Consider the following 116,132-nt stretch of genomic DNA (forward strand, 5'->3'; position numbering starts at 1 on the left):
GAGGCTGTCAGAGGTTCTTGTTGAATTAATGAATGGGCTTGGCCTGGGGAAAGCTCAGTTATAAGACTCCAGTGTTACCAGGCTGTTTCTATGACCAGTTCTAGTTCTAGTGTGTTTTCACAGTGATTACTGCTGAGTCCTAATCTCTGATCATTTAACCCTTCCTCCCCGATCATCTGGAAGGACTTGGCTTTTTAAACTCTGGGTTTAGGGGCATCACACTGCAGTCTTTCAGCCTTGTACTGTCACTAGGGGACATTACTTTTCAACTCTCCTCTCTCCAACTTTTCTTCAAGCTTTCCAACCACCCAAACTGCCAAATTCCTCACTTACACTCATCACCTTATTTCAAAAGTTATGCGTGCCTATTCCTTTTCTTGCATTTTTTAAATTGTGGTAAAATACACATAACATTTACTATTATAACCATGGTACAGTTTTAAAGCAACTCAATATCTTTAAGTACATTTACAGGGTTGTACAACCCTCACTACAGTTCCTAATTTCAGAATGTTGATATCACCCCCCTAAAGAAATCTCATACCCTTAAACAGTCACTCCCCATCTCTCCCTTGCCCCAGCCCCTGGCAATCACCAATCTGCTTTCTGTCTCTATGAATTTATCTATTCTGGATATTTCATTATTAATGGACTCATACCATGGTGGCCTCTGTGTCTGACTGCTTTTTCTCAGAATACTGTTTCCCAGGTGCGTCCATGTCATAGCATGCATGGGCAATTCATTCTATATTTCATAGCTGAGGATCTTCCTGTATGTGCATATACCATGCTTTGATCATCCATTCAACATTTGATGGACACTTAGGCTGTTTCTACATTTTGGCTGTCATGAATAATGTGCTATAAACACTCATGTACAAATTTTTGTTTGAAAGCCTGCTTTCAATTTTTTAGCGTATATATGAGGGAGTAGAATTACTGGATCCTATAGTTCAACTTTTTGAAGAACCACCAAACCATCTTCCACAGCTGTGCCTGTTCTCTGCCTGGCATTGCATTAGGCACCACGGATGAGATATGAAGAAGACATGGTTTCTGCCTGCCTGAATTCATAGCCCAGCTGGGGAGAATGGCACCTGGTAGGGGCAGTAACAGGAGTGTGTGACTTTGTTCGCTCCAACCCAACCCTTCAGGAGGGTTTGTCAAGGTGAGGACTCTGATAGGAACAGTGCTTAAACAGGTCAAACTCTGATAGAGACAGTGCAAACTCTTCCAGAATATTCATGGCTGATAGTTGTCAGAAAGTGTACCATGTGCCATAGAAGCTGAGAAAAGACTGCGAAAATCAAGAGTTGCTTGGGGGCTTAGAATAGAGATGGAGGGACTTTGCCTAACAATTGCAATCAATGTAACCTGGCTTATTGTACCCTCAATGAATCCCCAACAATAAAAAAAAAAAAAGAATAGAGATGGAAACAGGGGTGGGCCGGGGAGGTAACACTCTTGATTTGTTGCAAAGCATCCTTGTAGGCAGAAGAGAGGAATGTACCAGTAACAGCAATTGCAAACGAGTCCTGAATGCTTATCAGGTGCCAGACACCATGTAAAAGAATTTCATGTGAGCATCCAGGCAAAATATTGTCAATATTTAGAGATGATGACATTGAGTTCAGTGACCTGCCCTAGGTCACCACAGGTGGGGCTGTGTGTGATCAGAGGCTTAGCAACCATACCAGGTGAGGGAGAAGGTAGGCAGAGTCTGGACAAGCAAATGGACCTGGTAGGTAAAAAGATTCAATTGACGCCTCAGTGGGTTAATTGGCTATCTATGGGGTCAAGAATTTTAATTATTATCCCAAATTGGACTGTAGTTTTATGATCTTTAAACTGGAATTGATTTTTTTACTGCCAAAATAAGACTCCCATCCTCTTGCTGTCGAAGCATGAACATCAGAGCTATGGAACCTGGCCAAGATTTAAGTCAAGAGGGAGGGGAGAGCATGAATCCAGAGAGTTGGTTTGAATGGACCACAGAAGAAAGAATAAAATTACTTTATGACTGCACCCTGTCAAGCCCCACTCATTCATAAAGGGGTGATTCATAGTCTGGGAACATAGCACATTACCCAGAAGAAAGGAGAGTCATTTACTGAGGAATTGAGTGATGGATGTGTCAAAGGTGCAGATATGTCTCAGGGAAGAGACAAGCAGCCAGAACTTTATGATTACTGTTTTACATTTTAAAATGTCTTTCGTTATTTATACCCACCTTATTTCAGAAAAGACTTGGAGAAAGGCCATCCCACCTGATCCTCACACGGTTGCTTGGTGCTTGTATTATTAGTTGCACTTCCAGATCACAGACCTGAGGCACATTCTGTGGCAACATTCATGGGATATTAAGGACCTGCTGAAATGGGACCTTTTACACCAGTTACATCTGCAGAACTGGACATTACTGCTCAGAAATTGGGGTTTCCGGAAGAATTTGCCTTTACCTCCCTTTACTGCAGTAGGTTAAGATTTACTCCCTTTACATTGAATCTTATGATTGTCTATGGGGCCACTGCTCTCAGGTGACTAGCTAGCTGTGGACAAGTTCCCTGAAAGTAATGGGAGCTGACTTCTACCACTGTGTGCTGCTGCAGGGCTGAGTGGTTCTTACTTGATCTTGAGGTGGATACTGTGATGATTCCAGTTTACAGGTAAGGAAACAGATGCTTATTCTCTCTACTTGGAAAGGACTCACAGATTTAATCTCAGACCCACCTTTTTTCTCTGTGTGTTCAATATTCTCTTTGATCTCTCAACTTGGATCTCTCACAGCATCTCAAATATAACATGTCTAAAATCTAGTTTCTCATCTGTCTCCCAAATCTGGTCATCGTCTTCTTCTTCTTTTTTTTTTTCTTTCTCAAAATGGTAGCAAATCCATCCAATTTCACAAGCCAGAAAAAGAGGAGTCACCCTTGATCCCTAGTTCTCTTTGACCCAATCCTTCACTTTAAAAAAAAAAAAAAATCCATTTAATCAACAAAATGTTTAATGGCCCTCCTTGACCACTCCCCAAATTACCAAATATTCTCTCTCAGGTTCTCATTTCCCTGTACAACCCTTCTTTGTAGCACTATGGTTATAAACTTAGTCTGGTTTGTGATTATTTTATCAACGTCTGTTTTCCCCAGGAGGACATGGACAAAATCTCCTTTTTTTTTTTTTTTTTTACAATTTTAACTCTAGTGCCAATACCTGGCATGTGATATACTCGTTGCCTAAGGGCATGAGCTAGCAGTGGGCATTGGAGAGGAGAGTGGGACTCAGGGCCCTACAACCTCTGGACATTCATTTTCTCTTCTCTATTATGTGGAGCTAAAAGGCCATCTAGCTGGCATCTCTATCATGCTCTGATTTCTTATCTGAACAAAGTTTAAGTCTAATCCATGTTGAATATAACAAAGACTATAGCAAATAACTCTCTCTTCTTCTATTCTAACACTAGTTTTGAAGAATAATTACTCTCAATTTAACTTTGGTTTTTATAGAAACAAAATTATAAAACATTTATACCTTTGGAAGAATGCGTTGCTGAAACAGTTTTGTTCTGATTATTATTAACATCTCATTCACCAATAAGTAACTCAAATAACATATTTCATAAAACTGAATAAATATTCAATTTAATCATGAGAAAATTTGGAAAGAAAATAGCAAGGTCTTTTCTCAAATGATTTTCTAAATTACTGGGGCAATGGATTGTGCTTCTGTGCACCCTCGGTGATTAATATCTGAAAGCAGTCTTTAAATCAGGCAACCCACCAAAGCAAATTGGAAGATAATAGTTGAGTACTGGGGAAATTTTTTTGGCAGAAGGGTTTGTGCTGTCTTTCAGTTTTAGTTTTTGTTTTGTAACTACTATTGAGCAACAATGGCCGTCAACTGTGACTCAGAGGACATTGAAAATTTCTAAGATGACCTTGAATAGTTTCATTCTGCTGCAGGATGAGACACTAAAGCAGCCAAGTTAGGAAATCATAGCAGCCGTCCCCGACTGAGGTTTGGCTTTGTGCTCAGTGTTAGCTGCTAATGCCTTATCCCTTTTCAGTCTCCTTCAAACCCTAGGGGCTACTATTACTCCCCCATTTACAAATGAGATGTGAGATGTGTGAGGCTGGAAGAGTGTAATTTGCCTAAATACACAGGTGGTAAGTGACAGAAGTTTTGAACCCAGTCTATGTGATTCCAGATTCTGTGCTCTTGTGTGCTTCTCTACACAGCCAGCCACACCTCCTGCTACGGAAGCTTAGAGCAGAGCTTTGACTTGCATGAGCCACACGAGCAGATGCTGCTGAATTCCTGATTCCTCCCATTGCCCACCTGCCAGCCTCCGTGTCCCACTTGTGCTCTTGGCCTTAGGTTCAAGAGGAAAAACCTCAAATCTGCATTCAATTTTCTTAAATGAAATGCATGAAAGAAAGAAACCCCCACCTTCAGCCTGCTCCAAGAGAATTATTTTTACCTGAATACTACATTTCTTGTAAGGAATCAAGTCTAATTCCACCATAACTGCCATTAATTTTAGAGAATCATTTTTCATGCTCTTTTTTAAGTATTACTGGTTGGAGGAAGTATCCAGCAGGACCATAGAGATGATACGATACACTCTCACCAGTATTGTTTTGGGGGGTTTGGAAACTCTGTTTACTTCAAAACACCTTGGAAACCCCCTTCCAGGTCATCAGGTGACAACATCTGATGTCAGTTACAGCTAATGGACGCCTCTGTGCCTCAGTTTCACCATGTACAGTGAGGATGATCACAGTTTTCCCCTCATGGTGTTGTTGGAAAGATGCTGTGAACTAACATTATAAAGTGCTTGGGGCCTTATTAGGTAAGTGCTTAGTGACTGTCAGCTACTGTTCTTTTCTTCTGAGTTCTAAGGATGTTCAGGCAACTGTACATAACTTTGGGAGTGGGTTCTTCCCAAAGTCTGGCCTGAGAGATAGATACATTGCAAGGATCACGTGGAGCCAGATGGACCAGGATTCACATCCTGGGGCACCCTATGACCAGCTGAATGTCTTTGGGTCATCACTAAACCTCTCTCACCTGTTATATAATAACAGTAAGAGTAGCTTTCTCACAAGGCTGCAGAAGAAACTAAATGATAACTGGTCCAGACACCTAATAAGAGCCTAGTAAATGTTATCATGGACTCCACCGAGTACATTTACAGGTTTTATTAAAGAAAGAGCCAACAATCCTCTGTCCTTGTGGAGACTACATCCTACACTAAGGGAGGGAAAGCCCTGGGACCACGTCCTTTCTTCACTGCTGGTTGTCCAACCTCACTGCAGCCCACAGAGAGTGCCAGCCACTCCACGGTGCCAAGTATATTTTTATAAATGCCATTGCTTTTAAGACAAATGCAGTTCTGACCCGTGAACAGAGAGAAGGGTTTGTTGTAGCGTTACTTTTCATGCATGAATTACTTCTCTCCTTCTGTCCTTTCATCTTCTTCTCCTCCTCCCAAGATTAATTCCTTCCATCAGTGGGGCTTTGCTAGGCATGCTCCATGCCACTGCTGGTGCAAAGCATTTGAGGGACGGTGGCAGCCAAACTAAGGGCTTTGCTTCCATGTCCTATAAACAATAGGTGTTTAATAAATGATGGACTCAGCACACTTTTTTAAAAACTTGTCTACAGATACTCTCCAGAAAGAAGTAAAGGGAGTGAGTGGTTTTGACAAAAATAAATCTAGTTAATATATCTGTGCCCTTAGGGGGATCCAGACAGGGTAGATGGGAAGGAAGAGAGGGAAAGCCGTTGTTGGGGAGACCAGGTAAGAGGCTGATGCATCACTGATGGAAAGCCAGCTGTACGTGTTCCATCTCAGTTAATCCTGGCAATCATCCTGGGCCAAGGACGTCTTCTTAATTATTCCTGCTTTACCAATAGAAAAGCTGAGGCTCAGGAAGCTAATGTGTTTCTCCCAACTGGTTCAAATCCAGCTTTTCTTATTTTAAATCCGTGATAAGCTCTCAGTCATTCCCCTGCAGGATGCTGAGTGCTATGCAAAAGGAAACAAGAGGAGAAGTCCCAGCTGTAGCTGGCCTGGACGCTGGCATTGGGACCTGCTGCCCCTGCGGGTGTCACTGAGAGCCAGGCTCCATCCATCCCCCATAGCTCAGTGCGTGCCCCAGCCACAATGCCCTGACCCTCTCCAGGCCTGCTCTACGCTGCTCTCACCCTATGGCAGCGGTTGTCAATCTGTGGGTTGTGACCCCTTTGGGGGTCTCCTGCATATCAGATATTTACATTACGATTCATAACAGTAGCAAAATTACAGTTATGAAGTAGCAATGAAAATAATTTTATGGTTGGGGGTCACCCCAACATGAGGAACTAACTGTATTAAAGAATCGTGGCATTAGGAAGGTGGAACCACTGCTGAGCTCACTCCACCTCCTGTCATTGGCTTCCACGCTGCGGTAGCTGCTAAAGGAGCTGTCATTCCCAAGCGTAGTGAACTTCTCCACGGAAAGAGAAGAATGGTGAGGGCTCTTCCTGTCCATGGTAGTGCATCATTTATTAACTTACCCTACACCATTAACACAGTGATCACAGCCAGCATTTGCTGCCCGTACAGTCTGGGCTCCATAACCCTCACAGCATCCCTGTGTATTGGGAAGATACCATTATTCTCCACTCAGAAATGGAAAAAGAGAGGCTTAGTCAGGTCAACGAAACTGCACAATGAAAAGGAGCTCAGCCTCATTAGCACTCAGGAAAATGCAAATTTAAACTCCAATAAAATATCTTTAAAGTGGATCAGACTGGCAGAATTAGTACGCTGGACAATGTCCACCATTGATGAGAATGTGCACCATCAGAAACTCACATGCTCTCTTACTGAGGGTGCAACTTGCCATTTTGGACAGCAATTTGCCAACTTGTAAGGGAGGGGACAATGTGCCCACTTTAGGACCCAATAGTTCCAGTCCTCTCTACTGCAGGCATATGCCCTGGAGAGACTCTGACACGTGTACACGAGGAAACTACAAAAAACACCTGTGGCAGTGTAGCTTATAACAGCCAGATGATGGGGAAAGCCTAAATGTCTATTAAACAAGAGAACGGCTAAGTAGACTGTGGTATGGTTATACAATGGAACACCAGGTAGCAATAAAATCAGCAACTAGAGCTAGACCTAGCAAAAGAAATAACATCCAAATATGTTGACTATAAAAAAGCAGAATTAGTGCTTTTATAAGATTTACATTGATATATAAATATATATATAGATTTATAAGATTTAACCACACTTAAGACAATGCCTAGGAATCTCTACATATATAGCAAAAGTATAAAAGATGTACATGGGAATAAAACACCACACCAGGACACTGGTTACCTTGGAGGAAGGAGGGGAAAATCACAGGGAGAGGAACTTCACCTGTGTTGGTGAAGGTTTATTTCTTACCCAAGGTGGTAGGTCCATAGGTGGGATTATGTTAATTTTTATGCTATTTGTATGCTTTGATAATTTCATTCTATATTTTAATTTTAAAACTTAATGCCTGATAGGGGTATCCCAGTGTAGAGCACACAGTTTACCACCCCCCAAAACATCAGGCTCTCCATGGGAGGAAGTAGGTGATGGAGGGTGACTGAAGAACATTATGTATTCCATCTATTCTTGGACAGACTTTAAAATCCAATTGCTTCAAGGCAAAGAGTTTTTTTTGTATACCAGAGGCAATCTTAAAAAATATGGTATTAAATATTAATAGCTTGACTCATGTCTTTCCACGTCCTATATTATTATTTAGAACTCCGTTTCTACAAAAATGTTGATGACATTGAAAACTGAATAAAAGCAACACAGGGATTCCCACATTCGTTTCAAATGACTTAGTTCATAGAAAATCCTGTATCATTCTCCCCAAAAGATCTAGGAAATAAATGGTGAATTTGTACTCTCCCTTGAAAGTGGACTTATGCTAAAATACTCCACAAAGTTTATCCCTATTTTCTTGAGAATTCTAACTTCATCTATATGAGTTTGAGAAATTACCAGGAATGCCTTTGCTTCCTGCTTCATTATTTATTATTGTATTTTAGAGGCAAGACACGCTATGTTGCCCAGGCTGGTCTCGAACTCCTCACTCAAGTGGTCCTCCCACCTCAGCCTCCTAAGAAACTGGGATTGCAGTCACCTGCTTTATTTAAAAATTAATCAAGATCTGTTGAGCGCTCATTGATTACCGGGCACTCTGCTAGATGCTGGAGAAATAATAGTGAACCAGGCAGGCCCCGCCCCAAGCGAGCTTCAGTTTCCTGGAGGAGACAGACAGTAAAGCAGGTAATGACGGGCAGCGAGGTGAGGTGCTGTGACGGAGTGTACACTAGGCCACCCATGGAGGAGCACAGAGGAGTGACCCACCTTTGGATCTGGGAGAGCTTCTGAGCAGGCATGATATTTCAGCTGAATACTAAAGGATGAGTGGGAATTGTTGTCTACGTGAGAAAGCAATTTAAGTATTTCTTTTCAGAGTATTTAGTAGTCCTATTGTAAGTGTCCATTGTCAACCAAAGCGGAGGAGAAAAACAACAAAATGCCCTAAAATATCTGTTCATCTGAGAAAAAAAGAGCTATGGTTTGATGGAGCTGGAAGGTTCTTCAGGGGCAGCTCACCCTGCTTTCTTTTGGGTGCTCAAAACAAGTGATAATTGAGGGAAGTGGATTTGTGCGCCTTTTATTAAATGTGCAAATAGACCTCTGACCTACATGAGTATGGGGCAGATGCGCCCACGGGGAGAGTGGAATTGCCCTGATTTTATTCCGTGTGTTAAAATCCCTCTTGACTGACCTACCCAGGAAGAAGTGTGGCTTCTCTGCACACACAGAAGGATCACGGCACAGACTGGGAAGAGCAGGAAAGAAGGTATTATTAATCCAGCACCTGCCTATTCCCTTGAATCCCCTCAAATCCCACATTCATCGGGGTGATCGGATAATGTGCCCTGGCCTTAGTCTAGGCTTGAGCATCCGATTCGATTAAGTGGGCTTTGCTGAAGGACCTGCTCTGCAAGAGTTGCTGAAGCAGACATTGCCCAGGAGAAATCACGTTCTTGAATCAAAACCAACACCCCAAACTCCCAATCCCACTAGTTTGAAAGAGACACAAACAGTCACATATGTCCTGTTAGATAAAATGAAGATCTCAGTGTTTATTAATTATGATAAAAGTAAAATCACAGAGTTATTTTTAAACAAAAAATCCTTTAAACAAGGAAGTGATTTTGGGTGGCACCTGTGGCTCAGGGAGTAGGGCCGCCGGTCCCATATACCGAGGGTGGCAGGTTCAAACCCAGCCCCAGCCAAAACTGCAACAACAACAAAAAAAAGTGATTTTTTTTAAATTCAAAGTAAGAAATCTAATACAACCAAAAATGACATTTTCAAGGATCATCAATGAATTTTCACACAGATTTTCCATCCCAGTGATATAAATTTATATCTTCAATCTTACACAGCAACAAAGGCACAGTGAGAAAGACGGCAATTGCTTCTGAAAGAAAATCAAAGAGGCCAACAGAAGTGATTTTTTTTCTAAAGGATCTCGGGGAGTTGAAATAAGGCCCGCTTCACCACGGGTTGACGACATTTGTCTGTGAAGGGGACAGCAGCGTCCTTTTCTCTGATTCTACCTTTGAAGAGAATGAAAGGAACTCATCAGAACATTCTCCTTCACAAAGAGAAGCTGAATTTAAGCCTATCCCTGGATAAATGCTGTCATCAAAGTAAATACTAATCCTTGTCTTATAAATATCACTAATAGCATGTTCTAGCATTCAGTAGCAATTCTTGTTAATCTTCCTCTGAATTTTTAACAAAATCTTCCCAGATTAGAAGAATAATTCCAGTAGTCTGGAAATTACAAAAAGGTGGCACTGTTGGGCTAGATAGCATTGTTAAGGACGGACGACGTTCAACACCAAGAGGATAGCATGTCTGTACAGAGGCTTTGTTATTCAAGTACTCATTATCCAAATCCCCATAGTCATGGGATTTTTGTAGGGAAGCACAGGTTGTCAAAATGTGAAAATGTGCAATGCCTAAGCATGTATAAAATCAGTCCTTAGTCAAACAATGACCTTAATTATCACAACCTTCTATCCCGGCGCATCAGGACAACCTCTGCTCTCAGTCTTGTGCAGATTGCTACATGTTGAAATGTCTGAAAACATATCAAACAGTAAAAAAAGAAAACTATAGTCTAATGTAATTGCAAAAATGGCAAAACATGTTAGATTTCATGAAGTCAGTTGAAGTGATGTTAGAGAGATCACAGCAAAGCCACTGTCAAGTACAGGTCCTGGCAGAGCAGGACCAGAAAACAGTTGAAGAAGAGAAAATTGATGAGGATGATGATAATAATAGGTCCTTCAAGAATGAAAGATCTGCATGTTGACAGACTGAGAGAAAACTATTGAAGTACTCAAATATTTTTGCAAATATGACCATGTGGAATTGGTGCCTGCAGCTCAGTGGTTAGGGTGCCAGCCGCATGCACCAGGGCTGATGGGTTCTAACCAGGTCTGGGCCTGTTAAACAACAATGACAACAATGACAACAAAAAATAGCTGGGTGTTCTGGCGGGCGCCTGTAGTCCCAGCTACTTGGGAGGCTGAGGCAAGTGAGTCACTTAAGCCCAAGAGTTTGAGGTTGCTGTGAGCTGTGATGCCATGGCACATGGCACTCTACTGAAGGTGACATAGTGAAACTGTCTCAAAAAAAAAAAAAAAAAGACCATGTGTATAATATCATTCCAAACATTAAGGACATTAAATACTAACAAATTTCCTGATATGTTTATTATACCCCCCAAAGCAACGTCTGATCCATTTTTCATTCATCCTAAATTCTAGAACATAGTTGCCTTTACTATATGAAGATTTATTTTCCAAATAAAGTCCTAATCAGTTTATAAGTTTTGACCATGAATTTATATTCCCATCTTAAGTAGTACAATGACAGTTCCCTCTGTATGTTCCCAGCCTACTGGAACTGCCTACTGCAATTCGCTTATAGTTGATTCTCTATGGCCCTGTGGAATGTTTCCTAACATCTTAGAGAGTGGACCTCTAGTTAGTCCAAGGTCATCTGTCAATATGGAAGGCTCATCTAAATGTTCTGTGTCAACGATTCTTTTATCAGTGTTCTTGTGGCCTCAATGACCTTCAGTCTTATATCACTTTGAAGCTTTTGACCTTGCTCTTTCCAACCCTTTTGAAGAAAGAGATGCTAATTTTTGTGCTTTCATGCAGGAATTCTCTCTTTGCCCACTGACCCTTACCGACAGCTCCCAGCTCAGGGGCAGGCCTGCTTCCGAGTCCCAGCAGTGGAGTCTTCTCTTCCCACTGTGATGACTTCTCCCTTGTAGGGTGCACGCTTCACCAGGGCAGGTGTGCAGGTCTGAAACAGAACATTTCATTTCTCTCTTATGGTTTATTATTGACTTCTTGGGTTCAAAGCTAAGTATAGCCCCCTTTACGAACCTTCAGAGCAAAAAAGGAATCTTGTGAATTTATCATGTGCCTCCTGTGCCCTTGCCCTTTCACAGAGCTTCTTGGCAACTTTGGAGATCAGGGTTGTCCCACTCCTAGCTGGTGTTAGTCTGTATCAGTTAGAGGCCCAGAGAGCCCACACGGGGGCCTCTGCCACATCCTCGCCCCCTTCTAGTCCTATTACTGTCTCTACATTTCTTTCTGACATCCTCTCTTTACTTCTCCTTCCAACCTCACTTATCTGTGTTCCCAGAGAGCTTTGTTGTGAGACTCTCAGAGAGGTAGCTTCAGATTTTAGCAATGTGTGTGTGTGTGTGTGTTTCATTTTCCTGATTGCCTTTGTTAATAATAGACCATCTATAGATGGTGAGCCTCTTTGGTGACCATCCACCCAGCAGAAGCTTCTGCTGGATTCAGCTAGAGTTAATTCAGTGCTTGAGCAAAGTTTTATAATTTGGAAACACACAAACGAACAAACTACAAATTGCGTGTTTCATTTCGACCACGCAAACTAATATGTTGCAGTGATCAACAATGCAGCCTTTGGAGTAAGACGGATCTGACTTTGACTTCTCTTTTTGCCATTTACTACTTGCAGGAAACTGACAAGTTAATTAATGCCTCTGGGCTGACTTCCTCATCCGTGAAACGCAGGCATTAGAACCCGTCCAGAGACAAAGCATTTTCTTTTCATTCAGCATATATTTACTGAGCTCACACTGCCCCAGATATTTTGCCAAGCACAGAGGATACAGCAAAGTCCCTATAGCCATGGGCTGTGAAGCACAGTGTTGGGCACACTCTGAGCACTGAGGAAATGGAGGACCCCAGGCCTACCCCCACCAGGCCAAGCCCCTATGCACTTGGATGCTGCCTTGAGCCTCTGTTTTAGCTCAACATCTACTCAGTTCTTTCCTTCACCTGTGTCCTGTCATCATCTTGAGGAATACAGACACCCAGAAATGAAGTGCCAGCCTCTCATTCTGCCCCCGGCCCCTGGACACTGTGGTCACTTCTCACATCTGAAACCTTTAATTCGCCTGACACCCCACTCTCAGACCACGTGCTCCCTTTCAGGTTTCTATTCCCCACCCTCTTTCCTTTCCTGGCTTTACTTTCCAAGCCAGACTACATGGGCTATCATTTAAACCTAGGGCGGCCATACAATTTATCATCCAAACTAGGACACTTCTGAGAGTGAAAAGGGTCCAAACATAATTAACAAGCACAATTCAGGACCGTCTGAGCAAACCACGATTGATTTCCTCCTCCCTTCAACTCCATCTTGCCTGTCATCGAGAGGGTCCTGCCTTCTTCTCTGCTGCCCTTGGCATTCACACTCAGCAAAGCGAGTTCAATCATCAGCCTTGTCTGCAGCTGAGCCCCTCTGAAGAAAGTGACAGACGTGGGCAGACATTTGTGCCATCTACCTGTGTGCTGTGTGGCCCCCATCAGCTCCCACTCCACCTCCCTCTTCCTTCAACTGTTCCTTTGAACCTTTTCTGCTTGCACTTTTCAGCTGTTGCTTTTTTTGTCTGTCCTGGACTCCTTCCTGGGAACTGTCTGCCAACGCCAGTGGTTCAGCCCATCCTCCTCACCCAGGGTGGGCTAGCTCTTCAAGCAGCTCAGCCCATCAGAGGCCCCTTCCTGGAACCCAGGTTCAGGCTCGGGGATTGCATGTGACCCAAACTGGGCAAATCAGAATCCTCCCCAGCATCCTCCTATCCTGGGCAGGCCTTTGCACAGGCTGAGGTGTCCACTCCTTTTTGCCTAAACATCTCTGACATCTCTTTTATAATAACTCAGCCCAGGTGGTCATTAATCTAGAAAGCTACAGTCCCGCACCCTCTCTCCATCTTACTTACTAGTTTTCTGGAATCATCTATTTGCTTGCCTGTGTCCCCAGCAGGAGCGCAGGGGTACTGTGCTGTGTCTCCACAGCAAGTGCTCAGTACAGAGGGGTGGAAGGTGGGTTGTTTTTCTGTGAGGGGGAATGTAATGGGGGCTTCCCATCCAAGCTTGCTCTCTTCTTTTTCTGTGGGTTGTCCTGGCCTGAGATGACTCCGTTTCCCTCATCCTCTTTGGTTGTGTTTCATCATTCATCTGTCCTCCAGATAAATCTCTCTCTCTGGCTGGATGTCTTCCACAGGTAGGTCTTGGATCACTCATTTGTCTAAGAACTACACATGGCTGTTCAGTCAGTGCCCTGGGAATGTCACTATGCCATATTGTGGCCCAGCTCATCACTCTGGTCAGGGTGACCAGGACTGTGTCTGACATGACTGTTGGGTCTAATCTGCACACAGTCCCAGTTTTTAGCTACCTCTGAGGCTCCAGATGGGCCAGGGCTGGTTTCCTTCCAGAATAGCCATGAATGTGAACTCCACCTGCCTACTCTGCCACCTCAGAAGCAAGCCAGCCTTCCTCCTGGAGTTCTTTAGTCTCACACCCCACTGTCTTTCCCTGGGTAAGATGAGTTGACAGGAATCAAAGACAACTTAGGTTCTAGTGTCTACCCTCTCAGCCCTTTTTAACCTTTGAATAGTTTCTCATCCTTAGAGGTGGGTTACATAAGCTCTGTAATGGCTAGACTCACACTTATTCATCTCTGTTCTGTCTCTTGCCCCTGGCATTGTACTCTATGCGTGTGCTTTAGAACGTTGATAGATGCTCATTGTGACAACATGAGAAAGTGGTGGCACTTACGCTGCAGAATCTTAAACCGTTGCTGCTGTTATTCAGAAATTCAGGTGCACATTTGTTTTTGAAATAGACTTAACCTACAACTCTTAGCAGTGCTAGTCTGTCCCTCCTCTCTAGTGACAATGGTAAGTCTCTATCTGAAGTGCCCAGTGCCCAGCCTGGCATGGACCCCATATGTGGGCTTCTTCCTCTGTCACCCGAGATGAGTATGGTGATAATATGGGATTCCATCCCAATTCTCCTGGCTAAAGCATACCTAATTCTTGGAGGATGTTTACACAGTACAAAACACACAGAGAGACCAGGGCGGAGATCTGAATGTTCTGGGTTGAACAGCATGAACAGGTTCCTCCTCTCACCTTGGAGGCCTCCATGTTCTCCTGCTAACTCCTTCCTTCCTTAGTCAGCTTCCTCAGGCTCCCTCAACTGATTTCTCCTCTCCTCAGAAGGAAGGTTGGTAGACCCAGAGCTCTATCTTAATCTCCATTTCTTCTCTAACACAGTCTCCTTAGTGGCCTCAGACTCTTAAATCTTAAATTGGGTCTTAAATCTATATGCAACAATTCCCAAACTTTATCTCCAGCCTTGATCTCTCTGAATTCCTCTCTCCAGATTCCTTTATCCAAGCAGCAAATTGACCACAGCACCAAGAGGTGTGAAAGTATCTCAATAGAACTTGAACTTTAGCACCATGAATCACAGTCGAAACAAGTAGAATGTAAGCTCTTTAAGATCAGGAACTGCTGTCATATTAGTGCCCACGTTGTCTGCACCTAGAATAGTGCCTGGTGTTCAACAACATTTGTTAAATGAAGGGAGAGTTCTTTCTTTCTCTCTCTCTCTCTTTTTTTTTTTTTTTGTTGAAACAGGGTCTCACTATGTTGCCCTCAGTAGAGTGCTGTGGCATCATAGTTCATAGCAACCTCCAACTCTCGGGCTTAAGTGATTCTCTGGCCTCAGCCTCCCAAGTAGCTGGGATTGCAGGCACCTGCCACAATGCCCGGCTATTTTTTGTTGCAGTTGTCATTGTTGTTTAGCTGGCCCGGGCTGGGTTCGAACCCATATGTGGCTGGCACTGTAACCACTGTGCTATGGGAACCCCAAAGGGAGATTTCTCGATTGTAGAAGTTCTTGAAACTTTTTTATATCATATTGGCACTTGTATCACCTGAGGGTGACATTTTTTAAAATTATTTGACAACTTTCTCAAGGAGCACCTGCTTGCATCCCGAGAACACACCTTTGGAAGCTGATCTGGGTTGCGGCATCTTTTTCTCCCCAGTGCAATCTGGTCAAGATTAATCACACCTCAACAGCAATTCTTTCCATCTTGATGATATCACAATAAAATAAAATGGCTTGAGGGTAAAACCATGTCAGAGGCAGTTCCTATGGTTTGAATGTCTGTCCCTTGCCAAATTCACATTGAAATTTAATTAACCATTATAACAACATTAAGAGATGGGACCTTTAAGAGGCGATTACCCCATGAGGGCTCTGCCCTCATGAATGGATTAATGCCGTTATCGCAAAAGTGGCTTCTTTATAAAAACATGAGTTCATTCCCACTGTGCTTCTCTCTCTCTTTTTCTCCCTTGCCCTCTTTTTGCCCTTCCCTCATGTGATGCCATCCACCATGGGATGACACAGCAAGAAGGCCCTTGCCAGACGCCAGCCTCTCGATCTTAGAGTTCTCAGCTTCCAGAAATGTGAGCCAATAAATTTCTGTTCATTATAAATTACACAGTTTCAAGTATTCTGTTACAGCAGCAACAACTGAACTAAGACAGCTGTCCTAAATAATACAAGGGACACAGATGGTGTCTCAGGATGCGAGTGGTCTACCTTGGTAGAAAAGAGTTGAATTTGAATTTTCAGTATTTATTGGTAATTGTCATTGTGATGAGTTAACAGAAAGACAAAAATAAGAGTTATAAGCATTACTATATATAAACCCTAATTGCAATCAACCTTACGCCTTCATAATTAGAGAAATGCTTTTTGGTTAGCTGATCAGGGAAAGAAGAAGACGTGAGTTGACAGAAAATTCAACCATACTCTCTGCAGAGGATGGAGTGCTGGCTAGATTGTCTGAGAACAGTAAAACCAGTTGGGAATAATCCCAAAGAAGTTACTGAAACAGTGTTGTCCACTGTTTCAGAAACAGGCTAAGATGCTAAGATGTCAATCAAGACCAGAGAACTTCCAAACACCAAATAGCAGACGCTGCCCCAACACTGCACAGTGCAAATAATTCATTCCCAAAGAATGACATCCATGCCTGGCCTGGTGAATTTTGAGGACACTCAGTACACACGGAGAGGAGCCATCCAGGGCTCTGTGAATCATGCGTACACTAGGGATCCTTAGGTTCCTAGAAGTGATTGATAACAATGAAAATTTATTTGCATGTTTATAATGTTTTACAATCCACTGAAGGTCTCCATCTAATCCTCAAAATATCTATGCAGAAGGGAGACTGGGGGAGTGAGTGATATCCTGAGGGTGACGGGTGGCTAAGTGTTTGAGCAGGAATTAAACTTTATGATTAGTATGCTGCAATGACAGTGGTTAAAGCAGTGATTTTCAACTGGTGTGCCATGAAAAATTTTAAAGATCATTAATTAAGTTATTTTCAAAATAAGTTCAAAGCACAGTGTAGTCTTTTTTTAATTCTCTTTTTGATCCACATAATTTAAGTGTACTATGGAAAGTTAACTATATGTTCGATTGTATTGTGAGATAATAAAAGGTTTAAAAACATTGGGTTAAAGGGAATACTTTGATGTAGACAAACCTGGGTCTGAGTCCCAACACTGCCACACAGTAACTGTGTGACCTCACAGAACCTCAATTTCATAATTTATATACCAGGAATACAACTACTTACCTCCAAGAGTTGTTGTAAGAATTAATGTGTGCTTAGCATTTAATGGGTGATCAATAAATATTTACTGAATGAATGCTGAATGATTACATAAAACATGGAAAGTGCCCTCTCTACAGTGGTGTGTGGGTCAAGGTCAACATCTCACTATCCTTTTTCTCTCTACCTTTACAGCCCTAACTTAAAGCACTGGTCTTTTCCTGTGGTGTAAATACTCCCATCATGGCTGATTCCAACAAAATGACATCACTGAGTGAAGAGTTGGGAAAAGATGCGTACATGTATCTCTTGTGAGCCAAATGAGCCAGCTCCAGCATATGTATTACTTTTTATTAGCAATAGGAATCAATATGAAGAAATTAGCATTAAATGGCAGGTGACACCATGTATTAAATTATTTTCTTTGAGTTACCACCTTGAGAAAGACATTGACAAACTGCTATTTCAGAAACGGAGAATACCCATCTCAAGGACCAGATCAGTCAGCCACTCAATTTTATCTTATCTATAAGGCAAATTATGCTTATCATTGCAAAGATACAACCCAGTTTAAAAGCTTTGGCAGCAGTATTGTGAAACCAGACATTACTCCATGAGGCTATTCCTGTTTCTATATAAAATGCAATGTGACCCTTATTTTCCAGAAAAGGTTGGGGTTGCTTATTACTGGAAAAAGAAAAAAAGAAGACAGAAAAATAGATGACTTAAAGAATGTCCATACTTTCAAATTTTGGTGGAAATTTTAATACTCTTCATGTACAAAGATTCTCAATATATAATCCATTTTAATTTAAAGAGCTATATATTTGTTGGTAAAAATTTTACAATATGTAATTTTATTCTTTCAGAATTCTCTTGGACATCTAGTTTGCTTTATTCCCTTTTATTTCTCTTTTATTCCCCCAGCACTCGTCCTTAAGTGACTTTTACATAAAATTGAAATATATTTTATTATGTTAAATTTATCAAAGGAAGTTTGATGTCTCATTTTCTGATTTAAAGTTTTTCCCTTAAAGATCAGCTGTTTAAATTTTGAAATAAATAAATTAACCATTCCCCAAAGCTGTCAACTTGGATAAAAATGTCTTTTCTTTCCTTTGAATTCCCCAGAATATCCAGTAATAGTAATAGCTGCATGATGTGATGCTGATAAATTTCAGTAAGTAATAAAATCATGGACAAGAAACAAGCTCACAGATAACTCCACCATTTGGATTCAGGCAGGGGGCCATCTTCTGGGTAAATTGATTTAAATTTCTTTCTATGCACTGCAGAAACCACAGACTTTCCTTCTCTTGTTTGTGGTTTAATTCATTTATCAAATGCCTGCTGTGTACTAAGTAGTGGCATAAAAAGAATTAGATACTGTCCTATAGGAACTAATACTCTAGCCAGGAGACCAGTCCAGTTCTGGAGTCGGCAACTGCTGATGTGACTCTATAATCTGTGGTTGGAAAGTGACTCATTTTCCTGGGGAGGATAACAGGTGAGCAAGAGAAAGGATATGGGCCATTTCTGCTCCCCTTCAACCTCTTCTCCCCACTCACAAAGAAATTTGAATTTTTAAATAAAAAGCAGAGCAAGAGCTTTGATAACATCACGTGAATTTAAAATCTAGAGTTCCTTACAGTTCTTTTTCTTAGCCCGAGTATGATATTTTTATTCTATAACTGTCTTTGCTTAATGGGATGGGAGTGGGGAGTTGAAACATCTAGAGACAGTTTCCAAACCTCATTTTATTTCACGCATTTGATTTGATATTTTTTCATATCAACTTTTTTCTAATAATGCTTTTCTCCATGATTTAGGTTTCATGGAGATTTTCTTCTGGGAATTGGAAAGAATTTATCACAAAACTTGCCTCTTACAGTTACTTATGGCTTAGCCCAGAAAAGTGTACTTAATTTTTCTGAGACTCAGCTTTCTGATCTGTAAAATGGGAATGATAACATCTACCTATGGCTGATTGTGTGGCTTACGTAAAATGATGAACGTAAACCACTTAGTACAGAACGTGGCAGATAGTAAGTGCTCAGAACAACACACAATAATAATGATAGCTGTTACTTATTATTGTTTTTTTGCCTTATTTTTTTATTATTAAATCATAGCTGTGTACATTAATGCCATCATGGGGGCACCATACACTGGTTTTATAGACCATTTGACATATTTTCATCACACTGGTTAACATAGCCTTCCTGGCATTTTATTAGTTATTGTGTTAAGACATTTATATTCTACATTTACTAAGTTTCACATGTACCCTTGTAAAGATGCACCATAGATATAATCCCACCAATCACCCTCCCTCCGCCCATCCTCCCCTTCCCTCTCTTCCTCTCCCCCTGCCCCATATTCTTAGGTTATAACTGGGTTATAGCTTTCATATGAAAGCCATAAATTAGTTTCATAGTAGGGCAGAGTACATTGGATACTTTTTTTTCCAGTTACTTATTATTGTTTGAAAAACAATCCTTCACTAGAATGTCTAAAAAGTTGGTATAAAAAAATGCTAAGAAACTAAAATAACCCACAAAATTGATAGTCAACTGATAAAAATTGAAGTTGACATTAATTCTGCCAACGAAACACAAAATGATTGAAGAAAAAGAACTGACGAAACCAGTGATTTGGTGGTCTCTGCTGCACAAAACATTTCCCCTGCATGAGGAAGACTAAGGCAGAGTTAGTCTTTAAATAGTGTTCCCTTTTAGTCTAGCATCCCTGCTGGCAAGCACCTGGAACTGCATGCGTAGCCCTGCCTTGGACCTACTTCGAGTGTCACATTATCTATTACCCAGTTATATTGATTCTACCTACCTCCTTATGATCCCCTGAATTCACCCTTTCTGTTTAGCCTCACCCCTTACTGGCACAGCCTCACAATGAGCCAGCTGCCATTCATATCTCAACTTCAGATTTTCGTGAGAAAATCTTTCTCCATGCCTAATGATTAGTAATTGATCTCTCATTACCTCATTTAACTCAACTTTTCTAATACCCAGTATAGTTTATTACATAAGTATACTATTTTTGGAATCAGGTAACCAGAGTTTATGTTCTGACCCTGACATATACTTGCTGTGTAACTTGGACAAATTTCTTAATTTTTCGAAGCTTCAGTTCCCTAATTTTTAAAACAAAGAAAATGTTATCGCCCTCCCAGAATTGTTTTTTTTTTTCTTGAGACAGAGTCTCACTTTGTTACCCTCAGTAGAGTGCTGTGACATCATAGCTCACAGCAACTTCAAACTCTTGGGCTCAAGTGATTCTCTTGCCTTGCCTCCCAACTAGCTGGGACTATACGGGTCCGCCACAAGGCCTGGCTATTTTTAGAGATGGGATCTTGTTCTGACTCAGGCTGGTCTTGAAGCTCTGACTCAGGCTGAGCCGTGAGCTCAGGCAATCTCCTTGCCTTGGTTTCCCAAGTGCTAGGATTACAGGCGTGAGCTACCACACCTGGTCCCTCCCCCAGACTTGTTGCAGTGACAGAGTCCTTTGCAGTGTGGCTCACCTTTTGTCGGTATTTACTAAATGTTAGTACTGCTGTTATTTAGCATACAAATGTTCAGAAATACTTTGTGAGAATGGGGGCCCAGGGTTGCCTTCCCCAACCCCTAAATCCAGAAATCTAGATTTAGTTTAACCTGAAAATTTCCAATATTGTACTATAGTGCAGTGAACTTTAAAAACTATTTAAAACTCTGTATAAACTAAAGAAAACTTGTGAAAGCCCCAAGATATGTTAATGCCAAATATCTCTTCTATAATAACACGGATTCATTACAAAGATAAAGGGAAGTTTACCATAGATTCGGTCATCAAAAGGGAAAAGGAAAGAGAAGTAATATTTATTAATCTCCTACTATGAGCCTGAACATAGCCCCATTTTTGTTTGTTTGTTTTGAAACAGACTCTCATTATGTCATGTTCAGGAGAATGCCGTGGTGTCACGGCTTACAGCAACCTCAAACTCTCAGGCTTAAGCGATTCTCTTGCCTCAGCCTCCCAAGTAGCTTGGACTACAGGCACCCACCACAGTGCCCGGCTATTTTTTATTGCAGTTGTCATTGTTGTTCAGCTGGCCCGGACCGGGTTCTAACACACCAGCCTTGGTGCATTTGGCTGGCGCTGTAACCACTGCTACGGACGCTGAGCCAGAGCCTGACATTTTGAAGTCTCATTTGAGTGTCACAATTAGTTAGGGAGGAAACATTGTCATCATTTTCCAGATGAGGAAGTTGAGCCCGTGAAATGATAGAGAAATTTGCTCTAGGCCACACAGCAAGGCAGAATTCATATTTAGAGCTCTAGTTTCCAAAACATCACCTTGCTCTGGGGGTCACGAGCATGCCCCTTGCAGACCTTCACCTCAGTAAAGGAGAGTTTTTTGAGGGGCTTCTGCTGGTGCTGAACTCCCATCACTACTTTTGCCACCAGCCAATGCCTGGGCTCAGATTGAAGTTGGGAGACCTGAGGCCTGACTCAAGGACTCCCGAAGGCCTTGTTCAAACTTTCCTAGTCCACATGGCAGTCTAGATGCTTCTTCCTCTTTTCTCTCTTTCTTTCCTTCACTGGGGTCATATTTGAGCTGTAATCTGAGGGGGCTCCTAGCCTTTCCCCTCTCTCTTCCATTTTCTTTTCACAAGAGTTTCCCTTAAAAAAACCCATGCACCTTTATACAACTGGTGTCTATTTCTCAGAGAACGCTAAGTCAGTTGTCAAAGGGCTCCCCAAAGGCCTTGAACTTGTCTGAGAAAACTTGGCTTAGTCCATTAAGGAAACCATGGACAGATACATCAGTCTACAAGGGCAAATGTCTCTGTCCAATTATAATTCTTTCTTTAAAAACTGGCATTATCAGCTCTGACAATCCTAGACATCCTAGGAAAGTGTAAGCTGAGCGTGATGTGACAACACCATCACCACCAACAATAACAACCAGCTGGATACCCAGGGAAGAGTGGCAGTCCAGCCTGTGGGGAAGCCCTGAGGGGCACACTCACCTGGTCTCGCTGCTTGATTCGTTTGTAAATATATTCAGCAAATGGTTTTCGAGGGATAAACTTCCCATCTCCTGCCGTGACACTGAAAACTCCAGCTTCATACACAACTTTGCCTCTTGAAATAGTCACAAGGGGCACCCCGTGGCACACCATGCCCTCGAAGATGTTGAAGTTAACAGCCTGATGATGAGTTTTTGCTGAGATGGTCCTGTGTTTGTAAAAACAAACCCAGAAAAGCCCCAGATCATCACCAGCTCATTGGATGAATATAAAATATTAAGAATGACTTAGAAGAAAATTTAGCAACTCTATTAAGCCATAGATTGATCACTGTAACAAGTGACTTTAAGAATAGAACATAACATTAACATTTCATTACAAAGTAATTACATTTTGTGAGCGAAAAAAACCAAGACATCACTCTTGGAGGTGATTAATGAGGATAAGTTTTTTTTTTTTTGAGAAAGAGTCTCCTTTTGTTGCCCTTGGTAGAGTACCGTGGCATCGTAGCTCACAGCAACCTCAAATGTTTGGGCTCAAGTGACTCTCTTTCCTCAGCTTCTCAAGTAACTGGGACTACAGGCACCCACCACAGCGCCTATTTTGAGAGACAGGATCTTGCTCTTGCTCAGGCTGGTCTTGAACCCGTGAGCTCCAGCAATCCACCTGCCTCAACCTCCCAGAGCACTAGGATTATAGGCATTAGCCACCTCACCTGGCCCAAAAGCATTTTCTTTCATGTTTAGACTTTTAAATTATTTTTTTATGTGCTAAAGAACAACATACTGTATTTTTTCATTTTTAAATTATAAAACATGATAATCATGGATGAGTCTGATGAATTGATGACCCAATACCCAGCTCAATGGAATTTTAAGTTTTTGCAGACCCAGTTGAGGCTTCCTAAATGCCCTCTCCCAAACCCACTCCTGACCCTGCCTTTCAGAGGTAATCACTATTTAATGTTATCAAATCAAATTTGGTAGTTATCAAGGAAAAATGTATCTTGAATTTCTTTTCTTTGTCTGTGGCAAACTGAAAATTTGCAGATAACTGAAATCACCAACATGTTAGAGGATAATCTCTCAGCACTCCTGGGTCGGGCATTTGCATTTTCATCAGCACTCTCAGTAGCTGATCAATACTTTTCAATCTTACATGATTGATTATGATAACTTCCAGGCTGGGTATTTAGACATGCTGGATCTGTCCTTTCCTTAAATCTCATTAAACAGAAAAGAAAAGACAAATCTGGCAGCAGGGAATAATAAACATGCAATCTGAATTCTGGTAGAAGCTGCTACAATCTCTCTTAGATATGAATTAAAAAGAAGTACTCTGCTAAAACCCCCCAGGCTGAGTCTAAGAAAGAGTAGACTAAAGTTCCCCCATCCTAATCCAGGGGCTGTGCTAGGAAGCCCTAGCTATTGGGTGCTGAGTTCTAGAATGGCATAATAATGATGGCCAGGTCCTTGGTTCCAGATCTTGCATGCCACTGCTTGCTTGGCTTCCAATTCTAGCAAGCCCAAACAGAATTCTTGATTTTCCATGCCAAGCACAACCCACCTGCTTGAGTTTGCTCCTCCCTTGTTTCTCATCTCAGTAAAGGACACCACCATCTGCCTCTCCTCGCCCATCAAACCATCATCTGGCTTGTTGGTTTTATCTCCCCATAAAGTAAATCCTAAACCTGCCCTCCTCCATTGCTCCTACCTGAGTCCATCCTGTCATCTCTCAACCCCAGCACCTCTTGTTGGCCTCTGTTTCAGCTCTTACCCTCCTTCGTCCCCTTACCACTCTCCACCAAGGTACTCAAACCGTGTTTTACAATAAAAATCAGATCATGTCACCTTCCTGTTTGATACCCTCAATGCCTCCAGTCTGCTCCCCACAAGCCAAATAACTAAAAAAGCACAGTGATGATAATCATAAGAAAGAAATCGCTCCCAGAGAGAAATATCCACCATGGAAAAGAAAAAGAAAATCGTCCAGTGTGTCAGGCAGAGCATTTATAACATCTTATTCCATCTTAAGAACACCTCTTCAAGGTAGAGTGTATTTTCCACATTTTACAGGAAAACAAATTGAGATTTAGAAAGGTTAAGTAACTTTTCAGAGGACGTATGACTAGCTTGATGAAACTGGGATCTCTTTATATTTTTAAAATTTACAGTAAAAGTGACATTTTGGTGTACAGGTCTATGAATTTTGATGCAGACAGAGATTTGTGTTACCATCACGACGACAGTCCCATCACTCCTCAAAACTCACACTCTTCCTTTGCAGTTACACTCTCCCCCCACCCTAACTCCTGGCAGCCTGGTTCTGCTCTCCATCACTATAGTCTTCTCTTTTTGTGACTGTCATATAAGTAAATGGGATCACAGAGTATGTAACCTTTGAGACTGACAATTTTCATTCTTTGTAATTCCTCTGAGATTCATCCCAGCTGCTGTGTGTTATCGGTGGTTCATGCTCTTTGCTGCTGAGCAGTATTCCATCCTATGCTGCACCCTGGCACATCACCCATTTGCCCACAGAAGGACAATTGGGTTGCTTCCAGCTTTTGATGATTATGAATAGAGCCATTATAAAATTCAGGTACGTGTTTTGCATAACCTCATCCTTAGTATAAATACCCAGGAGTAAAATTGCTAGGTCATAGTTTAAATGGATGCTGTAACGAAAAGATCTTTCAATGACCTTAGGAACCAACTCAGTGATACAAAGAAACGTTTGAAAAGATCCTAAGGAGCTGGAGATAGGTACACATACTTTCAACACTAAGGAGGAGGGAAGGGCATAGATCAGATGGTAAGCGATGTCATTAAAAAAACAGGAAATGAAGGAATATTTAAAGGGACACTTAGTATAGAATGAATTATGATGAATTATGATTTGGTGATGAAAGATAACTCAAAGAAAATAAATCTAGGAAACGACATTGAGGGGCTTCAGACCTTCAGTTTAAAGTGACTTTATGTCCCTCACCATCTCTCTGCCAAATATTTCCCTAGCCTGGGCTGTTGCATTCCTATGCATCACAGTTATGTTGATGTACTTATTGACAGGCACTCCTGAGCTTGCACTGCGGGATGCTACATTAAGTTGTTTGGACTGATGGATCAGTAAGGTTGCCATGTGAAGAAAGTAATCTTGAAATGGTTATTTGAGGGCAGGTGTGGTGGCTCATGCCTGTAATCCTAGCATTTGTGGAGGCTGAGGAGGATGGATTGCTTGAGCTCATAGGTTTGAAACCAGCTTGAGCAAGAGTGAGACCCCATCTCTACTAAAAACAGAAAAACTGAGGCAAGAGGATTGCTTGAGCCCAAGAGTTGGAGGCTGCTATGAGCTATGATGCCATAGCACTCTACCCAGGGTGACTAAAAAAAAAAAAAAAAAAAAAGCAAGAAAAAGGAAATGGTTATTTGAAGTATAAGCATGAGATGGAACAGGGGGAAAATCCTAAGTTAAGAGTTACTGAAGCTTTTAGGAAAATAATCTAACAAAAGAAATAAGCTCTATACATAAAGATTATCATTACAATATTGCCTAAACTATTAAAAAACTGAAACATAATTTTCCAATCACTATTCAATGGAACATTAGGCATTTATGAAAGTCCAGAATTAAGAATACCCAGGAGGGGCGGTGCCTGTGGCTCAAAGGAGTAGGATGCTGGCTCCATATGTTGGAGGTGGTGGGTTCAAACCCAGCCCCGGCCAAAAACTGAAAAAAAAACAAAACAAAACAAAACAAAAAAAACCCTGGAGAAACAAAATCCCCAAATGATGTATTAGTATGTAAAAAAAACAGGCCATAGAGGGTATGTACGTGACGTCTACACAGGGAATACAGACATATGCATGTGGACAGATACAAAAGGAAATATACAAAGTCACCTTTTTGTGGGCTAAAAAATAATGAATATGGCAATACTTTCAGAGGTCATGTTATACTATTTCTGTGACCTAAGTTGTGATCTTACAATGAGGTTGACACAGCAAAACATCAAATCAGATTTCTCTGCCTTCTGCCAAATAAAAGTCATTACCTTGACTTTCTCAGCCTTGGGGTTAGCAAGAGAAAGAGGACAATTAGACAACATCTAAGAGATCCTTTATAATAAGGCATTATGTAAATGAAGTCAAATTAACGCAAAATGTAAATTCAAGGCATTATCACCAGTAGCAAAAAGAATATGCTTCCCCTTTCGCATTGGAAGGTGTCTGACAGGGTGTCATCCGTCACCCAACTTTTCCCTTCCAGCCAAAGCTGTAATTCTCCCACCTCAGGAGCTTTTGCACTTCTGAATCCTTGTACATGAAGTTATCTTTACCCTGAATGCCCTCCTCTCTCTTCCCTAAAACTACTCAAGAGCCCTGGTCCCTACAGCCAGAAGGGAGCTGGAGTGACACTGAGCACTTTGCTCTGTGATTCAGCATCATCTGAGTGTACTGCCTCGATCTCTTGACAGCCTCTCTTTTTCTACTTGGTGCACACTTTAAGACAGGCTAGGTTTTTTATCCTTAGCACATAGTAGATGCTTTGTAAATATTTATGCAGTGATCAGATAAAAGGATGGTATGATTTACCTCCTGTTTAGTCACGATGGTTTTATTTCCTGCCTCCAAGTCCTCTGGGACGTGACTGTGAGACAGAACACTGAATGAAATGGGGGGTAAATATACAGTCCATAAGTTCTGGGTCCTAATATTCCTGGCATGCTGTACAAGTTAATTAGTAATAAATAAATAAGTCAAGTTATTATAATTACCATTCTTATCAGATTATATCAAACACTTGTTCATTGATATGTAGAAATACTTGGCAATAAGTAATACTTGTACTTATTCTGTGGACCAGAATAAGTACACAGCTAAGTATTATTACCCCATTTCCCAGGCAATGATGCTGAAATGGAGCTGTTTTGAGCTTGCCCAAGGTTCCCACAGCTTAATGTTGTATGAACTTCAACATTGGTATGGTAGGAACCACTTTCATCTTTTGAGGATATTATGACATATGTAACCCTGCCCATAAGAAGGCTTAAAAAAACTATGATACATTTTCCAATATTTAATGATAGTTTTCAACGTGAAAATACAATGCAAATTCAGCACATGATTTATAAAATTAGTACAAAAATGCTAGTTAAAATGTATTCATGTGTAGTGCACTATGGGAAATGTGGTCCATTATATGCATGTGTAATGCAGTATGGAATGAATGCTCGTTTAAAGTCACACGTCTCTGTGAGGTCATCTGTCATTCCTTTGAACACACTTCCTTTGGGGAATTCCCTTCAAGGCAGAATCTAGGAACGTTTCCGTCTCCTTGGCCGTTGGAGCCCAGACATGTGATCTGGGTTCCTTGGAGACAGCACTGTAGAGCCAGGTTTGCACGGCCAGTTGGTGATACAGGAAGCAGGTGCCACAGGAATAAGAAAGGCATGTCTTATTGGGGGAGGGGGGGAGGAGGTTGTCTTACTGAGTCCCAATTACACACATCTCCAAGGTTGAAGTCGACAAGGAAGCAGAGCCCTGAAGATAACATTAAACTATTTTCTAGCTTAGTCAATCACTTTGATTCCACTCACATCACAGCTGCAGAAAACATTCTGTCCCTTTGCAAATAGCTTTCTATCAAAGAGCTGTGTGCTCTTACAGATGAGAAAATCACTGAAGCAGAGCCCACAGGAGACGCTGTCCATGTGCATTCGGAAAGAACATTTGGGTGAGGAAGAGAATTTCTTAAAGCAATGAGAGCCTTGTTGAGCCAAGAGAAATGACTTGTTTAGGTATTTTGGTGAATTCTCTCTTATTTAGTCACTATGTCCATGGTACAGATTCTTAACCAGGTTGCTATGAAAAGCAAAAACAGTTAATAGCATCATGTCAGATATTAGTGGCATCTTAAAAAATATATATTATCTCTCTACACTGTGTTATTTTAGGACTTATGTCATCAACATGAAACAACAGTTAATTATTTAATCTTCCCAACAATCCCATGAAGTGAATATTATTATCATTCCCATGGGATAGATGGGGATGATGAGGAACAGAAAGATCGATAACTCACCCCATTCGGATTGACACTATTCAGCTGTAAAAAATGGCAATCTAGGCTAGGCGCCTGTAGCTCAGTGGCTAGGGTGATGGCCACATACACCTGGGCTAGCTAAACAACAATGACAACTGCAACAACAACAACAACAAAAATAGCTGGGCATTGTGGTGGGCACCTGTAGTCCCAGCTACTTGGGAGGCTGAGGCAAGAAAATCGCTTAAGCCCAAGAGTTTGAGGTTGCTGTGAGCTGTGACGCCATAGCACTCTATCAAGGGTCACATAGTGAGATTCTGTCTCAAAAAAAAAATTTAAAAAAAGGCAATCTAGTATCATTTGTGACAACTTTCTAAGTGAAACATCACAAGAAAGGAGAGATATCGATGTGCCTTCACCACTAAACTGGAATTGATCAACACTTATGTGCACCTATGGAAGTAAATCTCAATGAAAATCAAGGCAGGGAGTGGGGGAAGAAAGGGATGGGTAAATTCACACCTATTGGGTACAGTGCACACTATCTGGGTGAAGGGCACACTTAGAACTTTGACCAAATCTGTACAGAAACAAGGTATGTGCCCCCTAATATTATGAAATAAAATATTATAAAGCAACAAGAATACAACAAATTGAAAGAAAAATGAAATAACTCACCCCATGTTACACAGCTAGTAAGATTGTGTCACTGAGATGTGAATATGATGAATGGTGTGAAGCTGGGCCTTTGGCTTCAGAGTTGGGCTCTTAACTACTAGGCAATACTGCCCCTCAAAAGCTTTATGGGAAGCTACCTGGAAAGCATGCTGTCAACAAAAACATTCTTAATCCACCAGAAAACAAAGAAGCAGCTTGTTCCATACTTTCTGATGCTTCTTGGTCTGTTTTCTGTTTAGCAGCAGAGGATGTAGGATGCTATTAAAAAGCCCTTCGGTCAAAATTGACCATTCTCAATGTGATCATAGGAAAGATATATATATATATTTTTGACATGTGCTCCAACTGTCTCTTTCAAACCACCTCTTCTGTCAATTTCTTGGACATGACAAGTTATATAAACAGGGAGCAAAGCAGCCACAGCTCTGGAAATGCTAAATGATGCTACTTCAAGTGCGTTGTCATTATTAAGCAGAGTTGCCGCTCCGTGTACTCATCTGTCTTCCACTCTCTATTCAGACTTCTACACCCACCTCCCACGGAAGCGAAAATGGGAATTGCTTTAGCCATGTTATTAAAGCTAAATTGGACAATAACTTGGGACTCCACTGGGATTCAATGGATGACAAAACATTTAATACAGGTTCATAAAAATGCTCCCCAAACATTGACTTGAAGGAATAAAATTAACTCTGCTATTGTGTCCTTGGAGTTGTGTGATGTATGGATAGTGGTATAGATCGTGGTTAGATAAATTAGATTTACACATGAAAAATCTGACCTTGATGTACCATGACCTTCACTGCCCATGCCTCGCACAATACTGAGCAACTGGAGACATTTTATATATGTATTTATCAGAAAATAAATTATTAGCAAATTTTGGATTACTACTTAACATAAATATTACATGTTCTATACACCAGTTTTCAGAAAGCGAGGAATTAAAAATAATTTGGTGTCTTTAAGGAACAGAAACTAAATGTAAATCAGCCAAGCTAGCATGATACTGGGGTGTACATCTTATGAATATTAAACAGGTAGATGCTTATAGCTGAGGTGTGATTATTAGCTTCTGGAAGGCTAAGCTTTTGGCCTGACACATTAGCAAGAGTTAAAAATAACTTTCTGGGGTGATGCGTGGATTTTTGTCTTATAATTTTATTGTCACTCTTCCTGGGAAGCTGCCTTGCCTTTAGCAAGATGACGTTGCTTGACAGACTATCTCTGGGCACAGCGTGAGCATACCAGGTAAAATCTGCATAATATTATTCTTGAAGGTACCGAATAGGCCAGGGTATGTATTGTGTTTAGTTCTAGCTCCATATTTTAGGAAGAAAAAGGAATGAGTGGAATAGGAAGGGAAGACAGGAAAGCTACTAACTGAAAGGATGGAACAGAGAAGTTGAATAGCAGAAATATCTGGGCGACATTGAAACTTCAGTCTTTTTTTTTGAAAGGAAGAAGATGACCTATTTTCCCTCCATCTCTACCAAGAGAAATAAGAGTTAGTAAGCATAAATGCTAGCAGATGAAATGTAATTTGACACTGGAAAATAATTTCTTGACAACCAGGGAATGAGGTACATTAGTAAAAGAAGAAAAGTCTACAGCCAGGACAGACAACCAGGAAAGCCAGAATGCCGAAGAATTCCACGAAGGTGGGTTGAAGTACCCTTTGCAGATTACAGAGAACATCAAGCTCTGCTGTGTTAAGAATCAAAGCCTGGCCTCCAACACTCCTGGAAAGGTGACAATGCAGACGTTGCCACATGATTCTATTCCCAAATCACAATTGAAGAAACTCTAAACCATCAAATCCATTTTCTAGCCCCCAAACAAATATTTGTGGACTCTGCTCTGAGCTAAGAAAGCATTATCTTACTTAATCATCACAGTAAACATATAACATTATTATTATTATTATTATCTCTATTTTATGGATGAGAAAACTGAGGCCAAATGAGGCTAAATTGTCTAGGATACAGCACACAGCAAAACAAGATCCTGAACTCAGATCTGTGAAGTTAAAAAGGCCCCCCTTTAATAATGAAAACTGGCTCATCTTAACCTCAGCACAGGGTCTGTAAATTCTTTTGGACGTGGCCTGAATCAATAACTAGGCAAGGCTCATGGGACCAGCACTGTGAGTATCTATTTCTGCCACGGCTAGGAAATTTAACCTAACCTTGGCTGCTCAACAGCCATCAGCTGGTTTTGAATTGATGAAGCCCCCTATGATTTAAGAGCTGGTGTGGAATTTGCTTAGAACCTTCTAAACTTGAATGAGCAAAGTAATAGTTGTGAATCACAACGTTACTTTTTCCAATCACTTGATCCGTTGTCTGAAGACTGTGCTGTGGAGAAAATACGGCAAAGAGCCATCAACAAGGCATCAAAGGCTTCCTCAGTCAGTATCTTGGCCTGAACTGGAGATCAGGACGTCCATGAGATGAGCTGACCTGGGATGTTCAACAAAATCCAGGCCACAGCCTGCGTTGTCAATAAAGTTTTATTGAAATATCGTCACACTCGTTCATTTATGTATTAGCTGAGGCTGCTTTTGCACAACAAGGGCAAAGCTGAGTAGTAGCAGCAGGGTCCCTCTGGCCCACAAAGCCTATAAGGTACTATCTGGACCTTTACAAATAGAGTTTGCTTTTCTCCTGCTTCAAATGTTGTTGGTGGCAAAAACAAATAGTCAAACAAAACAATAATAACAACACAAGGTTTTGCTTTGATTTTTTTGAGACAGAGTCTCACTTTCTTGTCCCCCTAGAGTGCTGTGGCATCATAGTTCCCAGCAACCTCAAACTCTTGGGCCCAAGTGATCCTCTTGCCTCAGCCTCTTGAGTAGCTGGGACTACAGGCACCTGCCACAATGCCTGGCTATTTTTTATTTTTATGATTTTTAGAGATGGGGGTCTTGCACTTGCTCAGGCTGGTCTTGAACTCTTGAGCTCAAACAATCCATTCACCTCAGCCTCCCAGAGTGCTGGATTACAGGCATGAGCCACCATACCGGCCCTACACAAGGCTCTTGAGTGAATAATTGGAAGACCTAAAACTTGGCAGGTGAGAGAGCCACAAGAAAGCGACAGGCAAGGACAGAAAAGGGGAGAGGAAGGAGCTCGGGTAAAGAAAAATAAAGAAATCAGTTCTTAAAAAGCACAAGGGAGGCTAAAATAAAAGTGACCGAAGAGTTGTGGGGGCGGAGGGACACCAATGGCTTGTCCCAACCAGTTTCAGGGGTGGTCACTTACCCATAGAGCATCCACTACTTTCCAAGTACTGTCAGGTAACAGCCCTTATTATTATTATTATTTGGCCGGGGCTGGGTTTGAACTCGCCACCTCCAGCATATGGGTCTGGTGCCCTACTCCTTTGAGCCAAAGGCGCTGTTCAGCCTATATTATTATTATTATATTGAGACAGAGTTTCTACCCTGTCACCCTGGGTAGAGTGCCGTGGGGTCAGCTCACAGCAACCTCAAACTCTTAGGCTTCAGCAATCCTCTTGCCTCAGCCTTCCGAGTAGCTGGGACTACAGGCATGCACCACCACACCTGGCTAGTTTTTCTATTTTTAGTAGAGACGGGGTCTGACTCTTGTTCAGGCTGGTCTTAAACTCCTGAGCTCAAGGAATCCAACCCACCTCAGCTCCCAGAGTGCTAGGATTACAGGTGTGAGCCACTGCTCCCAGCCTTAACAGCCCATATTATTATTTCCATTTTGCAGATGTGGAAATGGAGACTCAGCTCTAGGAACTAGCCCTGAGTCAGCAGGGCCAGAAACCACACACCCCGCAGGCCAAAGCTGACCTCACTGCATTCTCTTGCCCCCACACCTCTGTCGTCATTTTCCATTCCCTTCTCAAAGGATGAAAGCACTACACCCTTCACTCATTAAACAGATTACCAGGCACTTGGAATTTTAACAGTAATTATCTGCTTTCCATCTGCATGAGAACTGGGTGACAGCTAATCATCCCTCTCAGCTGTGGCACACTCTAGCATTTCATGGACCTTCCTAAAATAGAGCATCTTGGAGGCTCCATCAGAGCTAGAGGCACAGACACAAAGTCTCAATTAGCAATTAAGATGTATGGTTGGGGCTTGCCTCAACCCTAAAGGCGCCTGCTTCTGGGAAGCATGATCCACTGTTGGCCTCAGAGGTGCTGGGACTAATGAGTCACTGTAACGGCACCTCTGTCTGCCTCGAGGAGGCACAAGGCTCAGAGTTCAAGGTGGTGATGCTGAAAAGCTGCAGAAATGCAGACCTGGAAACCGACTCACTGTCATAACTCAGCCTGAGGGCAAACTCACCCATAAGGAGGATGGGAAGGGAGTGACACCCAGTAGGGCATGACGATCTGTCACAGCCAGATGCTCAGAGATCCGCTGACTTGTGCAGGCCAGGATCATAACAGCCAAGTTCACTGGCCACTGATGCAAAGAATTCATGTGTATTAACTCCCTGACTTTACACAGACTTTGATAAGGTATTATCATCAGTCCTACATGGCAGGTGAGGAAATTAAGTTATTTAACCAAGGTTAAAGTACTCACCCTAGGTCATCCCATCAGTTAGTGGAGGGCTGGATTATAAACTCAGGTGGTTGGGCCCAAGAGTCTGAGCCCATGTGCCCGAGACCTCTCTGCCTGGCCTGCTCTTGGGGAGGCTGTGAGCTGTGCGATGGTTAGAAGTTTAGATACTGTGGTCAACCATACCTGCTCTAAATCCTGGCTCACCCTTCCTAGCTGTGTGAACTGGGGCAAATGACTGAACTTCTCTGAACCTCAGTGTCTTCTTCCTTCAAATGGATACCTGCATTCATGATACCTTCTATGCCTCAGAGCAGCGGGCCTCAGCCATCTTTCTGGCACCAGGGACTGACTGGTTTCATGGAAGACAGTTTTTCCGTGGACTGGGAAGGGGGAGCTCTGACAGGAGGCAGAGCTCAGGCTGCAATGGCAGAAGTGGGGAGCAGCTGTAAATACAGATGAAGCTCATCCACTGCTCACCTTCTGCTGTGTGGCTCGGGGGTTGAAGATCAGAGCTTCCAAGGGAGGAGGATGGAGGGAGGTGGACATAGTGGCCATGTGGAGGGCACACGGGGTATCTGCTGACTCATCTGTGCTTCGGGATGTAGTCAGGTCTGCAACACTCCCTGTTTCCCTGGATCCCCCTTCAGCTGTTCTGACTCCTGGGTCAGGAGTGTGTGCCTGGCCCATGACCAAAGCAGCCACCTACCCCTCACCACCAGGGGCAGAGGAACAAGACCTGCACAGGTATTAATCTTTCTGTGGGGCTCCAGCTTAGGTTTCAGGTCCTGGCTCTTCCTCTTCCCCTTCCCAAATGGCATCAGACATGAGATAGCAGCCTTACAGAGAGTCCAGCCCCCACACTTGTCCAGCCCCTCACAAATGCATATGTGTATGTGCATATATGTGTGTAGACGCACACATATGCGTACGCACACTCACACCACCAAGGGGTTCTTCTGTTCTGATTGAACCCCAATACTTCCTGGATGGGTTAATTCTGGGATGATTTCTTGCAGGGACCTTTCTTTCCCTGTCTTGTGCTTTCTGAAAGCATTCACCCTTAACATTTTCACTTGCTTTTCTTACATTTAATAACAGTGCCTCAGTAGCTGGGAGCCATGGTCTAGGTCATTTATAACAAATATGATGCTGATAAATAAAAATAGTTGTAGCTTATATTTACTACATGTTTACATATTAAATCTTATGCTAGAAGCTTTTCATACGTTATTTTACTTAATCCTCATTAAAACCCTATGGAAGCAGAGTTTTTTAAGTACTTATTTTATAAATGAAGAAACTGAGGCCCAGGAAAGGTGAGCAAAACACCTCAGATCATAAATAACAGATCATGTGATGCAAATACTGAGTGCTTAGCCACGATACGTCACCTCCACTGAGTGGATTACTGAAATAAGTGATCCATTCAGAACACAGAACACAATCTGGAGCTAAATGCACATTTATATAAAATTTCACCCCATCTTCTTCCAGGAATATTAAAGTAGTTAAGATGAAAACAGTGAGGCGAGGTAGAATAGGGATAAAAACAGAACAAAAACCTTTAGAAAAGAAGATGGCCCTGGGCACCTGCAAGTGGTTGAATTTGGGTCTACACAGTAGATTACATGCCTGAGCATACATTTCTATGCAAAACCTTTCCCCCAAAATAAGCAACCAAAGAATGAATCCATTATAAGGCATATTGTCATGTTTTCTTTTAGACCTTGCATATAATTTATTCTCATAAGCACCAGAAAAACAATAAATGAAGCATGAAAAGAATAGTAGGTTTGCTATATACTTAGGAATTAGAAACGCTGGTATATTAAAAACAAAACAACTCAGGTCTTTCATCATGTTGCTGAAAGCCATTCTGGGTCATTAAATTCTTCTTGTCTCTGGTTTCTCAGTTAAATAAATGAAGGAGAATTACTAATTAGTCACCATAAGGAAAATTAGGTCTGAAGAAATGGGTTTCCCATGTCCAGAATTTTAAGACCTCTATTTTTCACAGCTGTGGCCTAGCAACTACATACAACCCTATTCACTTCTGGATGAGGAAAAAAAAGTCTTGGTGGATAACTGTAGAAAAATCATATCCATCTATGGGTTTATCATACACTTGTCCTTCAACATGCATTTATTGATCACCTACTTCATGCCAGGCACTGTTCTAGGTGCTAGGGATGTAGCATTAGCAAAGCAGGTAAAAGGTCTATGCCCCTATGATGTTCACACTCTAGTTATGCTATTTCTGAATCTGCAATGGCCTCCTTGTTGTAGACCAGATTCTAATACGCCTTAATGAACAAAGTCAATGTTCAATAATAGTAACATACATATAGTGCTTTACAGTTTATGCAAAATGCTTTCATGTAAGGATTGCATTTATTTCTTAAAAGAACCTTAGGGTGTTTGCAAGAAATATGACAGACTATTTAAGAACCCAAATAATACTGTGTTAGCAAAGAAGCATGAACAAAGGGCATGAATAGGTATTTCTTCATGAGAAAAGTAACTCAACAACTAATATACATGAAAAAGTATTCAACTTCCTTTGTTCTCAAATATATGCAATTTATAGCTGAAAGGTAGTAATTTTTACCTACAAAAGTATCAAACCTAAAGGGAAAAAAAAAAAGGATTTGCTATATCAAAAGATTGTACCCTTTGATACAGTAATTCTGATTTTAGTATCCATAATCCATTCAATGGAAATAATTAAAAATTTTGTTTTAAAATAGCAAAAGTAATTTTAAAACTATAAGTTATCCATTACTATGAAATCTAGATAAAGGGCCTAACATGAATAAATTATATAGAGAATCTTCCCTTGAGGCCACTGGTCACACTGTCAGGCAGAGTGCCTCAGTATTAAAGGATTCTAACATGTACTTGGACCATTCAAACATGTTTACTGTGACTTTACATCTTTCATATTAATTTGGATGGAGTTGAAGTACATTCTTCTTAGTAAAGCATCACAAGAATGGAGAAGCAAGAATCCAATGTACTCAATTCTGATACGAGGACAGTTAATGCCAGCACATGGTGGGGGGAGAGGGAATGGGGGAGCGAAGAAAAGGAAGGAGGAGGGAGTAGAGGACCACCGTGTGTGACCCAGCTTCTGGGACACTATTATTCAAGGGACTTTATCCAGCACATGCAAGCAGTGTAACCTGGCTCTTTGTACCCTCGGTGTTTCCCCAACAATTAAAAAATAATGTTTACTGTCCGTGAGCAGTGAAATGTCTAAAGGGCATGCTACTAAAATTATAGTTATAATTGTGCCTCACCAACACTTCAGTTACAAACTAAATGTGCAGAAGAGGTTACATGTAAACAGGGATGAAACTGTGATTGACCAAACAAGCTGTAATTTGGGACTATTGTTGAATTTTCTAAGGTGGTTTTTTTCCAGGATCCCACACTGCAAAAGTCATTTACTTTGCTATCTCTCTACTAGTTTGTAGATCTCTAATGTTTTATCATTTCACACATGCTGATAGTATGAACATTTTTTAAAGTTTTACTATATGCCATGCAGCATACTGAAAGAATTATATTAATACCATCTATTAGCTCCTCCCAACAACCCCCTAGAGGTTGGTATAATTATTTTCACATCTATATTTTATTGAGGAGGAAACAGCCTCAGAGAGGGGAATAACTTGCCTTCGGCTACATAGCTAGTATCGGTACAGCTGGGGGTTGAATCCATTTGCCTAGTTCATCTCTAATGCCACTGGGCCACATACCCTACTATTTTTAACTTATAGCAATTTGAATTATTTGGGGTATTTATCTGTCCAATTAGATTCCAAGTTCCTTCAGGGTAAGAAATTTTTCACTCAGCTTTGAGTACAATGTACTGTACCCAGCTGGCATCAATAAATGCTCCGTCATACATGAGTAAGGCTGCGGTTATTTTGAAGTCACTTCTGACTCCTTTCTCCTTTCCCTTATTCCATTTCCAGTCTTTCCCCAGGTTGTTGGGGAGGACTTTTCCTTCTCTTACATCAGTTCCTCTCCCCCATTTTCCATGTCTTTGTCTTGCTTGAGTTCTGATCTTGCCAAGGCAAACTCTAGCAACAGCCTTCTGACCATTCTCCCTGTCTTATATTATTAGATTATAATATATTGATAGAACTCCCTGAGTTCTATTTAATCAGATTTCTTCAACTGAAACACACAGACACAAGACTGGAGCTCTCAGGTCCCTGGGTGCCTGGTGTGGGCAGAGCTCTCAGACCATCACCATCGACCAAAACCACCCTCCCAGTGTGACAGATAGTTACAGGTTAGGCTGAGGGAGTTTCCAAGGACAAGAGATTTTCAGGGCTAATGCTGGGAAGTCCTGGGCACAGCAGGCTGAGTTTGTTGTGCTGCTTCTCCTCTCTAAATCCTTCTCTCTCCACCTCACGTACGCCACAGACAACACCATTTTCTACTTGCGCCATGTAAAGACTGGGAAGCACAATTGAGGTGAAATCAAACACCTATTGAAAGATGTTTGATGGCTTGTGCTGCCTCCCAGAATCTATACTGAATCCTACCGGCCTGATCTCGTCTTCAACTCCCTGCTACCCTGACCCTCCACTCCTTTCCGGGCTCTTTATGACCCTTGACTGTGTCTTACCCATTTCCCTCATTTGCCTGCAACTCTTCCATTTCCAAAGCTTTATTGCCCCCATCTACCTATCCAGAGCCACCTGCAGGGATTCCTTTAGCACAGAGTCATTTCTGAAGCCCAACTAGCCTTCTGTATGTCTTCACAGATGACCTCAACTCAGGACAACTATTTGAACCCCTCACTTGTCAGAGTCGAGCACATGAGACCTTCTCCACCTCTTGCACTGATGTGTTGATCTTTTTCAAAAATTATCCTTTCCCATTTTATATCTTGTCTATCCTACCAAAATGCAGCCTGTCTGATGACAGTATTACCCCTTCTATTTATGTCTCCCACAGTACTCAGCAATTTCGTCTACATTGAGAACACACAATCAATACATGTTTTCAGATAATTGATTGAAACTGTCTTTCCCACCACCACCACTGTGTGAGGAATTCAGCAAGGCTTCCACACAGATAAATGCTCCCTTTTTCTTTTCTTGTAGGTAAATTGCCTTCTTATTATTCTGTCTCCAGAATCTTAGCTTTCCTGAAATGCCTGGTAGGAGTCGAGAGCCAAATATGAACATTGCCCTCCCCTGGTGAGAAGAAAAGGGCAGAATTACGGGGCTGATAGGAAGAAATTAGGGCAAAAATGTATAGAATCCACCTTTAAGACATTTTGGGGAGGCAAAGAACATTGCAAGTATAGACAAAGATAACAAGTAAGGTAGAGAGAAATGGGTTTCACAAGAAAAGAAAATAATGAAACTATCTATGTTAGAAGTTGGACAGAGAAATGTGCAAAAACCCCAGGGCAAATGCCAACCTGAGCCTGAGAGGGGCAACTCATTTGACCAGAAGGTGCAGTCAGGGGGTTCTGGGCATGCCTGGGAGGCCCTTCACTGCTCAGCATAGAGCCAGGTTACAGGGCTGACGGCGAGAGCAGTAAACCAATGGAAAACTTCCTCCAGGTAACATCATCTCAGCATAAAAAATAATATTGATCCGTTTGCCTTCCAGCCAAAGAGAAATCAAGTTAGACAAAGGAAGTTAGGCAATAGGTTTAATGTGACGCCAGTTGCAACTGCAAAATAAATCTAATGTACTCTGACTCTCCACCCCAACTGCTCTGCCATGCACAGGCCACAGGCCACTCACTCCCTGTGAGAGCGCCCGGCAGGTGCTCTGCAGACACATGAAATCTTTCAACAAAAAAGTCAACTGCCCTCTGGTGTCCAAAGAAGCCATATGGCCTGCAGGACCTGCTCAGAACTGACGTCCAGGAGCACTGGCAAGAGATCTGTGCAGTGCGCTAGCCAAATGCACACTTGTAACCAAGGACAGAACTTGCAGTCTGTTGTTCTGGAACACAGTGAGGAGGCACTGACCTTGGATTCACAGATTTCAGCTTATCTGTGATGAGAGTCAGGAATTCCAGGGCCAGTGTGTACGGCTGTGCAAAACATGTATGGCTGTCAGCAGAGGCCCTGATGAATGGGAAACTGTTATGTGTCTGTGTCCGTGTGTCTTAGGTGGGTGCCAATACTCTATATTTCAAGGATTGGGTGTGCAGTTATAGCAATAAAATAGGTACAGATTCAAGCCTGAAGGTGAATCTCTCAGAGGACAGGAAAGAGTTGTGAGCTTGAGTTGTCTCCACTTCCTCTCCCACCCACACCCCACCTCTAGGCCACCGATGCCTGCCCGGGTTGTTGGGCCTACCAAAGTTGTTTCTTTGGCTCTGATGTGGGGGATCTGCCCAGAACATCTGAGTGGTGGGCTTACTCTGGCAATGAGAGCTAATCGCAATTCAGAACTAGCAGTAATCAAGCAAGGGCATGCCGGACTCTGTTTGGGGGAATCAATTGGACTTTATGAGTTTCAAAGTCTTCTCTTACCTAGAACTCTAAACCAGTGTTTCTCAAACTTGAGTGTACAGCAAAAGCCTCCTGGAGGACTTATTAAAAACAGATTGCTGGGTCTTACACCTATAGTTTCTGAGGCACTAATTCTGGGGTGGAGCCTGAGAATTTGCATTTTTTATTTCAAATTAATCTGAGGGTACAAATGTTTAGGTAACTTTGTTTTCAATTTTAAGGTAAAGTTCAAGTTATAGTTGAGACCTTCATGGGGGGAGGTGTGTTGAACACCCTCACATTGTGCACATTAGATGAGAATTTACATTTCTAACAGATTTCCAGATGATATTGATGTTCCTGGTCTAGGAGCCATACTTTGAGAACCTCGCTCTTTGAAAAAAAGGGGGGAGAGTGGGCAGGGTGGCTCATACCTGTAATCTTAGCACTCTGGGAGGTTGAGGCAGGAGGATCTCTTGAGGTCATGAGTTCAAGACTCACTGAGCAAGAGCAAGAACCCATCTCTACTAAAAACAGAAAAATTAGCTGGGCACTGTGGCAGGTGCCAATAGTCCCAGCTATTTGGGAGGCCAAGGCAAGAGTTTGAGGTTGCTGTGAGCTAGGCTGAGGCCATGGCACTCTAGCCTGGGCGACAGAGACTATGTCTCAAAAAAGTGGGAAAGGAAAAGAAAAAAGGGTAAATTAGCCTAAGTATTTTGGTATTTTGGCCAACCCATTAAAAAAGACTGCCCTTCCCTGAAGTACTCACTGCCTCCAAATACACTTCCATTGTGATCTTCTTCTAAAGGGAGGGGCATATTTTAAGGATTATTTCTCCAAAGGCCTTTGTAAGAAGCCATGTATTTTTGCTGTACATTAAAAATGTAAGGACTGGGCTCCTTTTCAGTTACTGATACTAAATTTCCTTTGAATCATTTCACTCTGTCCTGTTTCCTCCACAACCAATGGTCCAGGTAATTAAGATAACTGGCCAGAATTAGGGATGAGTCTGAGGCCAAAAAACATAATTGTTTGACCCACAAAAGGACCTGGCTTATGCCACGTTAATGAACAAGTCTGGTGCTGCTAACTTGCTGCTGATTCTGGAATGTATCTTTGTCAAGTTTGAGGAAAGAAGACAGAATGCATCCATCCCTCCCTTCCTCCCTCCCTCCCTCCCTCCCTTCCTTCCTTCCTTCCTACCTACAACTCAAAGGGGAAAAAATGCAAAATGTAGACCTTGCATCAGTTCCAAGAGCAGATAAAGTTCAGACAAAATTTAAATCACACATTTAAGACTATTAGTATCTGGTTTACTCACTCCACCAAAGGTTATTGAGCTTTTGTATATATTTGGAGCTAATCTGAAACCTAGAAATACAGCTATAAACAAGATAGGTAAATACTAAAGACAGAAAAATATACATGTCAGGTAGGAAGGAAAATACAGCAGGTGCTTGTTTAGGAACGCCTATGTCTTTCATCTAACCTCCCTTGGTGCTTATTTTTTGCCCAGTCCTAATGCTGAAAATAAACTGTGCTTACTCTGGCAAAGGCAAATGATCAATGATAGAATGTGTTACTGTGATTCATTTCTACCCTGTTCTTCTTTTATAATTTGAGGCGGGGGGGAGGGGAGAATGTAGCTATTAGTACCAAAGTCCTTTGAAATAATTTCTAGTTCATTTGAAAGGTTCAGTTGCATAAGAACATGTTTAAACAACTTGGAATAAACAGTGGTTAAAATTTTACCCATATGTAATCAGCAAAGTTAGCTTTCTTTTCATGCATAGTCCAAACGTTTTTTAAAAATCAAATGTCTTCTGAAGGCCACAAAGGTGGTTAAGTGGTTTGTTTGAACACTTTCACTGCAAATAATTTTTAAAAGGGGTCAGCTTGGATGAAATTTAAGAATTCTGATTTAATAAGGCTGTCTTAGCCAAGGAATCCATCCAAGGATCTCATTTTAGTCATCCTTGATGAAAACTGGAGGTATTATGAAGAGGAGGAGGATTACCATGAACAAATTAGTCAGATGAAATACAATGTACCACTTCAAGGGAAAATGCCCGGTAGCTTCTGTGAAATAGTCCCTGATGGCAGAGCTATACAAATAAGCCACAGTCATCTCTGTTTGCCAAAGGGCACCTTACTCTTCCTTTCTTCTGTGTCCCCACACCTATAATCCCCCCTACCCCAGGGTGACAGTCATTCTTCCCCTGCTTTATTTCACACCTGAGGCTCCCTCTGGAATCCAGAGGGGCACATTCAGAAGCTGCGAGTGATTTTTCTTCACTGAATATAAAGTTAAATTCATGTATCTCCATCTTCAGTGAGAAAGGGACGGAAATTAAGCAGGAAAGATATCACAATGACTTCAAGAATAATGCATTCAAGGTCAAAGTCTACTGTAATTGAGTTTAAAAATACTAAACTAAAATAACAATGAGCAAAATATGCCTGCTCTGCAGAATACAGTCCAGCCAGAAGTCTTCATTAAGTGTTCCAGTGCACACACGGCGTTAGCTGTGTGTTTGTGTGCCTGCGATGCTCTGAGATATCCTGCAGCTCATAAATACTGAAAAGGGACGGTTACCATAGCAACTAAGTGCTGTTTAATGAATACCGAAGAACTGAAGCTCAGAGGATAGTCTTAAATTGCCAGAACATGAGTTACTGCTGCTGCTATGGGCTTGCAAGTAACTTGCGTGCCATTCTCTCTAATAAGATTTTTAACAAGTTGACCAATTTGGCTGAGCTCTGTCTGGGTCACATGACACCACAAGATTCTGTCTTGACACTGCATGAGAAGCATGCTCCTGATTTCTCCTTACCGCCTCTAAGTACTAAGACATTCTACAGAAAGAGGTCAAACGTTTAGATAGGGAATATGTTCATAAAGGTGAAGCTTTGACCCAAGTATTGAAGCATCAGGACACATACGTCTGTCACAAGCAATAGACACTGGCTCAATGAGCTGTCCAGCTGAACATAGCAGACTCTTTTATTTCCAAAAGAGGTGAATGCTCCCTTTGCATTCAATGCAGATTGTTTTTTATTGTGCAATGACACAGAAAAGCTATTGCAGTCGGTTTTTGCAGGAACTTTTTACAAGCTAGTAACGTGGTAGATAATCTTTCATCATGATGTCCGAACCTCCCTACAGACGCCCACTCCCCATCCATCAGCACATGTCCAATTCCTCACCCTGGAATCACATGGCTTTTGCAGGTTTAAAAGGAAAAAGAAAAACAGCATGGCTGCCCTGTTTTCCTTTCCACTGGTCTCTTCAGTAACTTCAATGCACAAGATTTTTAAGGTTACAGATTGTGAGACAAGCATACTTTCTTCTACATGCTATTAATAAGCAACAAGAATTTTAAAAAATGAAACCATCTATGTACCATGAAGACAAAAATCGTCAGCAAATACTTCCATTCTCCAGAGGCTGGTTTGTTCTTGCATAACCCGCAGCTCCAATGGCCTGGTAGAAGCAATTCACGCTCCGTGTGGGCTGTGGGCGCCCCCTTCAGCATCTGGGGTGCACTGCGTATTGTTTTCATCTGAAATACGTCCTGACTCGTTAGTGGGACAATTGCTTTTGCTAATACAAAATTTTGTAAGACAACTCTGGCCAACACCTAATGGTGTGGTCAGAGAGAAAGTCTGTATACCACCAGGCTGCAGCTGGTACTAAAAGCAGGTAAGTAAAATAAAAGGAAAGGATTTCTTATAAGGAGAAAAGAACCCTCTATTTATTCATCCGATGAAGTGATGCTTCTCCATAAAGTGAGCTCTATTCAGAATAGCCTCTGTCTGTAATAGAAACAGCCAGGGCCTCCTCACTTTCTCATTCCCTTTTGCAGCCTGCACCTGTTCTCTTTCCCATGCAATTCCCAGCCTTACCAGAATCCTCCAAGATCCACCTAACAATGCCTTGGTTTTTCTTGCTTCCATATTTAATGTTGATTGTCAGGGCCAGACATTCCTTTTACTGTCCTCTCCTATGTAATTTTATGCCAGTGGCTACTCTAAAACAAGAATGATCTTTCTTTGAAATTCGATGGCATCTTGTTTCTTCCACTTGTGTGATATTCTTAACTCATCCCTTCTTAGACTGAGACTTTGACTTTCCATCTTCCCTCCTCTCCCTGGACTGGTGGCTCCCTAAGGGCAGGGCCTGGCTCCCTCACAAGCCTCACTCTCAGCGTCTGGCTCCTGAGGGGCTCTGGTGCAGAGTGAGTTTGGGAATGAAGGAGCTCATAAGGCAGCTCTGTTAGCTTCACCCCTTCTCTGGAAGAACTCTGCTTAGCAAACGAATTGCTCCCAAAATCAAAACTGAAGGGGATACTTAAAGAAAATAAGATCAATGAAGAGGCTCCTCCTCCTCTCCTTGGAGAATCCTTTTTTTTTTTAGAGACAGAGTCTCACTTTACAGCCCTCGGTAGAGTGCCGTGGCCTCACACAGCTCACAGCAACCTCCAACTCCTGGGCTTAAGCAATTCTCTTGCCTCAGCCTCCCGAGTAGCTGAGACTACAGGCGCCCGCCACAACGCCCGGCTATTTTTTGGTTGCAGTTCGGCCGGGGCCAGGTTTGAACCCACCACCCTCGGCATATGGGGCCGGCGCCCTACGGACTGAGCCACAGGCGCCGCCCGAGAATCCTTTTTAATTATGTCCATTTTTACCTATTCATCCTTCCAACAGTCATTTACTGGTCATGTGCAATAAATAAAAAGCACGAAGGGCCGCACCTGTGGCTCAAAGGAGTAGGGCAGTGGCCCCATATGCCAGAGGTGGCGGGTTCAAACCCAGCCCCAGCTAAAAACTGCAAAAAAAAAACTTAATAAATAAAAAACAAATAAAAAGCATGATGTGGGGAAATGCTCCCACTCTTCCTCTCACCGTAGTTGGTGCTGAATAAAATCTTTCTCATTTTCCTTCCTGCTGTTTCTTAGTCACACGGCTCTTCCCTGCAGCGTGGAAGGCTGTATCCTTCCCACTCGCCTGTGCAACATTCACTGTGCCCCTGCTCTATGCTGAACGGGGCCGGGGCGAAGTCACAGAGAATCAGTTAATACAGAAGCCCTTCCCCTTAAGCATGGGCTGTGCACTGTGACTTCCTTCCAAAAAGTACACCATGGAAAGGGTGGAAATACCATATGTTGGAGAGACCTGGCAAAATGACCTCAGCTAGCTGATGCAGACCAACATCAGTAGAGGTAAGTCACATTCACAGAACGTACCTTTCAAGTGATGTGACAAAAGTGGTACTTTACACACTTCTGAGGTCTTTCTCCCCTGAACACATAACCCAGGGCTAATAGCAAGAAAAAAAATCTCCCCCCCCCCCAAATCACAATAGAAAGACATTCTACAAAATGCTTGATCAGTATTCCCCAAAACTGTGGAAGTATCAAAAACAAAGTCAAAGAAACTGTCACAGATCAGAGGACCCAGAGGAGACATGACAACTGAGTGAAATGCGGGGTCCTAGACGGAATCCTAGAATGGAAAAAGAATACTAGGTTTTGGGGATCTGATGAAGTGTGGACTCTAGTTAATAATGACATACAAATATTGGGTCATTAATTGTGACAAATGTACCACACTAGTGTAAGGTAATACACATCATAGTGGTAACTAATTGTGGGGAATATGAGAAATCTCTGTACTCTCATTGTAACTTTTCTATAAATCTAAATTCTCTAAGATAAAACACTTCTTTTAAAAAGTAAAACTAGACCTCAAGAATATTAATGAGGGGGAAAGTGAAGAAAGATGGTGGCACAGGACGGTGAGCAGGTGTGCTGGATTCAGCAGGTGTGAGGGGAGAAGAGGTGCACTTGTGACAGTGGGAGGATAGTGTCTGAGGACAGTGGAAAGCGGTGGATGATGCATGGATGGTTAGAAAAGGCTAAAAATATTGTTGTGCATCCGAAAGGTCCTCGTTGAGGTCATCAGCATAAATTTTGGTCGGGAACAGACAGCCCAAATGAGCAAGTTTCTCATAACAGCCAGGCCAGGAATAGAGAAAGCTGATGCTGTGGTCGACCCAGATAAAGTCCCGGGCACACAGTTTCCGCAGCGATCTCTCTCTTTCAATGTGAAGCAGATAAACACTTTCTCTTTGCTCATATATTCTCACAGATTCATTATTCTACGAAGCTTCCCCTTCAACAGCCCCTTCTCCTTTTCCCCACATTCTGCAATTTTCACATTTGAAAAAACAAATAATGATAACACAAAATATTCTGTTGGCAGGTTAGAGAAAAATTTTAAATGAAAGGATTAAGGAAACAAGATAGAGAACAAGCCGGATAAGTTAAGGACATCCAACAGGGGCGAGATCAATTCGATATATCCTGAAAATATTTCTCCAGTTTTCAAAAGGACAGTAAAATGAGGAAATAAAAAAGATAAATGTCTCCAAGTTTTTGTAAAAGGATCTGAGGGTCAGAGAAACAAAGCCCTGTGGTTCATCTGCCTCCCTGGTCACCGCAGGCAAGATAGCTAAGGACATCTGAACATGAAAATGTACTACAAATAATGATGCCCGTAAACTAAATAAATACGAAATCACCATAAGAATACATATCTTGCTTTTGTGTAACACATTCTTTGTTTGCAAAGCATTTTCATATGTGTTATCTCATGTGACTCTAGAGGTTAATTAATAATTTCATTAATAATAATCTCATTTTATTTATTATATCATCTTATATCATATATGAGAAAGAATATTTTCAAATATTTTTAAATGGCCTTTTTTTTTGAGACAGAGTTTTTATTGAGACAGAGTTTCAAGTTGTCACCCTGTGTAGAGGGCCATAGCATCATAGCTCACAGCAACCTCCAAGTCTTGGATTCAAGCAATTCTCTTGCCTCAGGTTTTTTATTGTCAGTAGAGATGGAGTCTCACTCTTGCTCAAGCTGGTCTCAAACCTGTGAGCTCAAGCAATCCGCCCACCTTGGCCTCCCGGAGTGTTAGGATTCCAGGCATGAGCCACTGTACCCAGCTTTTAAATGGCCTTTGATGGAATCAGAATCAGAACCTCTGCATGAGGTGTTGGGATGTGTGCTGGTTTTCACCATGCTTAGCACCTCCGTGTACACGACACACAGATTCAGATAAAGACTTAGTAGTAATAATTCGATGCCAAATATGTATCTTCACTCCCCAAAGAAACATTTATCAAAATGTAAATATTTAACTTTCTGTTCTCATTATTTCATAAAGTGGACAGATATTATGTAAGAAATATTTAAAAAAACTGATGAGAGAAAGAGAGAGAAAGAAACTGAAAAGCGAAACATACAAGCTTTATAGTTTGACCTTAAGTTAGTTATTCTTAGGCTAGAAAGGAGAGAAATTAAGCAGGTAATATATATATAGTTCTTAAAATAAATACACATCTGGATCCTTATGTACTATTCTGAAACAACTGAAGAGGAAAGGAAGGACAAAACAATGTTATAGAAATCAGGAGTTAAAACTTGTGAAAAAGTGGTCTAAATTTGTATAATCTAAAAACATGACTCAAGGAGACATAATCACAGGCTATAAATATCCTCTAAGCAGCCATATATGGTAAGTCAAGTAAGCGAATTATTCACAACCTTAAGCCCAGGTCTTTTTTCTTTGTCCAGTTGTCTATGGAAGACAACGCTTTACACCTGAGCTGGTGTTGTTCTTAGAAATTCTGATGAGGTCTCTTGAGGCTGGGCCCTGGTGGAGATACTCAGGGGTAGGGTTAGGAAGAAGAACCACAGGGAACGGGCTTCCTAGGTGGTCACATCATTAGGAATTAGACTGGACAGCTAGACTAGACTGCTCCCTCATATCCCTCGAGGGAGCATTTTCACTCCCCTCTCACCTTAGATAAGGATAACAGAGAATGGAATCAAATCCAAAAAAATAAAAAAGTCTTTTAGTTACTGGCCCACCTGATTGGAAGAAAAAACTGGAATATGAGCCATCAAGTTGATTACAAGGTGTTCTGCTTTGATATAAGAAGATGGCATGGTATGGGGTCTCACGCACACACGAAAATACACGTTTATGAAGTCCAAGGCATTGGGTCAGGGTTCGCAAACCCAATCTGTCACTTACATTATTGTGCAGCTATTGTTTTCTTGTTGCCATAAGATGATCATCTCTGTCTTACCTGGGAAATCACATTTTAGATACCAAAGCATTTTTAAAACCTGCTGAGAGCTGTGCAAGTGCAAATTAGCACTAATTATTAACATGACTCTCCCAGGTGGTGTGCTTCAAAAACATAATTTTTCACAAATATTTCTTTCATATGATAGTTTTCTCCCTTTTGAGAATTTCTGGTGATTAAATCTCATGATTTCCTTAAGCTGCAGTTATTTCTGAAGATTGATCTAGTCCCAGCCCTTGTTGCAGCCTAACTTGTTTGAATTATGGCCCAGGTGACCCTGGACAGGCTCCTGCTGGGTGTATGCCAGCCCTCAGTTGAGTGCTATTTTAAATATCAGGAGTTCTCTAAACCCAGCATGCTCAGTTCAGCCACAGATCAATCAATCCAAATCCAAGCAATTTTTTTTATTGCCTTCCCAACCTACTAGAGAAGCTGCCACATTTGGTTGTACTTATTTTCATTCTTATACAGGGACTGAAATAGTTGGACCATTCACATATTTAGTCCTTAGGACAATAGTTCCTTGTCGATATAATAACAAAAACCCCGGGTTGTGCCTAGTTGGTATCTTAGCACGTTGGTATAAATCAGATGTTTACACCCCTCTTTACTGCATCACCTGGGTCGCAACCAGCAATGAGGGAATGAGGTGCTTCTCTAAAGGCTACTTGCTGTGACCACGGCCTACCAATGATAGAAGTTGTTGTGCAAGCTGGTCCCTGGGTGGGAAGAATGACTGCCCAGAGAATGTGAAGCACAAAAAAATCCCAGGTATTTTCCTAGGTAATATCAGGGGCTCTTTTCTAGGTTCACAGCAATGCTAACTTAGTGCTTTGAACAGTCATCTTTTCCCCAAGGGTAGCCCAGGGGCACTTCAATTCAAGCTGGACCTTTGTGATGATACACATATCATCCCTTGGAAACTAGAGACTTCTGCTAACTACAATAAAAAAAGACTTTGCATAAATGTCTGTACAATGGAGGCAGAAGGACCTATCGTATTCCTGTTTCTTCCTGCACACACAGAATGCAGAAGTACGCAATGGGATTCTCTCCACTACAACTACAAAGTTTACAAAAGCACAAATCAGGATGCAGGTGTTGTCTGTGCTAACATCCTACAAGGAGAAATTAACAGAGCCTCGGCCCTCATTGAATGCTTTCCCGAGTTGGTGGAATTTGCCAGATCTGCAATATTAACATAGAATTATGGAAATGGGAAACAAAAAGCTAGAGTCTATGGGGAATGATAGACTCGAGATGAACTCAACTGGAAAATTTGGCTAACCAAAAGTGACATCCTTTGTGCTGGAATTTTTCTATCTGAAAGCTTCAAAAAGGCTGTAATTATTTTGAGTTTTCAATTCAACTCTTTTCAAACTAAGCCTTTTATTTTCCTTGTTACTCTGTACCTTTCCTCCATGTGAACGTGGGTGTTTGCCAAGCACTGAAGTGGTAAATTCAAATCGGTTTTATATACATATCCATTTCCTGAGAATGCAGAACAACTTCTGCCAAGAAAAAGAAAGGAATATTTGCACAGCAAAACGTTTATCTTGTATATAGGCTCAAAATACCTGAACACAGCTAAATAAATTATCTAATAAGAAACGGCTGATTAATGCCAAAGCATAATTATTTTGCAAGTCAGAGCTTCTCCTCCACAGGGAAGCCGAGGAATACAAGAGCTTAGACTTACCTTGTGGCTTTTGGGTCCCAAATCACAATGTCAGCATCTGATCCTACAGCTATTCTTCCTTTTTGTGGATAGAGATTAAAGATTTTGGCTGCATTTGTGCTGGTAACTGCCACAAACCGGTTTTCGTCCATTTTACCACTATGCTGTAAAACAATCCAAAAAAGAAAATACATTTGTTCTAATGATGAAATACTAAAATATCTCTTATCAAGAAATGTACAAGACTTTCATCTCTTAAACTAAACAAATTGCACCCAATTTCTTATATTGAGAGGCCAATGTTTGAGGATGTTGATAACATTAAACAATCATAATGATAATGATGGAGCTAAAGGGGTTATGTATGGAAGCTTAAAGACAACTTGTCAAAGACACATCAACTCAAATAACACCATTAATTTTTCCCATTCTTCCTAGGATCATATGAGATTGCTACAGATGACAGCTAAGTGTGGGCAATGGTATTTTCTATTCTCATTTAAAGTTTACCATGACCACCTATGACATTTATGATCTGGCTGACCTGAGACTTATGAGGTAATCATGTAGACAGTAGATAGAATATTAAAGTGTGTTAAAGCAAGATAGGTAATAACATTTTAAAATCAGGTGGCAATGCTTTTAGAAAAACAAAAATGTCAACTCAAGAGGTTGAATACTATTCAATTGAAATTTTCATGAACCAACAAATGTGGATTGTAAGAGGTCTTAATATGGACAAAACTTGGAGGGATGTGGCCCCTCCAAGATTTTTTTAAAGTGTTAAGGACTGCTCCTTATGTAAATTAACACAGTCAGAGGATCCTTAAGGTTTATTTAATTATCAAAGATTAAGAACCATGTTCAGAATACAATATTCCCATAAGTAAACTATCTTAATGTTTCAGAAAATAACACAGTTTCCTTATATTATAAAGAAATGTTAATCACTTTAAAACCATTTATTTACCTGGGAACTATAGTAGATTATGAAAATCTGCTGTAATGTAGATACTCATAACGTAAATTCATGAGGAAAGTTGAATGGTTACCAAGAAAAGCTAAGCAAAGAGAAAGACGAGAGAAGTCACCTAGGCTGGTTAAAGTTAGGGTGGAGGAAGAAAGTTAGGGAGATGATCAGCAGAAAATGGGGCTCTCAAGATGTTTTGAAGATCCTTACATATAAATTAACTGTTCAACTATCATCCAGTGAATGATGCAGAAAATTAAAGAGGTTTTGAGAAGAAAGTAGTATGAACAGAACTTCCATTTTTGAATGGTAACTCTAGTACTGGAGTGTAGTATAGGGTAGATCACAGCAAGTGAGTCCCTGGAGGCAAGGACTCCAGCTGTGAGGCTACTGCAAGCATCCAAACAAAACATGGGCCTACAACTACAAAGACAGCCACAAAGAAGGAAAGAGGAGGAATTTTGGAAATAAGGTTGACAAGGGTTGGTGAATAATTGAGTTAGGAGTGGGTGGTATGTGTAGGGAAAAAGAAATCAGAGAGGATTCTGACGTGTGAGATATGATTAATATGTGATGGGGGGTGGTCCCTAGGGAACGGATGAGACGGGCATGGCCATGAGGCCCTCAGGCCCAGCCAGGCAAGTTTCCCCTGTTGATATTTACAGCTACCTGTGTCAACTGGCTAACGTGCACATTCAGTCATTTGATTCTTCTCCATCTTCAAGGAGACATTTTTTAGTCATAGAAATTTTTAAAATCTTTTTTCTAGACTTTTAAATATTATTTATGTGGCTTCACACAGAAATATTTAAAATACAAGGGACATAAACAAAGATTTCATGAAACGGTATGAACATAATAAATATCCTTCATGTACTTTCTATCATTTCAAGTATTTATACCAGTGACATATGAGGCATTGGAATTCAGAACATCAGAAATGAAGCAGAGGGGCTATAACATTTCAGAGACTTCAAGAATAATATTCTTTGTACCCAATCTAAATCCATTCCCTAACATCTCCTCCCAACTAAACTATACAGAGAAGAAAATTATATCCTGCAGGGTGGTGGTGATAGTATTGCATTCCCAGGCTCCATCCTAGTCCAAACAATCAAAAAGATTCTCTCTGAAGGTTTGTGCCACTTTGGTCCCCAAACGGGCAGGATTCTGGCTGAAAAACTAGGCAAAATGAGGCTGGATCCTGTGAAACCCACCACGCCTTTTTCCCAGATTACTGACATCCGGTCTTCAACACCATTCACTCCATTGGGAATCTTAGTAAAATCATCCTTCCCAAGAGCTTTCTGGCAGGTGTTGAAAGTGCAATGGTCAGTCCCTGTTGTGGTTAGATCATCGCTGTAAAAGAAAAAACAAATCAAAACACGAGCACAATGGGGTTGAGTAGACAGAATATGTTAGGAGGAAACTATCACTACCTTTCCTAATCTCCCGATCCCCTTCTCAACTGAAAGTCAGAAAAAATACAATGGGGGAGGAATAGCTTCTCCAAGTATAAATTCTATCCCTCGCCTGCCTTTATTCGAGGAGGCACTTTACAGAACAGGCTTATAAGAAGCATGGGGCAGGATTATGTGTTAGAAAACCTGCCTTCCCAGCTCTGTGATAATGAGATTGTCCGAGACTCAGTTTCTCATCTAGAAATTGTTAGCTGCACGAACTTGATGAAGAGGACTTCAGGGTCACTGGTAATAATGTGAGTGAAAGCTCCCTGAGCACAGAGTAGCCCCCAAAGACACCACCACAATGATCCCTCTGAATGGGGGGCAGGACTCCCGGCCAGATGGCCATGCTGTGATGAACAGAAAGTGACACTGGCTGAGGATGGTGATGTCATCAGGGGCGGGAATCTTGCTTTGACTTGCAAGTCACCTTAGGGATGTGGAATCATGAAGGAGGAAGGAGACTGAAGGGAAAAGGCAGTGAAGCCTGGTACAATCTGTTGTGGAAAACTGTTAGCTTGAATCTGAGTATCTGTGAGTGTAGAGGGTCTGGACGTCTACAAATGGTGGAATTCTCAAGAAAAATGATCGTGCCTTCCCCAAAAGTAATGGAGTTAGCTACCCAGCAACCTGGTTTCTGGACTATATAAGCACAGAAAAAGAAATTCAAGAATATTCTGATAAAAATAAGACATAATGAAAAGCCTGGCTCTGGGCACATGAGATGGAAAAAAATCGGAAGAGAGTAAAATTTTAGTAAAAATGATCTGATTTCTCTGTGTCCAGGAGAGGCTTTGATGACAAGTGATAACACAATTAAGCCATTTTTTTTTTTCTGTCTAGATATGGGGCATTCAAGGCCTCTCAGGTCAAGCAGAAGAGAATACTGGGCAGTCAACAGAAGGTCCCGATGACTGGACAAGCTCTCCTGCACCCAAACTACCTTTTGGCAAAACATGTCACAGTTCTCTGCAAAATGATTACTTAGCCAATAGATTCATGAGGAAGTCGGGTGTTGACGGGTCCGGGCGCAGGGGCGGCCCCATGACATAGTGGGCTGCGTGATGCCATTCTTTATTCCAGTAGTGAGTGCCGTCTGTGCCAAGACTGGCTGCTATGGGTTCTCCATAGACCACCTTCCCTGCAAAGTTCAAAGGAAGCATTCAGCACCTTAATTTACTCTTAAAAGGACCATATGGCAAATGCATAAATACGAGTCTTCCCTCCCATAGTAGCTGAGGGTAATGTCTACAGGTTAGCAGAATACCAAACTATAATTTTATTTTTGCGGGCAGGATTTAAAAATCCATGATGAACATAAAGATGAATGAAAAATACATTTCTGAAGTTGTCAGCCATTCCTCTTTTAGATCCATTGTTACTGCAGTGAAACCTAGAGACCAATGGCTGACACGTGTGCCGTCCTGACGGAACCTTCCCTAACCCCCTACCAGGCAGATGTTATTATTATCTCCATTGGAAGATGAGGATAAAGCCATAGGGCAGTAAAGTCTCTTTGTTTACGTTATACACACTCTATATGGAGGGGAGGATGTGGGATTTGAACTCATGCATTTTTAACTCCAGCAGTCCTGACTTTTATGCTATTCTATCCTGATGACAAATAATCATCAATATAGGTCACATGCAATTCAACCACGGTACATTTCTGTCATAGTAGATTGATAACATTTTCACACTCTTAAAAAAAAAAAAACTCCTCAAAAAACTTATATCAAACAAAAGAACAGTTAGATAATAAAATTCTAGCCAGAAATGAATATTTAAAAATCATGCAAATCAGGCCATCAAAAGCACACAATGTTAGAAAAGTTAATAGTGCATAGTGAATTTGAATTTAAAATCAGAAGCCTATCTCTGATTAGCATTTGTCAGAATAATAGATTTTCTAGCACCAACCTAATCATATCCAAGCAATCATAAAGGAGAAGGCACAGTAAAGAGATGCTGGCATACCAAATTAGTTCACTGTGGTTAATCAGATGCCAGATTTTAGTTAAAATCCTGATATATAACTAAAATTAACTGATTTCCTCAGAGAGGACTGACAGTAGATAGCCACCAGCTGCCTGGGTCATACTATTATTAAGTTGAAATTGCACCCCATTGTTTCACAGATCATTTCTCCCCCAAACTATCCATCTTCCTCTAGCTAGCATAAGAGTTTGAAATCCATTAAACCAAGGCTTACTGAACTTTACTTCCTAAGTAACTAAGTAGCAAACCATGGACAGTAAGAGTTACGCCCCAGGGATTTAGCCACTGCTAAGAGCCTTCTCTTCCATGGTGCACACATACAAGGTGAATCCCATCTCCCTCCCATTCCCAGGAAAAGAAACCATTAGCATCTCTTTCTAAATACAGAATAAGCAGCAATCGTTTTTAGTGACCCTTTAAGAGGTAATGCTCTATCTTCTAGAGAAAAAGAAAGACAGACACGATATTTTATTTGCACATACAGAGAGATCTTCCTATTCCAAGAGAACATCTGAAACATGCTTGGACAACGGAAACCCAGAGACCTGATCTGCAATCACTTTACAAGTTGCCAACACAGGATTTTCTGTGGTGCTTCATCAGAGAGGAAAGATCCTTATTACACGTTCTATTCAATCACCTGGCCCATCAAGGTGATATGGGAATACATTTCCAAAAGCTCTACAATTCTAATAGCTCTCAGGAAAAATGAAAAGTGTCAGCGTTACTGGGAGTCTGCCAGGACTGTTTTGAAACCAGATGACAGGCAATTTCCTTGGAAGGGCTTAACTCCTTTAAAATGTGACAGGCCACTTTTTTGGTATATAGATATACATATACCACAAGCTCTTCATTAATTGGACTATTTTTAACTTTCCTCTCCATTAAGCATCTGTAAACATCCAGAAAAAAGTTTTTTTTTTTTAAAGTAAACATTTCTAACTGCATCTTTCTCCTATTTCACAATGGTTTTAAGATACTTTGAAAGCGCTAAAAAGCATGCAGAAGGGAAATGGAGGGCCTATATAATCTAAAAATTAGATAATCAAACTGAATAATTCAGCACAATTATGAGTTCTGTTAGCTTTGGGCCAAAAATAAAGCAACAATAAAAATAGCTAACAAATGCATAGCACTCGATAGTTTGCAAAGCTCTCACATACAGTCTCATTTGATTTTCACGGCAACCATCACACTGGTTTGACAGATGAAGAAACTGACGTTGAGTGAAATTAACTGACTTGCCCAAGACACACTAATAGTAAGTGGTACAGCCAGAATTAGAATGCCAGTATTATATCATATCATTTGCACTATATCACTAGGAAAAGTGCTGTTTTTCAACTCTTGGTAAAGAGCATGTATTGCTAAATGTTTAAGTCAACCACAAGCTATTTGTGGATGTGATGGAGCAATTTTCCAATTTCACTTACTGGTTTCATTTACTACGCTTAGTAGGTTGGCAATGAAAAGTGCTATGACCCTCCTTAGTCTGATACTCTCCTGATTACATCCAAGACCAGATGGTTCCAACATCTCTTGGGAGATAGATACATCTTCATCATTCATCTCCTCCCACTGTCTTAGCAAGCTGCATATTAGCTTGTACTTGTCTACCCACAGATGTTCTCTCCTTTTTTTTCATCCTTTGGCTCAAAACCAAAAATGAAAAGACTCTTCCCTTATGATGCAACTTCTCACCTAAAGGAGTTTTGACTTCTGAGAGATTCTAAAGATTTCTAAATAATGGAACATGTCAAACCAATCCAAACTCTTCCTGACCACACAGCCCATTTATCTGATGAAGGTGAGAGAGCCGATGTTAACACTTTGTTTGGATTTGGGAAGAGCATTTCATTGAGTCATGAGATCTGGTCAAGAAAATTGAGAAAATGTAGAGAAACTACACAGGTGCCCAGGAGCAAAAGCACTGGTCAGCAAATAGACAGTCAAGTGCATTTACAGAAATAAATTTTCCTAACTAAAAGAACAGAGTAACAACTTTCCTGGATTCTATTTTGATTCAGAGTATTACATGTAAAAAGGAAGAAGGTAATTGAGAACGAAAAGACCCAGAGGCAGCCTGGTAGAGGGGATCATACAGCTTCAGGTTCAAATCTTGACTTTGCTACTTTTTAGCTGGTGACTTTGCACAAAATGAGTCATTGCTTTTAGTCTCAGTTTTTCTCATCTATGAAATAGGATCACAATGTTCCTCTAGTGTGGCAATTTGGTGAGGGTAAAGTAAAGCAATATAAAGAGGGTACCAAAAAATACTTACATATACAAATTTTAAGAAAGGAAAAAACTGTATTAATATTATAATACTCATTATATACCAGTAATAATAATTGTTATCTTGTGGATTGTATCTTGTATTGCTTGTAATTGCAGAAGTCAAATGCGACTTGAGTATTATAATTTTCATACGTATTTTTTCCTTTCTTAAAATGTGTGTACATTTTGAGGGGTCCTTTCTGTATATGAAAGTTTCTGGAATGCTGGAATCATTTCATGTGATGGGCTGAATTGTGTCCCTTGTCAAAAATTTGCATGTGTTAAAATCCTAATACCAAGAACCTCAAAATGTAACAGTATTTGGAAATAGGGTCTTTATAGAAGTAGTAAAGTTAAAGTGAGGTCGTTAGTGTGGGCCCTATTTCTTCCTTATAGGAAGAGGAAATTTGGACACAGATATATACAGAGGGAAGATAAACACGGGAAGAAGCCAAAAAGATAAATCTAGATCACATCTTTCCCCCCACGGCCCTGTTGACGCCTTGATTCCAGACTTCTAAACTCCAGAACTGTTGTTCAAGTTCCCCCGTCTATGGAATTCTGTCACAGCAGCCCTGGAAAACTAATGCACTTCGCAAATGCTGGTTTTCTGAAAGCTGCACAATTCTATTTAAAAAAATTTGTAATGACCAGTTTTCAACTCCTTTGCAGTTAGATAGAACCTAAATCGTCTTGTTCTAAATGTAAAGGAAAATGGGGGTGTTCAGATGTTCACATGCAAGAAAAAAATTGAAGGCCTGAGACTCAAACTCACCTTGACTCAGCTACACATTCATTGTCCCCACAGTGCTGGTGACTAAGCATCAGGGGGCAGAGTTCAAATAAAATGGAAAATAGGAAATCCAAAACTCGTAATATTGTACAAGAATATGCTCAGAAAGTAAACTTTCTACCATAAGGAAAACCAAAACCAAATCAACCCAAACCAACAACAATCAAGTAAACAAAAAAACCAGACGTTATGTCCCTTACTTCACTGTGAGCTACCTGAGAACTAAAATTGCTCAATCATCTTTGCAAATCCAACGCCCACAACATAATCCCTAGCGTGCCTTCGGTGTCCTATCACTTGTTGTCTGTGAAAAAGTTTAAAGAAAACACTTTATTAATAAGTTCAAATGAGAATCATATTTTTACCCTAAAGACAGGAATATAGATGTAAAATAGAGTTAAACTTTATTAAGGTAAGTTAAAATAAGTTTAACTAAACAAAATCAAACAGTACAGTGAAAATTTTAGTCATAAATGGGAAACAAATTACAATAGATATATATCGAGTAGAGCATCAGGTTAAGTTGCTGGAGAAAATCTCTGCCATTCTACACAAAGCACCAGACATGAGGCGAATCCATGAGCATGCAAGATCTACCGGCAGTGGCAAAGCGAACCATATATGTCTTAAAAGACCATTAATAATTCCATATGCCAATATTGTGGGAGCAAAAGGATATGGATAAACAAAGCTTCTCAAACCGTAAGTGTCACTGAAGCCAATGACGCACTTTGACACATACCCTTTGGACAAAGACTACACTGCGGTTAGCGAAGGCTGTTGGATGGGCAGTTGGAACATCGGCACGAGACACAGTTACAGCTGGTTTATCCAACTTTACACCTGGGCTGGGGGCAAAGGAGACAAATTCTGCTTCTGAAGAAAAGGGTAACACTTTAGGGACAAATGTCTGATGTTCCTGCCTCATTTTTGTAAAAATGGCTTCTCACAAGAAGGGTGGATGGGAATGAATCTAGTTTTAGTCACTCAACTTGAATTAAGAAAGACTTAAACATGCAACAGACATTCCTTGCAAACCATCAAAAGCAACTAAGTGTTTGATGGCTTGGACTTGAAAGTCTTATTCTTTTTCCTTAACCTTGTTTTTCCTTTTTATTGTAGGTGCTGAATGCTAAAAAAAAAAAAAAAAAAAGCATCAAAGTATAAGCAGAAAGAAAGCTGAGGCTGTGGGTTAAGGTGGGTACCATGAACATATATTCCCCATCTCTTCCTTCCCAGTTCACACCAGAATCCTGGTGAAGATGAATTTGGGGAAAGAACCGTCTCTGCACTGGGAGTGAAAGAGGACTCATGGCTGACCAGAGGTTCTGATAGATTACAGCAAGATGGAAAGCAGATGGGATGGCAATAATTAATTAAAAGAGGCTGGGTATGGTGGCTTGTGCCTATCATCCTAGCACTTTGGGAGGCTACGGTGGGAGGATTGTCAAAAGCCAGGTGTCTAAGACCAACTTGAGTACAAGCAAGAGCCAGTCTCTACAAAAATTTAAAAAATTATCTGAGCGTGGGGTTTACACTTGCAATCTCAGCTACTCTGGAGGCTGAGGCAGGAGGATAGCTTGAGCTCAGAAGTTGGAGGTTGCAGTGAGCTATGAGGACTCCACTGCCCTCTAGCCTGGATGATGGAGTGAGACCCTGTCTCAAAAATAAATAAATAATTAAAACATAAAAGAAAGTTAGGGAGAACTGTGGCCTGAACTCAAAGGAGTAGAGGTAGTCATGAAGACGATTCTCTTGTGGGCAGGAAGTATTGGGAGGGGACAATCTTGGCCAGTCAGCAGCCACCTTCACCTCTGCCTGCAAAGCAAGGTGATGGGGATGCTACAGAGTGAAGCCCACGGGCATAACGCTGAAGACCCCGGCACTTACATTCATCCAGCTCATGGAGGACACGGCCCTGCACCACAGCAGGAGAAATTGGCGCCAGCTTCCCACACTGAACAACCCAACTGTCCAGTCACACATATGGACAGCCCAGAAACATCTGATATTCCAAGGGAACACAAACAGCACCCCCAAAAAGGCAGTGGTAGGTAAGAGTTTTAAAAACTGAAAAATTGATTCAGAAAGACATAAGCAACCTAGTAAACAGAAAAGAATTAAAAAAAACTTCATTACTATTCTTAGAGACATTAAGAAGGTAATGCAGCCATTAAAAGTAAAACATTAAAAAGAATATGCAACCACAAAAAAAATGCACATTCAGGGAACACAAATGTTTTCTTTGAGACAAAAATAGGATTATCATGACAAAAGTTCATTAGAATGGCCGAAAAAGTAAAGAAAATGGCTATGTTAACGATTGTGATGAAAGTGTGTCAAATGCTCTGGGAAACTAGTGTATGATGCCCCATGATCATATCAATGTACACAGCTATGATTTAATAAAAAAAATAAATAAATAAAAAAAAGAAAAATGTTTCCTGAAATACAGAGCAAAAATTAAAAAAAAAAAATTTTTTTAAGGTGAAAATAGTTAAAGGACACGAAAAGCTATGATGGAGGACTTCCAGGAAAAGAAACAGAGAAAATGAGTATGTAAGAAAAAAACAGAAGATAATTTTCTGCAGCAAAGGTGAGGCCTCTGAACATAAAGGGGATTTTTAAAAAGTTTATTGCTAAATATAGACTTAATGAAATTTCTGGGCCTCTAAAATGAAGAGAAAATACAAAAATCTTACAGATGGCGAAAAGTTTGTGGCAAAAGGGCAAGAATTATTTTGGCATTTTTCTGTTTATCCGTAGTGCTGAATGCCATTAGAGAGGCAATTGTGCCTTCACAATTTAGAAGGAAATAATTCTAAAGCTAGAGTTCCATGCTTGTTCAAATCACCAAATAAGCCTGAGGACAAGGAATGAGAAAATTTACCTTCTACACACTTTTCCTTAAAAAATTACTTGAGAATCAAGGCTCGGTGCTCGTAGCACAGTGGTTACGGCACCAGCCACGTGCACCAAAGGTGGTGGGTTTGAGCCCGGCCCAGGCCAGCTAAACAACAATGACAACTGCAATAAGAAAACAGCCCGGTGTTGTGGCGGGTGTCTGTAGTCCCAGCTACTTGGTAGGCTGAGTGAAGAGAATTGCTTAAGCTCAAGAGTTGGAGGTTGCTGTGAGCTATGACGCCATAGTACTCTACTAAGGGTGACATAGTGAGACAGTCTCAAAAAAAAAAAAAGAAAATTACTTGCGAATCAAGATAATTCAAGAAGAGGGGAGATATGGGAACCAAGAAATAGTATACGCAACCTAAAATTCCCAGGATAACATCCCTACAGCAGGCTTAGCAAGCAACTATCAAAAAAGATACAGAAAGGACTGCGCCTGTGGCTCAATGGAGTAGGGCGCCGGCCCCATATGCCAGAGATGGTGGGTTCAAACCCAGTCCTGGCCAAAAACTGCAAAAAAAAAAAAAAAAAAGATACAGAAAATCAGAAGATTCTCCAAAAAGAATCCCTGCAAGAACTGCTGGTTCTATTTAATAGAAACTATGATGAAGAAGCTGGAAACTCTCTGTGATACGGTTAAGAAGGCATATGTTTCCTTTAGAAGAGCTAATTGAAAAAAATTCCAGGAAAAACAAGAATACTTTATAAGACAACACTGGTTTGAGTACATTGCAAACTATAATAAGGCATGCTTTTGAAGCTTATATTAGAATGAAGAAAAGAAAATTCACTTGACCTTGACGCTTAAAAATTGCTTCTCCAAGGGTTAATTTAAATAACACTAACTTGTACTCTCAAGTCAGTACTATAAATTTATCTGAAGTACTCTTCTCACTAATGAACTGAGGAATATTTGTACAATTTTACATTGTAAAGGTTCTAAATTTTAGGCTTAACCTACAGAGAAAGCACGGGAGACCTAATTATAGTTACAGAATCAACTGCAAATGCTATAGACCCTGTCGATGGGAAGACAATGGCAAAAGACAAAAGAGAGACGTGAGGGGAAGCAAAGGGAATATAGGGCCTCTAAGTCCCCTCTGCAACCTACTAAAGAAGATACTCCACTAAAAGCAATAGCCCAAGCCATACAAAATTAAACTTATCATTGGAAGTGATGATTATTACTGATAAAACTCAGAAATGATGAGTTCACATGTGTTATATTACCCATTTTTCACTTGTTGAGAGTCAAATGATACCATCAAAATTATAAATAACTACTTACTTAGAATCACTTACTTAGAATTATAAATCACTTAGAATTCTGGCAGTAACCACTGAAAACTAAAGACAGATACAGTAAAAAATCGCTAGCTCCAAAGAATGAGCTGAGGGAGATATTTATTTTCCATCTAACACTTTCTAGCCATTTCCATTCCTGGCATGTGTTATTCTTTTTATAATGATAAAATTAGCAAAATGATGATATGTCTTGAAAAAGTTTAAATATAATGCCCCAAACCAAAAAATCAATGAAATTAAAAATAAAAAAATCCAATGATATATAAACTTTATATCCAGGTTTCCCCAACTCCAGATTAATTTCTCCTTTAACAGAGTAAAAGAAAAATTTGGGGCTTTGGGGTTCAGATAGAGTTGGACTTGAATTCCAGGTTTAGCACTTACTAACAAAGTGATCTTGGGCTTAATTTACCAATTTTCCCCAAGCCTCAATTTCATCAGTTGCAAAACAATGAAAAAAATTGAGCTTGAGACATTATCATGACAATTTTTTTTTTTTTTTTGTAGAGACAGAGTCTCACTTTATGGCCCTCGGTAGAGTGCCGTGGCATCACACAGCTCACAGCAACCTCCAACTCCTGGGCTTAAGAGATTCTCTTGCTCAGCCTCCCGAGTAGCTGGGACTACAGGCGCCCACCACAACGCCCGGCTATTTTTTTTTTTTGTGGTTGCAGTTCAGCCGGGGCCGGGCTTGAACCCGCCACCCTCGGTATATGGGGCCAGCGCTCCACCGACTGAGCCACAGGCGCCGCCCTATTATGACAATTTTTTTTTTTTATTGTTGGGGATTCATTGAGGGTACAATAAGCCAGGTTACACTGATTGCAATTGTTAGGTAAAGTCCCTCTTGCAATCATGTCTTGCCCCCATAAAGTGTAACACACACCAAGGCCCCACCCACCTCCCTCCTTCCCTCTTTCTATTTCCCCCCCATAACCTTAATTGTCATTAATTGTCCTCATATCAAAATTGAGTACATAGGATTCATGCTTCTCCATTCTTGTGATGCTTTACTAAGAATAATGTCTTCCACGTCCATCCAGGTTAATACGAAGGATGTAAAGTCTCCATTTTATTATGACAATTTTTAAAAAGACAATGTATATAAAAATACATTGATAAGATAATATGTAGTAAAACCTTAAACGAGATAAAAGATATTAAATTACTACCACGTGCCAGGCACATATTAAGCACTCAACAAACAACGTTAGTCATTATCACTATCTCTTTCTTCTGGGTATATAGCTGACAATTGAATAATCAAATCAAATAATAGCATTGTATTTCTCTGCTACCACAATAGAAGCAATCAATATTCAGATATTCTTTGTGCCTCCAGCAGCAGCGCTGGGGCTTTCAAATGCATATGAATCACCTGGGGTTCTAGTTCTAAGGGCACATTCTGATTCAGTGCATCTGGACAGAGTCCAAAGCTCTGTAAGTCTAAGGAGATTCCCAACAATGTGGATGCTGCATTCTAGGGACCACAGGCCCAGGGAGGCCCTCTCCAAGATAGAATGGGCCGGTGATAGTATTTACAGATGGGTAACTTTTGTATTATAAATCTTTAAAACTGAATTTTTAAAAATGTATTCAAGATAACAATGAATAATAGATCTATTTTGCTGTTTTGTGTTCAGAAATGATGTTAGATAATAAATGAATGCTGGCAGCATAGAGGGATCTTCCACAGAAGTTCAGTGTGCTCCACCAGCTCGTCATCTATACTCTCCAGGAATCTGTCCTTGCATTGCTGATGTAGTCACCATGCAAAGAGTTGGGCACAGTTTATGTCCACTCCTCCCTTTGTTTCCTTCAGGCTCCTGCTTGGTCCCACACCTTGGTCACATCAGTGGGTGGGAAATGTCTCACACCCATGTCATCTGCCCTCTGCAGCCTCTTTGACAGCTGAGCATTAGGTTATTTTCACAAGTACTGTCACAGTAGGTCGGACTCAACTAGAACAACTGGAGTGACGTTTGAAATACTCTATATTTATAATCACTTTGGGAAGGAATTTAGCAATAGCCAAAAAATCACATATGCACTTACCCAATGAACTAGTCATCCCACTTCTAGGAATCTACCCTGAAGATATCCCTTTTGAAGACAACCCAAAAGATGTCTACATCCTAATCTCTGTAACCTGTGCATATGTTACCCAACATGGCAAAAGGGACTCTATAGATGTGATTAAATTAAGAACTTTGAGACGGGGAGAGTGTCCTGAATTAATCAGGTGGACTTAATGTAACTGCAGTCTCCTTAAAGCTGGAGAGGCAAAAAAAAGATCAAAATACAAAATTTTACAAAATATTTACAAAACACTCCCTACCTGTTGGCCATCTCTTTGTAAAATTACGTAATGAATATTTTGTAAATAAAGGCACATTTAGCTACAATTTCCCACTTTCCCTATGTATGGAGACTTTTGGGACACCCTGTATCATAACCTCACCACTATTCTAAATATTTTATAGGCATTGACTCATTTAGCCTCTAGACAACAACAGGAAGCAGCTCTATTGTTATTGGTCATTTTACAGATGTAATATCATCAGGGATCAACCCCCTGCTGCTGGCTTAGAAGATGGGGGAGGAGCACATGATCCAAGGGGTGTGGGCAGCCTCTGGACTCTGAAGAAGTCAAGGAAAAAGATCCTTCTCCAGAGTCTCCAAAAAGGAGCGCACCCCTGCCAACACTTTGATTTTAGCCTCGTGTGACCTACTTTAGACTTCTGACCTCCAGATAATAAATTGGTGTTGTTTTAAGCTGCTAAGTTTGTGGTACTTTATTACAGCAGCAACAGAAAACAAATACACCATCCACAAATTACTATGGCATGTGCATTAAGGCCATCATTTTTATTCCCCCACAGCTAAAGATTAGAAAGGACCCCAATGTCCATCGATGGAGGACAAGTTGAATAAATACAATACTCTGCACCCCTCTGCATAAGAAAAATCTCTATACTTAATCTGACCTCACCTTCAGGCTATATTTTCAAGTGGGAAAAAAAAAAAACAACAAGATGTAGAAAAGGTATGTAGTGTGCTATCTTCTGTGTAGGAAAGAGGAGGAAATCAGACTATCTACATTACATATTTTTATTTGGTTAGGAGAAACATTATAAAGATAGGCCAGAAATAATAAAAATAATTACTTATACAGTGTGGGAAGAAGGAATAGGAGAAGGAAGTAAGAGTTCACTGAATATTTCTTTATGTATAATTTTGACCATATAAATCTTTGATGTATTCAATAAATAAAATTGAATTTCGAAATAATTTAAAATAACATTAAAATGTCCAAATTAAATTTAATAGTTTTCTGGCTATAATCTATATTCTAAAATCTTTCCTAGACTTTTACTCTGCTCCTAATGGAATACTATCCCAATACAAAATAAATACTCAAGATCAAGAAACTGTTTCCTGACAGAACTGTCAAAATTGCAGGTTGGTGGTGGGTTAGGATCGACCATTTCTGCTGATTTTACTGTTCCTTAAAGCACATTCTGACTTTAGGACTGGTACATGACTTAACAAAGCAAATAATTATAGAGCAACCAATTCCAAAGAATTGGCAATAGCACCATCTGGTGGAAAAAACCTACTACTATAAAATTGCAGTACATGTATTTTCTTTTTTAAGGAGTGATGTCTTTTATACTAAAATTCTATTATATGGGAGAAGGGAGCATCAGAAATAGTTGGTAGTAAGACCTAACTGAGAACTTATTAATTCCTATGTGAAATTAAGTTTACTTTTAATACAAGATGCTGATAGTTTTCATTTAAAAAGTGTGCACACCTGCAGAAAATCCTTACTGAAACTTCATACACGAAGAAGCAATCTTGACAAAATTTATTTTAGTATCAGTTACAGACATGCCACCCACTCCATTTTGATAGTTTTTTTTTTTTTAGACAGAGTCTCACTTTGTTACCTTCAGTAGAGTGCCGTGGAATCACAGCTCACAGCAACCTCAAACACTTGGGCTCAAGTGAGTCTTTTGCCTCAGCCTCCCAAGTAGTTGGGACTACAAGTGCCCACCACAACAGCTGGCTATTTTTAGAGATGGGGTCTTGCTCTGGCTCAGGCTGGTCTTGAACTGGTGAGCTCAGGCAATCCAACAGCCTCCACCTCCCAAAGTGCTAGGATTATAGGCGTGAGCCACCACACCTGGGCCAATTTTGATAGTTTTTTAATGCATGTTGTAAAAATACAGTCAGTTTTAGTAAAACCAAACCAAAACCAAAAAAAGCAAGTACAATGTCTCAGCAAGAATTACCAAGCAAGTACACTACCTCAGATTATCTGGGTTCCTAATAATGAGATAATAGAACATATTATGGGCCTAAGGTCACTGACAAGAATTCACTGTATTTGTTTGTTTTTCATCCTCTCTTTGAATGAAATTATTTCTTGGCCCAATTCTTATCAAAATACAGGAGATTTTCCACTTTCTTTCAAGGTGACTATTTATATACTAGACTGGACTAGATCATTGAGGGATTAATTTGGGGTAAAAATAAATTTCACTTTAAAATCTTAAAATAATCATCATAAAAATGATATTAGTATAATTGTTTCAATTGCTTCAACACCAAGCGACTGTCAGACAAATCAATTCAAAAGAAATTTGTGGAGCATCTCCTGGAGATGCCTGAGAGAGAGAGAAGCTTCTTTAAAAAATTAACTAGACAGCTTTGCATTTAGCCATCAGATTAAAAGGGGCTGCTGCTGGCACTGAGGGTGGGGAGTGTGGCTGAAGGAAATGCCTTGAGTTCCCCAGGGTGGAGAAGAAATACCCTGAAGGAAGACAGACAGGTAGGGTGAGCAAAAAGAGAAAAAAAGTAGACATTCATAAGGATAAAAGAAGACAGATACCAACAAAAATGGAGGAAGAATGTTCTAGAAATTCATGTGCAACTTTCTCATAACAAAGGTTACAGGTTTACTTCCCTCTTTAGCTAGTGCCGAGTTAAAAATGAGGTTAGATTCAGGAGTTACCATCTCTGCGAGCGTCCGCGATCACCCTCGCTGCAGACTTGCTCATCACGTGCACCACGTAGAGAGGGCAGTTCACAGCGCTGGCTATGGTGATGGCCCGCAGCGTGGCCTCCGCCTCCACTGCTTCCGGGCGGCACAGCTCGTGGCCCTCAGGGCCTGTTATCCCCAATGCCAGCATCTTCTTTGCTCCCTAGAAAGACAACAAGAATATAAAAAGACAGCAGAAATGTGTACACACACAAGGAAGGTTTACTAATGACAAACACCATCATTTTATCATATTTAATCAAATACACTGCCTTTTCGATTTGTTACATGGAAGTGTGTGTATGTGAATCTGTTTGTGTATGTGTACAGTGTATGTATTTGGTAAAAAAGTTTTAATATTTGGAAATATATGTTAATTTTCCATAAGCATATTTCACCAAATTCTTTTGATTGAAAAAGTGAAAAAGATACGAGATTAGTTCTAATCTCATTCTTTGAAAAGCTATGTCCATATTGAAGACTTACATTGATTTAGACAAACAGAATAAAATCCTATAGATCCTGGTCGAAGTGACTCTAATTCGTTCTGCTGGGTTTACTGAAACCATAGTCTTTCCTGGTGCCCCACCCAACCCACTAAATGGTATTGACCAGTAGTTTTCCCTCTCCAAAACTGTATTTCATCCTTTAGAAAAAGGTAGAAAGTCTAGACTCTGAGCGGTAAGATGACTTGCCAGGTGTTAAACAGCTAAGAAGCGAAAGAGTTGAATTTAAACCCTGGTCTGTTTCTCTGTTTTGTTTTGTTTTTCAGCTCATACTCTCTTCTCATTATCCCCCACTGCCTCCTGGACACCGAGCCTCAATCTCACTCACTTTAGAGGAAGCTGAGCCTCAGGAGAGAAAAGATCAGCTAATATAAAGGGTAAGAGACAGCTCTTTAAATCTCGCAGATGGTGTACCCTTCAGGCATTAATAATGGAACTAAAATGAGAAATAAATATCATCTAGATTCCTCCAGAGCACATTTTAATACCCAGTTTCTGAGAAGAGTAGGGCTTTAAACAGCTGCCTAATACACTGCATAAGTCATCAGATTATACTGAGGCTGTCCACACAGTGGCAGCCCGAACCAGCAGCTATTAAACACCGGCAACACACTGTGCTGGGCACACAAAGAAACATACTTGTATTTTTACAATGGTGTATATTTGGATATAATGGAGACCTGGTTAGAAAGGGGGAAATCCTCATTCAACGGCTTATACCACCTAATAAAACTCGGAGCAGGGACTCAAGTAAATCAAGTCAAATGTTTCTTTATTTTTTCTTTATCTTCTTTTTTTTTTTTTTTTAACAGAGTCTCATTCTGATGCCCTGGGTAGAGTGCTGTGGCGTCATAGCTCACAGCAACCTCAAACTCTTGGGCTTAAGCAATCCTCAGCCACCCAAGTAGCTGTGACTACAGACATGTGCCACCATGCCTAATTTTTCTATCTTTAGTAGAGACAGGCTGGTCTCAAACTCCTAAGCTCAAACAATACACTTACCTTGGCCTCCAAAAGTGATAGGATTATAGGCAGGAGCCACTGTGCCCAGCACCAATTCAAGTGTTTTTAAGCCTCAGAAAATCCATTTCTAGGTTTCTGTCCTTCTAATGCTTTAAATGAGTTTACCTACGTAGGGCCAATTGTCTTCACCTTAAGGTTTGGCTGTTTTCTGTAGAAGTGGCCTCATCTCTGTAGAGGGTTTAGAAGGCAAATGCTTACCTCTGCGATTAAGTCTCCATTCTCTGCATGGACCTGGGCGATTGCTCCAATTTCCTTGCACCGAGAGAAGGCCGCATACAACTCCGTGTCTCTCACCATGTACAGATCTTTATAGGCCATAAACATCTTGAAAGAGTTAACACCTTTATCTTGGGCAAGGATTTTCATTTCTTCTTTAACCTAAAAGGGAACAACAACAACAATAAGAAATCACTCTAATTTAAATGATAAAACCAACATTCTCCAAAATATCATATTGGAAGAAAACTAGGTAACAGAAGAGCACAAGTTTAGTTATGGAAAAATGTCATGAAGACCTTGATCTTTCTCCTCATTTCATCTCACAGTTGCTGCTGCTATGATACTTTTGGAGACAGAGCTCTCTGTCTTGCCCAGGCTGGTCTCAAACTCAAGTGATTGTCCTGCCTCGGCCTCCTGGATAGCTGGGACCACAGGTGTGTGCCACTGTACACCTGTGATACTTTTAAATCTTGAAAAAGTTAATCACTTCCCTGTAAGTGCTTCATTTCTGTACTTGAATATAAAATTCTCTGCATTTACCTTCTAATTTGAGGAAATTATTCTAGAAAATGAGGACAAAGCCATGTGGCAGTTACAGAAGCAATCGTGGACCCAGAAGGCATCAGTCCCCGTGAGGTAAGGATTTGGGCTCAAATCTGAAAGCTGAAGGAAGAGTCCTTAGGGGCAGGAAGTAGAAGGTGTGCATTGACCCACATGTGCCCGAGGAAGTATGAGCTCAGCGTTTATCTGCAGAGCTGTGGCAGGCACCCCTTTGGCAGCTCCCAGGGAACGAGAGCTGGCTTCTCACCCCACCTCAGACCAGTGGGGAGCTCAGTGGGGCTTGGGGTTTCCAAGGGGAAGGGGCAAGGCAAGATCAAATCCAATTAGTAATTGCACTTGTAGGTCCAATTCAAGTCTCAATAAGGATTAAAAATTGTAAAGGAAAAATCAGTAGATTTGATCAAATAAAACTACTTGAACTTCCCTATGTTAAAACACATACAAAGATGAAAAATATAGCTGGGCGTGGTGGTTATACCTGTAACCCTAGCACTCAGGGAGGCCAAGGTGCGTAGATTGCTTGAGCTCATGAGTTTGAGACCAGCCTGAGCCGGAGCGAGACCTCGTCTCTAAAAAAGTAGCGGGGCATTGTGGCAGATGCCTGTAGTCCCAGCTACTTGGGAGGCTAAGATAAGAGGATTGCTTGAGCCCAAGAGTTTGAGTTTGCTGTGAGCTGTGATGTCATTGCACTCCACAGAGGGTGACAAAGTGAGACTCTGTCTCAAAAAAAGAAAAAAAAGATGAAAAACTTAATAGGATTATTGCTCTTAGTTGATAAAAGCTCTTTGCTCTTTCAACTCTTTCAAACCCTAACAGCCCAAGTGGAAAATGTTGCTAACAATTCATGAAGTAAATACAAATGACTAATAAACATATAAAAAATACGTTAACCTTCCTACTAATTAAAAAACACAACGTCAGGGGTGGGAGGGAGGGGGTGGCACACACACTTTGGAAGGCCAGGGAGGGAGGAACACTTAATTTAAGCTCAGGAGTTCCAAGCTGCAGTGCCACCGCACTCCAGCCTGGGCAACAGAGGGAGACCCTGTCTCACAAAAAGAAAAGAAAAAACAAGTGCAAAATAAAGCAATGGAAGTTTTTCTACTGAATCCACAAAGTTTGAAAATGATAATATTACATGTGAAGTCACTATCACCCCTGTTTATTTCCTTTCTGATTTTCCTGACTCTTCTTGGAGGGTGCTTTACCGCCTAGAATGTTAGGTATCTGCTGATCACCTGTCTTCCCCACTGGGAGGTCGGCCCCAGGAGAGAAGGGGCTTTGTGAGGCTTGTCCATATCATCCTAGAACATAGAACAGTGCCTGGTGGGGGGGTGGCCACTCAATAACTATTTGTTGAATGGATAAATTAATTAGTTAAGAAAAAAAGAGCAGAAAAAGCACCAAAATGTGGAGGGGACAAGGGATGAGATGAGCTCCAAGTTACGTTATGTGACAATAGCAAGGCGTATGCACCTACTTTTTTTTCTTGTTTCAAAGGTTCTACAATGAGTGCATTATTTTGATTGATAAAAATGTTTTAAATCTCATTAGAATGTTCACATCATACGCTTTTAGGGAAATGACGACCTGCACAGCTTACACCAGAGACACATTTTACTCCCTGAGTAGAAGAGCCTTTTCTGAAGGTGACCTCATTGATCATCTCTTTCATTTTTGGAGAAAAATTAACTTTAGCTGTGGACTATAAACCTTGCTAGTATGTTTGCCGAACTATCTGTTAAAGACTGATGACTTGTTTTATATTAACTTGATGTGTAAAGCCCCTATCTGGGGGTGGGGTGGGAGTATAAGGCATTTAAATAATGTCACGATGATGAACCTTTTCTGGTTAAAAGACTTCTGAATGAAGGCCGATGTAGAAAAACGTGATTTAAATCCCAAATAACAGTTTTTACCAAAGTTCACACATACACAGTTATATGAGGGAGAAATCAACATGTTCTAACTTCTCTCAAAATGGTTTTATATCTGAATCACGTTATTATTTTGGCTATGGCCTGTATAATTAATGGAGGTGGAAGTTTGGGTCAAGCTCTACCATGAGATGGTCTGACCAGGTAGTGACATTGCTGGACAAGTGTAGGAAGATTACCCTGTCCATAGAGTGAGGAGAAGGCTCAGGAAACAGTCCTGGACTGTCCCTTCCTCTCTCAAGCAGGGTCAAGAGTGGGGATGGAGGCATCTGGTTTTATGCATGTATGCATGTATTTTGGAGGCATTAGTTTTAGAGCATTCTAAATTTCAAATTTCCTTGGTTTTTCCTGAGAAATAAAACATTTCTAAGTGAAGTTTTAATCTGTGCGAAAATACTGTTTCAAAGACTTATAGGATGTTGACATTGAGAAAGAAGAGAGATAAGTACTATTAAAATCACATTTAAAGCATTTACAATTCATAGATTAAATATTAGGAGAAGCTGCTATGAACAAGCATAAAAGATTTATCCTATCGTCTTTATGTGATTTAAAAAAAAAGTTTGGTGTTAGCCGGGCGTTGTGGCGGGCGCCTGTAGTCCCAGCTGCTCGGGAGGCTGAGGCAAGAGAATCGCTTAAGCCCAGGAGTTGGAGGTTGCTGTGAGCTGTGTGAGGCCACGGCACTCTACAGAGGGCCATAAAGTGAGACTCTGTCTCTACAAAAAAAAAAAAAAAGTTTAGTGTTTTTTCAGTTAATAACACTTAACAGGATTCAAAATCCCGAAGGTACAGGAGAACACACAATACCAAGTCTTTCCTTCAGTTCTGTCCTCCCGTCATCCAGGAAGCAACAGACGTCACCAGTAAGTTTCTTGCTCTTGCACAGAGAAAAGGGGACAAATGGAACAAACTGGAACCAGGTGCCTTACCTGGTCACTCCACCATGTCACTGCCACATGAAGGGTGTAGTCGCAGCAGACTTGGGGATCCGCCCAGCCTCGCCAGGTCTCAAAGGCCTTGAGGAGGGAGCCGCCTTTCTGAGGAATGGCAAAATCAATGATCATGGTGGTACCTCCTGCCAGAGCCGCCTGGAATCACAAGAGGGTTTCAGCAAGTTAGCTATAGATGTTCCGGCTAAGTCATTTGTCACCTTGAACGGTGCATTTATAAGCCCTTGGGCAAACTCAGTGGGCCCAGGGAATTGCACAAATATGCTACTTGTTTAAATGACCCAGAGAAGCATAAATAGGCTTTCTATAAATTATAGTTAGAAGTATTAACATGGCCGAATTGCTTCTGCAAAAAGAATGCTATATCAGATAAAATGAAAATGGCTGTGACCCAGAGAAAACCGAGTGGAGACTGTAAAGAAAATCCAACCTAGAACAATGAGAGATTCAAACAGTTTTCTTCTCAAGAAATTGTATTCATTATCACAAAGTCCTATTTTATTAGTATCCATTGTGGTTAAAAGCATCTGCAACTTGTCCTGTGATACACGTGGAAGCCTGGAAACGTACACAGCCCTGCCCAGCCTTCAACCCTGCAACCAACTGATGGCTCCTTCATCCTCCCTTGATTCACATCTGCCCTCTACCTGTTACCCCGACCCTGTGTAACTGAGTCTTGACTGGCCTTCATCTCCTACCCACCTCAACACAGACCCGTCCTTGCAACAAGAGGGATATTTTCAAAGCAGAAATGTGTGACCACTCAACTCCAAAGATGAAAACTAATGCTTCTCATTGGCTCTGCAATAAAGGTTAATCTCCTTTCCATGGTCTATAACTCCCTGCCTTCTGCCTCAATTCTCAATATACTCTTTGGTGGATTACATTAAATTATATCATGACTAATTTAAAGACTATTACTGAATCAAATGCCTTTGACTAATTATTTAAATTGATTTTACTTAGACTAAAATCGCGAGGTGTTTAATATCCTTTTTTTATTTTAAGAGACAGGATCTCATTCTGTCACTGAGAGCACAGTGACCTGAGCATCTCTCACTGTAACCTCAAACTCCTGGGCTCAAGCGGTCCTCCTACCTTGGCCTCTGAGTAGCTGGGACTACTGGCAAGCACCACTATACTTAGCTACTATTTTTTGTTGATATTTGGCTTCTCAAAGTGCTAGGATTACAGGTAGGAACCACCAGGCTGGTCACTGACACGCTTTTAATTGCTGTATTCGAACAATGTAGGTGAAGAAAACAAACACAGATGAGGAGAGATGAAGCACAGTGGTTTAGGGCAGGGAGCCAGTGGAGTCCTTGGGTCCAGGGCACAAAGCTCAGATTGGACACTTATTAACTATAGTGATATGAGTAGTGTCTTAACCTCTGTGTGCCTCTGATTCCTCATCTGCAAAGTGAGGACACTTATTATACTTACACCACAAGCTTGTTAGAAGCAACTAAACTGAGATGATCTGTGTAAAGTGCTGGCTGCAGAGTCTGACCCATGATAAGTGCCTTACAAGTTCCAGCACCACTATGTCAGGAGTAGGAATTTTTCTGCCTTTCCTGCATCATCTCATGTCAGAAAGGTGGTTGTCACAACTCAGGAGGGGGCAGGGCCACCAGCCTCTCTCCCAAGTACCCTTCCCATTCAGCCTCCCAGGTATCCCGAGTGCTCTCATGTCCTACCTGGCACTCCAGCTCTATTCTACCTCCTCCTTTTTGATTGATTCAATAGATTTGTATTTTTCCTTAAGTTACTTGGCCTCACTCCAATTATTTTCACTCTCAGAAATTTCACTTTTTGTACAGGATCCTGTACATTGTTTCCACCTTTAAATAGCACTGCCTTACCCAGGGCAAAACAATACGCATTTGCATTTCTTAAAGAAACTCCATTGGTGAAATGATAATACTAGATAAATTCCTCAGGCTCTGTGTTTTTATTTGGATGCAGATTAATCTTTTTACCTTCTTTCTTCTTGAAGTGTCTTCCCAATATGACACAGACATCCCTTGAGGATGAAGAGCATTTTTCTAACAGAATATGCTGTTAATTAAAGTTGTAAGACAGTACTTTTCTAATGTCTACTGAACTGGAAAATCAAGAGTTCAGAACTATTCTTTCTATTCCATCCCCATTAAAAGCCTACCACATGCAGGATGAGGAGAAACTAGATACACTACTGGGAGCAATGTAAAATGGCGCACCTACATCGGAGAACCTACGTCAGAGAACAGTTTGAACTTCCTCCGAAAGTTAAATACAGAGTTGCCTTATGACCTAGCGTTTCTGTTCCCAGGTATATGTCCAAGAGAAATGAAAACATTTCCATGAAAAAATTTGTATACAAATATTCAGAACCATTTTATCCACGATAGCCAAAAAGCAGAAACAACACAAACGTCCATCAACTGATGAATGGATAAAAAAAAATGTGATGTATTTCTATAATGAGCAACACATATTATATAATTCAGTTTATATGGGATGTTCAGAAGAGGCGAACCATAGAGATAGCAAGTGGAATGGTGGTTGTCTGGGATGGGGGCGAGTCTAGAGGGTGATAGTTAAAGGGTACAATGCTTCTTTTGGTGGTGAGAAAAATGTTCTAAGTTGATTGTGGTATTGACTGCACAACTCTGTGAATATACCAAAAACCATTAAAATATATACGTTAAATGGCTGAGTGTCTATATGTGAATTATATCTTGATAAAACTGTTACCAAGATAAGTCTATTACATTCAAGTGGGTAAAGGGGTCACACGAATAATCAGACAACCATTCTGCCATCAGTGTCTATAGTCTAGAGGGGAGATATAAATATGGATAAAAAATATAAGAAAATTAGGTTGTAACAACAGGTAGTGAGTCTACTTCTATAATAAACAATAGTAAAATATAAATAGGTGAAAGGAAGTTACAAAATGCTAAACTCCCTAGAAAAGGTATAGAGAATAAAATGACTAGGAATTCGGAGGAGGGAAAGATCATTTCAGAGATCAGAGAAAACCTGAATTTAAACTAGGATTAGGCCCCACCTGGAAGTTGCCAATGGAGTATAATATCTCACTCTAGGAGATCAGATTAAAGACGGCGGCCGAGTAACAGCTTCCCTGCAACTGGGCATGGTTAGTCTGGGGAGATAAGACTCCAGACATCTCTGGCTGGTGGGATCTGCCTATAATCATCCCTTTGAGGATACAGGGATGCAGCAAGGGACTTCTGGACCCCAAGAGGAGGACAAAAACAGTGGGAAACTGGCAAGCGGTTGCGTGTGTTCGATCAACCTAATCACGCTGGCAACTGTAAGTACGTGCAGCAGTGAGACTGCAAACCGGAAAGGCCTTACCTGTGAACTGTTTCAGTGTTTTTGGACTTGGCACTCGGTTGAACTGCCTTGGGGAGAGCTTGGGCAGGAGTGCAGAGAACTTTGGGCATTGTCTGGGGCCCCAGACAGAGCCCCTGAGCTGGACTGCAGGGATCCATTGTGTGAGAGAACTGCCCCGGAAAGCTCCACCCTCAGGATCCCAGAGCAAGGATTGGGCAGGACCTAGTAACCTAGTGACTGAGAAGCCTAAAGGTGGGGACTGAGCTGCCTTATAGCCTTAACGCTAGGGGCAGAGTGAGATGGTTTTGGCACACTGGAAGGTCAGGCTATTGCCCTGGGTAGAGTGCCGTGGTGTCACAGCTCATAGCAACATCAAATTCCTGGGCTTGGCGCTGCCTGGACCTCCATAAGATCTGTGCCATGACCCCGCACCAACCAGGCCTCTGCATGCCCTGACCAGGAACTGTGGGAGCTGTGCAACCCTGCGTCTTCCCTCCTGTGTCCTCCCAGCTTCCACACTGGCCTGCTCGTCTGGCCAGGGATACTGGTAGCTGTGTGCCCTCTGGAGCCCTCGCTGCCTCTGCCCAGAGCCCTTCTCCAGGCCAGAGACTGCTAGAGCCTTGGGCTCTCTGTGCCAAAGTCACTGGGTGCCAGGCACCCCCAGAACCGTGTGCACCAACTCCCGCCCTGTTGCTGGATCCAGGTGTGTCACACGCTGGAGCTGCTTCCACAACCAGAACTCCCTAGCTGGAGCAGCCCCCAGAGGAACTACACAGGGTCACTCCCTACAAAGATCAAGCAATAATAGAGTGATCCCTCTGGGATCTAATCTTGGAGAGACACGTCCCCAACTCTGAGGACGGCCAGAGGCAATGGTGAAAAACAATCATGAGGAGAAATCAACAGAAAAACTCTGGCACTATGAATAATCAGAGTAGATAAACTCCTCCAAGGATCAATGGGGCAGACACAGCACAAGATCCCATGCACAAACAAAAGCTGAGATGTCAGAAATCGAATTCAGAATCTGGATAGCAACTCCAAGCAGTAACCCAAAAGATATCTCAAGAATTCAACAAATTCAAAGACCAAATGACCAAAGATTTTGACACATTGAGACAAGAAGTTGCATCCCTCAAAGATCTGAGAAACACAGTAGAATCCCTCAGTAACAGAATGGAGCAAGCAGAAGAAAGGGTTTCTGACATTGAAGACAAAGTTTTCGAACGCTCCCAAACTCTCAAAGAGGATGAGAAATGGAGGGCAAAAACAGATCACTCTCTCAGAGAGCTCTGGGATAATTTGAAGAAAACCAATATTCGTCTTATAGGGATCCCCGAAAGTGATGAAGTGGCTTCACAAGGCACAGAGTCTCTTCTCCATGAGATTATGAAGGAGAACTTTCCAGACATGCCAAGAGATTCTGAAGTTCAGATAGCAGACAGTTTCAGAACTCCAGCACGACTCAACCAGAATAAGACATCCCCCAGACACATCATAATCAATTTCACTAGAGTTAATATGAAGGAGAAAATTCTGAAAGCTGCCAGACGAAAGAAAACCATTACCTACAAGGGGAAGAATATTAGAATAACTGCAGATCTCCCAGCTGAAACCTTTCAAGCTAGAAGAGGATGGTCATCGACTTTTAATCTCCTAAAACAAAATAACTTTCAACCCAGGATCCTATACCCAGCTAAACTAAATGAGTTTCAAATATGAAGGAGAAATTAAATACTTCAATGACATTCACATGTTGAAGAAATTTGCCATAAGTAAACCAGCTCTCCAGGATATTCTCAGACCTGTCCTCCATAAAGACCAACGTAATTCACCACCACAAAAGTAAACTCACCCAACTTTGATCAAATTTCAACTTCCACAATTGCAAAAGGATTAAAAATGTCCACCGGACTCTTGAAAGGCTTATCAATATTCTCAATTAATGTGAATGGTTTAAACTGTCCTCTATAGAGGCACTGGATACAAAAACTCAAGCCAGATATCTGCTGCATACAAGAATCACATCTTACATTAAAAGACAAATATAGACTCAAGGTGAAGGGATGGTCATCTATATTCCAGGCAAATGGAAAGCAGAAAAAAGCAGGCATTGCAATCCTGTTCTCAGACACAATAGGCTTTAAACCGACCAAAATAATTAAGGATAAGGATGGACACTTCATATTTGTTAAAGGTAATACTCAATATGATGAGATCTCTATTATCAATATTTATGCACCCAAGCACAACGCACCTCAATTTATAAGAGAAACTCTAACAAACATGAGCAACTCAATTTCCTCCACTTCCATAGTAGTTGGAGATTTTAACACCCCTTTAGCAGTGCTGGATAGATACTCCAAAAAGAAGCTAAGCAAAGAAATCTTAGATGTAAACTCAACCATTCAACATCGAGACTTAACAGACATCTACGAACATTTCATCCCAACAGAACTCAATACACATTTTCTCATCAGCCCACGGAACATACTCCAAATTGACCACATCCTAGGCCACAAATCTAACCTCAGCAAATTGAAAAAAAAAATAGAAATTATTCCTTGCATCTTCTCAGACCATCATGGAATAAAAGTTGAACTCAATAACAACAGGAACCTGCATGCCCATACAAAAACATGGAAGCTAAATAACCTTATGCTGAAGGATAGATGGGTTATCGATGAGATTAAGAAGGAAATCACCAAATTTTTGAAACAAAACAACAATCAAGACACGAATTACCAGAATCTCTGGGATGCTGGAAAGGCAGTCCTAAGAGGGAAATTTATAGCACTGCAAGCCTTCCTCAAGAAAACGGAAAGAGAGGAAGTTAATAACGTAATGGGACATCTCAAGCAACTGGAGAAAGAAGAACACTCCAACCCCAAACCCAGCAGAAGAAAATAAATAACCAAAATAAGAGCAGAACTAAATGAAATTGAAAACAAAAGAATTATACAACAGACGAATAAATCCAAAAGTTGGTTTTTTGAAAAGATTAATAAAATAGATAAACCTTTGGCCAATCTAAGCATGAAAAAAAGAGTAAAATCTCTAATTTCATCAATCAGAAATGGTAAAGATGAAATAACAACAGACACCCTCAGAAATTAAAAAAATCCTTAACAAATACTACAAGAAACTCTACTCTCAGAAATATAAAAATCTGAAAGAAATCAACCAATACCTGGAAGTACGCCACCTACCAAGACTTAGCCAGAATGAAGCGGAAATGTTGAACAGGCCTATATCAAGTTCTGAAGTAGCATCAACTATACAAAAATCTCCCTAAAAAGAAAAGCCCAGGACCAGATGGCTTTACGTCAGAATTCTACCAAACCTTTAAAGAAGAACTAGTACCTATACTACTAAATCTCTTCCAAAATATAGAAAAAGAAGGAATATTACCCAACACATTCTACGAAGCAAACATCACCTTGATCCCCAAACCAGGGAAGACCCAACAAGAAAAGAAAATTATAGACCAATATCACTAATGAATATTGATGCTAAAATACTCAATAAGATCCTAACAAACAGAATCCAATAACACATCAAAAAAATTATACAGCATAATCAAGTGGGATTTATTGCCGCGGACCGCCTGGTCGGTGGCCTTCAGTCCGAGGGAATGCAGGGAGAAGGAATGAGGAAGATCGAGAGATCGGCGAAGAAATGACAGTCTGACACACCACTGGTGAAGTATGCAGCTGTGAATTTTACTAGGTGCACATGTTGGTATTTATACATTTTTTACACAATTACATAATGCAGTTTTCATTCTGCTGGTTATCTTTATTGCTTACAAATGTAGTTTATTATGCATTGTCAGGTTTCTCCACATTCCGTCCCCCCCGGAGGGTAGCGGTTTATCAGTTAACTTTACTTGCTTCCTCTTATCTTTGTGTTGTAACCGCCTGCAATTCTTTTCTTGGTTTCTTATTATCTTTTTTGAACAGCTTGACATTCTTCTCATTTTAATGTTTGACTACTCCTATTTCTACTTCTAGTGATTATAATTTAAGAATTGATTTTTGGCATGAATTAAGTTCTTTCATTGATTTCTATTATATATGAGAGTTGATGAAGCACGGTGTTCTGAATAGAACTTTATTGTATTATGATGAGTGGATGTGTTCTAGTGAATTTGTAACTTATGTATGTAACTTGTTCTTTGTACTCTTGGGTTTGTTGTTTCAGCTCACTGGTATTTGCGATGGAAAAACATCTTTGTGTGCTCATTGTTGGTGCCACTGAGTCTGACAAGTTCACGAGGCTGTGCTCTATCTGAATCAACAGTGCATTGTGCTCATTCTTAAGAAAGTACATATTGACAATTTATCAGAGTGAATGAGTTTCAGGTACAGAATGACAATCACATGAACAGATGCCATAATCTTTAAACTTTGGCAAATACCTAAGACACGTAGTGCAACATTTCTGATGCTTGTACGTGTTGGGGGCGCTGGGGGCTAAGCTCCGCAGAGCACAATCCACCTTCCCGTCGTTCTATAATGCGGACAGCGCCGCCTCACAACGGCTATATGCCGTGGGCGTGGCAATTTATCCCAGGCTCTCAAGGCTGGTTCAATATAGGTAAATCTATAAATGTAATTCAGGACATAAACAAACTAAAAAATAAGGACCATATGATTCTTTCAATTGATGCAGAAAAAGCTTTTGATAATATCCAGCATCCCTTCATGATCAGGGCACTTAAGAAAATTGATATAGAAGGGACATTTCTTAAACTGATAGAGGCCATCTACAGCAAACCCACAGCCAATATCGTATTGAATGGAGTTAAACTGAAATCATTTCCACTCAGATCAGGAACCAGGCAAGGTTGCCCATTGTCTCCATTCCTCTTTAACATTGTAATGGAAGTTTTAGCCATTGCAATTAGGGAAGACAAGGCGATCAAGGGTATCCATATAGGGTCAGAAGAGATCAAACTTTCACTCTTCGCAGATGATATGATTGTATACCTAGAAAACACTAGGGATTCTACTACAAAACTTTTAGAAGTGATCAAGTAATACAGCAATGTCTCAGGCTACAAAATCAACACCCATTAATCCGTAGCCTTTATATATACCAACAATAACCAAGCTGAAAAAACAGTCAAGGACTCTATTCCTTTCACAGTAGTGCCAAAGAAGATGAAATATTTGGGAGTATACCTAACAAAGGATGTGAAAGATCTCTATAAAGAGAACTATGAAACTTTAAGAAAAGAAATAGCTGAAGATGTTAACAGATGGAAAAACATACCATGCTCATGGCTGGGAAGAATCAACATTGTTAAAATGTCCATACTACCCAAAGCAATATATAATTTTAATGCAATTCCTAATAAAGTTCCATTGTCATATTTTAAAGATCTTGAAAAAATAATACTTTGTTTTATATGGAATCAGAAAAAACCTCGAATAGCCAAAACATTACTCAGCAATAAAAACAAAGCAGGAGGAATCACACTACCAGACTTGAGATGGTACTATAAATCAATAGTGATGAAAACAGCATGGGACTGGCAGAAAAACAGAGAAGTAGATGTCTGGAACAGAATAGAGAACCAAGAGATGAATCCAGCTACTTACTGTTATTTGATCTTTGACGCGCCAATTAAAAACATTTAGTGGGGAAAAGATTCCCTATTTAAGAAATGGTGCTGGGTAAACTGGCTGGCAACCTGTAGAAGATTGAAACTGGACCCACACCTTTCACCGTTAACTAAGATAGACTCTCACTGGATAAAAGATTTAAACTTAAGCCATGAAACTATAAAAATACTTGAAGAAAGTGTAGGGAAAACTCGTGAAGGAATTGGCCTGGGTGAATATTTTATGAGGAGGACTCCCCAGGCAATTGAAGCAGTATCATAAATACACTACTGGGACCTGATCAACCTAAAAAGCTTCTGCACAGCCAAGAACATTGTAAGTGAAACAAACAGACAGCCCTCAGAATGGGAGAAAATATTTGCAGGTTATACCTCTGATAAAGGTTTAATAACCAGATCCACAAATAACTCAAACGTATTAGCAAGAAAAGAACACGTGACCCCATCTCAGGGTGGGCAAGGGATTTGAAGAGAAACTTCTCTAAAGAAGACAGATGCACGATCTACAAACACATGAAAAAAAGTTCTTCATCCTTAATCATCAGAGAAATGCAAATCAAAACTACTTTGAGATATCACCTAACCCCAGTAAGAGTAGCCCACACAACAAAATCCCCAAACCAGGGACGTTGCCGTGGATCTGGAAAAACAGGCACACTTCTACACTGCTGGTGGGAATGCACACTAATACATTCCTTCTGGAAGGATGTTTGGAGAATACTTAGAGACCTAAAGATAGACCTGCCATTCAAGCCTGTAATTCCTTTACTAGGTTTATACTCAGAAGACCAAAATTCACAATATAACAAAGACATCTGTACCAGAATGTTTATTGCAGCCCAATTCATAATTGCTAAGTCATGGAAGAAGCCCAAGTGTCCATCAACCCACGAATGGACTAGCAAATTGTGGTACATGTATACCATGGAATATTATGCAGCCTTAAAGAAAGATGGAGACTTTACCTCTTTCATGTTTACATGGATGGAGCTGGAACATATTCTTCTTAGCAAAGTATGTCAGGAATGGAAGAAAAAGTATCCAATGTACTCAGCTCTTCTATGAAGCTAAATTATAGCTTTCACATGAAGGCTATAACCCAACTATAGCACAAGACTATGGGAAATGGGCCAAGAAAGGGGAAGGGAGGGGGGAGGTTTTGGTGGAGGGAGGGTAACGGGTGGGGCCACATCTACAGTGCATCTTAGAATGGGTACAGGCGAAACTTACTAAATGCAGAATACAAATGCCTGCATACAGTAACTAAGAAAATGCCATGAAGGCTACGTTGAACAGTTTGATGAGAATATTTCAGATTGTATATGAAACCAGTACATTGTACCCCTTGATTGCACTAATGTACACAGCTATGATTTAACAAAAAATAAATAAATAAATAAATAAATAAATAAAATAAAATAAAATAATATCTAACTCAGGCTGGGTGCAGTGCAATGGCTCATGTACTTTGGGAGGCTGAGGCAGGAGGATCACTTGAGGCCAGGAGTTTAAGACCAGCCTTGGAAATATAGCTGGACCCTGTCTCTACAAAAAAAAAAAAAAAAAGAAAAGAAAAGATAAAGATAAAATTAGCTGGGCAGGGCGGCGCCTGGCTGTAGTCCCAGCTGCTCAGGAGGCTGAGACAGAGGACCACATGAGCCCAGGAGTTTGAGGTTGCAGTGAGTTGTAATACTACCACTGCATTCCAGCCTGGGTGACAGAACAAGACTCTGCCTCTAGAAAAAAACCTAATAAATAAGAATAGTGACAATATTTAATTCATAGCGAGCGCTTAGCGTGTGTCAGGAGCTACTCTGATGTTTGCATGTTTTAATTATCTCAACAGCTCTGCAGTTGGTATATTCTTCACCCCATTTCAGAGTGGAGGAAACTGAGTGTGGAACCATTCAGTAACTTGGCTAAAGTCCCCCAGACAGCAATGAGCAATGGCAGGATTGGAACCAAAGTCACGGGCTCCAGAGCCTGTGCCTGCAGGAAATGGGATGGCATGAGGGAGAGTTCCCAGGAAAGGGCCCTGGGAGGAGAGGTGGCAGCTCAGCAGAAAGTGTACAGGGCAGAACCAGGTGGTTGGGGACCACTGGGGACCACACACAATCATTGTTCCCAGAGGAAGGGAGGAAGACAGGGCAATGGTTGCTATACATAAAAGGAGTCAGGTGAGCAGGTGGAGAAAGTGGCGGACAAGTAGACAGAGGAGGACCACCATGTGGCACTGAGCAGGGCCTGAGTTAAGAGGGGACATCTGAGTGTGAGGCTCTCAGGCACGGGTCCACGTGGTGATATCTGCAGAGCGGATGCTGCAGCGCATTTAAGGCCAGGAGAAGAATGGGGGCGTGACCTGGGAGAGGATGCCAGAGCGGTCCTGAAGTTACCTGAAGTGAAGCAGGGAGAGAGAAGCAAAACATGATAGGTGAGGCGCAATAACAAGCTCCAGAACATACCAACACTCAGCAGGAAAACGAGCTGGTACGGAGCTCTGCAAAGTGTCTACAGGGGCTGTTTCTGGGTAGTATAGTATTAGGGTCATTTTGATTTTCCTCTAGTTAAACTTCATTTTCAACATTTGATAAATTTTCTATAAATATCATGACTTTAATAAGAGAAAACATTTTCCACATATATGACACAAAACATATGCATATATATAAAATACATATTTATATGCAGCCATGTGCCACCTACCAACGTTTCAGTAAAAATGGATGCATACTTAATGGTGGCCCCATAAGATTATAATGCTGTATTTTTACTGTATCTTTTCTATGTTTAGATATGTTTAGATACACAAATATCCCCCACTTTGTTACAACTGCCTGCAGAATTCGGCAGACACCTGCTGCACAGGTGTGTAGCCTGGGAGCGCTGGGCTGAACCAGACCCGTGCAGCCTGGGTGTGTAGCAGGCCGTGCCGTCTAGGTTTGTGCAACACACTATGATGTTCACACAACAGCAAAATCACCTAACGATGCATTTCTCAGAGTTTGAACGCTCTTGACTAAGGACTGATCACAAATGCACCACCTTTCTGATTAGGAGGAAGAGAGGGACAGGAGAGGGGCAGCCACTTATCTTTTCTTTGTTTCTTTTTGTCTGTTTCTTCTTCCTCTCTCTCATCACCCCAGATTGCGAATTAATCTGGTGAACAGGAGAGGACAGCCTGGGCTGAATTTCTTTCATGTCACTAAGTGAAATCTAATTGCTTCCTTTGTTTTTACTTCTGACTGACTTTTCTCCACTTTTATTTGTCAGTTAGCCAAACAAAATGCATTTACCTTTTCTAATCTTGGCTCATAAGTCAATTCTTTCAGCTCCTAATTACTTTGGCTGTTCTCCCTTGAAAACCTTCCAATTTATCTAACACCCTCTTTTGGGGGACAGAGGCATCTATACTGTCCCCAGTCCAGACACAACAGAGCAAAGAGATAAACTCCAACCAACAGTAGGTTGATCATAATGTTACATAACACAAGATTTTATTTAAGGATGTAGTCAGCTGCAAATCATTATTGAAAGGACAGTGGTTCCCTCTTGCCCTTGGGCAGACATTCCAAGACTCCCAGCAGGCGTCTAAACCTGCAGATAGTACTGAACACCCACATATATTGTGTTTTCCCAAACATACATACCTATAATAAAGCTTAATTTACAAGGTTAGCACAGCAAGAGATTGACAACAATAATTATACAATAAAACAAATTTAACAATATTCCAGCATTATTACTTTTGTGCTTTGGGACAGTATTTTGTCAAACAGAGGTTATTTGAACATATGTACTACAATTACTCAGCAGCTGATTCAAAAACTGAGCCAGCTACTAAGTTACCAGTGGGCAAGGAGCGTCTACGGCAAGGACACGCTGGACAAAGGGGTGATTTACAGCCCAGGCTGGGTGGAGCAAGGACATCGTGAGATTTTAATACACGTACTCAGAATGGCACACAATTTAAAACTTACAAATTGTTTATTTCTGGAATTTCTCATTTAATATTTTCAGACCATGGGGACCCAAACCGTGAGAAGCAAAAACCATAGCTAAGGGGAGGGGCTACTGCATCTAAAAGCATTTTCTTTCTTCTAATGGAGCCTCCAAATGTTCATTTCTAAGCTAGAACAAGTGACTTTGCTTCACTAAAATCCATCACAGGATCTGCTCTGTCCAAGTAAAACAAAAAGAAACCAACAGTATGTTTGAGCCTTAGGGAGAAAAGCTCTTGGCTGAATTTCCAGCTCTCTCATAGTCATGAAGACCTATGAATGCTAACTTCACAATCCAATTTATGTCTCAAATCCAGAAGCACACTCAGCTTTGTAATGACGTCCTGCACATTGTCTGGCCATGTTCTGCCTCTTGCCTTGCCAAATACTAGTTGGACCATCATCCATCCTACTCTGCAAAAGAGACGAAGAGTCACCCTTGACGCCTTTTCTTCTTTCCTGAATCCCCAAGTCCAATCCATCAACGCCTCACTGGAGGCCGCCCCCTCCACTCACCAGGACCCTCTCCCTTCCTGCATCTGCACTTCCCCTGCCTGGCACCACCTTCATCCTGAATGGGAGAAATTTGAAGGGAAGGGAGAAGAGAAGGGGGTCATAGAGGTGTCTTAATGAGTAGGCTGCCACTGTGCGCAGCTGGAAAGGAACACTGCAAACACAGGACCAAGGTGGGCAGGACACTCGCTGGGCACCTGCCCAGCCGACTTGCATTTGGAATCATTCACTGACTTTCTGTTGCTCTCAAGGTGAAGAAAAGACAATTGTTACACAGCCCCTGGGGCCCTGCATGATCTGAACTTCAGCTTTCTCCCAGCTTTCTGTTGAGTCACCCCTCTCAGCTCACTCAGCCTTCCAATGGCACTGCCCCTTCCTGTCTCAGAAGACCTGTGGCTCACACCTGTAATCCTAGCACTGTGGGAGGCGAGGCAGGTGGATTGCTTGAGGTCAGGAGTTAGAGACCAGCCTGAGCAAGACTGAGACCCCATCAAAATAGTAGGGTATTGTGGCAGGCGCCTGTAGTCCCAGCTACTCAGGAGGCTGAGGCGAGAGGATCCCTTGAACCAGGAGTTTGATGTTTTTGTGAGTTTTTATGATGCCACAGCACCCTGCCCAGCGGACAGAGTGAGACTCTGAGCTCCTTCCCACCTCAGAGAGACAGAGCACTCATGTTCTTCCCTCTGTTAACCCCTCCTGTACCTAGAGCAACAATGCCTGATCCAGGTACACACTAGAATCATCTAGAAAACTTTTACCCCATCTCACAGAGATTCTGATCTAACTGATCTTTTATTTCTGCATGTGTGTGCCCCTTATAGCGCCCGGCACATAAATGTTTGAAGGAGAAAGGAATCGGTGAATTTTCCCTAAATGTTACAAAATGAAATAATTATAATGTTTTACTTTTCCAATAGGAAACTGGAAAAGCCATGTAAGTTGCATATTGGTGTGAAATGTCATTTCTTCAAAATATTGCTAGCCTTGGGCAGCGATAGAAGGTTTCCTACATTCTTCCATGAAAATGTTAATATAGAATGTAAGCTCTGAGCACATCTGAAGGCTGAATCTTCATTTTGTCCAAAGCCCACTGTTAACTAGGACTTTTAACAGATAAAATTACAGTCTATTTCTGTACTATGCCTCAAAGAATTTCCTGATTTTAAAAAGGATTACTATCTGTTTTACTTCATGGTAATTTTTAAGGTGTTTACTTTTGTATGTGAACAACAGGTCCTTGAGGCTCAGGAACTCATTCACGATAATCACTGTAACGTGCAGTTTCCCCCTTAGATGCGAGGAAACACAACAGAAAAATTCAAGTGTCTTCCCTCAACTTGCCACTTGACACGTGAGAAGAGAGCACAAAGTGGTGTTCAGAGGTAGAGGCTGGGCAGGTAGCAAGGGTCACTTATCAGCCCAGTAACCTGCTCAGAAACACAGCGTGGCGATGCGAGCCATTACAACCAGTGCCCTAGCAAGACACAAAATGCCAGATGTCATGGCCTCAAGTGTTCACTCAAAAATACTGAAATCACAAATCATCAAAGTCAAGTCTGCAAGGCCAAAAGTCTTCTATATAATCTGTAGTCTGTTTGCCCTTGAGAACAAACATTGTGGTTTTCAGCTCTATGACCCAGGCACAATGCCTGGCACTCAGTGAGTTTCCAGGAAATACTTGTCGGCCAAATTGATGGAATCTAACAACCAACTTGAAAAATCCTTACTTTAAGATTGATCAATAGTACACAGCAGTAAACAGTCCAGAAGATGCAATTGTAGCATAAACAGTATTTTGAGCTGAACATTTGAGAAAAACTAACCTTCCTTCCCTCTCCCTCCCTTCCCGCCCTCTTTATTTTTCTTTCTTTCTTTTCCCTGAAACTCCAAATCTGCCAAAAAAACAGAGCCTTCCCAAATAACTCAATTGTCATAAATACCCTCTTGGGGAATTTCACAACCAGGAAAGACTGACTCATCACTAGAGACTGTAAGTCTGCCCTATGCCAAAATGTCACAAAAGCCATCATATGTCCCGTCTAGTCTAGTCTCCTAACAGCCAATGTATCTTTCCTGAAAGTCATTTGTTTTCCTATAAATGCACTTTCTCCCACACAACCTATTAAGTCATTTGTATGCTTGTAAGCACCCGCTTCCCCTCTTGTTCCCTATTAAGATGGTAGATAACCCCCAAATTCTAACCCCCTACTTGAATCACATTTTCCTGTGAATTCCTACATATGCATATTAATTTAAAAAACTTTTTCCTTTTCTCTTGCGAATCTCTTTTGTCAGTTTAATTTTCAGGCTCCCAATCACTGAGCCTAAAAGCCTTCAGCGGAAAGGTTTTCCTCCCTGACCACCACATTGCAGCAACCTTGATTTCTAGACTATTTCCGCCAGACATTGAAAACACTCAGACCAAAGAGGGAGAAAACCGCTGAGGAAGTGAAAGGGATGGAGTAACTGGGTATGACAACTACAAGAAGGTGAGCCCTAGAATCTGTCAAGTTCAGTGAAAGGATTCCCAACACATAACACTCTCTCAATAGGGCCTGATTTTTCACCAGTGGTTTCAAATTAATTTTTGAGGTGGCTTAACAAAATTTCTGATTAGTCCAAAGGTTAATTTTGTAATCATTAAATGGCCATGCAGGGAAACCATGGCATTATAAACCTCAGAGCTGGAACATGTAAACTATTAATATAACATGAACTTTCAATACTCAACCTCAGCAGTTATTATAGAAATGATCTTTTGAAAACATTAAGAACCACTATGTTTTTCCAATTAAACTGACAGATTTGTAAAAGTCATTATCCACTATTGGCCAGGCTGTAGTGAAATGGGAATTATAACAGGAGCATAAACTGAAGAGCAGTCTGCGTATGGGTAACAAACTCCTCTAAGATGTGTCTGATAAGCCTGGACCCAGGCATTTTGTTCTGAGGGATGATTTCTGGGGCACTAAGAACAATGATTTATAGACAGGAATGTCTGCCACAGCATTGCTTTTTACTAGCAAAAAGCTAGGAACCCCCCAAATGTTCATCACTGAGAAGATAAGAATGGAGCTGTTAAAAGTTCCAGAAACAGAAAGGAAAATGGGTCAGGCTCGGGGAGGGGAGGATATATTTGGTTTGGAGCATGCTAAGTTTGAGGTGTTTTTGGAACATGTAAGTTGTGATATCCGAAAAGAGGCAGAACTGAAGGCCTGACGCTTAACAGATACAGAGGCTGGAGAGAAAGATCTGAGACGCAGCCTCTGAGAAGATAAAGGGACCACAAAAATCACGTTCTCCAGTGGTATTTAAGGGATTGGAGAAATGGCTAATGAACGAGGCTGATTCCAAACGGCAGCCCTAATTTGGTAGAAGGAAAAATAAAATGCTTATATGTCCCTCCAAAAAAAGAAAAATCTGAAAGGATAAGTAACCAAATGTTAAGATCATAGATGATTTACATATTATTTTTCTTTATACTCCTCTGTATTTTTATTTCTTAAAAAAGCTGTTTGTTTTATAGTTGTTCGATATATATTATAATGCTCTAGCATTTTCTTAAGTATGCAGTTTTTATAACTTAAAAAATTTTGGGGGGTTGTTCATCTAACCAATGCCTAATTTCAAAGATAAGAAAATGATGACACTCCCAGGAGAGCAAGTGACTTGCCAGAGAGGTCACACAGTCAGCCCGCACTGCTCCTGAAGCCCAGCCTGGAGCCCTGGCATGGCAAGCAACAGAAAAGGGATTTGGTTTGCAACCAAGGTTTCCGAAGCAGAGATCTTCCACAAGGTGAGACAGCTCTATAAATACAACCATAAATGTGAGCTTAATCACATGCCTTCTACTGCCTCGTAAGTAATCACTTCGATGGCATTTTACCAAAAAATTTCAAAGCAAAGTATAATTTCCTCTCTCCATAATTTTGAGAACTTTTTGTCTTTTACAAAAGAGAAAAAGAAAAGAGAAAAGAAAAGCATGTTTCATGGTTTCCCAATGTTTAAAAAGATGATGCTTCTGCCAGCTACTGACACTACCAGGTTCTTAATGAGAGTCCACCCACTCCAACTTGCATACATATCTGAATATAAATATATGCATTTGAAAACTTGCAGAACTTTTATAATTCACTCTCTTGTCATGAGATGCAGGAAAAGCAAAGTCAGAACTCCTTGAAGTTCATTGAATTCACAATATCTATTAAATGAAAAAAATCCCATTGTCCCTCCCCATGGCTATTGAATTCCTGGAAGACCACTGCACATCTGGCATAGACCAACAAGATGAAATAGGATTCCTTTAAGGCAGAACATTACTTCCATTAGTTACATCAGAAATATTGGGCCTGTAATTAAGAAAACTAATTAAAGGCTTATAACCGATCTTTGACATGAATTAGATTTACAACATATATAACCTTTAGTTGACCTATGTTGCATTTGTTAAATTAGTTTTCATCACAATCAAGTGATCAATAAATTGTGTACCACAAACAGTGCCTCGTCTGTCAGATATTTGTACATGGTCAGCCTGGTGGAGGCAGAAGGGGATTCACCTCCTACAAGCATGATGTATCTTTTTTTACGTTAAGCCTTTCTATACTTACTCTCCTTTTCTGTACCTTTAGCGATGATGTGGCTATAAGTGCATGTACAAATGCCTTACAAAGTTAATACCTGCAATGTGTATTTATTTTGATAACTTTAACTGCCTACAGCTTTGGGAAGGTAGAGAGCTATTCTATTTCCTAAAGAAGACCCTGCTCTATTTTTGAGAAAAGGCATCTCATATTAACGTGCTGGCTTTCTCATCCATCACTTGCCACCCTGACAAATCTGAGCATTAGACCTTTTTGCAAAGGAATAGACCTTTTGCAAGTAAGACCTCAGGGATGGGGTCAGGCAATAGTGAATTTGAAGAGCCACTCGGCCACTTACAGGCAGGTAAGTGAGACCTGCCTGTGAGACCTCAGGCAGGTAACTTATGTTTCAATTTCCTCAATTGTAAAAAGTCTACACTTTTACAATTACGTAAATTGAGATCATGTAGTGCAGGTGTGTGTGTAGTGTGTGTGTATACCTGCATATAAAACTTCATAACCTGCTGTTATGAAGATAACCTGGTATACAGGATTATTGGAAGATAACGTATAGCTTATGGTATTGAGAAGAAAACGTTTGTTTAACGTATACAACCAGCTTTTACAAAAGGCTTATCTTTGTCCCTGGCTCCCCAAAACAAAGACCCATCAATGCTGCCTGGAAATTATTGTGAAGACTAGGAAAGAAGACAAAATAACTCTATAATGCCCTTCTTCTAGAACTTAGGTCAATACTTTCATATTTATGTTTATCTATGTTTACCCTCCTGGTTCCCCTTACAAAGCTTCATCTGTTTCTGAGGGTGGGAGAAATAGCTTTCAACTAACCAATTTTGAAGTAGATTTTTGCAACTCAGTCCTTTTGTGAGTACTGCTTAATATTCAATAGGAATTTGGTATCTGCTAAACCTTTAACCTTAATATCTCTGATCCTATCACTATCTGCTTAAGAGCCTAAGCTCCCCAGAACACATTTTTGTTTAACGTTTTGACAACTGGCAAGTATAGAAATGCCTAGAGAATCAGCTGATGGATAAGTCCTACCAGATCACAGCCTATGAGGACCTGCCTTCCCAGTTAGAAATTGTTAATCTCTCTATGCAGGAAAATCCCAGAATGGCCAAGGGACAGATAGGAGACTAAGAACCACCTCCCTGGACCTTGGGACGTGCACAGATACTCTTGAGAAAGGGAGGGAATTTCTCTCCCCATCGCATTCCAACACCTTCTTTGCTGCTTTATTTGGAATCCTGATGGAATAAAGGGAAATGAAAGCGACCGCTCAGCTGTAAGAGAGAGAATGATGCTAGTGGGCTTGGCAAATTATGGTCAAAAATAACAGCTCCCCATCTGGCCATGGGGGTGTTCAATGGAACACCCTGCTGCCAGCAAAGTACTTTGTTCATGAGGTGTCTGTGGTAACAAAGTGCTTGTACCATAACTGAAAACAGCAGGTTATGAAGTTTTATATGCAGGTATACACACACACTACACACACACCTGCACTACATGATCTCAATTACGTAAGGTAAAGCAGATTAAAGTGCATGAAGGCAACACAGCAAAACACTGGTCATCATTGCCAGGGAGAAGGCTGGTAGTATTTTTCTTATTTCTACTTTCCTATTGTTTTTTCCAATTTTCTATAATCATGTATTGTTTTGATAACTGAAACAATGATTTAAAATCTAAAAGTAAGTTCATTATAATTCAGCAAATTTCACTTTTGAGCAAGAGGGAAAAATGAATATTCAAAACAAAGTTTGCTGTTTTCAAAGCAGATAATGATCTGTCCCACAAAAGACTCTATTGGCCCAATGATAAAGGTCGGTAATTAGTAACCAGGAAAAAGCTTTCCAAATGTTGATTTGAGCAGCCCGCCCCAGGTCCTTCTCTCTGGTCAGATCTATCTGCCTTTCTTTTTTTCTGTTAAACACTGTGGTTAATCAGACAGGATTTAGGGAACTTGGGTGGGGAGGAGAGGTGTAAGGAGACAGAAAGTAAAGGAAGTAATCGTCACCAAAACTGCTTTAGTTTTAGGCTATATCTCTGGACTAAATAGCCTGAACTGTTTCACATATCAAGGTGTGGTCCTCAGAAAAATCTTACACATTATCCCTGAGTGAAAAGTCTTGGTAAAATTTGGATTCAATCAAAAGACAGCACTCAAAGATCCAAAAGGCCACCTGTGGCCCCAAAGCCACAGGTTCCCCGTGCCTGGCCTTGGTCTTAAGGAGAGCAATATAGCTTCTCTATATAAGGAACCATTTTCCTCAAGCCAGCCCCAAAGCCAGATGGCCAAAGTGCTGAGAGTGGAATTTGAAATTTATGTTCCTGTACGGCTTCCCTGTTAATCTCCTGATCTGGTCTTTAGGAGCTCTGGGAAATGCTGAAGGTTCCTATCATTCACCCAAGCTTGTAGGCCTTTGTATCCAGAGAAGTCCCAGCCTCCCTCACCCGGGATGGGTGTGAGGGCAGCCATCCTGCACCTTCAGTAAAGCTACAGGTACTCAAGCAGGAAGATGTTCACACAGGATGCAGGTCACGGAAAGGATGGGATTAGGTTGCCTGAGTGTGAGTGCTGGGATATCATTTCTGGAATATTTTCTCTCTGAAACCCTGGTCAGGGCTGTATTTTTTTTTGTATTGGGGATGGGGAAGGGAGGTGGTGGATGGGGGTGGAAGTGAGAATGCAGTGGGCTCTTGTAGCCCACCCAGACACCTCACCCACCACACTGCTAACTTGGAGTCAAGGCAGTAATTAATAGGGGAATAGATTTTTCATTTGGGTTTAGTTGGAGGAGAATGGAGGGAAATGGCTTGAGAGTGCCAACTTCAAAGAAAGATTGTACAGGCCAGTGCGGAGGCTCATGCAGATAATCTTAACATTTTCAGGCTTTGGGAGGTTTAAGTGGCAAGATTGCTTGAGGCTAGGAGTTGGAGACTAGCCTGAGTAAGATCCTAGTTCTAAAAAAGACGTAAACAAACAAATTTAAAATAGCTGGAGTGTGTGGGGTGTGGCAGAACATGCCCCAGTCCTAGCTTCTGGGAGGCTGAGGCAGGAGGATCTCTCAAGCCCAGAAGTTTGAGGCTAAATTGAGCTATGATGATGCCACTGCACTCCAGCCAGGGCGACAGAGCTCCCCTCTGTCTAAAAAAAGAAAAAGAAAGAAAAAATCTATAGAAAATAAAGAAGATTTAGGGATTTACACTTCACACCAGTGAACACGGGGGAGCAGAGAGGTTAATCGGGTGTACAGTAAGGGATTAAATTGTCGGTGGGGCCGCTGGAGAGGTCCCAGGGCTCTGCGGGGCGGGGGTACCTTGGTGCCCTGGTGGAAGTCGTCGACGGACCGCGAGCCCATGAAGGGGAACTGCATGTGCGTGTGCGTGTCGATGCCGCCTGGCAGGACCAGCTTGCCCGCGGCGTCCAGGACCCGCAGCCCCGCGGGCGCGCCCCCGGGCGGCAGCAGGTCGCGCCCGAGCGCCCGCACCACGCCGTCCTCCACCAGCACGTCGGCCACCTGCGAGAAGTCGTCGTTGACCACGCGCCCCCCGCGGATCAGGAGCCGCGACGGCGCAGCCATGGCGAGGGCGTGCACGGTGCCTGCCTGCAAGGTCCCCGCCGACAGTCCCCGCGCTCCGGCACATCCGGAGCTCCGGGCCAGCCGGGTTTATGACCGCCCGTGGTGTGGGCTCCTCCCCTGGGCAGGGCAGGGCAGGGCTGGAGCCCGGAGCCCGCGATTAGAAGAGTCCGCGTCGGCCTTCCACACTCAGACCTCAACAGTTCTGTTGCCCCGAGTCCAGCTGTCCACCCAGGTCCTTGGAAGGGAGAGCTCTTGGGGTTTCTATAGTAATAGCGAGGGACACGTGTTTTGCTTCATAGGACAAGGTACTTAGGGCAGAGACATTCACCTCTGTCCCCTTGATGAAGAGTGTTTGTACTAAAAGATGGATACGAGGGAGAAAGGGAGAGGGGGGAACAGTGTCACCGGCAGGAGCACACAACAAAAATACCCAAACCTGCCCACGCCAGAACAGAGCCAGCTGGTCTGGATTTCCTTCTAAAACTCTCACAGTAAGAGGAGCAAGTTATCATCTGATCCCAGCAACTGGCAAACATACTGTGTGAAAGTTCAGAGTGAAATATTTAATCTACTTGGAATGAAAACGCCTTGGTATCAACTGTCCTGCACGTTTTAATGATGTAACACACACCAGCATGTTTTTCTCAGAAACTACAGTCCTGTAACTCTGAAGATCTAGGTTTATACTCCCAGTTTTTCTGCAGACCTAGGCAGAAAAACCGTCTTCAGTTAAATCTTTTACCCTTTTGGTTCCTCACTGTTCTCATATACAAAGCTGAGTGATCCTTGTTCTCCTCTTCCAGATTTGCTTTGAGAAGCAAACGGTGGGTATGAAAGCACCTTGGTAGAGTGGGAAGCGCCAGTCCCAGGTAGTTAACACATACTAGCTTAGGAAGGATTTGGGGCTTGGATGGGGGGCTAAGTGAGGATGACGAACATTTCCACCCTGAAGAGCCATAGAGCTCATTGAGGCACACGTATGTATTTCAATATATAAACCAGAAAATTCTATCTTTGAGAGAGGATAAAGGTAAGAATTTAGTCAACTGACAGGCAGTGGAAAGATACTTTCTCTGGGTTTGGAGACTAGGTGGTCTTCTGTGACCTCAGAGATGGCATTTTCAATAGTGGAATGCAAGGTAATATTATCGCCAAATTCCCTAAGCTTCAGATTACACAGACCTCAGAAGGATTAAAAATTAGAAAGTGTCAATAAGTTAAAGTTCCATAGATTTGGCTGTCAAGCCAGGAACAAGAAACCCCAGAAGGTTATGCAATTATTGTTAAGGGACCTTTGTGTAAAGGTGAAAAGGGTAATTATAACCATAATGAAACTTCTACAAGCCGTACAAATAAAGCTTTCCACCCTGGGAAAGTAAGATTGGTGTCAGTGCGGTTGTGCCATCCATTCTGAAACTGTCCAGATTAATGATTTCAAAGGTTTCTTTATCTTAGACACTTTATATCATGAAGTGCCCTGCAACACAACACAAAACAAACTTCCCACATTTAATTAACTCAAACTTTTATCAGAAAAGGGGGCTTGTAGAATGTCACTAAAGAAGGAGGAAAAGATTTATTGACAGTAAAAGAATAGAAAGGAAAGGAAGTTCAAGGGAGAAATGCTAGCTGGTAGGCCAGAAGGGGCTCTGAGCTTGCAGGTGGGAGGCACAGCCCAGATGAAGCTGCTCAGCAGAGGATTCTTGTCCTTAGTACACCCTCACCTACTCAGCCGCCTCCTTTCCCAGATACTCTGGGCCCTCCACGGGCAGGTGTCATGGGGACACAATATTGGCCTGGGAGAAAGGCAGCAAGTGGAACTCCTGCTGGTTTATATTCTTCTTGCTGGGGGAGAAATAGATTTGTATCAAGGTATGTCTGAGAACACATTACTTCTTAGAGGGGTGATTTTAAAGAAGGGTTAAAAAGATTGTTGGTGTTTAACCCATAGAAACACATGTGAGATTGGCAGGAAGGGCTTCCTGGCCCTGCTTGGTGGTCCACAGAAATAGGATGGCCATAGGGCACACTGGTGGCTTCCTAACAGGGTGGCTCCATTTTTGGAAATAAGCCCCAGGTCCAGTGGGATTTCAGTCCTCAGCTATCCTGGAGGTGCCAAGTTTATTTTTTGCCATTCTCCCCACCCTCCCTGCTCTTCTCATAGGTCTCTGTGGGCCAGGAGAGGCTCTGGGGCCATTGTTCCCACCTAGCAAAAGGGCGAGTCCGTGATGGAAGTGGGACGGAGGTGGGAAAGGGAGGCAGAATAGAAGAGTTGGAAGAAAACTGAAGAAGGAGTTGGAATTGGGAGTCTAATCCTAGCTGTGAAGGCACATTCTGCCATGAGCTTGGACAAGTCACTTACTCTCAGGAGCTTATGAGACACACCCTTCACACTTCCATAGTTTTGGGAACAGTGACTGGTATAGTCCTGGAATTCAACTCTTCCTGGGTCCAGATGAGTGAATTGGAGGCAAAGGGGGACTTGCCTTTCCAGAGGGGATCTGTTCAGAAAGGAGCTACATGCAGCTTGTAAAACCTGCAGCCATGGGGGGATGATGCTTGGTGGGACTGGTTTGAAAGTCCTGAGACATATATGAGGTTATTGCACATATGCCTCAGCAATAACAGGCATGACAGGCATCGACTGTCACCCCTGCCTCTGTGCGGCCATCAAGGGGGCTGGTCCACTACACAACTCCAGGGGGTGCTTGTCCCAGGAGCGCCCCTCCTGGGATGAAGGAGAAAAGAGTTGCCTCAAAGAGCAATACCAGCAACAGGGGCTGAGATTTGTTGAACACTCCCATCAAGTTAGTAACGTGCCAGATTTTTACATGCATTATGTTACCTAATCCTCACAACAACTCTTTAAGCTAAGAATACTATTTTTCCCTTTACCAGGTAAGCCTTTTGAAGGTGAATGACTTGCCTGAGTTACCTGGCAGTAAATGCTGGAGGCAAGGCTTTCATTCTGGAACCTGTAATTTGTCCATTATGTAACTCCACACTCTAAACCAAGTTCAGATCCTGGCTGCAGCTGGGCCTCGGGTTATGTAAATGATCCAGAAATGAAATCTGACATCCCTGACACTAACATCAGATCTCTTCCCTGTGACTGCTGTTTCAAGGTGGTTCATATAGTCATTGGAGAGCCAGTCTGTTTTTGTTCATGACTAACGGCATCAGTATTAAAAAAAAAAATTATAAGGAAATACTTCTTATAATAAATGAACAAGTTTGGTGGGACTAGATCCAAGGCATCAACACTGACTTGCCTGGGAGAAAATACTTATTAAAACATTCCTATTTCCTGTTTATTTGTTTATTGTTAAAGATACTCTAATGCTAAACTGACTGACAGTTTCAAGCACATCCTGTTGACGCTAGCAGTATACAATTGTCCCTGCTTATCCTTGAAGGATATGGTCCCAAGATTCCCTGTGGATGCCTGAAACCATGGATGGTACCAACCTGACTGCCATCAGCTGTAACACATTTCCCTTCATATCTTGTACCCACAAAACCAATGCCTTTTCCATCTGAGCCAAGCACTCATCACACACTGTAGCTGTTAACTCTTGCTGTCTGAGTGAGCTGGGACAGCAATACTAGCAAGAATTTTTTTGTCCTTCTTCATAATTTCATGGGTAGAATATTATTTCTTACCATAGATCTCAGCAACCTCAGCATATCATTTTTTTTCTTTCCATATTGAGAACTTTCACTCTTTTGATTAAAGGAAGCAGAGGGAGGATTCATGTCATAGGAAGGATAGAGAGAGATTTCGTCACGCCACCCAGAAGGTTGCACAATTTAAAACTCTCTTGAGTTGTTTATTTCTGGAATTTTCCGTTTTATATTTTTGGAGTGAGGTGGACTGCAGGTAACTGAAACCTCAGAAAGCAACACTGTGGAAAAATGAGGGACTACTGTATATTGGAGTAGTTTTTTTATGGCTGCTATAACAAATACCACAAGCTTGGTGGCTTAGAAGAACCCACGTTTATTACCTTAGAGTTACAGAGGCTAGAAGTCCAAAATCAGTTTCCTTGGGCTAAAGTCAATCTCCTCTTAGTAAGGTTACCTTCTTACGAGGACACTTGTGATCACATTTAGGGCCCACCTGGATAATCCAGGATAAGCTCACCATTTCAGAAATTCTTAACTTAATCACATCTGCAAAGTCCCTTTTTCCATATAAGGCAACAGTCCTAAATTAGGGATTAGGACCTGGATTTCTCTGGGGACTATAATTCAGCCTATCAAGATGCCAATCATTGCTTCTCATGAACAAAAAGATGCTGCCTTGTTAAACGTTGGCATAGGAATACCAGGCTCTGCCCATTCTGTAGGCAACACCACCTTGTGCTTCCAAAACGCACCTTGAACTCATTCTGCTGTGACACAATTTCCAAGTTGCTCTGAGCTTTCTTAGCAAAACGTTCCAGCTTGGGAAAATAAGAAAAACTGCTTAGGGAAATAAGGAAAGCATTCCCTCGATTAGAAAGAACATAATAAAGTAAAATGAAATGAATAAATAGGGTTGTATTTGGGATTTGATTTGGATTTGAGTTCTAACTTTATTATAATCTGTGGATTCTTTGGTAAATTGCTTAACCACTTCAGGGTTCTTGTTTTCCCCCTAGCAGTGGTTCCTATCCACAGAGTGGCTATGAAGTTGGAATCATGAGATCATTCATTTAAAGCCCATGCCACTGTGCTTGTTAACCACTAATAACAAACTGAAATATTTTATTTGGTTTGCGAGTAGTATATAAAACAATGCTATTACTATTAGTATTGTTTCTGATAGTATTTAGTCTTTCTAATTACTATTAGAAGTATTTCAGCAACTTTTTCATTAATAGTTTTGCTTTTTAACATAAGATACGCAAACTTATGAAATGCTTCTACTGATCTTGAGATTAATTTTTCAAGAAGCAAGAGCAAATCATTACGAAAACACTATTCGGACTTTTGCTATGTAGACCAAATAGGATTTAGAATTGTATTATATATATTTTTACCTTTTAATAAAATAGAGTAAAATACACAGAGTAAAAGTCATTGCCCTTTAAAAAGCATAGAGTTCTATGAATCTTGACAAACAAAACAGTCATGTAACCACCACTGTAATCAAGGTAGAGAACTTTCCGATCACCGCGAAATGGCCTCCTTGTACCCCTTTGCCGTCAATCCTCTCCCCTCAAAGCCCAACCTTTGGCAACTGTTGATCTTTCTGCTATTACTTGTATTTTATTTTGTTTAGAACGTGTATTTAAATTTAGGTTTCGACACTAAGCAAGTTGCAGGATATCTTCAGAAGAAGAGAGTTTACCCTCTTTGGTTTTAAAAGTCATCTGCAATGTAGCAGCAGTGTTCCTGTCCCCTACATGTGTAATAAAAACCCTTGGTGCTGTGAAAATAGAATGTAAAAGGTAACCCTCTCTGGGAGTCATTGCAACATTTTTAGGAATCCTAGGAAGCCCTGGGCTAGCGCAGGGAGAGAAGATACCGTCCCAGAGCCCTCACGACCTTGTATTTATGTAGCCATGACATTGGTGAGACTCCAATGACCACATGTTGGAGGAATCAGGGTGAGGAAGACCCCATGACACAGGCATAGGCGGTCAAGGTGTGGTCCCTTTTATCATCATCATCAACGCTGCTTCCCTCTCCCTCTGAAGTTATACCGTTTTTCCCTCTGCACTTATTGCCTATGCCAGCCCATTTCACTATATTTGTATTTCTCTAAAATAAGTAGAAGGTAATGGAGTTGTGTGCATTCCTTCTTCATTACAAACATTCACATTATACAAATACTTCTTGGGAGAAAATTACTTCTGCTCTAAGAAGTATTCACTTAGAACCAGATAAGTAAACCCCAAGGTCAAGAATAATACCTAACTACCCATCCATTACATAACTGTATATTTAAGGGCAACAATCTGTGAACTCCTGGAAAAACAAATTGCATCATATACATCTTTGTATATTACAGAGCAGAGCCGTGTGAAAGAAGAGCTCATTAACTTTTACATCTTGTTGACATTACAGTACAGGGCTCTATGATGGGATTTTAGCTTTGGTCCATATTAATAAGGACAGAGTTAGGCATATCTTTTTATCTTTTTTGGAGCTACAAATTCAGCTTTAGCATCATTTACTCTTCAGTTTGCACTTCTTACTTCTAGGAAGTTAATGTGAATATTATGAAAAACAAGTTACTGAACTAAAAACGCTGCGAAATAAATGATTGCAATGCTGAACTGAACCACTAGATGGCCTCTCAAAAAGACCAACTACATATTTCTTTGTTTTTGTCAGCAATTTGCCATCAAAAACCAAGTCATTCCTGGTCACTTTGCATCTATCTTGACATATAGTTGTTATCCTTTCTTCAGAATTGGAAAAGAAAAATAGATTGTTTCTTTGTTCCCTTAAACATGACTCATGCATCCTTTTGTGCACATCTATAAGTCACAAGTCTGGTTTCATACTGTAAAATTATGACTTTCTAGATTTATACAATACATTCTTCACCGTAAGCAAAGTTTTCACATTATGACTTAAAGAAGATATAGATTAAGCATGATTATTCACTCCAAAAAAAGGTTTACAAATGAGAGTTATTTAAACAATAAGCTTTCCGCTTGTATTTCCAGTATTATGAAGTTCACATACATTTGATTTATACAGACCTCTTCAGGTATTTACCTCTTACATCAACTACACTTAAATACATCAAATGTTTTTGACATATGTATTCCTGATCCTCTGGGGAAATATCAAAATGATAGTGACACATAAAACAAGGAAATAAGTAACCATGTTTGTTTAAAGACAAAGAGAAATAATAAAGTTATTCCAACTGTCTCTAATTTTAACATTTCTTTACAATTCATCTTTCATTCCTCCATCCCTCATTTTGCCACTTTTCCTTGACACTTAATCCTATCTACATTTTCTCTGCAAAGATAACTTTCTGAAAATGTTATTTTTATAGTCATAATATAAAAACTTGGATTTTCTTTGCAATGAGTCTTTCAGGAGAACAACAAAAAAGTAGTAATTAGAAATGAACAAAAATGCACAATTATTCAAGACAATAATCATTCAATTATTGTAGTTAAAAGTAAGTAGTGCTCAAAACATGAACTTTCAGAGCCATAACTGTGTATTTAGAGGTAAATAGGCCTGGGCTTTAAGAGAAAAGAAAAAGTTAAATGGACTATGAGTATTCTTTCAATGAGCAGAAATAATTCGGTGTTTCTAATAATATTCCTATTTGTTTTGGATACTATTTTATCCTTGGTGTCAGAACCAGCCCTGTTCCTAACAATTGCAGTGCACAGGGCAAGAGGATGGAGAACAACCCTTTATCCCTCCCTCTCCTGGGCCCTGTCCACCCATGTGAGAGGCTGCATACTTGTACATGGGGATCCCCTAGCCTGCACAGCCATGTTCCATCCACAGCCTTCACTCCTCCTGGGGTCTGGGATGAACATGGTGGTGAACATGTTCACCTATCCATTCGTAGGAAGACAGATCTAGGGAAGAGGCCAGGTAGGCCCTGCTTGTGGACACAGGCTATTTGTATAGGAAATTCTGAGATTCTAGGTCCCAAGAGTGTGGTCTGGAGGTAGGGGGAAGGGAGTAGCATTCATGCATCCATGACCCTATGTGTTCCTTGCCCCTTAGAGAGACATGCGGGGGAGATACACAGGGAAGGGCCCTCAGCATGCTCAGGTCAGGAAGTAGTCCTAGTTAGAATAATGCCTGGCATGTAGTCTCTTTATAAATATTCATGTAATAGTTAGATGTTCAATTTCAATATGCTAGACTGGGCTAAGGCCCTTACATAAATAGTATCTCATCTCCATGAGATAAGGACTCAGTGAAGTAGGAAATATTGCTTCCTTTTCACAGATGTAAAAACGATGGCTCAGAGATGTTAACTGCCAGAGTAAAAATGTTACTTTGACCAGAGTTTAAGGCCAAAGGGTAAGCTTCACCACATTGTATTTTTGACTAAATAAATGAAGATGAATGGTATTTTCTATAACTTTAGTTTGATAAGCAACTACTTTTCTCCTGCAGAATAAGGTCATTTATAGAACAATAGCTTAGCTCCAATTCTAAAAGCAATAAATAAATAAATGAATACAAGAATAAATGAAATAAAATAAATAAAAAGGATATAATTTGTGTTTTTATTCTCTGATCTGTTAAGAGAACTAGCTTTATTGAGATATAATTTGCATACCATAAAGGTGACCCATTGAAAGTGTGTAATGGTTTTTAGTGTATTTATAGAGTTTTGCAACCTTCACTTAATGTAATTTTAGAATTTTTCCATCATCCCCCAAAGAAACCTTGTACCCATTGATTAAGACAGCATTAACAAATAGTTCCCTCAGCTCGGCTAACCTTCAGAGGTTTCTTCCCAATCATAGGCCTCAACCTCCCTTTTCTTAGAGCATTTATTTTAGAAAACTTGGAATTAAATATTCTTTACCCCTTTGAAATATAGATACATCTTCCTCCAGCCTCTTGCCAGTTTTATAACCCAGATATGTCTTTCTGTAAAGTGATCATCAAGGAAGCCAGGCCCCTCTCTCCTGGCCTCTGGGAGGGGCGGGGCCTCACTTCCATAAGTGGCAGCTTGGAGCACAGATGGCCTGATCACATGGACCAGCATCCCCCCTACACCAGCCTGCAATACTTCTCCACTAGCTCATGCAGGAGACTTCAGTTCTAGCTCTCTCCTCTGTTGCAAGAGTCTGAAATAAAATCTTCGACTGTTTAACTCCATCCAGTGAAATTTCACTTTGACATCCACCTTCTCCTAAATTCTTTTCCCCTTTCTTATTCCCAAGTAACCACTAATCTACATCTCCATAGATTTGCCTCTTCTAGGCATTTTATATAAATGCAATTACCCAAGTTGGGGTCTTCTGTGATTGGCTTTTTTTCACTTCAAAAGTATTTTTGAGGTTCATCATATTGAAGCATGTATCCGCACTCCAGTACTTTATTCCTTTTTGCTCCCAATATTAGTGTTGTCTCATTGCATAACTATATCACATTTTGTTTATCCATTAATCAGGTGATGAACATTGGCTTGTTTCCACTTTTTTGGCTATTATGAATAATGCTGCCATGAACATTTGTGCACCACGTCCTGTGAGGACATGTGTTTTCATTTCTCTTCTGCATATGTCTAGGAGGGAAGTTTCTGGGTCATGTAGTAACTCTATATTTAACTTGTGAGGCTCTGCTGAACTGTTTTTCAGAGCAGCTGTGCCACTTTACATCCCCACCAGCAGTATATTAGTTTCTATTAAATATAGGCATTACAGCAATTATGAAGTGATTGTTTTCTAATATTTTATAAGGGAAATGTGGTTCCAAAATAAAATAAAAGTCCTTACTATGTGGCTATAATAAAAATCTTAAATAAAAAATAGCAGGTACAGTTCCCTCTTATCCACATAGAGTATGTTCTAAGACTCCCATTGTTTTCTTTCTTCACAGTTTCACAGACAGATGATTTGTTCTTAAGTGTAGACCTCAGCAGACTATTGTTTTCTTTCTCTTATTAAATGAAGGATTTTGACCATTTCACAAGCACTTTTTGGCTTCTCTGTGAATCACCAGCATAATGGCTATGCTTTCTGGCCATTATGAAGTAGAACGAGAGTGCCTTGAACACAATACTGTGATTCTGCGACAGCTAATCTGGTAATTCAGAGGGATACTAGTGACGATGGGTGGGGAATGTATACAGACGGGACACATTGGGACAAAGGGAGGATTCTTGGAGTTTTCCATTTAATATTTTCAGACAAAGGTTGACTATACATTACCAAAAACCATGGAAAGTGAAACCTGAGATAAAGAGGGACTATTGTACAAAATTTGTATTTAAGGTAAGTCAGACTTTGGAAAACTACCTCTGTAAGCCAAACTACGCAAGGAATTTCTATGGCCACTTGATCAGCAGTAAGATTTGTATACATGTATACGTAATTCAGGCAAAGTTGATCCCAATGTAGTGAAATTAAGAATGTTCAATTTTGATATTGTTTATATGTTGCTTTTTAGCATACTTTCTGAATATAAATACTTTCCTAATTTTTTGTTTATACTAGCTCAACATACATTGCTAAGTCCACAGAAGTAGCCACATCTTCCTGGTTCTGAATTTCTGTGGAAGTTCTTCACTTTGGCTTCACTCTAATAAAAAGGTCTGTTCCAAGATACTGCTTTACTTTTATTTAGTGAGTCTACCTTTCATCGCGATATCACCATAAGTTGCCCTGTAATCAAGAAAATAGGACAGTAACTAAAAGAAATCTGCTCTTCAGAAAGCTCTAGCAAAATATAAAATGCATAACACATGGTGGAGAAGAGCTCCCAAAACCGTTTTAATTTAGAAAGTGAATCTGTAATTTGGACAATTATAATTTATTTCCAAACTTGACATGTAAGGCTCCAGGAAAGGCTTGTGCAGTTTGGTGTTTTTTTCCTTTTGCTTTCATTTAATCCTTTCACTAACCTTAAGGGTACATGCTATCCAATTTTCCAGATAAGACAATAAGGCCTAGTAAGACCAAGAGATCTATTCCAAGTTACAAAGCTCTTAAGTAGTGGAGCCAGAATTCAAATAGCCAGGGCAGCGCCTGTGGCTCAAAGGAGTAGGGTGCCTGTCCCATATACTGGAGGTGGTGGGTTCAAACCCAGCCCCGGCCAAAAACTGCAGAATTCAAACAGCCACATGTCTGACTCCAAAGCCTGTGTCTTTTCATCTCATTGCACTCTCGTATTTCTCCTTAGTAAAGCTTCCATGTCACTTTTTGGATGATATTAGGTTTCTCTGGGCTTGAGCTTCCTTCCAATACATGGAAAATCCACCCTAATTGAAATGTCAGTGTCCTTACTAGAAAACACTCTGGCCAAATTCTTCCATCATTATCAATAAACCATGTGTGTCCTAGGTTAGCATCTGTCCTAGGTGACTTAGTTCTAGGATGTTCTAACCCTGGTTTTCAAATTATTATTAACACTTGAAACCCTTTGTTTTATAGGATTGTTACTCCATCGGTAATGGAGAAGCCTACCCCAGCTAAAATACAGAGGGGTTTTATTCTTTTCATGTAACAAGAAGTTAGGTTAGTTAGGTTAAGGTTGCTATAGTAGCTCAGCAGTACCAAACTTTTTTTCTACTACTCTTAAAATGAGGGTCTTCTGAGTATTCAATATGCAACTAGCAATGTTTACTATGAAGAAACTAAGTGATCTGAAAATCATTAGGTTCTTAGAGTCTTGTATAAACCTTGCTCCAGACTCCCTGCCACTAAGGTAGTTTCCTTGGGTTCCATGGGTTCTGCAGGATCCTGTTACCTGTCTCCTTGGTCTTGGGATTCCATTAGCTCATCACAAGTGGGCTGCTCACAAGTGCTCTTATTCTCCCCTCATTTCCTTTCTTTTTTCTAGGTTGCAATTCACTTTCACGATGCCAGGGTTAAGCACACTTTCATGATCTATTCCCATTTCTCTTCAGAAATTACTACTGTTTTAGTACTTTTCACATATAACATCTCATTTAATTAAATTTAGCCTTCAGAGTGCTTTTCTGACATTTTAATAATGACAGTAATAGTAACAAACAGTTACATGGTAGCTACCACGAGCCAGGAGCTGATCCAAACATACAGTAATTTCAATTTCCAACAGCTCTACTATCCCCATTTTACAGACAACAAATGGAAATAAAGTGACTTGCTGAAGGTCATATGCTAGTGAGCAGCAAGGCAGGATATGTTTATTTAAAATTGTGTTACAGTTAGGAGCTGTAACTCCAGTAATAATTCTAAGGCAAATTGTTTTACCTGCATATCTGTAATAAATATAAGACACACACAATGTACTTGACATACAACAGAGGAGCTGAGTTAATTTGATGGCCTTTCAGTAAATAAACTGTAGTGGGAATGAAAAACTGTTTTTCTACATGAAATATTAATAATGGCAACTTAGTATTTCTCATATATAAGGCAGCATCTTATAGATGAAAAGATGGCACAAATTCCTTGCCATTTCTATAGAGGGGTGTCTATTTCTTTCCCTACTCTATCTGGGTTGGCCCATAATTTTATGAAAAGAATGTGGCAGGAGTGACCTTCTACGGGCTTCTGAAACTCAGCCATAAGAAGCTCTGCAGCTTCTGCAGAGGTGCATTGGAACGTTCACCCCTAGGTTCCAGCTCTTGTGTCATACAGCAACACAAGCGGCCTTGAGGAAAGCCCCACTGTAGAGGGCCCAAGGCTCCCGGCTGAGCTTCCACTGCACCTCGAGGGCAACCCTGCCAGCTGTGGAAGCCAGCTCTTTTGGGACAATAGCCTCCAACCCTGGCAGATGACAAGAAGAGCAAAATGAGCCAATTCCACCGAGCTCTTCCCACATTGATTTGTGAGCAAGCTGGATGACTGTGGTTGCTTTAAGTATAAAGTTGGTGATGCAGCAATAGACGAACAGAGCATCTGCCAAGGCCTTATCAAATGTTCTCTTTATTCCAAAAATCTCACCAGATAACTATAATTAACCTTATTGTAAGGTGATGAAGCTGAGAGGCTCAATGAGCTTGCATAATCACCCAGGGTCTGTTGACTTCAATTTGAGGATACCTATTTCTCCTGACTGATAAATACGACTTCACTTCATGATCCACCTTATTCACAGGACAACTGTTGAGTCTGACGTGACTAAAGTTAAATCGTAGTTCTGCCCTTATTGGTTCTATGCCCTTGGAAAAACAGAAGGCAAGTTTATATTTCATAGGACTGTGAGAATCCCAAGGATACATGTAAAGGGCTTGGCAGATGGCAGGCACTCAACAACGGGTAAATATTATTTACTTTGAAAAGTCTTTTCTATAATGAAAAAGCAGTTTGAGGTAAAAGGCTTACAGAAATAGTCTTTGATGGGATGGTCCCCTTGGAATACACACTGACATTTAGGAATAGTTACATGTCAAAAATATCAAAATAACATCTAACTTTTAAAATAAAAAGCCACGTAACATTATATGATGGTAGGCCATGTATGCATATATGTCTGTTTACATGTATGTGTATGCAACACGGAAAGGTATATTACAGATTTCTTTAAAGTCTAGGAAATTCCTGATTAAACAACTATGTTTGTTATTTCATCTTAAAAGATTCCTTCCAGCTCTAAAATTGTGTGAATTTTACTTTGCCTTCTTTCACCACCTCCAGTGCTGAGTGCCTTAAGAAAAATACGTAACCTCAGCCACCTTTTGCACCATGCCAATATCTGTGTGCAATTTGTGAGGTATTTCTAAACAAGAGTTGGTATTTTGAGCAAAGGCCTTTTTCTCTAACCCTAACCTTAAACAAGGACCTACATGAGTAAAATCGGTCCTTTCGGTGGCTATCATCTTCGCCACTGGAAGCCAGGGGAAAGGTGTGAGGGAATGGTGCCCGCTGGATGGAGGGCAGCAGTAAGGTGAACTGATGGGGAATGGTACTGTGTCTGCAGCAGGTGTTCAAGTACCCAGAGAACTGGGTGTTCTCATTCTTCATCCTTTTTAGCCCATCTTACCCATTTATTTCCAGCTTACTTGGATGGTGGTCAGATGTAGTGAGAACTAGAACCTCAGCAGCTTGTTGAAAGACCCTTCAGCTTGTACCTATGTGCTCAGTGCTTGTGCCTGACATGAGCCGAGCAGGGTTGCTGACCCAGAGAATCCTTTTGCTATAGCTCCTTTTGTTTCTAGACTCTTCCTGGCACTCTGACTGACAGACTGATCTGAGAGGAAGAACTGCATCCTGTTTAGAAAGTCTAAACAAATCTGAGTAACATTTATACTAAAATCTGTATCCTGTAAACAGAGATAACACTTTTTAAAAGTGCTTCTGGAACATTTGAAAAAGGAAAAGACAGTAACCATCCCAAAGCATGTATTATACCATTCCAAAGCATGTATTATACACATAATATTCTGGTTTTGATGCCATAAAAATAATCAGAAAACAAAACCACCACTCAACCCACACCAAACAAATCTCATGGTAGGGATTTGAGGAAAAAAATGAAGGGGAATAAAAAAAAAAACAAAAGAGGAAAAATATCCTTTGCTATATAATTTTTGGGCCAAAGAGAAAAAAAAAGAACACCTAGAAAATAACAGTAATTACTACACTAATACAGCTCAATGATTCAGCTTAAGCAGTGATTCAAATGAAGTCCACATATTAAATCTCTTATTAACAATTAAGAAATAAAAAAAGGATGGCGGACGGGACAGACGTGTAGCCCACCTCTCCCAAGTCATCAGGTGAGAGGAAGAGGGGTCTGGACCTTTTCCCGACGTGGATTATTGGTGTGGACAGACAGCTGGAGACGTGCAGCGAATTGGCGGATTGCTGTATATGAGGTGTAATTTAAAACCATGGACTCTGTTGTAGAGATTTTCCCTGCTTGGCCATGCTGGCCGGTGGGTCCCTCCCTCGCGGAGGACAGCAGCCTGCAATTCCTAGCAAAACCCAATTGATGAAAATTTATTCCTGAGCCGAGTGTGGCACCCAAAAGGAGCCACTCAGAACCACAAGGAGCTAAGCAACCCAATGGAAAATTGAAGGGAAGTGATCCCGCCCAGGAAACAGACATTTTGAATTATCGGAAATGGCGGATACCTTCCCCCAGAACAACAGGAGTGATTAAATAGACCGGACCATTCCTGACAGGGAATATTGGAGTGGGCTGGCAGTTCAGGCTGTGCGGCGAACTGGCGGGTGGCTGGACACAAAAGTCCAGATTCAAAAGTGAGATTCTGAGCCACAAAAACTGAGGATAAGGTCTCCGTGCGCTGTAGCCGCGAGAGCCAGCAGCAGCCGCAGGTGCCAACACCCTCCACCACAGCCAGTTGCAGGAGAACGTGGGAGCAGAGTGGAAAGATTTGTGAAGCATGCACTCCTGCACTAAGTTGGGAGGTCGGATAGGAGTGCTGTCTGGAACAGAGCAGCTGAGGTTCCACAACAATCAGGTAATAAACTTTTACAGAAACTCCAAAATGGCAATTGGCCAGGTAGGGTGGTTACTGTGGTAACAGTATAAACTGTGAATTAGGTATAAGCCTGGGAACCACTCACAGTGCTACCTGGTGTCCAGAAAGTATATTGCATTATAAATATATTCCTATGAAAGTCGATCCCTACATCATACATATAGATGTATATTTCTACATACATACAAGAATAATATTTTTGTGATTGGTGCCTTTTTTTCCTTTTTTTTTCTTTTTTTCTCACCATTTCCTTGGAGGAGCTATTAATTTTTATTATTATATATATATATTTTATTTTTATTTTTTCTATTTTTAAATTTTTCTTTCTTCTTTTTTAACATTTTTATGAGCGCCACTTTTTTTTCCTTCTCACTTCCTCTTCTTCCCTCCTTATGGTTTCTGTTTGTTCATTTTGTTTGTATGTTTTTTACCTTTTTTTCCAATTATGTTACAATTCTCATTATTTTTATTGTAGTTTTTTTGTTGTTGTTGTTGTCTGTATGTCTATGTGTTTCTGATTGTTTGTGCATCTATGGGCTTGTGTGTTTGGTAGCCTTTTTATCTGTTTATTTGCTCAGTTGGTCTCAATGAGTTTGGTGTTTCAACCTGCAATTCTGAGCTCCCAGCACTCCCCTCCACTCTCACTCAGAGGTCTGGAGGCCTGTCCCCCAGGAGTCCAGATTCTTGGGTGATTTCTCGAGGGGTGTGGACAGGGCCTGGACTGCAACTGGTCAGTGCTGATTCTGTGGCACAGGAGTGAGGAGATGTTTGGCTGAGAGGGAATCACGCCAGAGCGGCAGTGCCCTGAGGTGCACAGCAACAGCCGTTTTCAGCAACAATAAGGCCCACACCCAGATAACCTGACCCACAACCCCTGTCTCCCTGGGCAAGCAGAGGAGGCCAGGCATCTTCTCAAATGGCAACCACTGCAGAGCAGATCTGGGACTGAAACATAGGCCATGTGAGTAAAGGGTTTGCCTGAGGTGGTACCGGCTTGGGTGGAGCACGGGGACTAGAAAACGCACGCGCAGAGCCGGGAAATTCCCAGAGCAGGGCCAACCCAGAGGACTGCTTTACTGAGCCTAAGACGCACCCAGCCCTCCGGGGATCATCAGCCTATAGACAAAGGAAAGCAGGAGGCTAGAGCTGACAGCTAACCGTGCTGTGAATAGAAACCTACAGGAGTAAAGATATGGCCTGAGGCACAGGTTCTGGGAACTCAGATCAGTTCCTCTTCTACAGAGGAATTTAGAAGGGACAGAAACAAACTCCCACAAAGTTGTTCTGTTCTGCTAGTAACATCAATCAGGGGCGGGGCTGGAACTGAGTGAACACCCCCCAGCCACCTGAGGTTGTCAGGCCTCATGGCCCCCTGCTGGATAGAGGCAGAGAGCAGTGGCCTGGCTGAGCAGATAGATTTCCTTGTGATTTAGGCAGGTGCAAACCTCTGGAGTATCTGCTCACTGGAGACAACTGGGTCACAGCCGTGCAGGGCTATCAGTGACTGGGTGTAGGAAAGGAGGCATCAACCTTCCCAGACTAATCTACTTGCTGGGTGGGTCCTTCTGACTTCACGGAGCACTGGAGCAAGTCATATTTGAGTTGTCACCAGCCCCTGTGATTCAGTTGCCAAAGACTTTGAAACACTCCCACCTGAGACAGGTGCTGAGACAGTTGATTTGGACCCTTTGAACTGAGCCAATCGCCTGAGGACTATTCAAGTGGTGCCCTGGTGTGTGGTAGCAGGAAGGTTTGATTCTCCTTTTCCAATTGTTGCCTGTGGGGGGTGGGGTGACTTAATTGCTGGTATTTCTCCACAGCTGAGACTTAACCCAGAGTAACTGTTTCACTAGGGTTGAACAGAGGCCAGCTGAAAAAAAGACAGAACCACTTAGCCCGACCACACCAAATAGGTCCCTAGTTTCTCAGGCCGTACCACTGTACAGGTACTCGACAAAGCTCCAGGGGAAAAGTCAAATGGTGTAAAGTAATCATGGGGTGGAATCAGCGGAAAACTCTGGTAACATGAATAACCAGAATAGATCAACTCCCCCAAGGAAAGATATGGCAGATGTAACTGAAGATCCCATTCATAAACAGCTGGCCGAGATGTCAGAAATCAAATTTAGAATTTGGATTGCAAACATGATTAATAGAATGGAAGAAATATTGGAATTGGAAATTTGAAGAGCAATTCAAAAGTCGGAATTAGAAATTCAAAAAGAAATTCAAAAGTTGTCTCAAGAATTTAATGAATTTAAAGACAAAACCACCAAAGATTTTGATACACTGAAGCAAGAATTTACAGCCCTCAAAGATCTGAAAAATACAGTAGAATCCCTCAGTAACAGAGTGCAGCAGGCAGAAGAAAGGATTTCTGACATTGAAGACAAAGCATTTGAATGCTCCCAAACTCTCAAAGAGGAAGAGAAATGGAGAGCAAAAATGGATCATTCTCTCAGAGAGCTCTGGGATATTTCGAAGAAGGCTAATATCTGCCTCACTGGAATCCCCAAAAGTGATAAAGTGGTCTTGCAAGGCACAAAGGCCCTTCTCCATGAAATTATGAGAGAGAATTTTCCAGACATGCCAAGAGATTCTGAAATTCAGACAGCAGACAGTTTCAGAACCCCAACACGACTCAATCTGAATAAGACATCCCCTAGGCATATCATAATTAACTTTACTAGTGTTAATATGAAGGAGAAAATTCTGAAAGCTGCCAGATGCAAGAAATCCATTACTTACAAAGGGAAGAATATTAGAATGACTGCAGATCTCTCTGCTGAAACCTTTCAAGCCAGAAGAGGGTGGTCATCGACTTTTAATCGCCTAAAGCAAAATAACTTTCAACCCCGGATCCTGTATCCAGCTAAACTGAGTTTCATTTATGATGGAGAAATTAAATACTTTAATGACATTCATATGTTGAAGAAATTTGCCATAACCAAACCAGCTCTTCAGGATATTCTCAGACCTATCCTCCATAATGACCAGCACTATCCTCTACCACAAAAGTAAACTCACTCAGAAACTTTTGATCAATCTCCATCTTCCACAATGGTGAAAGGATCAAAAATGTCCACTGGACTTTCCAAAAACACGATACCCAAAATTTTAGCAGTCTTATCAATATTCTCCATTAATGTGAATGGCTTAAACTGTACTCTAAAGAGGCACAGGTTAGCTGACTGGATACAAAAACTCAGGCCAGATATTTGCTGCATACAAGAGTCACATCTTACCTTAAAAGACAAATATAGACTCAGGGTGAAAGGATGGTCATCCACATTTCAGGCAAATGGTAATCAGAAAAAAGCAGGTGTTGCAATTCTATTTGCAGACACAATGGGCTTTAAACTAACAAAAGTTAAAAAGGATAAGAATGGTCATTTCATATTTGTTAAGGGTAATACTCAATATGATGAGATTTCATTATGAATATTTATGCACCCAACCAGAATGCGCCTCAATGTATAAGAGAAACTCTAACATACATGAGCAACTTGATTTCCTCCAGCTCCATAATAGTTGGAGATTTCAACACTCCTTTGGCAGTGTTGTATCGATCCTCCAATAAGAAGCTGAGCAAAGAAATTTTAGATTTAAACCTAACCATCCAACATTTGGATTTAACAGACATCTACAGAACATTTCATCCCAACAAAACTGAATACACATACTTCTCATCAGCCCACGGAACATACTCCAAAATCGATCACATCTTAGGTCACAAGTCTAACCTCAGTAAATTTAAAGGAATAGAAATTATTCCTTGCATCTTCTCGGACCACCATGGAATAAAAGTTGAGCTCAGTAACAAAAGGAATTTGCATACTCATACAAAAACATGGAAGTTAAATAACCTTATGCTGAATGATAGCTGGGTCAGAGAGGAGATTAAGAAGGAAACTGCCAAATTTTTGAAACAAAATGACAATGAAGACACGAATTATCAGAACCTCAGGGATACTGCAAAGGCACTCCTAAGAGGGAAATTTAGAGCACTGCAAGCCTTCCTCAAGAGAACAGAAAAAGAGGAAGTTAACAACTTAATGGGACATCTCAAGCAACTGGGAAAGGAAGAATATTCCAACCTCAAACTCAGTAGAAGAAAAGAAATAACCAAAATTAGAGCAGAATTAAATGAAATTGAAAACAAAAGAATTATACAACAGATCAATAAATCAAAAAGTTGGTTTTTGGAAAAGGTCAATAAAATAGATAAACCTTTGGCTAACCTAACCAGGAAAAAAAGAGTAAAATCTCTCATCTCATCAATCAGAAACGACAAAGATGAAACAACAACAGACTCCTCAGAAATTCAAAAAATCCTTAATGAATATTACAAGAAACTTTGTTCTCAGAAATATGAAAATCTGAAGGAAATTGACCAATACTTGGAAGCACGTCACCTTCCAAGACTTAACCAGAATCAAGTGAAAATGTTGAACAGGCCCATATCAAGTTCTGATATAGCATCTACCATACAAGATCTCCCCAAAAAGAAAAGGCCGGGACCAGATGGCTTCACGTCAGAATTCTGCCAAACCTTTAAAGAGGAACTAGTACCTATATTACTCAACCTGTTCCAAAATGTAGAAAAAGAAGGAAGACTACCCAACATGTTCTATGAAGCAAACATCACCCGGATCCCCAAACCAGGAAAAGACCCAACAAGAAAAGAAAATTATAGACCAATATCACTAATGAATATAGATGCAAAAATATTCAACAAGATCCTAACAAATGGAATCCAGCAACATATCAAACAAATTATACACCATGACCAAGTTGGTTTTATCCCAGGGTCTCAAGGCTGGTTTAATATACATAAATCTATAAGTATAATTCAGCACATAAACAAATTAAAAAACAAAGACCATATGATTCTCTCAATTGATGCAGAAAAGGCTTTTGATAATATTCAGCATCCCTTCATGATCAGAACACTTAAGAAAATTGGTATAAAAGGGACATTTCTTAAACTGATAGAGTCCACCTACAGCAAACCCACAGCCAATATTGTATTGAATGGAGTTAAACTGAAATCATTTCCACTCAGATCAGGAACCAGACAAGGCTGCCCATTGTCTGCACTGCTCTTTAACATTGTAATGGAAGTCTTAGCCATTGCAATTAGGAAAGAAAAGGCGATCAAGGGTATCCACATAGGGTCAGAAGAGATCAAACTTTCGCTCCTTGCAGATGATATTATTATATATCTAGAAAACACCAGGGATTCTACTACAAAACTCTTAGAAGTGATCAAGGACTACAGCAGCGTCTCAGGTTACAAAATCAACATTCATAAATCGGTAGCCTTTATATATACCAACAATAGTCAAGCTGAAAAAACAGTTAAGGACTCTATTCCATTCACAGTAGTGCCAAAGAAGATGAAATATTTGGGAGTTTATCTAACAAAAGACGTGAAAGATCTCTATAAAGAGAACTATGAAACTCTAAGAACAGAAATAGCTGAAAATGTTAACAAATGGAAAAACATACCATGCTCATGGCTGGAAAGAATCAACATTCTTAAAATGTCCATACTACCCAAAGCAATATACAATTTTATTGCAATCCCTATTAAAGCTCCACTGTCATACTTTAAAGATCTTGAAAAAATAATACTTTGTTTTATATGGAATCAGAAAAAACCTCGAACAGCCAAGACATTACTCAGAAATAAAAACAAAGCAAGAGGAATTATGCTAGCAGACCTGATTATACTATAAATCGATAGTGATCAAAACAGCATGGTACTGGCACAAAAACAGAGAAGTAGATGTCTGGGACAGAATACAGAAGCAAGAGATGAATCCAGTTACTTACTGTTATCTGATCTTTGATAAGCCAATTAAAAACATTCAGTGGGGAAAAGATTCCCTATTTAACAAATGGTGCTGGGTGAACTGGCTGGCAACCTGTAGAAGACTGAAACTGGACCCACACCTTTCACCATTAAGATAGACTCTCACTGGATTAAAGATTTAAAACTTAAGACAGAAACTATAAAAATGCTAGAAGAGAGTGCAGGGAAATCCCTTGTAGAAATTGGTCTGGGTGAGTATTTAATGAGGAGGACACCCCGGGCAATTGAAGCAGCTTCAAAAATACACTGGGACCTGATCAAACTAAAAAGCTTCTGCACAGCCAAGAACACAGTAAGTAAAGCAAGCAGACAGCCCTCAGAATGGGAGAAGATATTTGTAGGTTATGTCTCCAACAAAGGTTTAATAACCAGAATCCACAGAGAACTGAAACGTATAAGCAAGAAAAGAACAAGTGATCCCATTGCAGGCTGGGCAAGGGACTTGAAGAGAAACTTCTCTGAAGAAGACAGGTGCACAGCCTATAGACATACGAAAATATGCTCATCATCTTTAATCATTAGAGAAATGCAAATCAAAACTACCTTGAGATACCATCTAACTCCAGTAAGATTAGCCTATATCACAAAATCCCAAGACCAGAGATGTTGGCGTGGATGTGGAGAAAAGGGAACACTTCTACACTGTTGGTGGGAATGCAAATTAATACATTCCTTTTGGAAAGATGTTTGGAGAACACTTAGTGGTACAATTCAGCACGCATTCTTAAAAACATTTTAAGATCAGGTGATCGTAAAGTCTTAAGAACAATTAAAGATCAGCTGATACTCCTTCATATGATTAAATGTGTCCATCTCAACCCAGGTCATTATAGCCAACGTTATTTAACATTATTCTAGAAGTACTAGACAGCACAATTAAACAAGCTACAAAGAGGTAAGCAAACTGTAACAAAGGTTACATTATGCTTGCAGACATGATTGTGCAGATGGAAAAAAACACAAAATAATTAACTGAAATAATATTACAAACTATAAGAAAATAACTCTGTGGCTAGGTAGAAAATTAATTTAAATAAATCACTAGCCTTTATGCACACTAAAATTAGGTTAAATTATAAACAGAAAATTTTCATTAGTAATGACAATGAAAATGATGAAATTTGCTTAAAAAAACTCTTAAAAATGTATGAGATCTTTGTAAAGTAACAAATACATCTGAAAGAAACAACAACAAAAGACAAACAAACTGGCATCATTTTTAGACAGGGCACTATGATTTAGATAAGAAGCTTTAATATGATACTAATGCCAAATTTCCCTAACTTTATTTGTAAAACGAAAACTCTCTACAAAAGCAGTACCTATAGACTTGTTTGGTGGAACTCAACAAGTTGGTTCTAAAGTTCATGTGGAAAAATAAGTGAGAATACTTGAAACATTTTAAAATTACAGTTATTAAAACAATATAGGACTGATACGAAAAGGCAGATTCATTGAAGAGGATAGGATTAGAGGCTGGAAACACACCCAATATGAAAATTGACTTATAATAAAAGTTTCACTTCAAATTAGTAAGGAAAGGATGTATTATTTAATAAACAGCTTTGGGAAAACTAGGTAATCATATGAAAAAAAGTGAAACTCTAAATTTAGGGTAGACCAATGATTTAACTAAAAAAAATCAAGTAACAGAAATATTCAATTTTACTTTTAATAATCAAAAATTCTAATTATATATTTTTTCCCTTGAGAAAAGGTACAGAAAATGTATGCATAGTATGTTGTGATTTACATTATTATGCATGACATTTATATGTATGTGGATACGTTTACGTATGTATATGGCATTTC

The 116,132-nt window shown here is 40.8% G+C and overlaps 1 protein-coding gene across 2 annotated transcripts; it reads right to left on the reverse strand.

Moving 5' to 3' along the window:
- Nucleotides 1-9,167: 9,167 nt before the first annotated feature.
- DPYS (dihydropyrimidinase) lies at nt 9,168-93,538 on the reverse strand. Of its 2 annotated transcripts, none has more exons than XM_053559710.1 (10): nt 93,088-93,538; nt 71,658-71,816; nt 68,210-68,389; nt 66,456-66,645; nt 53,140-53,296; nt 51,910-52,051; nt 49,744-49,886; nt 22,132-22,339; nt 11,322-11,440; nt 9,168-9,668 (listed from the first exon to the last, which is right to left on the reverse strand). In XM_053559710.1, exons 1-9 carry the CDS (start codon nt 93,349-93,351, stop codon nt 11,336-11,338), a joined length of 1,548 nt encoding a protein of 515 aa, XP_053415685.1. In that variant the 5' UTR covers nt 93,352-93,538; the 3' UTR covers nt 9,168-9,668; nt 11,322-11,335. The 2 variants fall into 2 exon arrangements, with proteins under 2 accessions (XP_053415685.1, XP_053415684.1); XM_053559709.1 differs by having other exon boundaries at nt 9,168-9,672; nt 93,088-93,537.
- Between the last annotated feature and the right edge of the window lie 22,594 nt (nt 93,539-116,132).

Source organism: Nycticebus coucang, chromosome 13, assembly GCF_027406575.1.
Source record: "Nycticebus coucang isolate mNycCou1 chromosome 13, mNycCou1.pri, whole genome shotgun sequence".
NCBI lineage: Eukaryota > Metazoa > Chordata > Mammalia > Primates > Lorisidae > Nycticebus > Nycticebus coucang.

Coding starts and splice junctions, on each gene's coding strand:
- DPYS (XM_053559710.1), bottom strand. CDS start 93,351: ATGGCTGCGCCGTCGCGGCTCCTGATCCGCGGGGGGCGCGTGGTCAAC. Junction 49,887..51,909: donor TAATCTGGGAAAAAGGCGTG/GTGGGTTTCACA, acceptor ATTGTTTTACAG/CATAGTGGTAAAATGGACGA. Junction 22,340..49,743: donor TGGGACCCAAAAGCCACAAG/GTAAGTCTAAGC, acceptor TTACAAACACAG/GACCATCTCAGCAAAAACTC.